Source organism: Sturnus vulgaris, chromosome 6, assembly GCF_052056855.1.
Source record: "Sturnus vulgaris isolate bStuVul1 chromosome 6, bStuVul1.hap1, whole genome shotgun sequence".
Taxonomy (NCBI): Eukaryota; Metazoa; Chordata; class Aves; order Passeriformes; family Sturnidae; genus Sturnus; species Sturnus vulgaris.
Genome location: NC_142248.1, coordinates 39,935,449 through 40,078,532, shown reverse-complemented (window position 1 = coordinate 40,078,532; position 143,084 = coordinate 39,935,449). Strand labels below are relative to the sequence as shown.

General features: G+C 42.6%; 4 protein-coding genes and 1 long non-coding RNA gene across 8 annotated transcripts; 1 reads left to right on the top strand and 4 right to left on the bottom strand.

The window, feature by feature from the left end:
- Positions 1 to 11,235: 11,235 nt before the first annotated feature.
- SIVA1 (SIVA1 apoptosis inducing factor) lies at positions 11,236 to 13,386 on the bottom strand. Its single transcript, XM_014871858.2, has 4 exons — positions 13,064 to 13,386; positions 12,753 to 12,929; positions 11,951 to 12,107; positions 11,236 to 11,470 (listed from the first exon to the last, which is right to left on the bottom strand). Exons 1-4 carry the CDS (start codon positions 13,179 to 13,181, stop codon positions 11,413 to 11,415), a joined length of 510 nt encoding a protein of 169 aa, XP_014727344.2. The 5' UTR covers positions 13,182 to 13,386; the 3' UTR covers positions 11,236 to 11,412.
- A 13,143-nt stretch (positions 13,387 to 26,529) lies between these two features.
- On the bottom strand, positions 26,530 to 52,016 carry ADSS1 (adenylosuccinate synthase 1). Its single transcript, XM_014871861.2, has 13 exons — positions 51,768 to 52,016; positions 39,016 to 39,118; positions 37,603 to 37,665; positions 36,821 to 36,871; positions 36,427 to 36,493; positions 35,929 to 36,036; positions 35,490 to 35,571; positions 34,461 to 34,587; positions 33,388 to 33,542; positions 32,105 to 32,229; positions 30,292 to 30,389; positions 29,001 to 29,150; positions 26,530 to 27,576 (listed from the first exon to the last, which is right to left on the bottom strand). The coding sequence occupies exons 1-13, from the start codon at positions 51,951 to 51,953 to the stop codon at positions 27,524 to 27,526; spliced, it is 1,368 nt and encodes a 455-aa protein (XP_014727347.1). The 5' UTR covers positions 51,954 to 52,016; the 3' UTR covers positions 26,530 to 27,523.
- Positions 52,017 to 61,999: 9,983 nt separating this feature from the next.
- LOC148223446 (inverted formin-2-like) lies at positions 62,000 to 78,044 on the bottom strand. Its single transcript, XM_088166298.1, has 12 exons — positions 77,555 to 78,044; positions 76,031 to 76,173; positions 75,485 to 75,546; positions 73,985 to 74,087; positions 73,230 to 73,315; positions 72,088 to 72,188; positions 70,409 to 70,479; positions 70,205 to 70,312; positions 69,537 to 69,607; positions 67,717 to 67,837; positions 67,106 to 67,270; positions 62,000 to 62,624 (listed from the first exon to the last, which is right to left on the bottom strand). The coding sequence occupies exons 1-12, from the start codon at positions 78,039 to 78,041 to the stop codon at positions 62,532 to 62,534; spliced, it is 1,611 nt and encodes a 536-aa protein (XP_088022424.1). The 5' UTR covers positions 78,042 to 78,044; the 3' UTR covers positions 62,000 to 62,531.
- LOC148223445 (uncharacterized) lies at positions 63,046 to 94,974 on the top strand. 2 transcript variants are annotated; one of them, XR_015804264.1, is made up of 6 exons: positions 63,046 to 63,336; positions 63,424 to 63,488; positions 67,789 to 67,873; positions 77,963 to 78,155; positions 90,392 to 90,459; positions 94,131 to 94,974. It is a non-coding gene; the product is annotated as an uncharacterized LOC148223445 (long non-coding RNA). The 2 variants fall into 2 exon arrangements; XR_015804263.1 differs by lacking the exon at positions 90,392 to 90,459 and having other exon boundaries at positions 63,057 to 63,336.
- On the bottom strand, positions 86,492 to 126,903 carry INF2 (inverted formin 2). Of its 3 annotated transcripts, none has more exons than XM_014871864.2 (23): positions 126,817 to 126,903; positions 108,338 to 108,746; positions 106,923 to 107,038; positions 106,217 to 106,376; positions 105,394 to 105,427; positions 104,224 to 104,365; positions 103,980 to 104,121; positions 102,608 to 103,486; positions 101,305 to 101,450; positions 101,157 to 101,218; positions 100,431 to 100,533; positions 100,262 to 100,347; positions 99,639 to 99,739; positions 98,468 to 98,538; positions 98,242 to 98,349; positions 97,299 to 97,369; positions 96,540 to 96,660; positions 95,814 to 95,978; positions 95,023 to 95,125; positions 94,049 to 94,207; positions 92,354 to 93,058; positions 90,841 to 90,900; positions 86,492 to 87,741 (listed from the first exon to the last, which is right to left on the bottom strand). In XM_014871864.2, the coding sequence occupies exons 2-22, from the start codon at positions 108,732 to 108,734 to the stop codon at positions 90,842 to 90,844; spliced, it is 3,930 nt and encodes a 1,309-aa protein (XP_014727350.2). In that variant the 5' UTR covers positions 108,735 to 108,746; positions 126,817 to 126,903; the 3' UTR covers positions 86,492 to 87,741; position 90,841. The 3 variants fall into 3 exon arrangements, with proteins under 3 accessions (XP_014727350.2, XP_088022422.1, XP_088022423.1); XM_088166296.1 differs by having other exon boundaries at positions 90,841 to 90,897; XM_088166297.1 differs by lacking the exon at positions 90,841 to 90,900.
- Between the last annotated feature and the right edge of the window lie 16,181 nt (positions 126,904 to 143,084).

Genomic DNA, 143,084 nt, shown 5'->3' with positions numbered 1-143,084 from the left:
GAGTCTGGCTGGAGGTCAGTGTGTGAGTGGCACAGGGCTGTCTGGAGTTCCCCTGTGCACAACAGTTGTGTCAACTTTCTTTTCAGATCACTGACAATAACTCAGCTTTTATAAACAATTGCTCAATAATGTCTCCTTGCAATAAAGGAGAAGTCAACACGGACACCTCAAACAGGAAGAAAACCCCGGATATAAATCCATTTATTTTCCTAACGGGTTCAGCTGCAATTTTCTCTGAGCAGCACTGGATCCGGGCACGCAGGCTGGTGGAGCCCTGAGCACCCGAGGGCTGCTGCACAGTTAGGCTGGAGCAGCACAAAGAAGCTTCCAACTCCCCATCTGGAAAAAGCCCCCACAGGAGCACAGGCAATGGCAATGCCATCTGTCTTCTGCTGAGCAGATCTCCTCTCCTGGGAGCAGGAAAAAAGCTGGCACACAGAGGTGGGCTTTCAGTTCCCTGCTGCATGGAGGTTGGATGCAGATTGCTGGGTGGTACCTGTAGAGACCAGCCTGTACTGTTGAGTTCCTTTTCCCTTTTTTCAGTTTGTTTGTTTTTTTTCCAGAATTCCAGTTCTCTTTATTTGCCTTTTGCCTTATGACATCGTTCTCCCATCTATTCCCAGCAGACAAGAAACAATGGATTCCTTCTTCCTCTTCTCCCTCACTTTCATTCTGGTTTTGTGCCTTACCCTGTGTCTCATCTACAGTCCCTTCTAGGGGGTGTCTCATCGGCTAACAGGATATATTTTTAAATAATTATTTTCCACATGCTGGATGCTCCTTGGGTCACTGTGGAGATTTCATCTGACCCCAATCCATAGGAACACCTACACTGTACAGACCCATGTCCTCAAATTTCAGGTAGACTCTTGACTAGTGTATTTTGGCATGAAATATTGGTCTCAACAAAGAAAAGAGCAATTCTCCCTCTGAGTTTTAAAGTGATTTCCTATTCCTATTGATATTTTTAATATCAATTCTGCTACAGATAAGAGGAGGAGGTTAGTGCCCATTGCCTTTTGTCACACACTCTTGCTCCTTTAGTAGAGTTAGAACGGAATTGATTGCTTTGAAAAAATATTTGGTTACCCCTTACTGTCTGGCATTCATTTCTGTTACAGGACATACCTAAATTTGTGTGGCTTTCCAGCTGATAAATGTAAAAAACCTGGGGAAAACAAAACAGAAAATTTGTCTGCCTTTTATCTCACTTTGCTTTGCTTTGTGGTATGAACTATCAAGTTTAACCTATCTAGAGTTCTCTAAAAATGTAGAGTTAAGTACCTGATAAGACATTAACTGAAAATCGCTGATGGAAAATATTTACATCTTCTCTTTAAAACTCTTACAAACACTTTAGAACTCTTCAAAATGTGGGAAACTAAACCCAAGCTACTTCAGCATCCTCAAGTTCACTATGACAGTCTGCAGCCTGTACATCCCAAGACCAATTTACCCACTTTTCTAGAGGTGTGAAAGGCTTGCAGTCCAATGCAACAATATTGATAAAACTATTGGAACTCAAGACTTAATCATGTCTTCCCATCCTACAGCATAACCACAGAAAGCTTCTCCTCTCTGGCACCCAGCCCACATTATCCCCTGGGTTCCCACTGATCTCATTTTCTAAGAGGAACTGAGGGGGGGATTCCTGCCAGGCAGCTCTGTGGAAGTTGCCCAAGAAATTTTAACACCCTATTCCTGGATGATACTGTCCCATCCTATAGTTACCCTGCTTGGCTCCAGCCAGTCTGCAGATGCAGGTTCAAAATAAAATCAACCTCCATTCTGCTCCCTCCCCCCTTATTTGGGCAGCTAAGTGAAATCCAAACATATGGACTCCATAAATTCTTTGTAAATGGCCTCGTGTTAAACACTCAGCCAAAGCAATGGTTATCATTAAACAAATAATGACACCACTAGAGCAGAACACAAATTACACACAGGGACAGATCCTCAGCTGTGCAGCCCAGTTTGCCCAGTGACACCAGGCTCATTGACACCAGTCCCTTGGGCTCGGTGTTGGTGCAGTCAGCTGCCTGCTCTGAAACCAACCAGGAATCCACACAATCCTCCTGCAAAGCTTTAAGAGGTGCCCTTGCAGTGCCACATTCTGAATGAATGGATGTTCTGCAGCGTTTGTGGAAGAGCAGGACGTGAACACTGGGACAGGCTGCCCAGGGAAGGGGGCAGTCACTCATCATGCTGGGGGTTTTTAAAAGCTGTGTGGATGTGGCACTTGGGGACAGGGTTTAGTTCTGGGCTCGGCAGTGCTAGGTTAATGGTTGGATTTGATGTTTTTTAAACCTAAATTATTCTGTGGTTCTGTGACAGCAAATTTTCAATAAACACAGATCATAATCAAGAATGCATCCACAGCTAGGCAAACCAGAGTAAAACAACTGAAATAAAATACTGCTGGAGACAGGTTTAAATATAGACTGACTCGAAAGCACGTGAGGAGCTGTTCTACTGCTGGGGCAAACTGTCTCTCAGTAATATGAAATGCCACAGGGAATGTGTCAGAATAGTTTGCTACAACAAATAAACATACACACACACACCCCAGCCCACTGAATTTTTTCAGTAATTATAAACTCTTACATGCAACCTAGGTAGTCCCAAAACTTTCTGAACAGTAATGAAACTAAGGAACGTGTTACGTTAAAATATGTATCAAAATAATAATCTAAAATGTATTTTACACCTTCCAAGAAGCTCAGTTCATCGCACTTTTGCTTGTGTGGCATCTGACCAGATTGTCAAAACCCATTCTTACAGGGTGCTGCAGGGTACTATAACTTAAGTGATTCATGCATGCAGCTGTTGGAACTGCTTGTTGGGTTGTGAAAAAGCTTATGGTGCCAAGTGCTGATCTAGGAGAACTCAGATCTCCATCAGCCGCCTTGGCTCTGAGTTGTTACTGAACAACAGATGGTAGCAGGAGTTAAGCAAACTAAGAAAATATTCTAAGTTAAAGGCCTCACAAGAAGTGAAATTCTTGAGAAAATACAGAGAACAAGTGTTGAGGTTTGAACTAGCTTTCATGTCCAAGTGATGTATGCCACTAAACTTTAAAGGGTACTCTCATTTCTGGCAGCACTTGTTATGGTGGAAGTCTTCATTTAACTTGAGCAGAAGCAACCACGTGTGGAATTAATATCACAGACATTTCAGGTACAGCTCAGAGCCACAAATCCTGCGGCACTTGCCACAATGCCTGGTAGTAAGGAAAAGATGAAAAACCCCAAGTCATGTTGTTTTACAGTAGATTACAAGCAGCAGCAGCAATAAAGGGACAGCATCACGAACACTGATGATTTCTTCAGCAGAACAAGGACAGCACTGCAGTTCACAAATGGGAAACTTGTTAGTGCTAAGGGGAACAGAAGTGCACAGGCTCTCACTGTGTCCTTAGCAGCAGCATCAGCACAGAAGGGACAAAGTCACTGCAAGATGTAAGAAAAACGGTTCTAGCAATGATCCCAAATATAACAGGGGGTACAGAAGAGTGCATGGTGTAAACAGAGTGAAGTCTTGTGCCAGTGAAGAAAGGAAGTCCCTCTAACTCGCTGTTCAATAATTTCTAGTTCTTGGTCTCACCAAGACAGCACATTCCAGTATCAGCTAGGTGAGGAACAAAAGGTATTTTCAGGACTTATAGAAGTTTGTGTTCAGCAGTGCTGATCCAAAGTCACAGAAATAAAGCAGTTTTCTATAATACTTCTTTACTCATGCCCTAGCTGAGCAAGAAAGCTCCCGCATTCCTGTGACCCATCTAAGTACACAAATTTCTTCAAACCAGCTCTGTAGGCAGCAGTACAGGCGACTACACCCAACTGAGACCAAGTTCTCATTTTTAGAGAAGTAAGGACTTCCAGAACAACCTAGAGTGAAACCACTTAACAGAAGAGGAAACAATTTATGAAGGAAATATTTGAGCTGGCTTTCTTCTTTTAATATTTTTGGGAGGAGACCATGAAACTCTGCACATTGGCTACATACCTTACATTTTACTGTACTTTAACTCCTTATACTGGTCATCCCAACTCATCACAGTCCCAGGTTTCTAAATTTGTTTTTACTGCATTTAAAAATACTTCAAAATCTATTTTGGGGCAGTAATTAATCTTGATATCATGGAAAGCAAAATCAGAACAATCAGATTACTCATTTGGGGAGGTATTACTCAGTGCAAGAAAGCGTGGGAGAATCAAGCTCCAACGAATGAAATGAAACTTGCTGGGACAAAATACATAAAAGTGCATTAAATTCTGTATGTAAACTACTTGGTTGAAAATTGAATCATTTCTTTAGGTTTAGAAATCAATATTCAGCAAAGTGCTGCACTCTACAGCACACCCCACCAAAACACCCAAGGATATGAGTAAGTTTGATCATATCAGTAGTTCTAGCAGAGTAAACAGGATGTAAGAGTGGACATACTCAGACCACATAGCCTTTTACCAGTTCCTCATTTCTGGCAGCAGCAATCAATGCTCAGGAGAACAGAAGAAAGCAGCAGATCTCAAGAGTGCTGAACAGTTTCAACGGTACTGTAAAACCTCTAAGTCTCTGCAAAAGCATCACACCTCCATACACAGCCTTGCAGTAACCAAAAACTCCTGAAATCCTTGTGAAGAGCTCAGATGTGCCCCATGTGTGACCTGGAAAGGCTTTCTTGTTCCCCTGTGTCGTTTCTCTGCACTGCAGCGTCTCCAGGGACACTAAAGTCTCGTGTGCAGCAGCAGCAGCTCAGGATCTCTGGCACAGGGGGGTTTGTGCTGCCTCTGCGCCTGCAGCCCAACAAGGTTTGCCTTTCCCCTGGCAAGAACACCTTCATTTCTCTCCTCTCATCCAGTGCTGCTCATCTCATCAGAAAAGCCAGTGAGGCTGGTCAGATGTAATAGGTCTTTGATAAATCTGTGTGACTGTTCCCAATTATGTTCCCACCCTTCCTGTGCCTGGGTGTAGAGCTGGACACAGCGTTTGTGAGGATTCACACCACAACATTCCTGTGGAGTGAGGTCAGACTGAGCAGCCCATCATACCCAAATCGTTCTCCTCAAAGAATGGCACAACTCTCACCTTTTTTCCGCCACCACCAGGGCAATTCTTCAGGTGCCAGTGCCAGTCAGCACCCCACTGCACATTTCTTGGTCCAGATTCACAGTCCTACTCTTGGCATGGACATCACTGTACTCTTTCACATCTTTATGATAAGCAACTTGGTAAGATATGTTAATTAAATGCAAAGAAAAGTATAATGAGAATATTTGGATTGTTGTTTTTTTTTTGTTTGTTTGTTTGGGTTTTTTTTGGTGGGGGTGTTTTTCGTTGCTGTTTTTTGTTGTTAGGCTTTTTTAAAAAGAAAAATGTGACATAACTTACATGTTGGCATATAGACACCCTTATTTGTCATACTGATACATTAGAATTCAAAGAAAAAAATGGCATCAATTTATGCTTTTGCATTTGATTTACATTTTGCTCTTGTCTTTGCAGGCAACAAAACGGTCTGTTCTGAATTTCAGGCCATATTTTATGAATGATATAAAAAATATGGGATTAAAAGAAAAATGGGAACATTTGACCTATAGATTTACGAGGGGAATATTTTAAAACAGACTTCCTCCCCAGACTAGCAGTCCAATTATTACAGGATCAATTGAGCAGTGAGGACTTGAGAAAAAAACCAAGGATTTGGGCAATAGACATAAACCCAACGTCGTGCTGCCACCCTGTGGCTTGAAGATGAAACTGCCACTGCAAAGGTAGGAGGAGGGATTATGATTTATTTTAAGCCTCTAATCAGATTAAAGAGCACTTCTGCACAAGGAGCCGCTGGCAGCTGTTGGAATTCAGTGCAAGTTTAAGAGAAATCGTACAGAACAGATCGGGACAGTACCTGGTGACACCATCAGGGTTCTGACATGGCTGTGCAGCTTATCTAGGAGAACTCAGAACTCAGGTTATCTAGGAAAACCTGTCCTCAAAACCTTCAACTGGGAATGAATAAACAGAAAAAATATCTGCATCTTACAGAAAAAATACATGAGAAGGGGATAATTATTTAAACTATTACACTTGAGCAAAACAATGTAAGAAAATACAGTTAAATAAATCCTAAAATTTAAAGTAATTCCCATAATCTCAAAATGTTCAAGCAATAATAAACTCTACAAGAGATAAGTAACTTAACATCTATACAGGGGTTTATTGCAAATTACAACTAGGAGAACTAAAAACTTTTAATAAATTAAAAGTGAAAAAAAATAATTTGATGCCAGCTGAGTTTTTTCCCCGAAGAAAACAAAATAACAAAAGCCCAGAATACACACCATCAGCAAATACTAAAGCTTGTATTATAATTGTAGCAGTTCAAAACGCAATCAACTGTAAAAGGTATGGTATTTCAATGTCTGTCAATATAAAATATCTATACCAAAAAAGTTATGTATGTGTGTGCATGTCTATTAGCCATTAAAATATACAACTGATTGTGTGATCACTTTCACCCTATTGTAATTTTAATAATGTAAAATAAGAAGTAATTTAGAAAAATTTTCTTCCAATTTTCTACCCACAAGAAGTATTTGTCTTTAAACTACGTAGCTCCTACTTACTTCTTAAAGAATCATTAACATTTTCTGAGGCCTCTTGGCTACTTTTAATAGGTTAACTGATTTACCTCACTAAAAACAACTCAAAGCTTTGAAACAAAACATTTGAAACAAAGTTCAAAGCTTTGCTCCCTTCCCCTTCTCAGTAGTGAAAAGCCTTAAGGAGAGTGGAGGAAAGAGCACCAGGTTACTCAACACGGGGGCACAGGTGGTGTTTCTCAGCCTTACCTGTCCTCATTTAAAAGCCTGCTGGGAGAAGGATGCTCTCTGGGAAGAGACCCCCCCATCCCTCTCCTTTTCCAAGCTGCCACACCCGAGGTTGGGCTGCAAGGCTGGGCTCTGGAGTTCCTGTGCTGCTGCAGCAATTTTGTTCTGCACGGTCTGAGTGCTGCTCTTGGATGGGTTGAGGTTTTCCTCCCTCTGCTTGGACAACTGGGATCTAAGCTTAGCCTCACAATCAATGGTAAACTACTGCAAGGAATAGAGGACAAAGCTTGATAGACACAGAACTGTGGAGATACTCTGCCACACTCTATCCCAGCTGGAGCTCCAACAAGCACAAAAGGCTTAATGTCCAGGTAGTCAGCGCGCTTGGAATCCAAAGGGGCAGTAAAGGCAGCACAAAGAGCTTTTAGTTGCAGAATTTGCCATGATGAAACAGTATCACACCTAACCAAAAGTTACAGTGCAGCAGTAGATGCAAGTTTGTACACATACTCCATACCTGGGAGCTTAATGACAGGTACGTTTTGCTGGGATTCAATTTTTTAATCCAGTTTGATCCTGTCAAAACCCAAAGCCATCATGCAATGACTGGCAGGGAGCATGGTGAAAGTGAGAAGTATTTACTCCTTGCATGGGGCTGCCATTTGCTGCTGTCTAACCAATCCAGCCAGAGGCCCATTGAGTGTTTTCAAAAGAAAACAGGCCCAACAAACCTGGGGACAAAGATACAGTTTCCATTTCTACTTTTTGGCTGCGCCTCTTCAAAGTAAGATTGAGAAGACTTAAGCCCTTTGCATATTGCTGCCACTTCTGAATGTCACAGCTGATGGCAGCAAACACAGCACAGAAGCCAAGCATAAATGCCTTACCCATATTCGTAAGGAAACAAAGAACATTGTCTTTCACTCTCACCTACGTTATTTGGGGTTTATGCCCTGTCCTGAGATAAAATACAACTGCATCTAGTTACCACCTGTTCAGAAAGGAATACCAAAAAAAGCAAGTCAGGGCCCAAATGTGTACGACGCTAAAACAAAAAAGAGCAGAAGAGGCTGAGGTGCTGGCTGTATTAAACAAAAAACACATCAATCACAGGATGGAGAGTTAATATTTATTTATTTTTAATTTTCATGTTGTCTGGATCATCTGTAGAACGGCTCACTTTTCTCTTGGAGAGAAAGAAAGCAGACTTCTGGACTGAACTGCAAAATATGAGAATTACTATGTGCACAGGACAAATGCGGTTGAAGGAGACAACTCAAGTGTATTTGTTCTTTTCAGTGAGGTTTTTCACAATGTTGTGGGTGTGCTCTAATACAGCCTGGAGATACCAGAGACTACTGCAGTCATTTACCACCTTAGAATGTCCTTAAATATCTGGTGTCTATGAAACCACACATTTCTAGAATTTACTCAGTTATTAATCTTAAAAGAAATTGTTTTCTCCTGATCAGATCAGCTGACTTCCTTTTAGACATAAAGGTCTGCTCTTTGAGACATATGTCACCAGTAATGATATACAGGCCTCAGAAGTTTCTCATCCATCTGTAAAATCATTACTGCAGGATATTTTTACCCATCAATATGCTGGCTCCTCAGGGGATCTCCTTCCCTTGGAACAGCAGGCAAACTTTGATTTTTGACACTTTGCAGTGAGTAGGAGGGGAAGAAAAAAAAAGCACAGTATTAAATCAAATTTCCTGCTCAGTTAATAAACCAGACAATTTCTCTGGCTCTCCTTTACAGTCCTAGGGGTACTCTAAGTGTTGCATTCTAACTCTATCACAGCTCGATGATCAGTGGCAACAGACAAGCCCTTGTGAGGAAGAGTTACTTAGAAAAATCTTTGTACCTCTCACCCAAAGATTTTTCCCTTCACACAGGTTTGGTTTTTTTCCTGTAGATGTTATAAAGATGTACAAACAGTCTCAAGTCTAACTTCCCATTGTTTATCTGAGAACTGCAGGACTAGAGAAAGAACTTTCCTGAATAATATTTGAGTCTTTTGGTAGACCCAGGCAGTTTTCTCACCTTCAGAAGCCAGAGAAGCAGATGTGGTACCCACTAAACCCCATTTCTCATGTATGAAGCACCTCCCCATGCAAGAGTTGGCCATGCTGATCTGTGCTGCTCCTGCCCTTCTCCTCCCAGCCTCTAACTTTCTTCCAGCACTTCTGCTTTTCTTCTCTCAGCTCTTCATGCTGCATTGGGTATCTATCCTAATGCACAACCATCTTTCAAGCAGCTAGAAGATAACAAATAAGAACATTAAGCCATGAAATCCATGTAATTGTTTACAGAGGACAGCTTTCTATGAAATACAGCAGTGACTAAATGAGCCAAAAAAACATTTCTATCACTAGTTTGAAACACAAATCATTTGTAAACAACATGTCTCATCTCTCCCAGAGCCTAGAAGCAAATCATTATTTTCAGTCTCTCACCCTCAGGAGAAAGTAAGAAAAAGCAGACACATACTTAAAGGTTTCATTTTGAAAAATACGCTTGACTGAAAAACACTTTAATTCACTCCTTAGAGCTTCAAATGAAACAAAGCCAAGTTTTAAAACTCTTTCCTAAAACTAACATCTAAACATAGTAAATCACAGATTCTTCCCATCCATAAAACTCACCTTTGTGGTTTAAAACGACTGCCACAGGAGCAACTTTTTTATCTGCCCTGCTAACAGCTGGGAACTGCACCAGAGATCTGCCACCATCCTGACTTCATTTATTAGTGCTTTGAAAAGACAGATAATGCTGTAGAATTCCTGCACATTCCAACTAATTCTTTCACTACTAATTCACCTGACTTGAGACTTTATTTGTTTGTAACAGGAATGAAGATACATTTCACAGTTGCTCAAAAGGAAGTGGAGTAACTTATTGGAGTAAGAACCAGTAAAGTCTCCCATTTTAACTGGCTCTAAAACATGCAGAACAGGAAAACTAACCAGACCCATCAGCATGTCTAGGCTGGCACAGATGGTCAGTCTAAGCTGGCACAGAAGGTTGAGAGTGAAGTGACACCCCCCAGGAAACCCTAAAAGGTATAAATGCTTTTAAAGTGTGTCTGCATAGTTACATAAAGTGCTACACAGGCTAGAGAGGATGTCATCCTGCACTTCATGTGGCTGATACACCCCAAGCCACGCCAGTGCAGTTATGAAGAGTTGCTCTCTAGCAACAGCCACCCCCATCCTTTGCTAAAGCATTTACCCTTCTCTTTGGGTAGCTGCAGTATTCTGACAGACAAATACCCAGAATCCTTCCAACAGAATGTCAGATAAAGGGATGCCCACGAGGGAGAAGTCAGGCTCTCAAATTGCACTGCAATGGCCTTTCCATCTCTTCAAACAGAAATGGCTGAAGTGGAGGGAAACAGGTAAAACAAGGTTACTCCACCCAAAATACACTAATTGCAGCTGAGAAGACTGGGAAGCATGAATGGCAGGCTTTGCTTCAGGAATTCAGGACAAAGAATTTGAGAAACAGACCAACAGCTGTGCCGCAAGGATTTCTTTTCTTGTGTGTGTCAAAATCTATTCCTTTTATCTTACAGTTTGAAATCAGCCACTCAAATCAGCATTTTCCTGAGGTAAAGACCACTGTAGTTTTCTCTTAGGCATAGGTGGTTTGTCAGATGAAAAATCTTTTTTTAATGAAACAACAAAATCAGTAAAAGAAAACTGCTTTGAGGGGCTGTCCAGTAGTACTTTACTTCAGTCTTACAGCACAAACAATACTAAGCCTCTGCAGTGATTTGAAAAGAATATGAGGAATGAGCTGTTTATGGAGAAGTACCCCTGAGTGCTGACCATTTTTCAGACTACTTCATGAGCTACTTCTGAGTGGGTGTTCAGGACAATATTAAGTTTACAGTATCAATGATCAACTCATACAGATAAGGTGCTTTCCAAGAAAGACCTTTCAGTGAAGGTACTGGAAAATTTACTAATAAGTAAAATTTTTCTTCTTCAAGCCTGGTGTGCTATTACTCTTTCTATCAAAGTTATCATAGAAAGATTAAAACCATTCAAGATGTCAGTAATCACAAGATGTTTGTGATAGCTTAAAAAAACCGTAACCAGAATCAGCAAATTCTCTTATTTGGAAAAGCCTTCAGGCCTGGCTGATTTTTCCAGTTATCTTACAAAGAAAATGTTGTGTGTCCAGAATGGATTCACACTCACCTGAAAGCACAGAAGGAGCAACTGATTTCTATTCTGATCCCACAAAAGTGTGTCCTAACATGACCAACATGCAGAGAGAATATTCTGAATCCTGTATCACATCAGGAACACCAGGTAATAGCAAAGAGTGGTCTCTTCCAGACAGGCATATCACAACTAGGGAAAAGGAGAAATCTGACTCAAAATAATCTAAAAAGCTTTAAAATATAAATGTTTATTTAGCTACAATATTTAAAAGTACAATATAAAGATATAAAACATAGAAATTCCATAACTAATTCACATGCTAAAAGGATTAGTTGACCAGCTGTAAGGAGAAGACTTCATGAAATTCATGGACGTTTTAGCCACAAGGGTTATTTCACCAAGTTTCAGACTTGAAATACTGAACAACCATTGCAGAGAACTTGCTCTCCCACATCACCATAACTAGGGAAAAAAAAAGAAAACAACAAAAAAACCAGATGAAACAAAAGTCAGTATGCCTACTGTTTCTGGAACATAACAACGGCATACTATTCCATTATCAACTGCAACCACGGAACTCCCACACAGCACACTCAGCGTTTCTTTATAACACAGAACTGTTAACAATGAGGAAAAAAAATTAAGATTATTCCTTGGAAGTGCATGCATTCAGCACTGGTCAGCATGCTATATTGCTGGTGGGAAAGCAAGAGAAATTTTTGCCTCCTACAGCATTTAAATAAGAAGCTGAACTAGATTTGCACTACGGTTGGTTAGAGTGCTTCACACAAGCATCTTGGTTTGCATGTTTCAGAGAGTTTCACTCCTGCTAAAGCAAGGGAAGAGTTTAACTCCTTTATGTGTATGAGCCAGATATCTGCTGCACCCAGCTATTAGGGCATGTGTAATTAAAATGAGCTTCCGAACTCGAAAGGCACTTACTCAACAGCGGAGCACAAAGAGCAGGTAACCGTGTTACAGCAGCTGCAGAGCCTGCTGCAGCTCTGGCAGACGAGCCGGTCACACTGCGCACACACGTCCTTCACATCGGCCGTTCTCACACACGATGAGCAGGCTCTGGACGCTCCCACGGGTGGAACTGCTTGGCAAAGACACGGTAAAGAACGGATGAGCTTTATAGAAAGGCAGAGAGAGCAGCTGGAAGTCCCAGGAGCTGCAGAGCGTCCGCGCACAGCTACAGGCGGCAGCGCTCCGCGGGATGCTCGGGCATGCCAAGGGACACGGAGCCCCGCTTGGAACTTTCTTGGCTATTTCTCTGTTCAGTGGCAAGGCGCTAAGTGATGCTACAGCAGAACATACACACGGCAGATCCGAAATCCGTCAGCTCAAATCTAACACTTCCTTTAAGGAAAGTCAATAAAGAACTACACAGCACAAACTACTCATTATAGTACAGACCTGCTTGGGAGGGGAAGCCAAGGGGCTGTACCGGTCTCTGTAGTGACCAGGGACAGGAACAGAGGGAATGGCCTCAAATTAAGTCAGGGGAGGTTTAGGCTGGATATTAGGAAAAGATTCTTCACCCAGAGGGTGGTCTGGAGCTGCAACAGGCTCCCCAGAAAAGCAGTCACCTGCCAGTAGAACCCTGCCAGAGTCTAAGGATCATTCCGACAACTCTCTAAGGCTCATGGTGGGAACGTCGGGGGTGTCCTGGGCGGGACAGGAGCTGCGCTTCAATGGGTCCCTTCCAGCCCAGGGTACCGCGCGGCTCTATGGCACTCACCCCTGTCCGCGGGCCGCCGCCGCAGTTTCCCGTCGTGGCCGATGAGGAGCTGCCCGCTCCAGCGGGGCCCCTCGCCCTGCCCCTCCCCGGCCGGCCCCGGCTCCGCCGCACGGGCTGCGGCCGCCGCGCCTTCCATGTACGCCTGGGCTCCCCTGAAAAGCAGCCGCCGGGTCCTCTCTGCCGGCGGAAGAGGAGAGCAGAGTTAGGGACAGGCTCCCCATGCGTGACCGCGGGCCAGGGGGAGCGGCGGGCCGGCACATCCCCCCGCCGGGGCGGCGGGCCCGGCGCTCCCGTCTCCGCGCCCCGCTCACCGAACACCTCCCGCCGGTACTCCTCGCCTCGCACGCCGCGGCTCAGCTCCCGCAGCCCCACGCGGGTCTTCAGCTGGAGCGGGCCCGCGTCCCCGAAGGGGCAGGAGCGCTTCGGCATGGCCGGACCGACCCACGCCCGCTCCGCCCCGCGCCGCGTCACGGCCGCGCCACCGCCTCCCTCACATCCCGGCCCGGGCGCTCGGGAACCCCGCTCCGCTCTTTCCGCGGGGAAGCGAAGGCTTCGTCCGCAGCAGGAAATTTCTCTCTTCCCGCCGAGTCCCGAGCGCCCGGCGGGGTTGGCAGAGGTGCAGGCCCGGCCCCGCTGCCCCCGCCCCTCAGGCGTCACCTCCGTGCGCCCGATCAGCGGCGCGGCCCCGGCGGGGAAAAGCGAAACCAGCTCTGGTACTCACGATTGTCAATAAACTCAGAATCACGGAATACGCTGAGTTGGAAAGGACCCACGAGGATCATCAAGTCCAACTCTTAGCCCTGCACAGGACACCCCAAGACTCGCTGTGTGCCTGAGAGCACTGTCCAAACGCTTCTTGAGTTCTGTCAGGGTTGGGGCTGTGACCGCTTCCCTGGGGAGCCTGTTCTAGAGCCCAAACACCCTCTGGGTGAAGAACCTTTTCTAAGCCTCTCCTGACACAGCTTCTGCCCGCTCCCTCACGTCCTGTCGCTGGTCACCAGCGAGAAGAGATCAATGTCTGCCCCTCCTCTGCCCTTCATGAGGAAGTTGTAACTGCAGTGAGCTCTCCCGTCAGACTCCTCCAGGCTGAACAGAACAAGTGCCCTCAGCTACTCATACAGCTTCCCCATCAGACCCTTCACCCTCCTCGTGGCCCTCCTTTGGAAGCTCTCTCATAGCTTTAATCCTTTTTTTAAATTTTGTGGCACCCAAAACTGCCCCAAGCACTCGAGGTGACGCTGTCCCAGTGCAGAGCAGAGCGGGACAATCCCTCCCTTGCCCGGCTGTGCCTGATGCCTCCAGGACAGGCTTATCCCTCCTGGCTGCCAGGGCACTGCTGACTCATATCCAACTTCCCATCAACCAGGACTCCAGTTCCCTCTCCTAGTTCCCCAGTCTGTCTCTCCATTCAGGGTTGCCCTGTTCCAGATGCAGAAACCGGCACTTGTCCTTTTCAAACTTCATACAGTTGATTGCCCAGCCCTCTAATTTGTCGAGGTCTGTCTGCAGGTCTCTGCCTCCCAGGGAATCAACAGCTCCTCCCAGTTTTGTTTTATCTGTTAACTTAGTATCCTTTCTAGTCCTGCATCCAGCTTGTTTTCTCTTCTTGGCAGGTCCCCACATTACGCCGGGCTCATGGAGCTCTTTGTGCAGCCTAAACCCCCTGCCCAGGTTTGGGCTCTCTGAATGCTGTGGAACCAACAAAAACTGCACAAGCTTTAGAAATTCCTTTTTGAAAGACCATCGAGGAGAATCTCTGTTTGGCCAGGGGACTCTGGTGGGCTCCTCAGCACCAGCCAACATCAGGAATGGGTTGACCACTTGTGGGCACAATGAGTTTTTGGGGACTGGCACCCAGTTTCAGCTAAATCTGGAGTTCTCCAAGAGTTTCTGCTGTGAAAGGAAATTACTGCAATTAATCTGCTATTTACAGCTATTTAATATGCCATTCCAAGTGGCAGCCAGTCTGGGTACTATGTATATTTTGAAAATACATTGTTTTCCTCATGGCAAACAAGTTTAAAACTGGTGTCGGAGTTTAGGTGCTATGTTTCACATCACTTGAAGGTGATCTGTCAAGATAGTCTGATTTCTTCCAGTTTGATTTCTTCCAGTTTGATTTCTTCCAGAAGTCTCTGAATTCAGAACTTCCCCTGTATATACAGGGGAATACATGTGATTCTGTGGAATCACAGCCAAGTACAGGAGCAATTTTTCCATGAATGAGCTTACAGTCTGCTAAGGGTGAAGGACTTGTTCCTGGTTTCTTTTTGTTCTGGTCAAAAACAAGTCATCAAGTAAAGACGTTTCTTCCTGGAGAAAAAACACAACCAAAAAACAAACAAAAAAACCCCACAAAAACCAAAAACCAAAACCAACCAAACAAAAAAACCTCAAAACCAAACAACCCCCCCAAAACAACAAAAAAACCCCCCAACCCTAAAAAAACCAAAAAACCCAAAAAAACCCCAACCAACCAAACAAAACCTCTAAATCTCAAAACCCAAACAATAACAACCTCCTCAAAAACTAGTGACAGAATCAGTATTTTTAAAAGGCTTTCATTCAGAAACTCATAAAAACTTCAATGTACATTTTCAATACTATCACAAGATTCAGAATGTCAATCATTTATATGAAAGTACAATTATGTGAGATATACAGCATAAATCAGTGTGCCAAAAATGGGCCACAATACCTAATGGACTAACTCTGCTCTGGTTTCATTGCTCGAGTTCTTCCAAAATTACTGAAACCCCAAGACCAATAGTACTGAGCACAATGCCCAGCTATGGCTGTAGAATCATGGGCTATCCTGACTTGGAAGGCACCCACAAGGATCATTAAGCTCTGCATGCTGGCTCTGCCCAGGACAGTCCTAAAAATTACAGCAATGCCTGAAAGCATTGTCCAAACACCCAAATGATGAGAGTGAGTTGCTGAACTGCTAATAGTTTGCAGGTACAACCACTCTGGTTTCATGCAGGTTAATGCGATTTTTTTTTTTTCTTAAATTTTTCTGTAGAGCTGATAAGCGCAGCCTTCTGGTCTGTGGAGCAGAAGCCATGGTTGTAATTCACAGCAATTCCCAAAAATCCCTTCTGAGCTCCAAAATCTTACTCCTGCCTCTCTTTCTTTATCTGTAAGGATTTCTACTTTGGATTTTTCTGCATATACTTACAAATGCATTCCTAAGGATGCTCAGCAGACTTTTCCAACTATATATTGAAAACTCATGGCCTTTTCTTTCTGTCTAAGGAAACTACTTTTTAAATGTTCTCTAGCTACACACTCGGATGTTCCTGAAGTTCTCTGGGGAATATTGGTTAATCAGAATGTAATTCCAGTTGGAAAGAGCCTTGTCAGGATAGAGGACAGTGGATCACACATGTTTCATTAACATGGCAAGGGATAAACATGGATGGAACTCAGCTGTCTGAGAACTATGAAATATGAAGAAAGAACTAAAAGCACTACTCCACTTGTGGGGAAGGAGTGTTCTAAAATACTGATCTCAAATATGAAGTAGATTTGAAAGGGAGCAGCTCATGCTGCAACAGTGCTGCTGGTGCTGTCACTGAAGAGAAAATTTAAAGGGCACTTTTGCAGAATCACAGGATATTCTGAGTTGGAAAGGAATCACAAGGACCATCAAGTCCAGCTTTTGCTGAGAGCTGATTACATTTGACACATTGCCACCTCTACCCCACTGCGGGAATCTTCTGTTGCAGCTCTCTGGGTCAGCCTCGGGTGGTGACATCTCTTAATTGCTTTGTAAGACTCACCTTCACCAACATCTGCTACTGACCAGCTCTCTTCTCTTTGCAAGCTATGAAGGCAAAATAATTCTGTCTGCTCTGTACCAGCAGGACTGAGCATCCTGCAGGGAGGGAATTGGCTCACCTGCCTGTCTTCTGAATTCTTACCCAGCAGAATGGTGCTGAGTGTTTCATTAGTTCCAGGGCAGTGAGCCTTGAGGAAGACCCACTGGTGATTTAGAAGTAGCAGAAAGGATGAGACTTGATCTGGCAAAGATTGTTGGCATTGAGTGTTCCTGAAAATTAATGCTGATGATTTTTCAGGTGAGTTAATGAGATTCTGAATGTGGAAAAGCAGACCAAGCACATCCCAAATCAGTGAAGTTAATGGTGAACTACCATGATTTTGGTTCATCCTTGAAAAACTTTTTGTGAAACAACCCCCCCCCACTCCCCCCCCCCCCCCCCAAATACACAAATCAAAATAAAAAACCCCAGAAAACAAACCAAAACCCAGAGAATAAAAATTACAGTCTTCTTCTCTCTACTTTGCTTCTCCTGTGCCTGTGTGAATATTACAGACAAATTACCTGGTTGATAGTTCGGTCACTTACAGCACAAAGAAAAATGGCACTTCATATATTTTCATATAGTTTCCATTTCCAGGAAGAAAGTTTTAGGCACAAAATGGACTGATTGTTAAGCCTATCTCTTCTATTTCTACCAGTGCTTCAAGAAATTCGGGGCAGAGACAGAAGAACTCTGGGTGTCCCCTATGTCTGATTTTACAGAAAGCAATGAATAACCATTCCCTATTGATTCTCTGAATAACATCCATAACTATGAAGATATCTATCATCCTTCACTTTTTATTCAAGCTGAAATATTTTGTTCATATTGAAGCATTCCTTTGCAGTGTGTCCTGTGCTACATCCAAGGTCACGACATGGAAGACAGTGTGGGAAGGGAGGGAGCCCTGGGTACCCCAAGAGCTCTGCACAGACACCTCTCTGATACATCACTGCTTGTGTCCCTTCTTCAGAATACTTAGAAATATATTGAACGGGAAGAAAGTTTTACCTGTCCTTGGGATCACAGTTATCCCTTTGTAACAGTTGTCTTCACATTCCTTTTGCAATGAGACCATTTTAATTAAGTATATCACATTCTGACCTGAACTACTATAGACTCTGCCCACAAAATATATAGGTTTAGATTTTTATACTCCAGTAAGCAATTACAGATTTAAAGATTTTTTTTGTTTCTGATTCATCTTATCCATCTGTGAGAAAATCATAACAAATGTTTACCTGTCACCCAATGCTTCCAATTACTCCAAAATATAATTAGAAATAAGCAGCCAGATAAAAATCACAGTGTAAGTCATAGGCATTGCAATTCAATACTGAAAGCTTTCTTAAAAGGAAAAGAACTTACAAGCTCAGCAAACTGAAGAAAATTCTGCCTTCTGTTTTAGGCAAGTTCAGGAAAAATACACAGGATAGCTGACTTGGCTTTGTGAATCTAAATACTTATCAGCCTTACTTATTTCCCTCTATGCCATGTTTTGCAAGAAACTTACTGTAAAAAGTCAAAGTATTCAATTTCAGAAATAGATGACAGATAAAGAGAGATCCAGGCCTTAAAAAACTTTATCTATCCCTTCAGCTTCACTTATACCAAAGCCCTCCTCTCCATGTGCTTGTAGTAAAACTTCCCATTTTTTTTCCTATTGCTTCATTACTAGGCCATTTAGAAAGATATCAAAGCATATCACATAGAGGTGGGATTCTGCCTCCTACATCTCTTTAAATAGGGAGTTTCCTTAGTTGCACTGGTATAAAATGAGTGGCTTTTGGCCAACTAACTGGTTCTTCTTTAATGTTTTCATGCTAAAATGGTTAAAGAAATAATTTGGAAATCCTTTCAAGTAGAAATTATGTGATAGTAGCTGATATAGTTGGCCATGTGCCAGCATGCAGTCTGTGGTATGTGGGATGGACTATCTGGATGGGCACACATCCCCTGTTGGGCCTAGGCTAAAGCACCACACCCCAAGGGCTCAGTCCCACTGCACTGTCCTTTCTCTGCTCTGCAATGTGGATCTGAAGATAAAAAGACCCCTCCTTGCATAAAACTGCTTTTACTGGAAGAGCGAGGGGCCGTTTTCTTTCTCCTATGTCCTTTTCTTAGTACATCAGCCTTAACAGACAACATGTTTACAGCTGGGATCAGAGGGCTACACCTAGTTCAGACATTGTCTGTTCACAAGAGCATATTGTTTCATGAGGACTTGCTAGCACAGAGTTCGTGCCCTCATCTTGATGAGGTTCATGCATCCAAAAAATATTTCATAAGATGGTGATATGTGGGATTAAGGGCTGGCTCTTGAGACATGCTGCTGTTAAGAGAAGGCTCTGCCGTCTTGTCACCCCAGCCAGTGCTTGCTCTTAAATTAGCAGAGCATGGTTGAGTTTCAGAGCGTGTTTCATTCCTGCCAGCCCTGAGATGCACCAGTGCTGCTCAGCAGATCAGAGCACCTGAGGGTCCCACTCACTAGAGGGCACCCTCAAAACTATAAATTATTTTTGCTGTTACAAAGATGTTATTGTTCTGCCGACAGGGGTTTACAAAAGGGCTGCTTTCCCTGGCTTTTTTTCATGCTTGTTATTGTTCCTGGCCCTTCCATAGTGTGCTTTCATTTCTGTTGCACTGTTTCCTTTCAGTTTGCTTCTTTCCAGATTATTTTAACCTGTCATGAAAAAAGGAATATGAGCTCTGACAGTGAGAACTGCTATCGCTGACTTAACATAGTGCCAAGTGTTCTGTTTTCACTCTCTGCAGGCAACAATGTTTTTGATTTAATGCTAGGTGGTTGTCCTAAGAATTCTTTAAATCTTTGTCCAAGTAGTGCTATCCATTATTCAGTGTGGATTTACGTGGGAGAGGCTCTGAGAGGTAGCTCTGTCCTTTCACTATCCCTGCACAGTACAAACATCCTCTCCCACACATGGCTCGGGAAGGGATGGGCAAAACCTTCCTCCCTCCACATTGCAGCTGCATCCAGCCCTGATCTTATTATTTTGTTGTGGAAGCGAATCCTTGCTTCGAGACAGCTTTATATGTTGTTCCTTGTATGCTCTCCTCTCTCCATTCCCCAGAGCAGCCACTCAGCTGGAATAACTCAAGGTGCATCTGCTCAGCTCAAAGGGTCTGTGTCAGTGCAGGCTGGCCAAGAACCCTGCTCTGCACTCACCATGTCTAACAAACCATCCCCAGCAGCAGCCCACAAAGTGTGTTTATTTTAAATATGTGTGGCTGTGTTGTCAGCCCTGCACAGAGAATATCTCTGTGCAGAGAACAGAAGCTGCACAGAGTCAAGGCGATTCCCTGAACGTTGCCAGGATAACATGCCACAGCTACAGGGACCATCACAAGCACTAATGTGGAAATTTCCTGAGCACAGCCTTTGCAGATGAAATCCATTTATGCAGGGAAGTCTGGAAGGCACTCATTCTCTTTGCTCTCTGCTGAGCATTTTGCAGGAGTGGTGTGGTATAAGCTATAAAAGTAGTGCTTAATCCTAGGCCTACCATCCAGGGTGCCAATTAATAGAATGAGACTTTTTTGTGCTGCTGGCATGTTTCCTCTGTGTGGAAATCATCAATACATTTTGCATAGTGCTCAGACTTTCATCAGTACCAGCTTTAGTATTTTAATTACATAGTATGGGGCAAATCAATCTCTCATAGATAAAATGCCTTATCCTATTTGTAATGCCTTAACTAGCTAACTTCTATTTCTTTCACTTGACTTCTTTTCCATGTATATTAGATTCTATCATAACTTATTCTATGGATTTATGCTCAGTAGCTTCTTATCGTGTATATGCATTACTATATTTTGGGGTTTTTTTCTGCATGAGGATTTCAGAGATGTTATTGGTGCAACACAATCCAGTCCTTCTTTTTTTCTTTTCTATCTGCAAGATTTAGAAGATCTCCAGATTGTTGGTGAAGGTGTTCAGTATTGCCTCTGTTTCTAATACCGATCCATTATCACTACCTAAGCTGTAGGAAGAGCTACTTAAATACACAAATGTATCACCACTGTAACTGGTTCCAATATAAAACTGTGATACTGGCATTGAATAACTAATTCAATAATGAAGAAGAGTATCTGACATTCCTCCAAGCTCTTCAAAATTCACAGCCCCCATCCAATTTGTCCTAGGCACGGGTTGTTCTTCAGGCCAGGTCCAGCACCCAGCACATGAGCTTCCTGCCATTTTATTCTGACTTCAGTTCTTCTGGCAAAGCTGGAGAAGTTACTTATTCCAGTACCCAAGCAGAGATCCCTGAAGGCACATGCTTCAGTGGAGAAGCATATTTTTCTGGAGAACATACAGTACTAAAAATCAGTGGACTAAATACTCAGGAAATGGGTTGGATGTCTTAGTCCCCTTTCCCAATAATTTCCTTTAGAAGCTATAGATGGAAACTTAATGCTATTTCAGAATGACAAGGCAAAGCTTTTATGAACTTACTCAGTAAATGTCTTCAAGCTACATTTTATCTGAGACAGACATGATTGAGGCCCCCGTTGGTACAGCTACAAACTGCATTCCCGAATTCTGAAAGAACCCAGCTTCCAATGAAAGCATGAAACAGTGATAAGAGTCATTGTCAAGGTCACCACAAGGGCACAGCCTCAATGGCTGGGAGAAATGAAGCAGAAGACAATTGGAGTACAAAATCTGAACTGTTTTCAATGCTGTGGGGTGGTAACTGAGCAGCAAATCTGTGACTGTGGTACTGACACGCACGTGACTGTGCACTGGGAGCAAAACAAATCTTGTATGTAGCAAGGCAGAGTCTTGAAACTAGAATATCACATCATCTTGGCAATCCTCCCTTTCTTCTTTATCCATTTACTAAGGATGCAAAACATGCCATTACAATGGATGGTGGACATGCAGTGGGCATGTAGCAGGAATCTCTGGTACTACTCATCAAGATGAGCAATGGGAAACACCTTCCCTCCCTCTCCTGGTCATTATCCCCCTCAGTGTAGCCCAGCAAATCATCTGCATTGTTCAAGATGCAAGTGCACTGCTGGCTCATGTTCATCCTGACATCTCATTTAAACCTCAGGTCGTTCTTGGCAGAGCTGCTCCTTAAGCAGGTGCTTCCCAGCCTGTACTGAGACAGGAGGAACCCTGGGCCTCTTCCTGAGCTTCAGGAGCTTTCCATGGCCCAGTCCCCAAGCTTATCAATGTCTTTGCCATTTTTCAGTCACTCTGGAATTCAGAGCTCAAAGGGCAGGTTTCCATTCATGGTACAGGGCTGCACTATTTTAAGAATCTCAGTGGAAACACAACTCTAATTATTATAGGTTTGACACAGCAAGTTTCCTCTACAGAAGCAAAGAACACCATGAAACAGTTCTTTATGATCAGGACTGGTAATACACTGTATTTCCATGCTTGCCATTTTGTCAGACTCACCAAAAGCTGGCTCAAGCACCACTTGCTTGGGATCTTTTCCATTTACAGGCCAGCCAGGCCGACAAACCTCAGTAGGAAACACCATTTCCTTACATTTCAAGAATTAGGCCTAGTTAGCAGGAAAAGTTTTATATTCTGTGGGGAAAAATGGACACTCCTCCTCTGCTGGAAGGGCACATGTAGTTGACTGTCCTTAAGACAGTCTTTATATATATATATTTTTTTAATTTTATTTTTTTTTTCAGTCCTTAAGAAAACTTGTCTCCAGTGACTCAACCCAGGGTATTTTAAGGATTTCAGCAGCCACCTAAACTGTCTGAAGTGCTCTGCCACTCCTCAGGCACTGTAAAGGTATTACCTGAAACCCAACACTGCTGTCTGAGGCACTATTTACAGCCCTGAAATGTAAACTCTGCTGTCTAAGCTCAGCTCCTGAAAGGTAATGCCTGTCACAGGAAAGGTGCATTATCTTTACACTGTGAAAACATTAAAATACACTAGTGTTTGGGTTTTTTTTTCCTGACAAAGACATTTTCTTGACAAACACATTTATTTAGACAGTGTTCAAATTTGTACTGCTTTCAGCAACTGAAAAATGCAGCTGTTGGCCAAAATTTTTTACAATCATGGAAGATATAAAGCGTATGTGCTTACAAAAGGCCTCTCCTGTTTTATTTTTCTTTCCATCTCATAGAGAGGATGGGCAAATATTTAATGAACAGTGTCTGCTCCAGAAATCTACAGGTATTAATAACACATGAAGGTATTTCAGAACAACTAATTTCCTGTAAGTATATAAGAGATTAAATGGCAAAATCTTGCAATCATTCTCTAAAACATGCTAATTATCAAAGCTCGTTTGTGATGGACCAGTGATTTGGGAAGAAAAGGACCCAGTTCCCCACCTCCCTGAAGCAGGCTGTACAATCCCACTTCTCTCATGCCACAGATCCATGTAGCACCGTGGCAGCCGAGCAGGCTCCATGCTTCAGGCATCCTCTTTGTCATTGGCAATCTGGATCTAATAAAGAGACAAAGCAAGCACTAAGACACTCGTTAGTGACCAACAAACTGCCGGGTTACACCCCTGGTGGACTGGCACAAGAAGGCACTTCTAGAAATAAGATGGTCAGAGCTGGATTTCCTTTCTTCTCTCATGCCCAGTTAAAAGGGTAATGTGAGCTCACCTTTTTTGCCAACATCTGACACTTTAAACCAGCTCTCTGATGGACATGACATGTTACTGTACAGGACGGAAGGCCACTTTCACAGGGAATAATGAGTGGGCTAGAGCCTGACTCCATGTAAACTATCATTGTCAGAGGTTAGGGGCAGGAATTTTTTCCTCCATCCCAATCATCAGAAACAGCTCTCTAGCTTGGGTTTAGTGTTTTTTAATTTTTTTTTAATGTGTATGTGGTTTTTTGGGGGCTGTTTGGTTTTTTGACTTGGGCATTGCCAGCCTCACATGGATTTAGATGACACTACCTCAGGTACTTCAGCTAACAACGACCATTCTATGTGAAATTATACATATGTCTGTGCATATATATATATGTAACTACAGCAAAGGAAATGAAGAAATAGTAATTAATTAGATCAATTCTCATGCAAGTCTCAGGCATTGCTGTGAGTGGTGTGTGAGGCATTGACCTGCTGTCATTTACGGGAAAGGGTCACTTACCTGCTGTTTCTGGGTCCTTGTAATCCAGATGACAAAAGGAGTCATGGAGGCTCCCTGATACTCCCCCTCCATCATGCCATGGAAACCCATGGAGGCTTCTGCTGGAAGTCCTAACAGCACTTGTCTGAAGCCCAGTCAGTTTCAGAGGTGATAATTGTTTATCTGAGCCAGTATCGACCTTTGCTTTCCCTCAGTGTTGCTGATAAACAGCTTCATGGAGTTCACATCTGTTTTTCTGAAACAACTTTTATTGCAAGAATTTCTGCATCACTCAGAAAAATGTATTTTTCCTTCATAAAACCACTGGTCACTCAGGGGAGCTAACTAAAGATAACTAACCATGAATCCTAGTGGTAAAGGTAGATCTGTGCTCAGTTTGTAAATGGGAAAGGGAGACAAAGTTTGTGGAATTTGTGAAAAAAGGCCAAACACTGAAAATGTGTAGACTGAGAGAAAACATACTTTCATTCACTAATGCTGCTACTTATTTTCTAAAATTCATGAAATATTAAACCAGGTTTTTGTATGAAATTTATTTTCTTAAAAAATAAGAGAAATAGAGACCAAGCACTGTTACTTTAAATCTGTTTTAATACATCTCAAGGACAAAATAAACAGGTGTGGATCAAAAATCATCTCAAAAAAATCTGCATAAGGTGTAAGTATAGATTGCACATAACTATGGAAATGCTTCGTTTTCTTTCCTCTTATAAAGTGCATTATGCCAGAACTGTAAGACCATATATAGCCAAATTAAAAAATTACAAAAGCTTCAAAATCCTATCCTGAATGTATTAGGATGTGTATATCTGACTAGGAAGGCCATATTGTAAGGGTGTCAGAAAATATCTCAAAAACATTACTGTGCAGGAGTGAATATTTTTAAAAAACTGTAATCTTTATCACAAATTACAGCTTTTCAGTAAACGTTTACCCTTATTCTTCCATCCCGATATCGAACAGGATGATGCATCAGCCACTTTTAGGCATTATTATTGAATTTGGCTGGGGAGAAAGAAGTAGTTAAATTCATCACAGTGACTGTTATTAAATGAAATTCCAAACAATACAAAATAACACACATGGAAAACAGACAAAATTAAAGGAAATTTATGTTAAAATGTTCCTATTAAGCACTGTGTCTCTCAATAGATATAAGAGCTTTTTGATAAAAGCCTGAACTTATTCACATTTAATTCAATGACAGTGCATGTAAAATTTAATAGGAGTAGAACTTTCTATTTAAAATATCCATGCTCTGAAATGAAATGCACATTATTTTTATGGTAACAGAGTAAGTAATGGGATAATTGCCTATTACATCATGCTCACTGACAACATCACTGGGTTTTTTGATGAATTCTTGAAAGCAAGGACAGGCTGTGTGGATCTAATGGATACTTAATGGAAAAATGGAAAATTAAAAGATCAGGTGGAAAGTAATCCTGTGAAAATTATGCTGTAAAAGCAATTGTCTTCAATATGCCAAATACTCAGTTTAGAGTTGATCACTTAATCCAGTTATTCAGCACACCAAGTGGCTCGTTAGTCACTGTGGACTTTGCCTATAAATCAACCAAAGCTTAAATATAGCGGCCACCTCCCAGCACAAATGCACAGAGGAAGATGGGGCCAAGAAAAGGAACAGCTCTAGATCATTCAGAACGCAAATGTCACAGGGTTAAGCCATGTGAAAACAAAACTTAATTACTGTATCTCTAAGCATCTTTATGCTTAAAGTACCTCGTATAAATGAGGCACACTTCACAGGGCCTGTGATAATTAGCACTTACCAAGGACCTTTCAGAAGCACTTTGCAAACATTAGGTAAGATCAGAAATCTCATTGGTCTTTCATCAGAACAGCCATAAATACGATGGGGAGAGCTTCCTCCTCAATTCAGATCAAGGACTGCAGGGCATGACCCGGGAAACTCCAGAAGGCAGCGTTGAAGAGGTGAGGGTGTATTACTAATTGCAATTTTATAGATTGCAAAACCAGCAGCCACGAGATTAAACAATTTGTCAAAGATGGACAAAGAAGTTAAAACAGAAGTAAGGATTCACAGCTTTGGGATCTTTTCTGTTGTTTTTTTTTTGAGAAAAAGGCTATTTGCTTGTGCATTAAGCCAGACTCTGTAAAGAACTGGGGCATGGAGAGACTGCACCAGAGCTGGATGGTGTAAGAATTCTGCCTTACAAGCAGCAAAACATCCGTAAACAGTGACATTTAGTGCTTTGCACTGGTACTTTTGGAAGTGTTTCTTGACAAAAATGGCTTTGAACATTATCTGCTATTTGATATTGAGTGAGATGAGACAAAGAAGATGAGTATGGCACAAGATCCTCCTGACAGGTTTTCCTTTTTTCCCCATTTCTAATGCCAAGTCTCATAGTTTCATACCCTTGGAGTTACCATGTCAGAAAAAGGCTGTTTTTACACACTGCATAATGGCATCACTGATGATGTGATGCCATTTCCACAGCCCATGGGAATGATACAAAAATATTGTTATCGCTCTCAAAGACACATAAAAAAGGAACATCTACTTGGAGAATTTTGCAGTTAGGGAATAACTCCGTCTTCTAGAATAATCTTTTTCCTCTACAAGAGGTAGGCCTTTTTTGAGAGCTTTTGATGCATAACCATTACAAATTAGAAGATCCACAAAGAAGTCCAAGTACATTCTTGGAGATTGTGGGACCTCTCCACAGTTTCTACATGTCCCAACCCTGGCTGCCACGTGTCATCCCCTTCTATAAATAGGCATTACATTTTGCTGAGGAAGGTCAAAATGTGTGAGGGGTGTAAATACTGCAGCAGTCATCATTGAGTCATGCATTGATTTATTCTTGGAAACCTATGAGCTGTGGAAGCGAGTGCCTTACAGAGCCACAAGTCCCAAGCTCCTCAACAGAGCACCACATTAGAACTTGGGAAACTTCAATCACAGGCCTAGCAGGAAGAAATGTCCCAGGTTCATGGAGAAAAAGCAGCATGCTGTCTCAGCTCCACTCTCCTCATGTGTTTTGTACTCCGAGGACTCCCTTCCACCTTCACTCATTCCTTTTCCTACTGCATAAAAGAAAGGCCACACAGCTGATAGTTCCCAGCCTGTTAGTACACAGAATAGTTCAAAGAATTATTACACAGGTCAGCTTTCTCCAGTTTGGCCCCTTTACAGATGTTATCTCAGTTACTAGGATAGGCTTTGTGATAAACACATTTTATATTTTAGCTGCTCTCCATTCATTTTAGTAGGCTATGAAAAAACATTATATAAAAATTATACACAATTGTGTTTGCTTTGCTTTGTGCAGTCAAAAATACCCATCTAACTTTGCTGTATTTTATAAACTGAAAAACATTATAATTCAACCAATTTCAGTGCATGGTAGCTGTCCTAGTACTGCCAACCCAGATACACAGGTATTTTAACATTTAAAGAAAAAAATCCAAGCTTCACAATTCTAAAGTTACCCAATAATTACTGGAAAAGCCTTAACACTGGTTTCAGCAAGGAAAAATACTATATAGGTGTAAAGTACTTTCAATTAGTAACACAGATCAATTGAAAAAAAATTATTTCCTATTTTGTTAGGAATACTTTTTTTTACTTTTTTGATGATGGACACCAAGGAGATTTTACACTGAATTTACTGAGAACTTAAATAAAATGTTACAATACAGAATATATGTTGTGTGTCTATTTAATTCCTAGAAGAATTTGTTTGTTTTAAACAGCATTTCCATTTAAAGAGGAAGCAGTAAGGAACGGATGAACGCCAAGTTGTGCTTCTCATCACTGAAGTTCTTCATTTGTTTAAAACAGCTGGATCATCGACTCTCTTGATTTCCCAACTCCAACCCATTTAACTAGGGAGGAAAACACATCTGTTAGAACAATTACTGAGAGTAAATACTATAATCAATGAACTGGAATAATTTTCACCTTTCATCATGCTTCACTACAGACTGACCAATTTTAGAAAGGAAGTTTCACTGTCAAAAATCCCTCTACTCCAGGTGCACTACTGGACTAAAAGTGCAGTATACTGAAGTTTGAAAGCATGAAGTAATTATACCATAAACACAAAGCATTGCAGATGGAAGGCCTAATAGAAGGTCGGGTATGTTTACTGCAGGTTTAAGTGCCACTGTTTTGAGTGACAGGATGTTTAGCTACTTCCCTGCAGAGAGGAAGCCACAGCTGTGCCAGACTGAAGTCTGCATGATGTGGAACAGGAGACAGTGATGCCTACATACTGTAATATTTTTAAATGTAAGGCTCTAACTATAAACATTATCCAGCGTGAGCAGCCACCCCAAATTCCACACTGTAGCTGTTCCACTGCAGTTTTATTGCCCATGGTTGCTGTATAATTGACTGTGAGTAGGTCTCCTTTAGCTATCAAACCTAGCAAGGCATCCTGACTTTACACAGCAAACCAGAGGAATAAAGGTAAGGGGAGCTGTATTTACACATCCCTTGTGTGTCCTTAACCACACACAGGCCCTTTTCTGAGTTTCAGTCTCTGCTATCAGATGGTTCCTGATCCGTGACGGATACAGGAATTGCCACAGTTGTAACCAGCCTGTACTCCACCGATGTGACCTTTGAGGTGCTTTATGGAAAACAAAAGCACACATGCCAGCTTTCTAAGCTTGTTACTGTGGAAATTTCCTTGCAAACTCCATAATTCATGCCACACCTAACTCTTGGCACATCTACAGCTTTGGCAATTTGATTTGAAGAAAACTGGGTGGCTTGACCTTTGCAGATTGATGATGTTAAGATTCTCATTTTTCCAAAGTGCAAGAACTGGGCTAAGCAATTTTGTACCTGTTATGCAACACAATTCCTTATATGAGTAAGAATGGAAAAAAACCAAAACAAAGACATCTAAGTTCAAACAGGGATAAAGTGCAGGATGCAGAGAGAAAGGGAGAGAAAGGGAGAACATCAGCCTAACTACACATTGAAGCACGGTGCACAGACCCCAAAGTTTTCACTGACAGAAGGTGGCCATTGGCCAAGAACAACACATGTTTATCTTTCCTCTGGTTAAATCCTTGTCAGCAGCAGCTTGGAGCTCTCTGCAGCACTGCAGACCTGCCAGCTGAACACCACCTTTTGCTTCTTCTTGGCAAGCTGTCACTTACCCCATCAGCCCAACCACTGGTACTTTCATTCCCTCCTTCCCAAATAAAGTGACTTCCAATCAACAAATCGAGCACTTTCACAGAGCTGTGTCTGTGTGCTGTGGCATCCTCATATGGACATCTACAGAGAGGTTTACCTGGCACACCAACATGGTTTTCCACACAGCGGATGTAATTCTGGGCCTTGGGTGGGAGGTCCTCCCATTTTCGTGCTCCAGTTGTGTCAGTCTTCCACCCAGGCATTGTTTCATACTCTACTTCCACCTTCTGTAGTATCTCCTGGTTAGCTGTGCAAGAACAATTTTTGTCACAGTTGATTTTAGCTGCTCTGCCTTAAAAGAACAGACCTATAGCTCTTGACCAATGAAGTCTTTTGACAACAATTAAAATCTGATCTATGAGGAAATAGTATTTTTACTGGTTTATTCAATCATTCAGTCCTTTATTCTTAATTGAGATTGAATTCTGATACTTAGGAAGATAAATCTGATTCAAGAGGATCCAGGAATGCAGTTTCCTCTTCCAAAAACTGTAGAACATACTTCATGCTGTCAACATGGAGTCAACAACAACACTACAGTTTTATTTTTGAGGAAATAAGATTTTTTGAGGTTTACAGTACTTCTACTTTTTGCTTCAGACTTCCACAGAATAAAACAGTAGACAAGGCAATACTGTCTCAGAGAGTTTCATCTTTACAGAACAAGGTTAAATCAGTCTTCTGAAAAGCTCTGATGTCTACAAGCTTTTACCCCACTGGAATTCTCATTGTGTCCACAGCCAGGAACCTCCAAGAGTGGTGGGAAAGCTGGCTGCTGCCAGTCCACCCTGTGCCTCTGGAATCTCCCATAGCTCAACAGAACAAACACCTTTTCTTGGCAGAGACTGTTACACATACTTGAAAACATCATTAATGGAAAAAATATGTTTTATTACATCTCAAAAGTGTTAACATGAATCATTATTGAGGGGGCAATATATATTTTTATTAACCACAGTGTTGTTGCTGTTAATAAAGCTTAATTAAGCTATCCAGAAGTAGCTTTATTATACTTGTTTCCAAATCATTTTTGTATAGCTTTTATTTCAATTTTGCTTCATTAAATGCCATTGCCAATGATACACAGTCACTGACTTGAGTCTTGCTAACTTTCAGATCCCTGATTTTGCCAATAAAAATCGAATGGGCCAACACAGAGAGGCCCTAACACAAGATTTCATTTGTTCTGAACTTCTTGCCATTGTACACAGATGCCAGGTAAATGGAAAATGCCAATGTAATGGTACAGACATCTTTATACAGATACTGCATCTCCATAAATTGCCACAGAATGTCTAGTGAAAAAGAAATCAAGTCTCATTTTAAAAAGCAAAATTGGCTTAACAGGCAGGACAGATAAAAATTAAAATAGAGGTTTAACAACTTACCTGGAAAATATGGAATTCTTTTTCCACCCAATTTGTAGGCAACACCAATTTTAATTTCATCAAGGACATCAAGAATATCCAGTTTTGTTAATGCCAAACTGCACGAAAAAACATCAGTTAGTTACACACAATGTAATACTTTTAATACTTTCCATCATTTTTTTTCCCCCTTTCACAAATCCAGCTCAAGCAGCCCAGCCAGCAGAAATATATGTATGTATTAAACTGTGAACATTGTTAACTGGATTCACACCTCTGGGATGAATATGAATACTTGACTGAGATATGACGACACATTTCCAAACGCCTGGCGGCTCACACAGGTGCAGTGCTCAGGCCAGTGCATGAAAATGCACTCTGGCTGTGGAAAGTGGCACCTGCTGGGCCTGGTTTGGATGGGTATGACACCTGACATCACTGACAGTGACTATTTCTGTTACTCCTAGAGATTCACAACAACTGTCTGACAGCTTATTGACTGATTACACTTTTACAGCAGAACAAGCATAGTCTGGTTACTAAAACCACCTGTGCAATTCATTAGGATGGATCCCATCCTGACTTTCAGTGCCTGGGCTGTGCTGTCTGTTTAATGAACCTTACTAATTTTGTGAATGAACACACTGAGAGACAAAAATGGAACCTCAAGAAGACATTGTAGTATCCACTGATCTGAATAAAAATGCATTTTAAAACTAGTCAAATCCTGCAGAACAGTATTCTAGATGTTTCCTGGCAAAAATCTGAGCAGCTAAAAATTTAGAAAGGTATGTGCATAATAGTCCAGGCTACATGTGCTCGATAAGTACATGATGAATGAAAGGATTAAGTGAAGAGACTTTTTGAGAAAGAAGCACCATAGAGCCAGTTCTTCAACTTTTTAAATCTCCCCATGTGTTTTAGCTATCACAGTTATCAGAGAGGATATAGTTTTGTTGATAGGAGTGCAGTAATTGTACAGAGCTGAAATGGAAGGAAACCTAATGCTTTCTGAAAGTTTTCCACATAAACTAGAGCTGCATAAGTTAAAGCAAAATATAAATCTAATTTAAAAAAAACGCAAAGCTAAAAACACTTTTTGATAAAATAATGAGCAAGACCATTGTTCCTTTGTAACATTAGTAGCATAACCAATATTAAGTTATGTTTCAGTCTATAATATATTAAAATGCTCAGGCTCATGTGTTTGCATGTATGGACAAATTTGCCAGAATGCATCAACCAAGGACGCCACTCAGTCTCAAAGAAAATAAAAATTAGCTCATTAAAAGCAGAATTTATAACACAATATTTGACCACAGCTTTGTAAATAAATGAACCTGTTGAAACTGGAATGAAAGTTGTGAAAGTTGCTGTACCCTTGTTTCACTCCATTAATTTCACTTATCAAGGCAGTGGCTCCAAATGATGCAGAATTGGTTCTACAAGTAGGATCCATTAGATTCAACCAAACCTCAAACCCAACAAGTTTTAGACCATGGCACAAGTCAGTGTGAAAGCACTGGATCAAAAGCACTAGAGTAAACTCTTAGAAAACCAATATACCGATCCAATCTACATTGACCATCTGATGAAAATAAAGTGAAAACACATACCAAAAAAATCACAGCTATCATGTCATAAAATGAAAAAAAAAAGTCAAAGGAATTAGATTATTATTAGCATTAAGACAATTCTCATTTGCCCACTGTGCATTATTGTATTGCTTAAAATGTGACACTTTACTGGACTTATATTAATGTTACCTACATATTTATTCTGCGAAGCACAAAATTATCACTTCCAAATGTAGCGCAAAATCTTTGATGCTTACGCAGTGAATCCGTTGATCATATGAGCATATTTCAAAATGACAAGATCTAACCAGCCACAGCGTCTCTTTCTGCCTGTAGTTACCCCCCATTCGTGGCCACGCGACTGTAAAAGATCTCCAATTTCCTGTAATAAGACAGAGAGAATGCTGATGGTGTTTCACTGAAAACATGGCTAGAAAACAAAAACAAATACAGACAAATAGCAAGAAAAATAGAGCTGTTCCAATTTGAAAGCTGTTTTTCAGGAAAAATAAATTACTAGGAGAGGACTAAGGCAGATAACAAATCCCCTCAAGCACAGGATTTTTGTATTGCAATCACTAGCATTTCAAGTCACATATTTAATATTACTTTTGTGTTCCAAGGAGAGACTTTTCTTCCTTCTTCATCCAATAGGAAGATTTCCTTGACAATTCAATCCTTTATAAAATTTTGTTTGCATTTACTTTCTTCATCTGGTCTTTTGACATCTTTTGGTTTTGAGGACAAGACTGTAAATGTTTGCAACAAGACTAATGCTTGTACAATGTGTAGGTCAAAACACCTAGAGATCATTCCTTCTACCAGAGAGAGACTGCCAGCTGCTCCATTCAGACTGGCAGTGTCAATACTGTGGTAAAAATAAAGAAGAAACTTTATGTTCACGATTCATAAACCCAAAGGATACCAGCAACTCATCTGAGCCATTAGAGAAAGGATTTTAGTGACTAAATCCTTAAATTAGATTTGGAACACTGCCCTAGAGATTGCTGTGTGTACAGCTCATAATCAATATCCTGAGCTTTCTAGTTTCTTGATAATGAAAGTACAACAGATAGTTTAAAATAACCAAAATCTCTTCCCTTCTTTTTATCGACCCATTTGTGCATGACTGGCTGACACACACACCACATTTATTCTATAAATCACACAGAACACAGGCTGTTAAGCACAGAAGTTGCTCTTGTAATTTAAGCCCTTCTGGGATGCACTGACAGTTCCAGTCCACAACAAACTCTCGCCACTGAAATACACCTAATGATGTTACATAAGATGATGACATCTGTTTTCACATTGATCATTACAACAGAAGTGTGGTCACTGCCGTGTAACATCATCACACTCGTGCTTCTCTCATAACAAATACCTTAGGTTCACAATGCAATTCTCCTCTCTTCACGGGTGTGATTGCTCAGCATTATTATTCCCGTGCTTATTTATCAGTGGAATAACCCTTACCCCATTCCACTGAGTGCAACTTGCTGCCAGCTGCGTTTACCAGGTTTTGTAAGACGGCACGTACATTGATCTGCTCGGTGGGGAAGGCGCCGATGCCCACGCGGGTGGTGTACGCCTTCACCACGCCGTACACATCGCCCACGTGCTGCGGAGGAACGCCCAGCCCGGTGCACACACCGCCCACCGTGCAGTTCGACGAGGTCACAAAGGGATACGTGCCTGTCGGGAAAACACAGCAGCACAGCCCTCTGTCAGCAACGGGAGGAAACAAAGACTGTTTTTTCTTTATCAGTTCAAAGAACGTTTTCGCTTCTATGTTTGGATTAAAAGCTAAACTGGAACTTCAGCCAAAAAGGGAAGTAAATTGTTTTTATTACGTGTCATTCATCCTTTACAACTTTCACCGAGGATTGCACACAAGGGAGAAATTCAAAAGCACCTCAATACTATCTCCATGAGGCACAGGATCTCTTATGTGATGCTTCTGCTGTGTAAAGCTTTTTTCAATGCTCTGTGTATCACAGAAATGATTTCCATTACATTCATGAAGAGCCTGGAGTAAAGGTCACAGGCTGGCATTCCCAACGCTCTGCACAAGTGGCTCTGAGTATCTGCCACAAATTGTCTAAGTCTTAAGAGGTTACTCATGATCTCTACACTGTGACTCTGGACTGAAGAATCTCTTCAGTCCTTAATTTTTTCTTCATTGATTTAATTAGACTTTTGGTAAGAAAGCAGAGCAGAAACCAACTGTAGTAGCAAGACTTAAGAGGTTGCTGCACCAGTTTAATCCTCCTCCTATGGCAGAGGGATTACCTAAGCAGCACTGCAATGAGTACCTGGATTGTTTGGAAATGTGCACACACATTTAAAAGCAATCAAGAGAAGAATATCTGCAGTGAAATTTCAGCTGTACTAGAATAAACTTCAATAAAAATCAATATTTAAACCCTAAACACTTATCCTGTTAATGATACAATCTCTGTCTTAATGAGCTTTACTTCTGGGAGATCTGTTCCTATTAAGGAAAGACTATTTTGTTTCTCTATTTTCCTGCTGTTTTCGAAGTCAATATAAACACAAGTCAAAATAAAACTGATCTCTTAGGAGTTAAGCTGAGTTTAGAATATAACTTACCAAAGTCAATATCAAGTAGTGCTGCATTGGCTCCTTCAACAAGGATCTTCTTTGGGGAGCCATGAAGAGCTTCATACATAAAATACACACCATCTCTAACCATGGGTCTTATTTTTTCAGCATATCCCTGCAATTGAGTACAAATGTCAGCTTCCACAGACAATAGCTGGAAGCAGGGAACACTGTGTTCACTTTTGAAAGACAAAACATACAGATAAGTCTAAGCTTCCAGCCTCGATAACTGTGTTTTTCTGAAAAATACAACCATTAGCTTATACTCCTTTCAATCTATTGAACCACTCATGTAAGAAAACATGACTAATTATGGCATGAGAATATAATAATTTCGGTAGCATTTCTGTTCACAGAAATGTAGTATATCTACTGAATTTTGTTGCTATAGTCATTAGACAGTGTGTCTATAGTCTAGCCACACTGAGAATGGGACTTAGAACGAGTCCAGGCACCAAAAGAAAAATGTATCACTCCTTTTGAGTATTAAAAAATGCCCTCGGGGTGTCAGCTCTGAAAAAGTATAAGAAAAAACTTGAGAAAGATAAGTATTTTCAACATCCTCCTTTTTAAATATTCATGAAAGCTGTTTTACCAGTGGCTCTTCTGGATTTATTGTATTATTTGTAAAAAGACAACTTTCTTGTAACAGCAGGATCTTGAAATATGCTTCCATAAACAATTCTTCAGTAAGCAAGGAATTCCCATTGAAACACTGGACACTAATTGAAGTCATCACCCTGCATTCTCTTGACTGCTTTGATACAACAGTAATTTTAAACAACATTCAAAAAAGTGAAATATTATAGGAGAATTAAATCCTCCCCAGAGCTTACATTAATGCCAACAGTAAGAGACAGTAACATTCTATTACAAAGTATAGCTACTGTTTATTAAAAGCTTTTATAATAATGAACATATGCATTTTTCATCTAAATTAGCTCAGTATGTGGTATTGGTACACTTAATTTTTACCTTTTAAAATGAAAATAAATATTTCAAGGGATAAATCCTTACCTTTAGCTTTTTCAACTGTCCTTCTGTATCAATTTCCAATGTGGGAAACATTGACTTGTACTGTTGTGCCAGGTTTTTAAATCTGTAAAATATTGAAATTGTATCTATGAGGAGCATAGTCACAGAATCACAGAACCTTTGGCAAGAACTCAGTTTATGTTATGCACAGAACGTACTGAAAGCTATAGGGGGAAAATACCCAGGGCTCTGACACCTCAACCAGTGCATTTCCCAATGTTCAAAATTACATTTTAAATAATGAGAACGTCTGTGAAGTACAGGAAATACACACACACACATTCTTTCCAGTTTTCTTCTCCTCCTAGACAATTTATATACAAAATGCAGACACATATTTAAAAACATCTCCTTAAAAGCAATCTGTCAGGCAAAATGTATCACTCTTTAACATAATATTTAGAAATGAAAATAGTTGTACCTCGAAGAAAATTCATCAAAGTCAGAGAGGAGGTCACAAATCCGAAGGCCTGTTCTTGCAGCTTTGGAAGAATATGTTGGTCCAATCCCCTTTTTTGTGGTGCCAATACTAAGTAAAAAGAAAACCCCCCCCATATATATAAATACATGCAAAAATACACTTTATGCCAAGTAATTTTGTCAAAGCTCACCACTACATCATACACTGGGCAGCATGCGTGAGACATAAAAACATATTAAAGTTCCATAATAATAAATATATGGCACTTTTCAGGCTTTGCATAAGCAGTGCTAATATTTGTGGCATTCAGTAAAGCATGAGGCTTTGAGTCTGGCTGACAGTTTGTTCACTAACATAAGTAGGACCAGAACAGAAGCACAGAATTAGTAACATCAACAAGGCTCTTCAGAGACACACAGCATTTCTGTTTTCCAAAATTACACTGATTTTCCAAATTTGTGTAACTATTAATGAAAGGAGGGTGTTGAAAATATTTACTTTTTGCCTTCTTGTGCTTGACGTTGCACTTCCTGGAGCCCATCTACTGCCTGGTGAAAGTCAAACACTGCAGTGGAAAAATCAAATGGATATAGTGAGAGAAAAAAGGAGAAAAATATTCTTTAAATCACAGACATCCATAATTTCAAGACAAAGTGCCTCTGCTGTCCTTGACAGTGCACAGGCCTCCTGAAGTGAAAACAGAGTGAGTATTCCTTAAATGTTGTGAAAACATGCAAAACATCACTCTTCAGTGGATACAGATTCCATTATCATGCTTCAGATTACTCAACATAATAAGAAGCTGTGTTAGATCAAATACAGAGCTGCTCTGTGGAATAATAATAATAAGCAGTCATCTGTGAGGGTTTTTCCCCCTTCAGTCTTCACTTACCTATATGTGCTCTATCAGATATAATCAGTCTTTTCTCCCAATCTTTCAAACCTGTCAAAACATGAAAGGTAGGATTTCAGCTCTGCTGATTGGTCAAGCTTTGACATTGGCTTTTACGTTTTCTGCCTTTTTGGTAGTTTATATGGCTTGTTAAGATAACTGTAGACAAAATGGATAAAGACAATATCAAATATCAGCAATGTTTCTGTTGAGAAACTTTTCTCATTTTTAACTAATCAGCTTTCTAATTTTGGGATGGACAAAGATACTTCTTAAATGCCAGAATGCTGTGGCTTACACACAATTCTTTAAATAAATATTCTTGTTTAACTTACTACACAGTACATCACTTAAACTCCATTTGTGCTGCAGAAAATAGAGAATTTCTACAAAGAAACATAAAATAATCTCTAAGAAGTAGAGGATCTTGGAAGGTCATGGGGTCTAAAGCCTTGCTCAAAGCAGAACCAAGTGAGTTTGTATTTGGGTACAGAAATTTTGGGTTAAATCATCCCTATTTAAGGTCAAGGGAAGCATAGCATATATTTTAGGATTTATTTTCCATGTGGCATCAAATGCCATAAAACTCCATGAAACCCATAAAAAGACTGCTTTTGAAAATACATCTAAAGACTACCACACATTTCAATATTTTAAATACTGTTTCTTAATTTAAAATCCAGAATATTGTACTGAATACTTATGGTCAGAAACATCAGCTTAGAAAAACCTTCAATCTGGCTGCCAATATAAAGGTAGGTTAAAAATTACTTGATACAAACCTTTCTTTTCATTCTTTTCAGCTTCTTCAAACAGGCCTGGTAAATGTATAACCACTCCATTACCTTTGGGAACATAAATGATTTATTTTAAAGCAAGAAATAAAAGACTTATTTTTAGGATGTAAGGTCTGTAAACACTCGCTGTCTAAAATTTGATTTAAAAGGAAAACTAGATTTCACAAGAAATGATCTTGAGAACTTTTTAGATAAATCCTGATTTGGGGTAAGCAGCTACCGGGCTGCTAAACTCAGGAAAACCAGAGCTGGCTTGTCTCAGGCGTGAACGCCAGGCTGCTGCACAGCCAGCTGAGCTAAGCGGATTCTTGTCTTTGTTCATGGTGGACTTTGCCCTGCAACTCCAGCCTCAATTGTTCACAGGCAAAAGCTCAAAGAAGCCCCTGGCCTTACCACGCTGACAAGCCTGTGTGTAAATATTTAAACCTTCTTCAATATTTAGGTCTTTGTTTTAAACTCAGCTCAAACTAGTGCTGTGGTACATTAGCAATGCCTCCTCCCTGCTTTTGAGCTACAAAATAGAACCCACAAGTGATAAAGAGCAGCACTGGCGAGACACGGAGGATTAGTGATGCAGTGGGCTGGAAACAGCTGCTGCCTCCTTCTTGGGAATGTCACAAATATATGCAAGAGCCTGTCTCAGCCTAAATTTAGCATAACTCAAGTTATAGTCATTACTAATTGACAAGGGAGTAAATAGGAAAGCAAGACAACATACCATATTTAGCTGAGAGAAAAAAGCATGTTTAGTAGATTCCAGTTATCCATTTGGAAATTATTAAATGGAACAAAACTGAAACTCCATGACTCACTAGAACTTACACTCATTTCTTGAAGTGTCTGTACATAATTTCTCACATAAAGAATTAAAATTTTGGACAAGAGGCTTAAATTTGCCTACCATTTAAATATGAGTTTAATGTCCAGTGCATACTGCAAATCTTTTTATGACGCCATCTGCATCACATATCTTTATAGCAAAATACATCATCACCCTAAACAGCCAGTGATGTGAACAAGAAGGGGACTGGATGATGACCTCCTACATAGAGAGCCCTGCACTTTGGGGCCTATTTCTGGGAAGTCAGTAAAGAGGTGTGAGAGATAACTTTTATTATTCATTCAGCTAAGTCCTGGCATTTGTGTGCTCAAAGAATAGCATATATATTTCTGAAAGTATAAAAAGATAGTGCAAGTAGAGGGCAGAGTCCAAACTTTACCATAAAGTGCAAGAAGGAACATAATAAAATGTTCTTGCTTTCAGTTTTCTAACAGTGGAGACTAAACTGACACTGAAAATAGAGTAACTCTTCATGTTAAAGCAGAAGTGAAATAAAAGTCAAACAGCTGAAGCTAAAGCAAATCTGAGTTTTAAAAATAAGTTCCAAAACATCTTACCAATAAAAGAAATTGCCTTTGGATTAATGATGCCACTAGGAAATAGATGAAAATCATATTCCTTCCCATCAACAACCACAGTATGGCCTGCATTATTCCCACCCTGCAAGAGAAAGAAACATATGAAGAATAATGGCCTAAACTCTCAGCAGATGATTTGGCAAAACCATCTTTTTTTATTTATACACATCTTTGGTCACTGCTTTCTCTACCTTACAGTTTCTTAACATGTTGCAGCATTGTAAAAAGGGCTCAGACAGGACAGTGAGGGAGGTTAAAGGAGTTCAGCAGGATTTTGCAGACTTATGAAGCAGAAGGATATCATGAAGTCAGGGCAGGGCTGGGGCAGAGCAGGAGCTAATACAGGAGTATAAGCTAGACAAGAACTGAAGCTTTCTGGGAAAAGAAACTGGAATTAACTACCACCCTTGGAGTCCTGTCTCTAACATGCCTACACAAACCCATCCTTCTTAGGCATCCTCTGTACATGGACATTTCCTTGAGTTTAAGCCCAGTGTTTTCCTCTGAATTGAAGCTCTTCCCACCTGCCCAACCACAAACAGCTACTGCTTCTCTTGGTGTTTAAGACAGAGGCTCTTTGTCAGGTTGGATGCATGTGCAGACTTTGCAGCTTCACTGAATGACCTTGTCAGACACAATATCCTGAGTTTGAAGAGACACACAATGATCATTGAACTTCTGGCCCTACAGAGGACCACCCCAGAAAATGGTCAAGAGATGATCTTCCCAGTTACCATCACCACCACTTTATGGAGTCTGCTACAATTCATAACTTCCATGACTATCTACCAGAACCAAGAAGAGGAGCTGGTATTTTCCTTACTAAACTGCTTTTCCACAAACAGCTTTAAAAGAGAACGATGTGGCAACACAGAAACCTGGAAAGAGGTAAGCAAATCAAGGTCATGAGTTGATTTGACCAGAAATACTAAGAATTAAAGGTCCAGTTTTCTCTGCAGGCTTAGTGTTAGTCCTGCTGTGTCTTAATGTAAGTTTGTCTTCTACTGATAAGGTCAGGAAACCTGACTACTCATCTGCTGTGGTGCTACAGGCCTTCAGTTTTCCCAAATGATTACAAATCTTGGTTTGATACAAGAACTGAATGATTTAAACTGTCTAAAAAGGGGGCATCTACTGGAAGGGAAATTGAGACTGCCACGGGTAATTTGCAAACAACAATGTTGACTGAATGAGTGGAGTTACATGAAAACTCTGAGAAATAACAGTCATTTATGAAAATGAATACTAGAACACACTTTATTTATATAGTTTTAGTTTATTTACTCATTTGCCTGTTTGCATGTAAAACACAGGAAAATGGCAACTGAAAATCCTTTCAAAATGTGGATAAATGTTGAAACACAATATTAAGAAAATAAAAACTATGGGTTACAAAAAGAGAATGTTTTTCAAGCAGTGTGATGGAAAACCTTATGCCTGCAAATATGACAAAAATAATTTTCATGCTTTGGAACATCGGAGCTCGGCAATTAATTTTAAACAGATAAGCTGCGAAGGGAGAGCTGAGAAGGAGTTAGAACAGAAAAAAATAGTACATAGAAACTTCATTTGACTTAAAAACTGCTGGGTAGCTCATCCTTGGGATGGGAAGGACTCCCAAATGTCTTGCTAATGAAGAGTTATAACTCATCCAGAGAATCCTGGCTATTTTGCTTGCCTCCCAGAAATAATGAACTTAGTTGTAGGAATCTGCATCTAGTTAAAAGTACTCAATTACCTAGAAGGTTAATAAATCAGGCAGGAGAGAATTTTACATGATATTTAAGAGGTCTGACTCTGGTGGATTGCACTTGTTGAAACACTGGTTTATTTTATTATCAGGCTGAGAAAAAAGCTAGTAACTTCTTCTGTGACTCCCAGCTTTCCTCTTCTGCTCACCTATAGCAAGATGATAGCAAGATGGAAACTTTAAAAGAATTAACTCCATCATTTAACACCAATTTAACCTTTACTGTAAGTAAAAATTCCTCTTTTCCTCAGAAAATGGGGAACCAGGATGCTTCAAAAGTATTTCTTGTCACAATGCATAGTTATACTCTGCTTTTCTTAATCAACATGCAAATGAACAGATGAAATCAGGCTTCAGGACTGACAATCGGAGGTAACAGCATTCCTAAATTATAGTCAAAGGTATTTTCTTGTATCTTGGAATTTCAGAAGGTGGAATACACCAGTATGAGAATGCTTATGAAAGACAGTTTATGCTTTTGGAAAGTTTCCTGAACAACGGACACGCAGACAAATACTCTTTCTTTAGCAAATGCTTAAAAAGGGATGTTAATCAAGCAGCTTGTGAAAGCTGGCATACACAAAAAATGCTGAAGCACAGAAATACCATCAGATATTGTACATCCTTTAATGGCCAAAATCTCTGATCTATCTCTGGAAAGATAATTCACACCAAAAATTCAGTGAGCAGACCACCTAAACCAGCATTTCTCCTATTAAAAACTAGTATTGACATCTCTGGAACTGCATTTTGCACTGCTCATGTTTGTCGGGGTTTCCTAAACAAGTGTTTTCCAAGTATATTTTTACAGCTCGACTAATTACACTTTTATAAATATAATTGAAATGATAGAGCATTGCATTACCCACGAGACATGACCACACTTGCAAAACATTACACTGGTCTGATATTTTCTGTTTATTATCTGGTCATCTCAGTGACTTCTCACGTTCAGTTACACAGATTTTCTAACAGCATACTGGCAGCCTAACAGCTGAGATATTAAAGACATCTACTCCTTTTCTAATTTTTGCCCCAGTTCTGAGAGTCAAAGCCATTTCTCCTAACAAAATATAAGTGAACCTAAAATCCTATATGGGGTTAATTTGAAGACTGCCTGGTATACTCCAACTGTGTGAGCTCCCCTCTTTCCCTCAAATGTATTTCATTAAAGTGGTGTGAACACTAACACATGGAATGACTGTGTTCTCGGGACCTTCAGGGTGCTTCCTCTTGGACCAAGAAACTTTTGGAGCCTCTGCTTAGCCCTTGTTTCAATCATGTGAACATCATAAACTTTCATTTAATATCCAGACTCTGCCACACAGCACAGAGCCCTCCTGAAATTTATTTATTTTCAACCATTTGCAGTTTCCTAGCTCCCTAGAGATGGGATCTTCTGCAGATCTTAAAAAAATGTCTCTAACAAAGGGAATTTTAAGGAAACAACTTCTGATGGATTAATCATCAGTGCCATTTTGGCATGATCTGTTATGTGAAATGATGGTATGACCAGAAAGAAGCTGCTGTGTAGTCTGGGCATCCTCATTGAATCATTCTGCTGAAGGAAATGCTGTTCCCAGGAAGGTACCACGAGGGAAGCTGCTCCAGTGGCATCCATATGCATTCCTTATACTCTTCCCCTGTCCCAGGGTGTGTCCCTTCCACAGCTGCAGTGGGGTCTGGGGTTATTTAAATAATTTTAAAGAAATAATTACATTGTACTCAGATAATTTTTTTATAAGATTTTAATCCACATCGTCTGAAATTTTATAATCCAAGTGTAAAATTACATATTGTCCCAGTACTAGAAGAAGCTAAACGAACTAAACTACCCCATGCAACATTGTACAGTCTTTTTTTCAGTACAGCACTTTGCTTAAAAAGCAAATCCATTTCCAAGCTTTTTATGTACTGATCTACTTGCAGTATAGGATTGATGCACTGATGTACATTGATTACTACTCCAGAGTGCTTGAACACCAGAACTCTATCAATAAACTAAACTGAGAAGCTATATTTTACTAGTGTTAACAACTGTACTTGGCATTAACAGCACCAGGGAACTGATCATTATTATGAACAGAGGACAAGCATTGTCTTCATAGCAGAACATACAAAAGCCATGAAGAAACAAACCCACTTCCCAAACTGCTTAAAGGCTGCTGTTTTGGGCCTGTATTGTTCTTAAAATCATCTCTTTATTTTCTGCAGCCAAAACACAGATAATTTCTTTTGAGAGCAGCAGTGAGGCTGTTCAGTACCTGCAGCAGGAACTCGATTCTCCCAATTAGCCTAATGATACATGTTTGAACAGGAAGGAAGTGTGTCCTGATGCTCACAGGTGTTTCTGCCTGCTCTTGCCAGGCAGGTAGTGTGGAGGAGTGTTACCAGATGCTCTCCTGGCTGGCACATACATCATTTGCTTAGTGCTGCTCATAATGCCTGAACACAATTTGATTATGTAGATTGATATGAAAAATCATCAGATCACATATAAAAACCTTAAACTGGAGGACAGTTTCAAACTAACTAGAGTGAACAAGAAACAGGTTTATTTCTGATGGGTCCCACAGTGATAAGTTCTCACCCTCTTACAGTTAACAATGGGGAAATAACAGAAACTGGTTCCTGAAGATCTGCAGCTAACACCACCACAGCAGTACACAGAGCTCCTTAGCCACTGCGACATGCAGTGAATGTATGAAATGTCACAATCAGATTTTGAATAAACAAATTAGAAACAAAAACGTAGTTCAAGGAGCTATCTGTGCTAGGAAGCACATGGGGCTATCTGAACACAGTTTCAGTACTGGCTGATATGCCTGGGGCAAACCTCTTGTGTATAAATGGGAATATCAAGTAGGAGTAGAAAGATTGTATTACCTCTCCTTTTGGCAGTCATGCAACTGCTACTAGAATACTGTGTCCTTGGTACGGGGACAAGATTACAAGATGATCCCCTCTGGCATTATTATATGAATTTATAATCTATGAATTGAAATACCAGCCACAAACCAGCAGTTTGGGAAGCCTTCATCTGAAAACAAATGCAATTTCTCCTCTCTTCATGATCAGTGTCTAGTAATACTAATTCCTTCCATCAATGGAGCAAAATATTTTCTGAAATTCAACTCTATCTGCAGGCCAAATACCTCTCTCATTATACTAACAAGCAGGCTACAAAATATTTCTGTTTTGTTACCTGAATTGAGTAATTTTCTTCAGCTTATTATAGCATCTTATATGTGAATAAACAAGAAGGAATATTGTTACATAAATTGTTTCTTCTCTTTACAATTTAATTAACAATGGCTATTTCTAATTTACATCAGCAACTGCTTGGAACTAATTTGAATAAATGTAGCTAATAAGTGCTATCAGCATGACTGGCTCTGACATGAACTTTATAATAATATAGATCCATTGACTTTCATGGGATTTCTTGTTATTTACACCATTGTAAATGAGGTTTGAGCATCACTGGTATTAAAAATATCCAGTCAGACACGTGCAATACATTAAGTGTTTTGTACATGGAGACCCTTCAAGAAGAGGTCACTGAATCACCTGTGTGTGAACACTTCTGTCAATGACTAGAAGTGCTGCATATTCCAGCTGGAAGGTTGTGGGTGTAGGTGCCTGTAAGTTTTCCTTACTGGAAGTTTTTTTTGCTATTTTTTTCCAGTTTAACTATTGCCAAGTAACATCCAACTCACTCCAACTCAGGTTTCAAGAGGTGAACCATAATTTTGTTTTTTTATTTTTTAACACAACCCATTGGGAAGAGGTGGGGTGGGAATAATCAGAAGTATCCTTAAGACCACAAGAACTGAGGGAATGGTGATTTTTAAACCTGCGGTGGTGACAAACAACTGGTCTGAGTTGCAATTTTATCTCCAGACCCCAACCACCCTCAGACAAATCTAATTTGTTTGGTTCTTCTTTCCCAAGATATGTAGCAATAATGACTACAAGTACAAACAATTGCACAGAACTGCTCTGACTCCTGCCCCTTTGTTGTCTCAAAGGAGCAAAATCCATAGGATCCCACGGCTCCAACTAAAATAGTTACCTCTTCAAAAACTCCCAAATTCCCATGGGAAGAGACCTTCTAAAACCTCATGAGATAATTAGTATCATTATAAATCCAAACACTCTTGAGAAGAACTGAGCAAGATTTTTAACTCTTTAAAAAAACCCATAAAATTATTTGTAGCACAAATAAAAAACCTGAAGCTTGTATCATATATTGCACCAGTAATGTAGTATTATTTTTTTACTACAAAAAATGACCCTAATGTATACAGCTAACCTTGGTCTTCCTAAGCATCTGAAAAATGCAACTGGAAAAGCCAAGTCTAATTCAAGTCAGGTTTTAAACAACAATCAGTGTAAGCTAACTAGACACTCAAACACTAGTTATTTTCTCTCAAACTGAATTGTTTCATCAAGTCACATCAAAACAACATATCTCAGCAGACCACTGCAACAAAATACATATTTACTCCAGCAACAGATGCAAAGAATATAAATTCAAGGTGTATTGGTAGGAAATGCTACAATGGAAAAAATATTCTAATGCTAGCAGAATACTAAAATAAAGGAAACCAAAATGAAAAAACCAAGATAAGTCTGCTCGTCTTTAATTCTCTCTGCTGAAGTAGTATAGTCATGTCCCTGAGGGAAGTAATATGATCCAAGGATATGAACATAACTTTTCTTATATCTGTAAACAAGTTAACAACGGGAATGAAATAGAACAGATGTAATTTCAGTTTAATTTTCAGCTGTTTTCTTTTGATGCTTGTAGAGGATAATAAATTCATCAGGCTTTATAAAGGGGATTGAAAATTAAGCTTGCTTTCTTATGGAGATTTGGAAACTTTAAACCTGACCTTCTCATACAGTATTTATAATCCTGGTGGTCCTGAAATGATCTCGCTGATGCCCAAAGGAAAGGCTAGTTTAAAATAGCAGTGTCACCATGTTGTTCTAAAGTTTAAAATGATATAGTGTGGCATGTAAGTATGTATAGGCATAATGAAAAATAAAACTGGATGAAGTACCTCAGAAGTGACAGATCACTACAAAAAATATTTTCAAGTTTGGAAGGATGGACTATTTTATTCTAGCTAAAGGAAGAACTCACACTGAAATCCTTTCCTGTGTTAAATAGCAAAATAAAACCTACTTGTGTGTGTTTTTGCAGGGAATCTTGCAAAAAATTACTTAGAAACCTGTATGAGTGTACATACAAATGGGATTATCAACCTTCCCAAACATTTGAGAACTCAAAAACACCAGTCCTGCAGTCACTGCACACGCATGATTTCAAGGTCATCAATCTCTTCACTGAAGATCATCAGGCACTAAATTATTAGGAGATTAAAGTCTTTCCATGCTACTTTATCCTGTAGGGAAAAATTACACTAAATATCACAGTTAAAGCTCATTGAAAGGAGAGCAACACATGACACACAGAGAGAACAACAGTAGCCAACAAGCCCCTGTAACTCCACATAATCATCACATAAAACTGCCCTAATTTAATCCCTGTTACAAACAGTTCCAGTAGCCCATGATCAATAGGGACAAGTCACAACAACGTGTGGCCGCTTCCCCTGCCCTGTCAGCAGCAACAGAGGAACAAAGGGAACCTCCCCATCTCGCACCTAAAGCACCCAGAGAAATTACTCGTCTGGCATTTCTGCCACGCTTGGGTTTTATTATTCAATCACTTGCCTACAGTATTTTCCTTTGCATTCCTCAAAGTACTGTTACTGAAATATACAATATTTACATTGTGTTAATTAAAACACTAACACAAAGAAATAGGGAAACCTACAATAACCTACAGTTAACTTGCATGGAAGCATTGGGGACATCTCTTCACCCTTAAATTGTTCCCTAATACTGCGATGCTTCCTCAAACCCAAAACGTTGCCAGACTTTTCTTACTGGTAAGATCTTCTCAAACTTTTTTGTTAACATCCACTACACAGAGAAAATAAGCGACTGCACACCCTTGGTTATGACCTGGTTGAGCCTCTCAGTCCAAGTAACTCTGAACACCTCAACCCCAAAAGACTTTAAAAGCCAGTTTTTTGGTACCCTTTTCAACCTCCTCAGCTTTTCTTCATTATTAACATCAATTGTAATTTTTGCCCATGTGTCTCGAAAGACCACATGATCTCTGAAAATAAAGCTATTCTTAACTGAAAGCATAGACTTGATAAAAGAAACACTTTAAAAAGTGACTGCATATTTAGTGCAAAACTGAAACTTTAATATGAGAAGCTTAAGAAATCTAGTAACAGCTCTTCTTAATGCAATCACGTTCTTATTATTTGGTGTTGCTTCTTACATGCCATTTCTTAAGGGAATGCAGATAACATCAGGCAGATTGCTTCCAGAAGGCAGAATTGTCATGGGCACGCTGGAACAGCAGTGCCAAATGACAGCTTGAAAAATTTCTTAAAAACTGCCTTGACCAAGTCCCTGCTGCTGAATCGCTACCACTGGTGCTGGTGTGAAGGGAAGAAAGGTATGCATTTGTGATGCAGCTGGTTTACACATCTATTCAGTAACCTTGATTGTGATCTATGGCAGGTAGAGGTGATTATCACAGGGCCTCTACACACTTAATAGCGATAGCTTTCCTGTCTTTGACATCAGGCTTTTGTAAAATCTTACCTCTCCTTTGATTTTTTTATCAAATTGTTTATGGGCCGTTTTTAGGGAAAAGTTATTATAGTGTACCTTAGAGAGGCTCACCTTAAGGAAACAGCTAGAACTGCGTGACAACCAGCTGGCCTCACTTAACTGAGAACTTATGATGTGTGACTTTTTAGGAACAGCTCTAGTCCAAGCAGGCCCTCTGGAAGCACACCACCTTGGCCCCTTGGCACTTGTGACAGGTGACTGTTTGATCATACTCCAAAACTGATCTGAGAAACCAGCTAATTAAAACCCTGGTAGCTAACACCAGCCACCAGTTCTAGCTTTGAAGGCAGACACAAAACAAGGAATGAGGTGATGTGAGAAATGTACATCTGGAATGAAAGCTACCACAGATAAAGTCAATCTGAAATAATGTTTTGAACAACACCAAAGCTCTCTTCCTATGTTATATGTATCCAGATTACTTAATCTGATACTCTGACAAGAGGCCACATAAAAAGTGAACTCCCATCTTTATATCCAATATTCTTAATTAAAAGCTTTAAACAAATACGCAAAAACATGTTTAAAGAAACATCAAAATGAAGTATTTGCCACTGAAATCTTTGATTTTACCCATTCCTAAAAATATACCAGGGATTAAAAGTATTGCATGGCATAATGTGACAGCTCCATGGCCCAGGAGGCCACTATAAGAAAGAAATATTAGCCTCTCATGTTTTTCTTCTGAATGTCTTTGCTTGCTGAAAGAGCAGTGTAGAGAAAAAAATGTTCTTGATGTTCTCCATTAATAACGTGAACTTAAATCTAATCAGTTCTTTAAGAGCCTGGTCTTATTAGTTTATTTAGAAATACCTTTTCTGCTTCTTTATATAGGTTTGTGTGCCTGTGTATCTGGGATTTTAATGAAAGCAGCCCGTGAAAAGTTTTGTACAGCATCATCCATAAGAACATTCTGAGTTTTACCCTTTCTGAAACATCCTCTTTCACAAAGAATGCTACAAGTATAAAGGTGAAATGAAATAAATTACCTCAGGTGAACTAACAATTCATATTTAAATTCTGTCACGTATTTCAGTGTCACTGAATGGTGTGTGCCTAATAAACTCAGACTGTGTATAATCTAAGCACCGGTCAACAAATAAAGTCAGCAATTCATGTTCAATTCTGAACACTCAGGAAAATTACAGAGGCTGGGTTTTAATGCAGAATTTTCTTTTAACATACTTTAAAGCTTCCCCTGTGCCTTGTGATGGACTTCTATTGCTATTCACCTGCTTGCCTTTTTTTCTAGTATCCCAGAAAATAGAATTTCATTTCCTCTGCAGCAACCAATGTCACAGATTATTCTCATGAAACCAGCACACTAAAATACTTGATAAACAGTTAATGAAAGTTATTTCCTTTCATGGAAACACTAGGGAATTACTGTTTTTTAAAATCCCTTCAAACTCAAGTCTGGTCCTGAATAGAAATCCCCCTATAGAGAGAAGGGCAGCCCAAACTTTTTTAAAAGGTTAGTTCAAAGAGTATCCTACTGTGATGAAGAATTACTCTAGTTGGGACATTATTTCAGAAGACCTGAAAATCCATTTTTCAGATATTAATTTTCAAGCTTTCTCTACTTCCATTTCACTGAGGACTAAAACAAGCTGTTCAACGTAATTTCCATCAATGTCTCAGAAAATGGAATGGACGAGACATCAGGTAATAAGTAACGTTGTCAATCACCATATTCTAACAAAAAAGCCTGGTGCAAAACATTTTCTCTAAAATCTCTAATAAGTCATTCAGTGTTTCTTGTTTCAGAAATTGCTTCTAATACACAAGTGCTATGGCACTGAACGTTTTTCTTAGTTTCCAGGAGCAATGTGAAGCAGCAAGTTTCTGGTCCAAACACTGAGCTTTTTCATGGCACTACATGGCAGTAATGAAGCTCCCCTGAAACTGATTACACCTGTAAGTTAATGACCTGCCATTATCACACAGAGAACTCATCAGTACTGTTCACATCCTTAAATATGTGCATATCTTTAACAGGCTTCTACCAGAGGTAAAAATCATACAGCATTATCTACTTGCATGATTGGCTTTGAAAATACGAAATATTAAATTATTAAAACGGTACAATCAAAATTACCAAAAGCACAAAACACCCATTGAAGTACTAAAAAAAACCCAGTTCTCTTTAAAGTTTCTCTTTACATAATACTTGCCACTCAAAAGTAAATTATGGCTCATACTTTGTTCTTCAAATGCTTTATAGTCAGCCCTGAACTCTGATCCTGAAGACATCTCCTCCTAATCAGCATATGAGGAATCCTATTATAGTCTCACACATCGTGTATTGGGGAAAGCTCTTCTGAAAAGAATGAAAAGAGTTCTCTTTGAAGAGAGCACTTTCCTAGCTCTACCTGCCTTCCATCCATCCCGGTCTCATCAGAAGATCTAACTTGCCCAGCAGCACATGAAACCATCCAAGCCATCAGCCTGTTGCTAACACACTGACCCTTCTGGCATGCTCCCACGCAGACTGCTGTATTCTCAGAGATCATTCTGAGGCTGCACCTGGGCGCCCCATGTGCAAAGTAGCTCGCTGGATGGACAGCAGATCTGTCCTGAAAGCAGCTTCAGGGCACCCCTCAAAACTGAGCCTAAAATGAACCAATACGACTCCTTACAGTAGTAACAGTAACCCCATGAGAATTCACTGTTTGACAGCGGCCTTTATGAAATGCTTCTCCACAGCTAAAACTTTTAAATTTTGTTTTCTCACCAAAGAAATCCCAAGACCTGAGTTTAAATGCCTAGTACCACATTACTGGGGGAGGCAAGGGAGAAATAAATATGGAAAAAAAGCTATGGTCCTGCTAATGCATATTCATTAGCTACCTTTTGTAGAGAAACTTCTCCCCAAGGTGATTCAAGATCTTGGGAGTTTAATGTTCCAAATGAAAATACTTCCTCCACCTTCTAAATATTTAACCTGCATAATAACATTTATTTACATAATACACTTAATTAGAAAAATGTCCTTGGATTTATTATCTCAGATTCAAGGATGTTTCTGTAGCTTTTTAGTAGCCATCACGCATTTTAAAGCGGAATAAATGTCATGGTACATACCAGCTAAGCTGGACTGACTACTTTTTAATGTGCTTTAAACTATTTTAAAGGAACAACAGACAGATTATTAGCTATATTGGTCTAATATGTTCATAACTAATGTTTGAAAACAGTTCTTTAGAAGTTATTACTATTACTGATGCCCCATCCCCGGATGTGTTCAAGGCCAGGCTGGATAGGGCTTTTAAACAACCTGGTCTAGCTCAGGATGTCCCAGCCCATGGCAGGGGGATTGGAACTGAATGATCTTTAAGGTTGCTTCCAGCCCTTTTTATGATTCTATTTGGAATCACCTATGTGTCTAATTTGCTTTATATGATGCAATTTAAATACATTGTTTTGAGAATACTTATAATCTATTCAACTCAAAAGTACCTATAAACAAAGCCATGCAAGATGTTTCCTGTTTTCATGCAACTCTAAATCCTTAATTTTACATAACGTGGGCTCCCCACTCATTTTACTCATGTTCAATTTTAAAATTTTTTTCTTTTTAGAAAAAACTTCCAAGCGCTTTGCAGGGAACACAGTCCGCCCATCCAAAACAGCCCCTGCAGTAAAACTTCGGCAGACTCCTGAGTTTTATTACGGCTGGCCTTCAGGCCGGCTCACACCGCTTTTCCCCGGAGCAGCGGCACGCCCGGAGCCAGCCAGCCCCGAACAGGCAGGGGAACATCCCCGCAAGCCCTGACCGCAGCCCGGGCCGCGGGGCTCGGCTTCCCCGGGCAGCCCAGGGCCAGGAAGCGGCTCCTGCCCGGGCCCCCGCCCGCCGGCACCTCGGGATCCAGTGTCGCTTATCGTGAAGGGTCAGCTATTTATATTTATAGCTCAGGGCTTTTTTTCTTTCCGAGTGGCATTTGGAGGCGCAGACGGGGTGGGCCGGGGTGTGTGTGTGCGGCACACGCAGCTGCCCGCCCGGGCACGTTCGCGTCCCGCCGCTGGCTGCGGGAGAGGGACGGGGACTGGGAACGGGGAGCGGGCAGGGAGGAGACCAGCAGGAGCGAGGAGCGGCAGCTGTAGGGAAAGAGCGCTGGAGGGAGGAAAGGCGGAGCAGCGGGGAACAGAGGGGACCCGCACGGGGAGGAGGGCGCCGGGGAAAAGCGGGAGCCGGAGGGAACGCAGGGTGGGGAAGCGCCGAGGGAGTGGCTGATAGAGCCGGCCCGGCACCCACCTGGCACCGACACACAATGTCCGACTCGGTGGCCAGCAGGTCGACCACCTTGCCCTTGCCTTCGTCCCCCCACTGCGCTCCCAGCACCACCGTCACTTTGTTACCGCCCGGCTCGCTGCGCGCCCGCTTCAGCCCGCCGGCGGCGGGGTGGCCGCTGCGGTCGTTGGACGCCCGGGTGCCCGACATGCTGGCTAGGAGGGTGGCTGTGCCCGTGGCCGCCGCTGCCTCGCTCCCCGCCGCCGCCGAGCCCTGCGCGCTGCCCGCGCCGCGCCGCCGCATTTAAGGGCGCCGCCGCCGCCGCCCGCCCCGCGCTGACGTGCGGAGCCGCTGCCCCCCGGGCCCGGCCTCAGCCTCGGCCGGCCGCGCTCGCACGCACGGTCCGGACACAGCCCGACACACAGACACACGCTCTCACAGGACCTCTCATGGTCACAGTCCTCTTACACACACTCCACACGCTACTGCCTCACAGACACAAACCCTTTACACACATGCACACGGAGCACCCCACACAAAGCACGGTCCCCTCACACTCACGGTCCCCTTGCACACAGGCTGACAGAGGCTGTGGGACTGAGAGAAGTGCACAGCCCCCGGGCATGCATGCAGTGGGCACCTCAGAGGGATGCAGGCCGTGTCACCTTCGGACAGACACATGAGTGTGAGATGAGTCTGTGGCATGGACAGACATCGGGCTGTGAGGTGCTCTCACACAGGGGTCTGAGGCTGTGTCACTCTGTCAGGGGCTGCATGACAGAGTCACAGCACACGGGTTCAAGGCATGTGGCTGTCCCAGCAGTCTGAGGCCTGTGGGGCCGTGTCACGCGGATGTACGGACACGTGTCGCGCTGAGGTGATGACTGTCACTGTTACTGAGGTGGCAGGGTCTTAGGCACAGGAGCTGTTATCCCTGTGACACACACACACATACATACACACACACAGACAAACACACAGAGTCCTGAGGTGCATTACTCTGTGTCACAGACAGGCAGACAGACCCTGGCCCAAGGAGCACAGGCAGCTGTCACTGCAAGACAGATGTTGCCCTGAGGCTTTTGGGACTGTTGCTGTCAGACATGCAGGGAATTGCACACTCAGAGACACAGGTATGCTCAGAATACCCTGCGATATGTGACAATCGGAAGGAAGGGAACAAGCACGCAAGCTGCTCCAGCACACAGGGATCATGAAACACAAACATCCATCCGCTGGCCTGAGAAACACAGGCAGGCGCACTCCGAGTTTGACTGACACACGCATTAGCCTAAAATACATACGACTGTTGTTACTGAACTGGCACTTACCCTGTTGGCAGACACGTACATAGTCTGTTCCATGGCCTGAGACGCTTGCGACTATTTTAGCGAGGCACACATGCACACCCACACATACACTCACACAGTGACCCGAAAAAAAACAACACAGGGCCATCCCTTTGAGACAGATAAACAAGCGAGGCATGTGGAGCTGTGTCACAAGGACAGATTTAAGTGCCCACTTCTCTGTTGTGACAGGTGAACAGACAATGCCTGTCACCTATAACCCCTTCCCCACGCACAAGTCACAGGCTAGGCTTGGCTTTTTCTGCAGCACGTGCCCTGTAGCTCCAGGCATGTTGGCACAGCATCCTTTTAAAAAGCGAGTTGTAATTTGTAAGGTTAACAGACTAGTCTGAGGCAAATGCACCAGTGTTAATGTGAGGTGCATAAATGCACATATGTACCAGCACACACACAGGCACAGAGACAAAACAGCAGAACATACCAGGCTGCAGCTCCAATGCAGAGGGAACTGCACCAGCTGCTGCTTCTATGCTCCTCCTGGCAATTGCGTGCATGTGATTCCTACCAAGAGAGCAAGGGACAGAAATTCAGCATTTTCCAGTGACACATTCCCTCTCTTAGACTCTGACTCAGATGGGATGCTGTGATATTTATGAGATCACACAAGCACATGGTTTGTGCAGTGCTCAAAATGCAGAAGGGTAGTTCCACAACCCATTACTCTGGCAGAAGGGTGAAAAGAAACTATTGGAATATTCTAATGAACTCCTGAGAAATAAAAATATCCAGTGTTTATGGCCCACTTCAAACATTCATATGTGTGCCTTGTATGTGTTCATGTAAAGTTCTAGCCATGCCTATAGACATATGTGTATGCATTTATGTATGTGCATGTATAGGACATAATCCAGACTCCAGCACCTTGTAGGGGTTCATGATGGCAAAAGGAGAAGATACTTACTCTACTTCAATTCCAGCATTTGCACCATTTCTTCTTGGAAAAAGAGGTGGAGAAGATTTAACAATCTGTATGCTCCAGCTGAGTATGTAGCAGGGAGACATGGAGGTAATAAATATGGAAGAAAAGAGAGGAAGGGAACTCCTCATGTTTGAGCCTAGTTCTCTGGCTTCTGCAGTCAGTGAAATCATACAACACCTCGCCATTCCTATTGCATAAGTTCTAGAGCTGTTCTAGTTAGAAACCTCTGCTAATTTCCAGCCTTCTGGCCGATTTATATCCAAATATTCTATGCTGATGTTGCCATTTAGTTTAAATCTTCCTTTCCCTTCCCCGTGTGTTTATTTATAGACAGAATTACATCCAGTCTCCAGCCTTGTTTTGTTCAGCAAAAAAAGACAAGTTTTTTTGCTCTTCTCTCAAGGCAGACTCTCAAATTGCTGATCATTCTCACCTGCTGGCCCTGCACCTGTTCTGATTTTTGCTCATGTTTCTTGAATATGGGCAGAGAGAATTGTACACTGTGGTCCATGTCAAGTTCCCTGTTACCTTCTGCCAGGCAATTAGTCTTCTCTTTTCAGATGAAAATATCTCACCTTAGACATTCCTGGACTTGCCAAGTTTCACATACGTGGTGAGAGTCAGCTCCTTTCCCACACCTCAGTGCAGTGCTGGTATCTCACACACTGAAATACTACTGCCTCTTTCTGTCATTGCCACTTCACATGCACAATTCAGCTACTTGGCATTTCATGTATGTATTCACAGCCAGATACCATGTGCAATCTAATGTGGCCTGAGAGATGCGACTCCAGCTTGGGTTTTAGAATTTTGCATTATAGAATTTAAATCTTTATTTTTATTTTGACCATTACTTTGGTTTGAAGGATGTGTGGTGAGTTGACCTTGGCTGGAGCCGTCGCTCTCCGAGCTACTCTATTGCTCCTCTTCTCTGCAGAATGGAGGCAGAGAAAATAAGATGATAAAACCCCTTGTGAGTCAAGATAAAGGCAGTTTTCTGAAGCAAAAGCAAAGGCCATGTGCACACAAGCAAAGGAAAAACCTAAAAGATGTAATTCTCTACTTCCCATCAAACGGTATTTGACCTCTTCCTGGGAAGCAGGGCTCCAGCACATATAGTGGTTGCTCTGGAAAACAAATGTCATAAATAATAAATGGCCACCTTCCTCCACCTTTATCTTTGCTTTACCTGAGTAGACCCTTTGATCAGTTTGGGTCAGCTGTCCTGGTTATGTCCCCTCCCACAGCCTACTTGTATAGGGAGGAATGCTGGAGAGACAACCTTGATGCTGTGCAAGCACCACTCAGCAGTAGGCAAAACACTGGTATGGTATCAACACCCTTCCAGCTACCAATGCAAAGCACAGCTCTAGGAGGGCTGCTGTGGGGAAAATTAATTCCATCTTAGCCAGACCGAATACAGGAATTAGTTACTGTGAATTCTTTTAAGACATTTGATTCCTGTGGTCTAATATGCACCAAATGGTCTGGCCACAACTCCTCGAGCATAGGCTTTACTCTTTGGGCTTCTTGCCCCAGTGCCAGGCAGTCTAAATCTGCCCAACATCAGACCACTCGAGCTTGAACTTGTTCCATCTCACGTGGGAACACCCAGCACTGGCCATTTTCTCTTCCCAGCCACACAGTGACAGCTTGTGGACCTCATCTGAAAAACTTCTGCACTGGTCTGTCAACTCCTTAAACATATGCAGCCAGTCTGGTCCTGCTGAGCAACAGAAATTATTGTTAATGACTTCTCTTTAGCTGCCTTTGTAATTGTTCTCAGCCCATACTCTGCATGACATTAAGTGTCCTAATGAAGTCCATGTCTACTGCATTTTGTCTGTCTTGATAGTTGTCAAAGGGAGCCAGTGCCAGAGTGATCTGGTTTGGCTTTTGCTTTTCCTTTTTGTAGTTTACCCCAGTTTCATTCACCTCCAGGCTTTATTTTCTTTCAAATTTTCCTCTAAAGCTTCCCTTACTGTTCTGGCATGTTTCAGAGTTTTTTTGCAACTTAATAACAAAATAATTTTGTTCATAAAATATTAAAAAAAGTCTCATCTCATTGTGGAATAAATATTTGTTAGGCATTGTGTTTATGGTTGTTTTTACAATTTGAAAACAGGAGCCCCAAGGACAGTGAAATGTAGCAGTAACATCACTTAGTTCCCTCACTGATTCTCCTCTAATTCTCCTCAAAACTGATGACTTGTGAGTCAGCTCCACACAGACAGAATACAAAAACATCCTTTGCTTCAAAAATACATATTCCTGGTGGTGTTCCTCTGCAGAAGCAGCTGTTTGCAGCTACATTTTGGAGTCAGAGAGGATGGTGGAGTTCTATTCATTACCATTTTTATTATGTTTAACATAGCCATTCTTGCATGTTTGTTTTTTTCTCTCCTTATGGTATTCTACACCTATTAGTGTAGGAACTCAAATATTTTTCTAGATTAATGTTATTGCCGTTCTTGCATTTGGTTGGGTTTTGGTTATACTCTTTTTTTTAAAAAGCAAATCATCCTGACATGACCACGTGTAAATTGCCCTGCTTAAGGACAGACTCTGGTCTTTTTGACAGGAGATGACAGACTTTTCTGCTGTTTGGTCTTTGTGGCTCTCAGCCACAAATAATGCATTTATAACTTCCATATATCTTCAAAAAAGGTGCATCTACTGTCATTCTGAGATAGCCATAAACTCCAGTTTTATTTTCTTTCTAGTGCCACCAATGTCAAACCTTCTATTTCTGTAAACTGTTTTGCATGTAAAAATACTGGACAATTTGAAAGCAAATCAACACCAGGAGAACACTTCTCATTATAAAAATTCGAATGATTTAACTCAGCATAGAAATAATATGAAGCAGGTTAATTACCTGAAGTGAGACACCAAGCGACATATTTCTAACACCAAGTTAAAAGGAAAGCTAAGTCCACTGAAATCAATGAATTTAAATATATTTAGATGTGTGAGATGGAAAAAAATCCCCAGATTTCAAAGGTAGATTTTGCTCAGTTAAAAGCAAGCGTTTGACTTTTAAATTGAGTAAGATATTAATGGTGAGGTCATGTAGAGTGCCATGACACTTGTAAGTGCCACAGGAAGGCAGCAGCCTTGGCCCCTGTGAGTCACCTGGTTCTGGGTACTGATAAAGAAGGGAATGAACTGTTAGCTTGGTAATCAGAATTGGTATCTCAGATTAGTTCCCTGTTCCTCAGAGCTCCTCCATTAAAACCAATTCATCTGGCAACACTTGACCTTTGCAATTTCACAGAAAAAACATCAAGCATTTGCCTTCTCAGATAAAAAAAAATGCAGTGCTTTTTACTTTTGGGTGACTAATAAGAGCAAAATATGTGCACATGATTAAAGCAGTGCACTTTAGATTTACTTCAGAATACATTAACCCAAACTGTACTGTTTCTTTTCAGGACTGCATTTTTACCAAACACCTGTTTATTCACATCCCAGATGAAAATAGTAAAATGGTGCAAAAGCACATGAAGATCTATACTTGGAGAGTAATAAAGAACTAATTATTTGGATAAAATCAGAAAGGCAGTGTTTATGGTTCCATTTTATTTTCTGTTTCCATGAAAGACTTGAAGCATGCAAAAAAGTGTATTTATTGAATGTGCAGGTGAATGAAGATGAAAGCAACACGTATCTTGCTGGAGAACAGGATGCCTCTCTGAATAAGGATCTAAATGTTAACATGGTTGCAGAAGAAGTCAAATATCTTGCTGAGATGGAAGAACAACCTGTACAATGCAGGCAGGTATCCTTTCACTGTCCTGAGCCCTGCTGAACTGCCCAGCTGGTGATCCAGCACTGCACAATGGGGAAGATGAGATCCAGTTGAAGAAAACCAGGAAGAGATCCACAAGTGCATTAACACAGGTGTAAAAAATTCTAGGATGCAAGTATTAGGAAAGCCCTAGGCTGAAAAGCTGAAAGGGTATTAGTCTAGGAAAAAGGAGACCAAAGGTAACATGATAAGAGCCTGCAAATATGTAAAGCCTGCTGCAAATTACAAGGGAGTGGTAATGTGTTTTCTCTGTGGTGCGTAGGATGAAATGAAAAGTGTTTGCATGTTTTATTAGATCAACAAACAAATCTGATAAGCATGGACAGGTGTGTAAAGCTTCAGTAAGCTTGAAACAAAAGCTGTCAATAAGACCATCTTTGCTCCAACACTACTCATAAGGATCACATTTGAGCACAGCAGCAGCTTGTCCAGACTTCAGGATTCCCATTGTCCTTGAGTATTTTTGAGAAGAATTTAGGCAGAAATGATTCAACATTAACTGCTTTGAGTTAGACCAACTTTACTAACTCTGTATATCCCAGTGCTATAGGTATTTTCTGAAGACTTTGGCCCAAACTCTCAAAAGGTACATACAGCTGTTTAGATGCCCAGGTCAAATAGTTAAGCAACACTTTAGAAGTTGTTCAGTTGCCAGCTAAATCTGCAATCACGTACGTGTCTGTGAGTGTGCCCCCCATGCAGCTGTAAGCTCTCACATTAGATGGCTTTGCTACCAAATCCCTCCCTCATAAACACTGAATGTATGAACAAGAGCAAATACTCCACAAAATTGTATTTGGGCTGTCACCCCAGATTGCCTGAGGATTTAAGGGTTTCAGGTGGGATGGGACAGACATTGCTGCTTCAGATCTGAGATTCAGAGATGTGAGCATTATTTAGTGTTGGGCATCCTAGACTGAAACCTTTAACAGGTGAATGGTTTGGGTTGGAAGGGCTCTTAGAGATCATCTCATTCCAACCCCTTTGCAATGGGCAGGGACACTTTCCACGAAACTAGGTTGCTCCAAGCCCCATCCTGGCCTTAAACTCTCCCAGGGATGGGGCATCCACAACTTCTTTCTCTCTGCCCAACAAATAATCAAGCTGATACCAAAACTAGAGGCTTCTTTATATTATTTCAGCTATTTGAATAAACATTATACACAGAAATAAGATTTCATAAAGCCTGTGGAAAGATTTAAAGACACATTCTAATGAAATGAGCTCAATTTGAATCTTTCCAGCCAATAAAGGGGTGAAGATTATGCAGGGGGATGTGTATTTAAAAAGAGATTAAATGTGAGATTAATTGCAATGTGGTTATGCTCATTTATGTCTGTGAAAGCATGGCCTGAAGTCTGCCAGGCTATCAGTAAAAAACTGTGGCAAATTCATTGAACTCTGGGGCACAGGGTTGAGATTGGTAACTCTTTTTTTTAAGAATTTTTGCAGTTTTCTAGAATTCATGGGGAATTAATCTAACTGCTTAGCAGTTTTATATTGCCAGATGCAATTAAGAAGTTTTTTTTTCTCATTTTTTTCTCGTCTTTTTAGGAGGTTAAGATCCAGAACATCTGTCATGCCGTTTGTACTTAAAAATAAATAAAATAAAAATATTATTACTGTATTCACTTTCAGCACAGGAAAAGCAATTGCTCAGGATCTCACTTGTTAGTATGTTATTTAAAGCTGGAAGTAATAAGCCTCACAAATTCAGGTACTTTTGTTTAGCTCTGTTTACTAAAATGAAGATATACAAAAGTGAAATATATCCTGGGTTACAAACACATACTAGGGTAGAATGCAGTGGTAAGTCAACTCTGCACTGAAAGTTGTACTTATCCTTCATACACAGGTTTTAAATCATTATCACATGCTTTTAGAAAGCCAACTCAAGCAATACAAGTGACCCAGTAAAATTCTAGCAGCAGAATATTAGCTGATTTCCCCAGCTGTTGAGACGAGATGCTTTTACTATTGCAAGAGCAATTTGTGTTGGTGACATTTCATCATGTGTCAGTTTGTTACTTGCAGCCAAACAAGTAAGTCCCGTGTAAAAACAGACAATAATAATTTTGCCAGAGAAAAGCTCTTCTATTTCATCCTGGATATATCAATACATGGATTGATAGGATTTGGACTCCTAATTGGATTGGGAGTCTGCTTTTGCAGTTGCTTTCTATGTGTAATGATAGCAGTTATGCTCTGGAACTTCTGTACTGTTCATCAAAACTTATCTGCTCTTTAGCTTTTAAAAACATTTCATTTTCTGCTGCAGTTACAGTATTATAGTGGCATGCCTAAATTCTCACCAGATATTTAAACGCATGTTTCCATATTTTGTTCTTAAGTGTTCTTGTTTTCTTGTTTACTCTAGTCATTAGTATCTTCAAACTTCCATTAGAAGCAGCTCATATTTCCACTTGGTTTGCTGAAGAAACCTCTAGATGTTATTTCTCTTGTAGTAATATATATACAAAATATGTTCTTTTTCTTGAATTAACATATAAAATGTAATCCTTGCAATTATCTGATAGAATTCTCCAGAAGAATTTAAATGCCAAGTAATGGAAGCTGCTGCAACAGAAGCTGAAGAAAATAAAGCAGGGGAGTTGCTTAATCTATGAAGTGAGGGGGGAAAAGTTAAAAAAAAAAAAAAAAAAAGTCAATGTACATACATATATAAACATGTCCAGAGGAGTTAAAAAACCCCCCCAGTCTTAAACTGTCTGAGTCCCTGGAATCAGCATGAGCCTGTCACCAAATTATTTTGGTAATCTTAAGTCTTATTCATAGAAAAGTTGTTTTTAATATGTGGAATCAAGTAAAATATTGCTCAGTTGTCTAAATAGTACCCTCCACTTGAATTTTGGTAACAGTTTTTGGCTCAGTTTGGTTCTCAGCAGTTCTCAGCAGCTGAAGCCCTTGCTTGTATCTCTAGATACATCAGCAATGGGTGCTTCTGACTTTACCTCTCCTGTTCGAAATCCAGAGAGTGAGGTTATTGCTGGCCCTAAGAGACATTGCTGCTGTGTGCTGTCCCTGGCAGATCTGTCAGCTGCAGAGAAATGATCCCCAGACAACTGGACAAACCAGATATTCAGACTGACAGAGCATGTGACTGCACTTAAGGTCAGAGATTCAGAGACTGCAGGATTGGGACCTTTAAAGATCCCTGCACAGGATTGCCCTGTGTGCTGTGTCACTGGCATCAAGGGAGATACCTGCAAAGTTGAAGGGTTACTTCATTCTTTGTGAACCAGGCCTTGACAATCCTGCAAGCACAGGCTGATAGTAAATCTGATGAATTTTCATTCCTTCTTCAGAAAATAATTACTTAACTTGCTGATTATATGACTAGAAAAACCCAAACCCCAGTTTTACAGAGAATTAAGAATGTTAGGATGAGCTTCAGCATCCTGCTGTGCCAGATCTGGTACCCTCTGTTATTTTTGTCACCATACCGTGATTGAGATTAAAATAGATTTTCAAAGTTCCTTGTTGTCTTTGTCACCACTGCTATGCACAGTTCTCTAAAATCAGTACTGAAAAATAATTCAGACTCTAAATGCTCTTTCATGTTCAGTTTATACCTCCCATGAATTAAACCCACCTTCTCACAAAGGAAGAAATATAATGCCAGCTCCACCTAAACTATCTCCTGGAAATACAGAAGGCTCTTCTGGTTTGGTGCTCCTTTTCTTTACAGGGTTGAAGCACACCCTTAATTCTTATAGCTGATAAATGTTTTATTTTATCATATACTAGGTTACTTTTTTGTATTTATAAGAAGTTTTTTTTCTTTTTTTTGTTTTAATTTGCAGCTTTATATTAAGTATGTTTGAAAAGTATGCAAAACATATTTGTGGTAGAACTTGACAAGACAATATTGGACTTGACAAGACAAGAGAACTTTGTTTTGATCAGTTTTCAAGGGATTTTATGTATTTTAAAAATGTATTTCTAAAAGTGAATAACTATGAAAGAAAAGCTAAAAGGAGGCCATCTATTTAGACACCAGAAAAACCAGTCTTCCAAGGGTTGAGCATCTAGTGTAAAATTTACATGCACTCCACTTAGATTTACTAATGGCTTGTTAATTGCAACCAAATGTTATTGGCAGAAATCTTCAATAAAAGTGGATGCCAAGTATTTCCCAAGATAAAAAATTAAAATATACACATACCAATATTAGCACTAGACATACTTCACACCCAGGGAAGCCCAGCACAGCAAGTGCTTTTCTGCATCAAGCAGCACAGACACTTCTTTAAGCACAGACCTAACTCCTTTAAGGAACCAGATCTCTGATAAGAAAAATCAATAACACTGGACACAACTTGCCTTCTGTGCTGCATGAAGTTCAAGTGTGTGCAGCTTTCTATAACCCTAAAAGTCTCCCAACAACTCTTCAGAACAATAGCAGGATATCCTCCACCTCTGAGCAAAGTAGGAGAAACGTGCTCATTGGAGTGGTATTTTTTTCTAACATCCCTATCATGATTTCTTCCAAGCATTCACTTGCACTTGAAAATTGGTAATTGATGTCTTACTATGCATTTGTTTGACAACTACATCATCCATGGCTAAGTCACTGTCATTATATCAGATCAGCCAGAGTTAACAGATAAATTCCTTCTAATTAACAAAAGATTGGCTAATAGAAAGGGAATTAATTGTTAAATGTACTACTCTCCCTTTAGCCTCTTTGCATCTTCTCCTTTAAACTGTTTCTTCCTTTTCTCAGATTTTGCAGCTTGCTCCTTCCTTTCTTGATTTTCCTGCATTCAGACAGAATAACAAATTAAAAAAAGTAAATAAGAGTTTCTGAAAGAAAAGCTTGTTAAGAAACTCTCAGTTTGCAATGAGTAGGTATTCTGAACATGCCCTGTGCTCACTTAAAACTCTCAGCTGCTGGAGTTGGAGGGTAAATAGCAGAACAGAGCTTCCTGATCAATCCCTTTGGCCTTCTCCATGTGATGATGTTACCAGCAAACTATTTCATCAGCTTTAACTGCAACTTTCAACTACGGACTGAAATGCATTCTTCTTAATTAGTCCCTTTGTCCACAAAACAGAACATTAGTTTAACTTAATTAGCATTCTAGAGATTTATCCCATAGCAACCTTGTTTGTATTCAGGGATTTCTACCAGAATTTTCAGGAACTGTTCAGCTGTGCTAAACAGCAATTCACAGTTTTTCTTCAGGCTCTCATTAAATTTGCCAGTAGTATTTCTGCACTACAGTTCAGGGCCAGAGTCCAGGCTGGATGTTTGTTGGTACCACTCACACAGTTGCCAGAATGGCATAAATCCTGTTGGGATTTATGTAGATAGGCAGGATTCTGGTTTCCACAGAGCTGCTGGTACCAGAATAATATCATTAATGGAAGAAGAAAAAGGATTAGAATGATTACTGCTAGCAAAAGAAGACTATTACTCAGTGGAAGAGTATTTCTGGCTTTTGACAAGTAGCACAACAGTGGGAGAAGGTAATTCTGAAGAACTGAGATAACTGTAGTATAACATAAAGATGATAAAAGCAATTTTCTTAAATGCTTCTGCATTCCTTGTTCCAGAGCGGCACTTCTCACCAGAACATTGCCATCCCACCTGGAAGCTTGCCTGCTTTTGATTGCAACCAGTGAGTAGTTAATCTATACATTGCAGGTAGATCAGTAGTTAATAGGCTGCTGTGTCATATGACAAAACCTAATAACATCTAGGAAAATGTTGATGATTTGATGCAGATGAGATTTTTGACGAAACATGTGTCTCCTTTGCAGAGATTTTGAAGCAGGAAATACAATTTCCCATGATACTGATAAATCAGTTTAATTGCTATGGATTATCTGCCACTATTTCCATAAGATGAGCTGAACAAATCTCATAAAATGAGCACAAGCTCATAGAACCAGCCTTTATAGAAAGTAGAAGTCTAGTATCCTTTGGTCCAAAGGAACTTTGAAACAAATACAGAAAACTTGTGAGCATTAACAGAGGTAGTCTATTTGAAATATAGGAGCATTAGGGGCTCAAGGTTATGGGAACTGTCACTGGGTGGCTTGAAAAGAAAAAAATCCATGTACTCTTGAGAGAGAAAGAAAAAGATACATTTGCCCCAAATAGAGGGTGCTTCAGAAAGAATGGGGTACAGGTGGTGAAGTCTTATGGAGAGGCTAAAAGCCTTCCATCAGTATATGCCTCCTATGTGCTTTCCTGATAAATTCCTGCTGCATCTTAGCCTAGCATCTTTGAGATACTATTCTATGCTATAGCTGTTGGGAGACTTGTGGGCTCTGGAAGAATGTCTCTATGTAATATGCCATAAGAAATAAAGGAAGTAAATTCAGCAATATGTTGTTCTGCTAACTGAACAGCACCCACAGTAGTGAGAACGAGCTAAAACACATTAGGAATAAATTTATCAATTGAGCAAGCCTGAACCAAATTTTTCTTCAGAAGAATTGTAAAAACCCCCAAACAAGTGTGTTTATATTGAATTGTTATGTTAACAATGTCTCTTAACACAAGAAAGCCCAAAAAGGTACAGTGGTAGTAGGGCAGAGGAATGAATACTCACAGTCCCTTCTCCACCTTCCTGGATTAGTGAAGGCAGCTGCAGGGATGAGATTCAGTGAAAGAGGGTGTCACTTTGGATTTGCGCTTTGTGGAATGCTAGATACTTGCTTGATTTTTGAATTAAAAGATGCTCCAGGACAACTGTTTATCCCCACGCTATCTAAAGCACATCCTGTTCCAGCACCGTATGCACCCTACTGAGGAGCAGCTGCTCCAGCTTGGTTGTCCTAGGGGAGTACACAGAGGAACTATCCCTGTGCAGAGCTGTCTGTATAACCTCTGTCATCAATTGAATACTTCCTAGAGCAGATTTTGTGGAACTTTTCTTCTCCTTTTCCTGAGATTAGACCATCTCTTTGCTAGGAGCTCCCTTCTATGAACAGCTGCAAATGCTAAGGGAAATCAAATGTTTCCCAAAATCCCCTATAATCACACAGTGATTCTTTTCCCCACAATTTTACCACTCAGTTCTCAGCAAAACTCCAATTCTGATTTTTTTGTCTTTGAGCTGAGAAGCTATTTTCTCCCTGTCTCCTTCCTCCTGCCATCTGCTTATTTTATTTTTTGAGAAGTGGTGAAACAGTCATCAGCCCTGGGTGACAAACCAGCTCCCTTGCTTCCTTTCACCATGTCAGTTTTGGATACCATTTAGGTATTTGGAAAGGCTTTGTTGATTTGGGTTATTTCCCTCCAGGTAGATGGAGAGAAAGATGGCAGTCTTATTAAAGTAATTCCATTTGTGTAACTCAATTTGTGTTACCTGAAGGATAAGAGATCAGGAAGAACCCTCAGGGAAGGGAGAAAGATTTTGTTTGAACAAAGTAACAAACCCTAAATCTCTGTAGATCAGCTTAAGAGACATGAAGAACCACTATTTATCAAAACTATTTCCCTTCTTATTTGATGTGGGAATGGAAAGATAGCACTAACAATTTTGGCAGTGCTAAGAGACCTGCTTTACACACAAGACTCATCCCAAAATAAAAGTTACACCTTAGCATTAAAGCTTAAAATAAATGGCACTTGGAAGAGATGATGCCTGTGGCTGATTCTAGTGTAAAAATCAAAATCACAGAACAAAAAGATGCTTTAAAAATTAAAACCTTCAGCTTTTCAATATGTTGCTGTTTCAAGTAGAAATAGTATCTTTACTGTGGTGACAGTAAGACAGCAAGGCAAGAAGAAGAGGAGATTAATTCTAGGTCTGCAGAGAAGGAGAGGTGCAGACAACATGGCTAACAGTTGTGGTACCTTTGAGGTGAGATGCTGCTGAGAAATGGAACTCAAAATAAGATGAAAAGGAGTTTACATTATGGGATATAAAAAGAAGCTTTTCTAGTCGCTCTGACCTGGCTATGAGCAAGAAGCACCCAGAAATATAGTTTGAATCCCCTGTAGTTATACTAGGACACTACATAACCTTTACTGGGACTGTTTCTTGAAAGAACTCTGGTTCCTGAAATTACCCTTCACAGTAAGTTTCCAGTATAGCTTTCTACAAATGATGAGCCATTATGTTCTGGACTCTCTTAATTCTTTCCTTCATGCCTAGAGTTTTAGGAACTTTAAGGATCAAGCATATTGCCAAAACATCTGTGTTTTATAGGGTTAATCTTCCAGACTGTCTGTGGCAGTATCATCATTTCAGAGCCTGGGTGGCTGCATTGCTTGGAAAATTTCAGCTCAGTGCTTCACTGGAGAAGCAGGTTGTAGGAACAGTGGAGGATATATTTTTCGTCTTTCATCTTCTATCACTTCCTCAGAAACTTCATTGTTTTCATTTGAATCTATGATCTGCCCTGAAGCACTCCTCCAGTCTCTCTTGGCAGCAGAGCTGTCTGTATTCTTGCAGTTCTTCTTGTCATGCAGATGGTTCTCTCTACAGAAGATTTATCCAGGCTGGGGCTCTCCTGGAGTCAGTGCAGGAGTGGGTGGTTCTTGCTGTTAAAATATGTATGAATACCCAGCCACTCTCACCTGGCATTAAGAAAACCCTAAAGGAAGTACATTAGTCCAGGTGTGAAGTGTTTAGTAAGGGAAGTGAAATGGAGGTTTACTAGAGAGTTTACTAATTGGAAGGTGCTCTACACAACTTTTACGGTGAAGTTGCTGTTCTCTTACTCCTTATTGCAAGGAGTAAAGTCCTGTAAGTTAAGAAATATAATGCATTGAAAGATTTGGAAGGGTTTTTTGGAACACAAAACACTCTTTGGAGCTATCTAATACGATGAAAAACTAACACATAAACACATCTTCCAATGAGCCTTTGCCTATTGGAAAATCTACCTGTTGTCTATCAGCAAATCTGTAAAGCATGTCAGGTTGTTCATTCTTTCACATGCCACAAAGGTCCTATTACTTTGAGGTCTGGTTAATAATTTTCAGTGGGAAAAAATTACTCGAACCATTCTCCACAGGAACACCTCCCCCCCAAAAAAAACAACAACCCAACCAATCAACAAAACCAAGTCCCATAAACAAAAAAAAGCCACAAGTTTTATATTTGCCCATATACTCATTTTCTGCTGAAGTTTGAAAGAACATAAATTTACTTTCATTTACTTCTGCAACCAGGGTTAGGTAGCCCAGCTTAGAGTAGAAAAAACCAGAAATTATAGCTTGATTTAAAATAAAATAAAGTTCTCAACCTATTTCTAAAGAGTCACAAGAGCAAACTACCTGTAAGGTCTTGAGGAAGATCTCTCTGAAGCTTTTCATTGTGCTGAATACATCCTCCAAAGAGAATTTTTTTCGGTCTTCACACAGATAATCAGCAAGTTCTTCCTTCTTCTTTTCAATACTGGCAAATTCCTTCTGCAGGTCCTTCGAAGCATTGAGGCTGCCCTGAGACACATTTTGTAATACAATTTATGCATATTAAAGAGACCTGTTCTGAGAAGATGAAAAGTTAGGATGTTAGGAAATATGTGGGGGGGGAAGCATATTGCAAATCTATCCACTTTTTTCCCCACAAAGCACAGTAAGACAAAACATGTTTCTGTGCTGCACTGTACACATCTATAGTTGCAGCCTACATTTCATTTTTAGGGCTTTCCTTTTTTTATCCACAGAAAAATCTGTCTGGTCCTCAGCTGTTTCCATATCCCAATACCACATCACAGAAACGTAGGACAATCTGGGATACTCTTTCCATCAGGGCACAGTGGGAGTGTAGTAATGACCCTTCTCCCAGCGGGCTTTATGTCCAGTTGTGACCTCAATCACAGTACCTTTAAGAAGAGTGTGTTTAGGAAGAAAGGTGGGAAACATATCACACTCACATTACCTACTTGCACAGATTTTCCATGCTGAATTTTTAAATCATCTGTTGACAAAAATAAACGTTTCTCTATTTCCAACAGCTTCTTCAAATTGGCACCTGCCTCAGCCTGCATGACGTCAATGTGGATCCTGAAAGGTCCACAAAAGGGACAGTACATTGAAGGGGTAAGTCTTTTGTTTGCATTAACTTAAAAGGTTATTATTAACATTATCATCTCTGCAAATGAACATTGAATTAATGTCCAGCCCAGACCCTGCTTTTGCAAGTACTTCTTTTCTATATAAATTCCTTTTCATGTGTGCAAACCCTCATCTAAGAAAGACTCTGTGCTTTTGCCCTCACTACCTCCCGGGATGGACTGTGGAAGAACCTCACTGTCCTAATATTCAAAAAACTCCAAAAAATTTCCAGCCTATGCTATTCATATGCAACACAAGCTCATCTCCCCTGTGCCGATACTGTCCTTATTTAGCTGGTTCTTTTCCCTCCTTGCTTTTTTTCCCCAATCTATTTATAGTCCAAAATTGTATCTCCTCTCTGTGTTACTTTAGCTTGTGTGGAGATCCAAACACAGCCACTGCCAAACCAGCATCTTGTGTCGTTCTGAACTGCTCTCTGGGCCAGACAAAATTTACTGAATCAGCACAACCTGGCTTGGTGCTTCACGGTGCATCCAGGTGTGAGCAGCATTAGGAGAGTCCCTTGCAGGATTTGCACCATGCACAGTTCTCCACAGGTTGATCAGCAAATCAATTTTGTAAGTTTGAGAGTTTGACTAAAGTAGAGGGCAATTACTTTTTACAAAGAGTGAATTTATATCATTGGCCGTCAAGATCTAGTTTCAGTCGAGAAAAGTATTTCTATTATGACACAATCCAAAAAGAAATTCACGGTTGAAAACAACACTCAGATTAACTTCTGCAAAGATAACTCACAAAAACCATAGTGTCTTACTGTTTCATTATGGAATTAAAATATTTTCAAAAAACTATTTAGCAGCTACATAATAAACATCAATCCATCTACAGATTTCAAAGTTACTCCATTCTTTGAGTTACACGGAAATCTAAATCACTACAAGGTTCCTGTTAATCCTGGTGCTACAAATGTGGATCCTGATTGGTGTAATTGAATAGATGTGATTCCTGTGAGCTAAAGAGAAAGAGCTGGCATTAGACTCATGAGACTTTCAGGCACATGGGAGAAAGTCAAAAGCCTCCAGAAACAGGTTTTTTCTTTTTACCCACATATGGTAGAAACACATGCTGATAGTCAGCTCTGGGAGTCCTGAGGTCCCCATTTGCTAGTAAATCACCCCAATCATTCCCTCCTTACATAAGCTCTGTGCCTCCAGATGGGCTTTCACCTAAAGATCACACAATGTGCTGAATTGGAAGGGACCCACCAGGATCATCAAGTCCAACTCCTGGCCCTGCACAGCGCCATCCCCAAGAATCACACTGTGTGCCCCAAAAATATTGTCCAAACACTTACTGAACCGACTGAGAAACTTCAGGGAAGATAGGTTTCTACTGCAATATGTGGAAGAAGAATTGGGTCCTTGAAAATGAGGGAAAATCACTACCTACACAGTTTTCTTCTAAAGTAGTACTGGTTCCACAGAAAGAAAAATCAGTGAGCCCAACCTAAAAGTCTAAACCAGGTTGAATTATAAATCTCAGCACTGTTTGGTGTTGAAGGGAACACTCTCCCACAGCAGAGAAATCCTGTGACCTTATTACAACACCATAAAAATGACTCAGCTCCTTGTTAGCTTTAAAGAGGTTGGCAATTCATACATGACAAAAACAAACAACAATGTCCTACCCCGCTGCCTTGGAAACAAAGTCAAGATCTCTAGGAAGCTGCAGGAGATCTGTGTGGTTTTTTTCAACCTCCTAAAATTGAAGAGAAAAAAAACGGTTATCTTATACAGTCTGTCAAAGAATATGAAAGTTTTTCAGCTGGACGATATCAGGACTGAAAAATTAACATTTCAGTTTTGCTTCTTATAAATGTAGGGATAAATTTAGTCTTGTTCATTCTTTTTCTCAAGTTGGCATCCACAGAGAGTTAAAAAGAAAGGAAAAGACTAATTTTAAGTGCTCAGGCTTACATCCCATGGGCTGCCACAATGCACAGGCTGACCTGAGATTTTGCCTTCATACTACAAAAATAAATTTCATTTGACAGATGCATTTGGGATATGTGTCAACACAAGAGAGCAGTTGAAAAAGAGAAAGAAAACAGCAAGCAGACATGTCAAGTGAACTTGAGGAAGGAAACCTAGTGTTACCTCTCTAAATATTACTGTATATGGATGTGATCTCATCTGTGCAGAGTGCTGTGGAAAAGTTTTCATGGTATTTCCAGCACAGAGGCTCATCCTCTGGGTACTTATAGTGGGGTTTTACTGAGGTAAAAGCCCCTTAGCTTCTGGGGAATTAATATTTGAGAATAATTCACACAGGATTAATTTTTCAGTTTTGTTGTACCTCCAAAATATGGTGAAGCAAAGTAATGTTGTTTTGGTTTGCTCTTGTTTCTGTTAGTTTGAGCAAGGCACTAATTTTAAAACCTCCAGCATCTCCAGTGTGACGCCCCTAGAAGATATAGAAAAAAGTTCATTCCTTCAGTTTTCAAGTCTTGCATTATTTTCTGTTATCTTTAAGAACAAGTAAAGAAATAATTTTACTTACATAGTTCAGAAAGTTTCCAACTTTAAGAATCAATTGGCAGAAAACTGGCAGTCGGTGACTAGTAAGAATTGCTACAGAATAAGAAGAGAGACATTTTCAATACATTAAATTAAATTATCTGAAATAAGATTTTTCTTAGGTTTGACAGTGATGGTAACAAAATTTTCATCCAAGATTATGTCAAGCCATTGTTACAGATTTGGAAAAATACCAGTACAGAAATAAATCAGTTGAATGGAAGTGGAATGAATAACTTTCTGTTGTGATCTCTTCTATATAAGTAGATGGAAAACTACTTGTTCCATTAAGTTTGAAGTATGCATGTGTCAACTCTGCAGCTGCCTTATGAAGGAGAACCACATACAAGAAAGTGTATAAACTTGTGAAAGTCTATAGCCCTCATTCCCAGCACATATTATTCTAGTTAAGAAAAGCAAAGGGCTTTGTGCCTCATTATCATTGTTAGTGAGAGCGATAATCAAAGGATGCACATTTTAGCCTGGGAGTCTGGGGTAAGAATAAAGTTTTTGGCAGAACAGAAACACTGACCCTCACTATGAGATGGAGGGGGAACAGGGATGTCAGGGTGAGACTGCAGAGAGTTGTTGATTGCACCCCAATAAAGAGTAGCCATAGCACTGACATCAGACATCCAGGTATATTCCTGTTTTGTGTGTAAATATAAAAGTTTGCTGTTTAAATGTTTAACAGGAGATCAATGACTCTCTAAAATCATTGAACTGAAGCTAGAATGCAAGAGCACCTTCAATAAAGAAACAACTTAAAACTAAAACCAGGGCTAATTTTGGGTGGAGTGGTCTCCTGAAATATTGGTGATCATCATCTGGGATTCCCTTTTCTGGCAGCCAAATCAGATTCTGGTGTCACAGTATCCTGCTCCACCACAGAGTTAAGGACAAAAATCTCCACTGCACACAAAAATGTAACCTGTGTTCATACAGGATCTGGCACTGACATCTCCATCTCAGGAGAGACCTTGCTGCTATCTACAAGTCCCCGGAAGGCTGTAGTCAGAGGGAGTTCAGCCTCTTCTTCCAGTGACAGGATGAGAGGACACAACCCAAGCTGTACCTCAGGTTGAACATCAGGAGGAATTTATTCACAGAAAGAGTCGTTAAGAATTGGAATGAATTGCCCAGGGAGGCAGAGTCACCATTCCTGGAGGTGTTCAAGAAACAACTTGGAACTTAGTGCAAAGGTCTAGTTGATAAGGTGTTGATGGGTCAAAGGTTGGACCCAGTGATCTTAGAGATCTTTTCCAACCTAAATTATTCTGTGAACCCTGAAGTGTTCAAGGCCAGGTTGTGTAGGGCTCTGAGCAACCTGGTCTAGTGAAAGGTGTTCTTGCCCATGGCAAGAAGGTTGGAACAGGATCATCTTTAAGGCCCCTTCCAACCCAAACCATTCTGTGATTCTCTGATAAAGGAAATTTCCTTCTTTCTCTGCAGAACTACTGCTTCAGAGCAGAACAGCACAAACTGCAATTCTTCAGAATGTATTCTAGGAGCAGGAATTTGCAGAATCATTTTGATGTTCACTTCAAAATGAGCAATTAAAAGGTTAATTTTGATTAGATTATAGCATAGGCTACCACTGATGCTAATCAAGTAGAAGAAAGTGGCTGAGCCTGGGCACTGGTGCAGCATTGATGTACTTACTTTCACAGGCTGTCCTGATAGCTTGTGCTTTTGGCCATAGACACTCTAGCAGAATTTTTGTTTCCTCACAAATCAGCATACATTCAATCCGCAACTGGTAGCTAAAAAAAAATTAGTGGAAAAAAACCACAACAAACACCACAAAAAACAAACCCCACAGGCCTGATTAATTGACTTGTGTTCAGCAAGAGCATCATCCATTTTAGGCAAAGCGCAGTACCAACATTCTTATGGTCCCTTTAATGCTCTGACATGAGAACTGGATTATTAATAAATCAAACACAGATATTTCCAAAGATGTCCTAGAAACAATTATCATCTCTTTCAGAAAGCAATGCTGGACTAACATCTGGCAGTGACTACCTTGCATAATGAGGCCATAATTTTTTACAATTCCTGGGCAACACTAGCCAAGATTTTAGTTCTTTTTAACTTCACAAAGAGAAATTTGAAACATTTTGGCAGTGATGTACTTTAATGACATTTATGCTTCATCACGGATTAATGCTGTAGAAGGAAAACATTTTCTAAAGTACTTTTAAATCTAGCTAGAAGTTTGAGAAAATTAAAAGCCACATGTTCACGACCACATTTTCAAAAAAGTGTCTCTGGCTGTGGCATGGCAACTGATCAGATTTATGGAAGGCTATTGCTATTAATTATAACATATCACCATGTTTCTGTGAACAGCAGAAAGAGTTCTCTGTGTGCACCTCATTTGACTTGTTAAAAACCGGGGAGGTGGCGAAAGCACAGGCACTGCTGTGATTCACTCATGGATTTGTGGGCTCTCCAGTGGGTGAACTGGAATCTGTAGCCCAGGGGTGGAGTGAATCAGCAGCCTGGTGACAGGATTCAGTCTGCAGCTTCACGCCACACAGGAATAGCTGTTCAACAGTCAAGGGTTTTTTCATACCAAGGTTATTTTAACTATAGTTTGCCAAAGGTGTCTGAAAGTCTCTCTGGCTTTTGGGAAGGAAAAAAATTCTCATACGAGCTCTACAAATAGAAGTCAGATGACTTATCCTGAAGACTGGATGTCAGGAACATCCCTCTAGCACAAGAAAGAGAGGCCTTAATTTTTATGGACAAGTCTTGTAAGACTCACACTCATGGAAAGAGACAAGGAAGATTTTGCTTACCTGGGAATTTCCAAAAGATGGAGATAAAACTGGTCTGCATTTGCCAGCTGTGATTTTTCTTCTTTGCAAGATTTCAGGCTATTTATCTAACAGGGAATAAGAGAGCAAAACAACCACACAATTTAATTTAACAGGGAAAATAACCCACACAAACATTTCTGGTGCCATATTCTTCTTACAGGCATGAAACCAGCTTTTCTGAACTTACTGTGTGCACAGGCAATGGGACTAAAGCAGATGAACAATAAATTCTATGTATGAACTGGTTTGCAAGGGCTTTGCAAGGGTTTTGTTTTGACTGGAAGGTCTTTTGCCTTTGTACAGCATCTCCTAGGATGATTTCCTGATCTGTAGGTAGGGATTCAGCAAGCTATAATGCACAGACACTCAGAAACCCCTTTAAAAAGATGGGTCCTTTCCTTTCCTCCTTTTTGAAACTTGCTCTGAAAGGCTCTCTATTCACCTAAGTCCACAAATCCTAACATGCTTCATCCACCTAATTAAAATAACAGGATAGAGAGCAGCACTTTGTCTACATCTGTCTTGAGTCTCCCAAATGCTCTTGCTCAGCCCTGGTGTGGAGAGGCCAGATTTTTTCTGGGATGGACTTGCCACGACTCTGCCTAGGAATGTCATTGACCTCGATGCAGCAGAAGGATGTGGGATCCAGGCATAGCCTCTTGCTTTAGCAGTGCATGTTTGGAGCTGAGCACACAACACACTGAACTCCACCAGAATGACACATTAATAGATACCTCCTGATCTTCAGGCAGCAGTTTAAGCAGCTGTCTCAGTATCTCAGCATCCAACTTGGATCTATCCCCTCTCTGAACCATGGCAGCAATCTCTTCATTGGAGCTGCAAGAAGGAGAGAAATGCTGTGGAGCACTGGGGGAGTAACATGGCAAAAAAGACCTCAATCCCTCTGCTGGCAGTCCAGGAGCAGCTGAAGTAATTCGTACTATACTTGCCTCCCTTTACAGTTTGGATCTTAGTCCTCAAAAGTACAGTGGAGATATGAAAATGTAAAGATTTTTCTTTTAAGCCTAAAGCAATATTCCTTGTAATTTAGGCGTGCTTTTTGCCTTTGGTCATATTTACACAACAAACCCCAAAGCTCTGTTTTTACCTTGTGTGTCCAGTGTCTCTGAGAAGGTATTTACATTTGAATTCCTTCACCATTTGCAGCAAAGAGTAGGATAAAACCAGTGGCTCCCAGAAGGTTTTAACTCAAATCCTCGCCTGAAACACATGGCAGGCAGCATGTGCTCGAAATGATTCCAGATTGCTGTGGTTTGGGCTCTGGAGAGCTGGGCTCCCTTGGCCACCAGCACTAACAGAGGCAGCACTGGGCTCCAGAGCAGCCTCATCCCTCTCAGGTGCAGTGGGCTCAGCTCTTTGACCCCATAGTCCCCAGCTGCTCTCAGGAGAGCTCAGCCACTGCCCAGGGAACCATGCAGGGAGAGGAAATAGCATCTCCATTAGGCCATGCACCATTCTCCCCCACTGAGAAGCAGTTTGTCATGGAAAAAGAATAATAATAATGAAAAACATCCCTTGGACTGATTCTGATCTATTTTTGGTGAGAAGGGACTTCTTGGCTGAGCTTCTTCTTGAAACCCTTTTAACATGGGCCATGACACAAAGGGCAGAGAGCAAGCAGAACATCCATCATCCTCCTGCCATAGTTTCAGGGAATCTAAGTGTAAAGATATTTTCCCAAAGACTAGTACAAATTCCTTTCCTCCACCACCCCTCCGTGAGGACTGTGACTTGGTAAATTTCCATTTGTTTAATTATTCAAACTGTTTCCTATTTATAGGAAAACTGCACATAAAAACTATGGATAATTTTGGATCTGGACCCCTGGAGAAGCCTCTTTAAAAGCAATGAAGTGACTTCAAACTTCCATTCAATAATCTTCACTAACAGTTCTTGTCAGAATTTGATATTTATGACAATAATACCAAAGAAAAATATATTTCTACATAATTGTACTGTTATTTATGAACACTGTCTCTTTAGGAATCAGTAGTCCATTCTAGATTAAATATGAGTTTGAAAAATGATTTAGTTGTCTGGAAAGAGATTGTCACCTCTCATTATTAAAAAAAATGAAAGGGAAAAAAGTTGACTTCTTGTTAAAGAAAAATAGTACTTGCAAAGTATTTCTGCTAATTTAATTTCCTTTAATATCTGAATAAACACATAGATACATCAAATCAGTAATTCAGATGTTATTCTCCAAATCTTACCACTTAAATTGCTTCAGAAATATACTCAGAAGGAGGCTTTTCTTTGGACCTATGAATGTGATCTGTAAAAAGGAAAAAAAACACAAAACAGTCAGCTAGAAATACATTTGCCTTGGCTTTAACAGATTTTCTAGAGCTTTTGTCTGTTTATTGGGCGAGATTCATTCTTTTTTGATAATAATATTACCAATAATCTTAATTGATCAAACCCCAAGTAATTGACAACAATACAGGCTATTAGATCTATTTTAGAAAGAGGCAAAGGCCTAAAGAAGGAAATTGATTTGTTTATTCCAGTTAATAAGAATTAATATTGAAATTCCCATGTCCTCCCTGTCTCAAATGAACACCTATCCCTCAGCAGAGCTACTTCAACTTGTTTCATTCCAAACCTCCCTTGAGTTTTTCTTTAAGGCAGGCTCAGGCAGAGGATCTCAAAACATTTCAAACTTTCTTATTATAAATGATTGACGATGATAAAGAATGAATAAGCTTTTCACTTCCAAGAATTTGCCATTTTCTACAAAAAATGGGCAGTCCAAGTACCTCTTTTGTTTTCTTTCTTTTTGGCCCTGTTTTCTCTGTTGGTGTCATTGATGGGACAGAGAAGAGAAGCTCCAAGCTTGCATAGTCAGGTTCCACAGGCTCCTTGCTGCTGCTCGGCCTCACAGCCCATATGGAGCTGCTTTCTGGAAGAGAATAAAAGTTCAAGATGGACCACAGAGGTTGAGGAGCACTTTCAAGGCAGTGTGATTTGTAAAAGAAAAAACACTTTCGAGGATGAATGAAATATGATGCTCATTAGCCCTGGACAAATGTGAATTATTTAAGAGTGACAGCTCCCACAGAGAGCATCCAAAGGTTTGAAGCCTAATTAAATCTGGAAGACTACTGCCACGTTCAATTCACTGAGCTGAAGGCAGCAGATGAACTTAATGGACTGCTCCAAACTGTTTTTACAATTTCTGACCAGCTACACTTTGGAGGATTGTGGTACCAAAACAGGGGATGCTGCATCCAATTAGGTAAACATCTCTTTTTGCAAGAGATAAAAACTCCCAAGCACAACATTATTGTCAGAATCACCAGGACCTATCCAAATAACAAATAGAACTTCAAAACATGAACTTGTACAACATGGAAACCTTTAAGACATGATCTCACCTCCTTTTGCTTTAGGAGAGATTGCAATGGTGACACTGAATGCATTGGGGATGAATCTCAGTTTGTGTTTCTGGCAGTCTGTGGCTCAGTTTTTTTACATCTGTGTTTATATATTTTATCACAGCAGCAAGTTTTTGCCCCCGATGTCCCCTTGTCTTGGAGATAGGCAAGGAAGAACAACTGAAATCTGTGTTGTGTGAACCGAATATTAAAAAATGCAGCAAAACTAGAGATGTGTTTCCAGCCTCGTTGCTGGAAGTTGAACAAGACTTTTAAGCTCCTTTAGTACATGGTAACCACAGACACTTAGGGTTATTTTTTGTGTGTGTGTGAAACACCACACAAATCATGTGCCTGAGGTCAGTGTGAAATGAAGTTGGGGGCTACCCTGAGGGTACACATTCCCCAGCCCTACTGACAAGAGTGTTCAGCCTCAGATCTTGGCTGATGCATCTTCTGGCTGTACAAGAATACAAAAAACAAATCAAAAGCTTCAGCTGAGACTGCACTCACTGGTAATGTGCCAGCAGTTCATTAAGAAGAACTACAGAACATGACCACTCAAAGGATCTTTCCACTCCACACAGAGTTTTTTCCAAACCTTAATCAGTGCAGACTCACAACACCCCTTAAACAAGTAACAAATAGAGATTGAGAGGTTAAGAGAAGGTAACTTCAGCAGCCACAGAGCTTCAGCTCAGAGCTACTCCCAAACTACTATTTCCTCCAGTAATTGGCAGAGGACTGCCTTTCCATACTTATTTTGTGATTATGATTGAGAGCAAGCAATGGGCCCACATGTGTGACCTGACTTATGAGTGAAGGTTTAGTCCCCCACCATCAGTTCTTTCCTTTGGCTGCAAAGTGCATGAACCCATCAGCCCAGTGTTAGAAACAAGCACGTACGTCTCACCACGTCAGAGGGGAGCTTCTGCCAGTGGAGCACCTTCATCCTCAGCTTTGGGGTCTTCCTAGTGTGGGGCTGCTCCCCACATGCACAGGTAGGATGAGTGCACCCAGGATTGCTACATGGCTGAGATGGGAGTGATGGGGCATTTATGCCAGGCATGGAAACAGGGGGAAGAGGCACCTTGCACCCAGGAGGTAAGGGTGGAGGAGCAGGCAGCAAAGCTGGCATGACAGGCTGTTCTTGGGAGCAAGAGAAAACATCTTTTTGGGAAGGTGATATGTTCCCTGGACAATGCTCTGACTTCCCAGAAGGGCCAGTTGTTGGAGAAAGGCTCAGGTTTGCACTGGGTTTCTCCTCTTCCAAGTCCATATTAACTTGAATGCTTTTGTTCACCTTTGGAACAGATCTTCTAGACACTGTTTTCTGATGATTTGAACAGTGCATGCTTGATAGCAGATTCTCCATGGCTTGTCCTGGTCCCATTTTCCTGCTCTACAAGACAACGAGGAGGTGCATGGATTAGCAAAGTTCCTCATGACTGCTCTCTACTCATAATTCCTACAGAGACACAGAAATAACAGTGACCTTCACATTAAGGTAAGCAATAGGAACATTTCTAACTACTTTACAAGTAACAGTTCCTAGCAGTTTCAAGTCAGGAGCAAGGCAGTCCTTCTGGCCATAAGGCTCATTTTTGACTTTTTTTAATCCTTCTACATTCTTATTAAAATACATGAAAAAAGAGCAAATCCTCTCAGCATAGTAAACCCCTACCTGGTTGTTTTTTCCCCTGTGCTGATCAGCCGGTCAGTGGGATGAACAAAAAGGTAAAGAGATGCCTCCTACAGAACTTACTGCAGTTACTCTATGGAGGGGACATCAGTCAGGACACAGTCACTGAAAAAACACCCTGAAAAACCACCTTGCCACAATTCACCTTAAGTGCAGAAGGGTGCAAAGGATTTAAAGAGAAACTCTCAAAATAGCCTAATAAAGTAAACAAGCTACAGCTGAGGAGGAGGAAGATTTAGGGTGTGCTGCTTAGGTATTTGTGGCTACACAAGGAAATGACTGGTAAGCATTTAAATTAATAAGATTATCTTTCCTATTTTGCCCTTAAACCAAATTTTAATCTAGGAAAAATCTTTTTATTTGTCTTGAGATTACACAGTTTCTCCCAGAGTTTCTTGCCAAAGACTACAGAAGTCCCTCTCTTGTATGTATGCCCAGTTTTAAACGTGGAGACAGTCCTACCAAAGTTAGTAGAGCATTTGATGGCTCAAGACTTGGCTTTGTTTGTTCGACTGAGCGAACCTTTCTTTTGCAAACAGTTGCATTTCTTGTGGATGAGCAGTGTCCTGGGACACCTAATCTCAGTAGCTGGAGCTGCTATGTGATTTCTCTCTTTATAATTTCTACAGCAATGACCATTAAAAATGGCAGAAGCAGCATGTGCTAAAAGGGGAGCAGTGAGCAAACTATCAATGCTCCAGAAATGACATGGTAGGTGCAGCATTTTTAGGGACTACATGTAGGCAGAAACAAAGCTCCCTGTCATCCTACTCTTGAACAAAACACACATTAAGAGCATCAGCAGTTTTAACTAGGTGGGAACTTTCATTTCCTGTGCAGCATGAGAGATTTTTTTGGTATATACACCACATTTTTATTCTCAAAGAGCTAAGTTAATACTTATGAATTACCATTTTCCTCTGGATGCAGCAATTTTGGAGATTTACTAAAACAGAAAAAACTCATTAAGGGAGCTGTATTAAAACCTGCAATTTATGCATTTCTAGCCCACAGTATACCTGTAAAGCATCTCCTATAATCTGGAACTATTTGTCTTTGAAACCCGGCAGTTGATAGTGATGATGAACTGCTGATGAGACTCATTAAGTCTCCAGCTCTTACAGCCCCAATAAAATTGTGAACCAATGCATCTAAGGCAAAAGAAAGCAATAACATTTTGACTTTTTTAGTCTTAATTTAGTAATACTGTCTTACATTATGAACATTAAATGTTAAATCAGCCAGTAAATAACATTTGATTTACATACTAAATGGCACCAGTTAAAATAACTAAGTAAAGCCTATAATAGAAAATTAATATTAACCATATTTGCAGTTTACTTGAATTAATTTGTAGTTGGTTTCCCTATTTTTTTTCACAAATTAGCAGTTTCCCCAAAGGTAAAGCAGGCTTACATTTATTTTAAGTAAAGGACTTAATGTATCCCCTTTAGGACTTCACAATTTTTGTGGTAAACTTGTACATATGTCTGTAATTACCCTAACGGGACAAGTGAAGGATTCAGCCCTATGAAAAAGCCTAATGAGAAATGAGAAAGCCTAATGAGAAATAAGCCACTTTCTGCTAAAAGTATTAGGAATAAAATGAGCTGATTAAAAAAAAAATCTTATTAGAAATGCTCATGTAAAATTCTGCTGCTTGTTTATTTTAATTAAGCTATAGGGAGAATCAGTAAGACTATTAATTAGGAAGCTCTTTTTCTTTTAATCAGCGTGCTCATCTAAATTGCTACAGGGTTTGTGTAAAGAAAAGTCTTATTTTTAAAAATCCTACTAACAAGTAGTACTATACAAGAAACAGCTATGCTTTGAATGATAAATAGGCTTATTATAATGTATCTCCAAAGATTATACTTTAGAGACTATGTAGAGAAATGCATGCTTTTAAAAAGATTAAAGCTTTGGTATAACTTCAAGGCAGCTGTAACTTACATTGCTGATAATGTTCAAATGAGCTTATGGGTATATTTTAAAAAGAAATCTCTGTGAAATTTCTCCTTAGAAAGTGCAGCCTCCCGTCCCCGGTGAATACATACATAAATATACAAACATCTCAATGCAGCCAGACAAGCACTTGCACTGCCACCACTTAGACAGGGCAGGGAACAGAGATTGACTCAATACATCAGCCCAATTCTGATAATCTTATTGAATCAGTTAACTTGCAATTAACTGTGAAGCTGTTCTCAGTGCTCTACTACTCCAGCTTGTGTTTTATGGGGAAAGCTGATGATGCTTGAGGACCACCACAATACAAGCTTTCATTTCCACTTTTTTATCTGACTATGCTGAAAATAGGCACACTTCTCATTAACCTTGAAAGAGAAGATGTATTTTGACAGCATAGTTTAGAATTGTCAGTCAGATTAAAAAAATATCTTACCTCTGTGATTTAGATCATGTAAATACTCCCAATTTTTCACAGCTTGTGTTGCTAATGGACTGAATATGAGACTACCTTATTTTGTAAAACTTGATTTTCTTTGTAATGGGAATTTCATTTGTTGGTCACTATTATACTATAAACAGGGATTTCAATGAATGTTTCAGAAGACCTGTTATTTCCTCTTGTGTATTATAAATAATCTAAAAGGTTTCTCTTGAGGTGGAAGTAGTTTAAAAACTGTGCCCCACACACATTCAAGGTAAGCACAGTGTCAATATCTGCAGTATAAGACAGTTTTGAGGATATGAAGATGTAGTTCTTACCAAATGGCTGGAGTTGAGCAGCAGGATGTATAACCCGACTGGGGAGAGGGTTAGTCACTTGTTTATGCAGACAGCTGCTCCCTAACTAGAACAAAGCTGTTGTTCATTAGCTCCCAATGGGCTCCACTTGCTTTGCTTCAGATTCAGGCACTGACTTGCATTAAGATAATATTGGTGTTAATATTCCTCACTGTTGACTTTGCAACTCATGTAATTTATTCTTGATTATTTTGATTCTTACAAGGATAAAAATAAGGAGAAAATAGAAATCTTAATCCTTTCTTGCACAAGCAATCTTCTTACTATAAGATTCACACTTTTCAGATTCCTGAGGGTTTTCAAGGCTTTTCTGCAACCTGGGGTAAGACAAGACTTTGGGGAATAGTAATTCCTTGCAAGTTTCCCTCTTCCTTTTTTTTTTTTTGATTCTAGTATGGCTGAAAACAGTAAAGAGAAAAAGAGATTATTTTTTTTTTCTAATTGGTAACAATATTTCTGTTGTGGTAGTTTTCATCAATATTGTTCAAAGTGTTTCAAAGGAAGCCATTACCCCCAGTTTAGAGATGGGGAAACTGAGGCACAGTTCTGTGCTTCAGTTCCTAAGAGGTTCTGTGCTTGCCCACAGCCTCTTAGGAAGCCAGTGGCAGAAAATGAGTAATCTCAGTAGCCCAAGTTGCTGGCATTTCACTTCAGTGCTCCGTCTGTCAAAACCAGTCTTTAGTCTTTGCAGTTCACCTCTCATTAAGATCCAGCTACTGCTGTGCATCCATTTCCTCGTATCAAAAATCTGGAAGCTGTTGGAATCTGAAAGCAGCTGGAAAAAGTTGGAAACAAAGTGAAAGCACTCACTTTTCATTCTGTAGCTGCCTCTGCTGCTGGCAGGAATGTGGCTGTGAAGTGTGTGTGCTTAATGCCTGTGGACTCTGTCCTAGGGATGGAATTAATGAAAAACTCCTCTAAGGGAACTGGCTCCACTTTTTGGCAGCTGGTGGTAAGGCAGGAACCTTGGGATCTGCTGCAGAAGGAGCCTGGGCCAGCAGCAGCAGCTGTGGGTGGCAGATGTTAGGAGACACTGCTGCTAAGATCACTTGCTGGTCTCTGTGCCCTGCAGCAGAGTGATGAGGTGGTTCAAGGTACCATGGAAAGGTGTTTTTAGAGTATGGGGACGGACTGTGAAAAGCAGGAGACTGGGAGAAGATGTGTTGTAGGATCAGCAGAGGAATTTGTAGAGAATAGGGATGAACTCTTCAAAATTGAAAGAAATGTCAACCGTTGCTTCAATTGGGCCTTGTATAGCTGAAGAGATTAAAGACAGGACATAATAGCTTTAATCTTTGGATATTTGCTAGGTTTGAGATAGGTCATGGTTTGAAGAGATTGCTGTGCTGGCTCTCATTTGATCTACATGCTGTTATGCAATAGTTTGCACGCAGACCTTTGCAGGCAGCTGTGTGTGTCACAGAACATGCCTTGTGGAGAGCAGGGTCTCTTCTCTGTCCTCTAGACCTCTAACAAGGTAGAGCAGTTGAAATACTCAGAAGGAGAAAACCTCCTTCTTGTGCTGCTCTCCCTGGGGTCTCTCTAAGGAGGTATTTTAGATAAACAAATCATTTGTCTGTGATTCAGGATGGGTTTGTAGACTGCTGGTATTGTGAATGCAGTCACTATCTCTGGGGCATATTCTTCTGAGTATAACACTGGTTCACCAAAGAGGATTAACACACAGACCTGAAAGGGTTTCTGAACTCCTATTACTCCTGTCTTTTATACTTGTATCTGCTTCTTGCTGAACAGAGAATCATAAAAAACACTGGTTGGAAAGGACCCTGGAAATGGTTTTGTCCAAGATCCCTTTTCAGAGGATGATCATCACTACTCTGGTTTTGTCTAATTGAGCTGTGAAAATCTGAACAAATGGAGGTACAAAACATGGCAAAGTATATAGAAAAACCTGTTAGTCTCAAAGGATGAGTCCTGGAAACTGTGTGCTACTGAGGGTTTAATTTTGATTCCAAAATCAAGTTGTGGGTTTCAAAGGATTGCAGGACGAGATTTCATAGACCTGTTACCCTTTTTGCATGTGCATGTGCTACCTCTGTTTTTCCTCTTTCTTCATGTATTCTGACTGATGGATTTAGTGTTTAATTGTCACTGATTTATGACTAAACTTATAGCAGATTATGCTGTATGAAGCCACATAAATACCAGACACACATCAGGTTCTGCATGCCCTGAGCAGGGCAAACCAACCATAACCAAAATAATGTAGGTGTCATCAGCAAAGACTGCTGATCTTAGAAAAAACTTACTTTGACAGGCTGGGAGTGTATCTAAACTGACTTGATAGGAGCTGACTGCCACGGAGTGATTCTTGTCTTCTGACTTTGAGTAATGCAAGCTGAGCCTGCATAAAATCTCCATTATGGAAGCACAGGGCTCCTGCTAATTCCTACCGACACCTGGCTCTGTGTGAATTGTCACACACAGCTCTTGCAGGAGTTGTTTTTGCTGCAGCAAAGAGAGCATTAGAGAGTCCCTAATGTGAATTAAGTGCTAGCACAGCATGGATGATGGGGTGAGTTACCTACAGAGCTGACTATGTTGATTAACGTGCAGTGATCAAATTCTCCCCTGGTATTTACGGTCTGGTACCTCCTCTGAACTAAGGAATTTGGAACATTTTTCTTTACTGTGGATGTCACTTCTGTTGCAAATCCTGCAAATAATGTGGTAATTTTGCAAGATAGATACCATGCAGTAACTGCAAACATCTAGAGAGGTCCTATCACTATCACTATCACTGCCCCATTTTTAACCCTCTGTAGTCACACTTCTAGTCATGGGAAAGCTGTTTATCATATCCTGCCGTTTTGTTTGTGAGATGACCAAACAAAATGTGGTTTCTGATGGAGTTGGTTCATGACTCTATTTGCTTTCAGACACCTTATGTGAACATAACGTCATGACTGTCATGTTCACCCATATTTCATTGCCGTGGCTATTACCACGCAGACAGAACAAGCCAGGGTTCCTGCAGTGCTGATGTTTAGCGTTGGTAAGCTTGCATGTTGTACTTGGTTGATCACTGTGTACCAGAAATATGAAGCTGTAGATCCAGGCTTTACATTTAGACAAATGGAAACTGGTTAATTTTGCTGAAACAGGCTTATGCATTTTTTTTAAATTTCGATTTATCCTGCCTCTTTCTAACTGGAACAGAAGGTATTTCTCAGCTCCCTTGGCTTTATGGAATGAGGACCAAATGACATACTCAGCCCAAAACATACTGGCATAGCTTTGAGATTTCAGCCATGCTTCAAGTACAGTGCAAAGCTGTGGTGGTGCTCATGAACTAGATATAGCTTCATTTATAGCTCTCTTTCTTTTCATAGACTCATTTTAGTTGGAGAAGGACCTCTGAGATCATCAGGTCCAAGCTTTGACCAAACTAGTGCCAACTAAACCACAGCACTAAGTGTCATATCAAGTTGTTTCAAGTTGTTTCTTGAACATTTATAGGGATGGTGAGATATCATGTATAGAGAAAACAAGGAAGGCAAAAGTTCAGCTAGAACTCAATCTGGCCACTGCTGTGAAAGATTATAAAAAGTGGTTTTATAAATATGCTGCCAACCAAAGAGGGACAAGGAAAATCTCCATCCTTATGGGATGTGAAGGGGAACATTATCACCACAGATGAGGAAAAGGCTGCCTTCTTTGCCTCAGTCTTTAACAGTAAGACTGGTTATCCTCAGGGCAACCAGCCCCCTGAGCTGGCAGAGAGGGACAGAGAGCAGAATAGGTTCTCCCACAATCCAGGAGGACATGGCCACTGACCTGTGCCACTTAGGCACTCACAAATCCATGGGGCTGGATGGGATCCACCCCAGAGTACTGAGGGAGCTGGCAGAAGAGCAGAACAATTGGTAATTATAACTAAGCATATACGACAATTACATGCTTAGGTGCTTTATATCCTATGTGGAAAATACAGGACTTTGATGGACGAATTATCATGAATCATAGGTCTTCCCCATCCCCACCAGAGAAAGGAAACTCACCAAGTATTTCTTTTATTCTAAATGTGGAAATATTTTCAGTGTTGAAATAAAAAAATCCCCAAAAACTAACCCTGAAAATTCATCTCACTAAACATAGCTGATTTTTTATGTGAAATATTTGGAAAAGACTTCTGCTGATTTCTCCCATACTTTCATTTTATCATATAGCCAATGCTTACAGAATATGCATTTATTTGGCAGCAAGAAGCTTGTGGTGGTCACAGCCTGGTTTACATACCAGACTCCATGTGCAGTTACTGTTGTACACCAAAAGAATTCTATTTTGAGGTCTGTACTCATGGCTGACTTAAATGACCACATCTCTGTTGAACTGGCCACGATATTCTTTTTACCAACAATTCATTTAGTCTTTCAACCACTCAAAAATCTTCAGGATCGTGAGCTTTATTTCAAGCTCATAAATGGAACAAAACTGCACATCCCAGTTGAATATCAGTCTTTGACCTGCTCTTACTCTTTTCTTCTGTTTTTCTTAAATAATCACTGTAATGGAAGCAGAGCTGCTCTGGAGCAATAAATTATAAATGTTGTGCTCGAGTCTGCTGATTGGAATGTGATTGAATAGATAATTTACAGATGACTATTGAACAAAGAGCCTCTGGTGGCTCAAAATAACCCATTTCTTAGTAAACTCTTGAAAGCAGGGGAAAGATACTGCCAAAAACCCACTCTTTAAAGGCCAAGGTAAGCACACAGAGTAATAAAAACTCTGGCTGCAGAAATGAGCTGCTGTCTGGGTGGAAATGAGGGAAGCTGAAAGATCCAGATGGAGAAATGGATACATGCTGTAGGTGAGCAGTCAGTGGGGCATCAACAGGAAAGGTTCACTAGGTAACACCCAGAAAACCTGTTTGTTCCCTAGTCCTGCATCTCCAAATGATGTCGCTGCTATTGATCCAACAGTGCGGTGGTGAGCAGTAGGCTGGCTGTGCCCTGCTAGCCTGGGCTGCAGGCTCTTCTGGAAACACAGAGCTGGGAGAACAGTCTTATACTCAGGTTTTTGCAGCTTGGAGTCTAATCTGAGAGCAGCAGATTGAGGAGCAAAAGAATAGTGCTTGGTGATGTGGTCTGAGACTGGGAAAGAAGGGGAAAAAAGGGGAGACCTGTAGATGTGATAAAGACAGTCCTGCAAATCAAACCCTGGTGACATGGTTCTGTACAGGGAATGCTGGGGGTATCCCTGCTTCTGCCAGCAGGAATGGGCTTTCCTTTGCAACAGGGCTGTGCTACTCTGCAGTGTATCCTGCACTGAACCTGCCCCTGTGTCTGTTCTCAACTCATCTCTGCTTCTGTTGACCAGTTCTCAATATGCTCATAGTGATGCCGTGGTTAAAACAAACCAGTGATTTAATTCTTGGTTTCACTTCTAAGTTTTCAGTATTACAAGGACATTACAAGTCCTATTAAGCAAAGCAAAATAAGCTTTAGCCTGCACATTAGTTTAGCCACAGTGAGTCACCATATAAATGAACAGTTCTGAAATGTACCCAGCTCTTCCACTGGATTTATGTTTCAGTACATATCATACCACAGATTCAACAAACATAGATAATTTTAAATTGACAGCTATGTACAGAATTATTATACAGTGTTATTACAAAACTTGAGAAATAAAGCTCTGAATTTTGAAAACACAGTACTGCACAGTCCCAGTTTTAAAGCCAAAGTAACATGATTCCACACGTTCTGCAGCTTGGACATAGACTCTTGAGTACAAGCAGCTGACAATGGAAATCAAACCCAGAGATTTACTACGGGATAAGCTGAAAATGTCTCCAATAGAGCACTCTGAAGAACCTCTTCTTTTTGCTTTAGTAAGAGAAACCAGGGCCCTGGTTCTCCAAAAGTTGATGGATGCATCAGTGTGTGTGACAAGACTACTTAAAACTACTGATGCTCTTTAACTTAATTGCACATAACCATCATGTAGGAACCAGACACTATTTATATGGCCATATGCTTACTAAAATACATATTTTCACTTTTTTTTCCCATGTAACCAATTTCCCTTGCTTTAAGTGATTGAGAGTAAAAATACATTTGTCCAATCTTGGGTCTTGGACCTGGTCCAATATAAGTCATCAGTGGGCAATGAGAAGAGGGACTTTACACACCTCCACCCATGATGGTACAGCCACTGCTTAATTTATACCTTTAATTTAGTTGAGGCACTGCTGTTTTTAACAATTTTTCGAGGGCTAAACCCCGCAGTCTGTTCTTGGGCCACACTCATCTGTCATTTCAAGAGGAGTTTGGCCTAAGAGCAGGTTGAAAGACTTGGCTTCCAGGACAGTGGATGGCAGGTCTGACCCTTTCACTGCCACTATGCACAGAACTATCCCCTGCCCCCACAGGTGCCCAGTGCAAGGCACAGGCTGAGGGGCCCAAAGTCTCTGGGGAGGCTCTTTAGGTCCTGGGGAGGGGAGTGAAAGGCTGCACGAAGAGAGGCTGTGGGTCTTCATGGGGCAGAAGCTGTCCATGGTGGCATTTCATTGATGCAGAAGCTGGAGTCTCAGAAGCTGGCAGCACTCCAGGGACACCTGAGAGGTTCTCTCATACCTTCTGCCTTGCTGTGACACCTGCAGGAAGAGGGAGAAATGCAAATTATTTGCAACTATGAACAAAAGTGGTGTGTTTTTGCATGCATGTGTATCTAATAGTTGAGGTCCTACTAGGGAAATCAGTTTAATCTGTTCCTCAGATAACATAAAAACAGGTAGTTTGATGTACTTAATAAAACCTTCATGTTTCCAGAACCAATCCTGATGTTCCAGAGTTTGAGCAACTTTGCCTTTAAGTTTAGTCCAATACCATATATCCTTCTAGGTATTAAATTGCTGAATTAACTAAATCTAGGGGATTTAGCAGGACTGTCAGAAGGATGGGGCAGCACACTGTAGCCTGTCTCACTCCATAACTAAATCAAATACCATTTCTAAAGGCAGACATGAAGGCAAGGGCCTAGCAGGAGGATGAGCATTAGACTGATGACATTCTCACAATCCAGTTAAGAACTGCCCACAGACTATTCTGGGTCTGCAGAAGGGGAGGTGAAGCATCTGTCCCTCAAGAATTAAAGGAAAACCTGGACTCTCAATCCCTTCTATGTCTTTGCAGGGGAAGGCTGATGTGCCACATTGCCATGTGCATGTCATAGCTGCCCTTCTGCCCTTTCCCTCCCTCCTCCCCAGACTGTGGTCTCTGAGCTGGTCTGTATTCCCAGTTTGGTTTTTCTTTTATTTACTAGGGAACAAATTAATTTGATTTGTGAGCAGAGAAATTGCTAAAGCCCAGTTGTTTATGGACTTGTGCTTTCAAGGCTTTTCTTTCCTCTAACCATTCTAAGTGACATACAGAAGGGAAGAAAAGGAGAGCTGCATTTGTCTGTGGGAATTCTCTAGGGTCTAAGGCAGGCAAACTCAAAGAGCAGCTCTCTTGAGTTCAGGTGCTTGTACAGTCTCTCTTTTACTGTCACCTTTATAAAATGGTTCTTCAAGCTCTTTCTGGACTTGGCTGGAATTGAGTTGAGATGTTGTCAGGGTGCACACAAACAGTGTGACCACCAGTGCCTTGATTCCAGAGGAAAAACAGCAAAAACATTTCTTTCAAGAACATTAACATAATGTGGGATACCATTCTTTAGGAGTAAAAGCTGATAGTTAAAGACATTAACATTATTACAGAAATTGCTGTATAACAAGATATGGTCAAGGTGAGGCAAGAACTCAGTAGCTCATTACAGTCTTTATTGCTCTGAAATATTATCACAGAGTGTCAGGCTGTTCTTGCTCTCTGCTGCTGTTAGGGAAGCTCTAAAAACTCGTAAGGGGTTTGAATCTTGATCCCTGCAGCTGGTTCTGCACAAGAAGGAAGAAGATTCTTGTGGCTTCACTGAGACCCATTAACTTCCACATCAACAAATCCACCAGAGAAAGAAATATGCTGTACCAAAAGAGAACTAGTAGGGATCTGAACAGACCATGTATGCTTGGGACAAAACATAAAATAAAAAAAAAAAATATCAGGTGGAAGATCCTAGGAAAAAATACTGATTGGTAACACTCAAGGCTTGCTGAATCTGTTTTATCAAGAAGTTCTGTCTCATCTGTCTCATCAAGACAGGAGCTGCATTTGGAGAGGAAGTTCTCTGGCAGGAGACTAAGACAAGCAAATGGGTTTTTGCTTCTGCTGCCCTTGCTGTGTGACATAGAAAAGAAAGGAAAAAGAGAAGTGCAGGTTTCAAGGTGCAGCTCATCTCTGCCTTCCTGGCATCAAAGCCCAGGTGGGCTCTGCTGGTGCAATGCCAGGCACTGCATTGCAAGGATGCAGTGAAACCCTTGCCTGACTTGGCCATGTCATGCAGGTAATGTATGCCCATGCATTCCTCTGTGTTGTGTTTCTATGTCTTCCTAGGACAAAGTGAAACTATGTTTCATATATTTTTTCAAATATGACTTTTTTTAGGCCTGTATGCTTAAAAAAAATTTTGAGTTAAGCTTAACTCATGGTCCCAGCTGTCCTTCCAATGCAGCATGTCCACTGGTCCAGCATACTTCTCACCTATGCTTCATTGCTACTATTTTCTGTTCCTGCAGGAAATCTTCCTTAAGATTTTTAAACCAACAGAGCTACTTTCACTTCATGTAATCCTATGGTACTGCAAGATAAGTGCCAAAAGGAGGGCAGGAGTACTCAGGACTGCAACTAGCCAATGTATATCCCATTTTCTCTTGCTAGCAGTGATCCTCCAGGCGCAGGAACAAAAGCAGTCCTGTGGGGAAATCCTGCACAGATTGCTCCTGTCTCTGTGCAGGAGCAGGGCTCCCAGTGGGGCTACCAGCCCCAGGGAACTTGGGCTGCTGGAGAATAAATACATTCCTTTCAGGAAGCAAGACAAAGAATGATTTGATAATATTGATTTAGTTCATAAGAGATGCTCATCAGCATGGAAAGGACAAGGCGTAACTATGCAATTTCAGTACAGTGGGTGTTTCAGTTGTTTATTTTTCTTGCTTTTCTTTTCACTTGCTGTAAAAACAGGGGAAGTTTTGCAAATTAAAGTCTCATCCTGGAATTCCTTTTGAGGGGCAACTGTATGTTGCCAGCACCAGTGAAGGATGCAGGGAACTTGTGTGCAAGTCAGAAGTTGAATTTAGCTTTGAGTGGGAGCTGATATCTCGCCCCAACTAGTATTTGTCCCTGGGTCCAGTGTTTTATTCTCTTTTCCAGATACCCATATTTAAACAGTGCTATAGAAAGCGGTTACCCACAAGCAAACCAAATGTTCTTTGCTGGAGGTAGGTACTGAAATTGCATTTTTACAGTTTTTGAGAAAATAATGTGATCAAAGCAAGGACTTTGTTCATCACATGAAGTTTGATTGTTTGGTTAGAATAATGGCTCTTAATTATCTGCAGGGAGAAGCAGTTTGGCTGCTGCTGACACAGAGGACAAACATGTGGGCTGTGACCCTGTGTCGAATGGAGATAAGCACTGACTCCACTCAACACAAGATCAACACCCTGGAGAGTAAAAATCAGAGTAACAAATTTATTTCACATGTGTTTGTGATTAGACACAAAGACAAAAAGCTGAGATGATGTGTTGAATACTGATTAGGTCTGTGAAGTCCCAGTGTTGTGGTTAGTTCACAAAAAACACTTTTGTAGTTTACATACCTCATTGTGTCACACAATCTTTTTTTGTTTTATTATCTCCAGTATCAGTCTCAACTTCTGCTTTTGAACAAAAGAGAGATACTAAATATATCTGATCATGGCAAGGCCAAGGTAACAAAAGGGAACTTTTTATGATGAAAATACTGTCTAGTAGCAGAGAGATTCCTAAGAACATAGAAACTTTGAATGGTTTGTGTTAGAAGGGACCTTAAAGATCATCTAGTTCCAACCCCCTTGATGCCATCCCTGGATTCCCAGGGAACTCTGTGGCTTTTGCAGGCTGGGATCAGTTCTTAAGCCAGAAGTCCTAATTTCAGGTGTCAGGAAAGCACTGCCAGGGCTGGGAGCATGGGATGCTCCCATTGCTGCAGCTTCTGCTCCTCCAAAGAAACAAGTTTGGGAACTACTGTTCTAGGAAATCACTTTTGGTTTGTGGCTTGTTTCTAAGGGAATGTAGCATGTTTAGAAATGTAAATAACTACAACCCTGGGGCATGCTGCATTAAAAGGGTAAGTCCCTCTGTGGCAGCTGCTCAAACTATGCTGTTTTTCTCAGCAATGGGTATTCAAACCCTCCTTTTCTTTCTCCTTCACCCTTCTTGAAAGGAAACCATCAAGCATTGGTAGAAAAAGACTTTCCCATTTGCCTGCCCATTTGACCTCAGGATCTTGTAGGAAACAGGCTTTGGAAAGTATGCTGTAAGTTCTAAAGGCTGGCAGACCCATCTGTCTTTCCTATGAGGCATCTCTAATTTGGGATTAAGGTGGTAGGATCTAAAGGACTTGGACACTCTTCCCAGGTTTGGGACTGGCTGAGGACTTTTGGTATTAAGAGGAGGCCTGTGAGCTCCCTCCCAGTCCCAGCAGGGCAGCCCAGCTGGAGGATTGATCCCTGGTGGAAGCATCAGCAAGATGCTCTTTTCAGGGACTGACCTCTCCCCCTCCCTCTGCAGCGATGGTTTGAGGGCCATCGAATGTTTAGAGGCCACCTAAAGTACCCCTGGGGCAGGTTGTCAGCCAAAGTGCTGTTGGAATGAGGGGAAAAACCAAACAACCTCAAGGCAGCATTGATGTTGCTGCTTTTATGTGTTTATAAGTAGTTCAGAGGGGGTGATTGCTGATTAAGTACCCAGTATTAAATGCTCTTAATCACTGTTCTGGAGCCTAATGGAGCTCTTGTTTGCACATAACTGTGCCTTGTAGCTGTCTTTAGCACACTTGACAGATGTGCTTATTGCCATCTTTACTGTGTATGTGTAATGGGCTTTTTAATTATTGATTCATCATTACTCCTTTATAAACTACTTATACATGGCACCAGAATGAACTACGCTTGTGTTTTTCTTTTTAAAGCTCTTTCAGGTTTAAAAAATATAATAGCTGCATGAAATAGTGTGACTCCAGGGGCAGGGGGCATCAGGCCTTGAATTGGAAAGAAACAGGCATATACAAATATATCAGGAAGGTTCCCACATTTAAGTCAGTCCCCGAGGGCTATTTATAAAATTGTCTACCTGAGTAGCTTTTGCTGTGCCTCTTCTTCTTCTTCCGTTTCCCTGATGTCCTCTGCTTTTCCCTGTCGCTGCGAGTTTGCTCTGGGGGAAGTGTTGCTGAACAAGAGGAGTCAGTGGCTGGCTCTTCTGAGAAGGACTTGTCTTGAGAGGTGTCCAACAGTGAGTCTGTACCAGGGTCTTCATTCTCCTTCGTCATTTCTTTTGACTCTGCCTGCTGAGCCTCACTGCAGGGAGCAGACTGAGCACTCTCTGAGCCCCCAGTTGGGCATTCCTTGTCCTGGCCTCCCGACATGGACCCGTTAGTCCAGCTCACTTGGTCTCCCAGAGCAGAGGCTGAACTGCTGCTCACAAAGCTTATCCTTGTGCCTATGTCAGCCACAGAGAAGGCAAGGGAGCCGCTCTTTGTGCTGGGCTGGAGGCTTTCCACGCTGTTTGCCTGCTCCATCCCGGGGCCCAGCATGGTCTGACTGGCTCCATCATCTTCCACCATGCTCACTGAGGGGCTTTTGGTCTGGGACTCCAGTGGCAAACTTCCTCCAGCATTGTTTTTAGATAATACCTGGCCTGAAGCTGAACCATTTGTAACACCTCCACCTGTCTCCATCGGGGCAGTGGTTGAGGGAGGAGTGCTTTCTGAGGGATGATCATCCTTGTTTTGCTTGGTCTTGTCATCAGTCTGCTTCCCTGCTGCTTGTGGATCCTTTCCTTTAAACAGAAAACACACTATCAGCCACTGCTGCAGCTCCACCAGGAATCAAGCAAGATGCCCCTACCCTGCAGAGGTCACAGGTTAGCAGCTGCCTGTGGAGGGAGCACTGACCCTAAAGCAGCTGTGCAGAGGCAGCACCAGTTTATCCTCCCTGTACCTCCCCTCCTTATACCCATGTGGTCACCTCCACTGACTCCCAGGCTCCACCTCAGCAAAGCCCCTGATCTGTTTTCAGCAGCTGTTAATGTGTCTTTGCTGCAAAACGGCTGATTTCCATGGTAGCTCTGGGACTTGTGAGGAAACCTGAAAGTCTATGTCAGAAGAGAGACCCTGCCTGTGAGGTCCTGGACCAGGCTGGATTGCTGGCTTGGCTATGTGATGACTTCAAGGCTGCCCATTAGCCAGCCTTAACCCGTCCTTGCAGAGCAGGTCTAGGAGAGCCATGGATAGACCAATGTCCTTGGACTTATCTAACTGCACTGACACTGAGGTCAAGAGACCAAAGAAAAGCTAAACCCATGAGCTATCTTCTCACAACACCTAAAGCACTTGGGTACTTCTGCAAATAGGGTTTACCTTTTTTAAGAGGCTTCTTCAGTCTCCCAAGTGTAGACTAAGATGGGATGCAGCAGTCTCCAAGGCAGAAATACACTGGGCTACTGAGACTTGAGAGCATGAAGGGGACCATCAGCATGGTACCATGGCTGGTGTACCAGCATGGTACACGTGGGTCAAGCACCTCAGAGGTTTTATCAACACAGATGCAGGTCCATGCTGCTCCAAATTCCTGCTAATTTTGTGACAGACCTGACTAGCAACAGCTCAAGTGTCTCTGCTCCTCTTCTCCTTGGCACTGGCTGCAAAGTCCTCTTAAATAAAATGCCCCAAATGCAAACACAAAGGCTGCTTGCTGGTGCATGCTTGGCTCAGGCTCAGAGTCAGAAGGGAATGAATAGCTGCAGGTACAGTCAGGTCTGTGTCCTTACCAGACTGGCTTTCCTCTGGGCTCTCTGCAGACAAGGCTTTAGGAACTGCATCTGACTCGTGTCTGTTCTTTGTCTTTCTCAGCGTGAACCCTTTCCTGATGTCGGCGAGCAGGGCGTCGATGACACACACCTCCTCCTGCTTCATCAACCCCTTCTTGACTGAGGGGAAGAGAAACGGGTGTTAAACCTGCCCATGAGATAGGGCAGGAGAAGACTGCAGTGATGCCACTGCTGAGGTGGCTACTGCTGTCCCAGAATAAGCAACCACTGGGCAGGAGCAAGGCACCTACACCAGACCTGGGAGCAGCCCGTGCTCGTGATCCCACAGCAGCACATCCTGGCTGAAGACAAAGGATTTGCTCCCAAGTCTTGGTGCTACAGCCTGGCACCAGTGGCACCAACTCTGTCTGGACATACTCCTGGTTATACCATGACCTTGAAATATTCCCTGTTTGTTATTGATGTTGGTGGGAGCCCATTTTTTTCCGGAGGAAAAATAATTTTGATTTTTCTTTCCTCTCAGCTTCTTCCAATTACATTTTTCAGTCTTTCATTTGCATCCAGAAGAAGGCATGTTTAAGTAACCTGAGAGATTTTTGGAACAACTGTGGTAAAGAGAGACTATTCAAGCGTATACAGAGACCTTGGATGGTGGATAAGTCAAATGTTTCTTTTTAGATCTGGGATTCAAAAGTTATGTTTAGAAACTGAAAAAGTTAACTGAAATATTTAATTTATGGTGGTTTTCTTTCTTCTTTGCTGTTCAGTCAGCAAACCTAAAATTAACTTCTCTGCCCAGCTGCAACTATGGAAAGTCAATACTTAGCTATGGCTGGAAGACACCTAAAAGCCTTTAGTCAGCCAGCACCTGGAAACCTACAAAATAAATTACTGCTACTGGTCCATTAAAGCAGGACCAGCAAAGAGCTCCTATGACTCCATCTCTATTTTTTGAAGCCATTTCAGATACTCACTGACTTTTCCATTTTCTCCCTTCTGTCTCTTCCCCTCTTCCTCTTCTAGCTGTTTTTTCCTTTTCTCTGCTTTGGCAGCTTGCTCCTTTCTGTCCTTGTTTTCCTGCAGTGAGGTAACAATGGTATAAGAAGGTTGGGTAAATGTCTGCTAGAGAAGCTAATGAAGAGAAAGAAGATCTATAGATGAAGGAAGAGAAATTCTGGCCTCATCCTGTCCAATAAATAAAATGCGCATTGGGAATAAGGGCTGTCTTACCAAAACGGTGAGAGGGGACTGCTGACTTGGCCAAGACTCTGCCATGTCCCAGGTGGAAGTGGCCGTGGTGATATGCCTCACACAGCTACCTGCACTGTGCTCACCTGCCTGACCTCTAGCTGAGGTGAAAGTGGGAGATACTGAGGCCACAGTTTTTTGCAAACAGATGGCTTTTTTACTACATATCTCTGTTCTGTTTGCTCAGGTTGGACCAAAGGGTTAAGTTTTGTAAACCCTTTCTCTAAAACTTGCACACTTGGCCCAACAGCATCTTTGTGACTCTTCAGCTCAAGTTGCACCAAAATCACAAATTCCTGGTGTTTGGGCCAGGCCCAGCAGCAAGAGAACTGCATGAGGATGCAGTGGAGGAGAGATCAGACACTGCTTCACTGGGGGACCTCATGCCAAGTGCCAAAAGGAGGAGGCTGTAACCAGGTTCCCCCCTGGATTTGGGTGCCCATCCCACCCCTGTCCATTGGAGTGGAGGCAGCCACCAGCACTAGGGATGATCAGCATCCTGTGTGCAGACACCAACCTTCAGGGCTCGGATGAAGAGATCTCTGAAGGTCTTCATGATGCTAAATATGTCCTCTAAGGACAACTTGCTTGGGTCTTCGCAGAGATAATTTGCAAGTTCTTCTCTCTTCTTTTCAATGGTTTCAAATTCTTCTTCTAGCTTTCTGGAGGCATCAATGCTGTCCTGAAATGCATTAAATGCACACAGTAGAACACCATCCAGAGGACAACGAGTGAAGTGCACTCACAGAAAAAGGATTAGAGCTTAGAGCAGGATTCTGCGTCCTGGCTTTAAACTGCAGCAGAGCTTTTGGGAAGCAAGTGGGAAGAAATTAAGATTTGCAGATGACCTTTACTCTTGGCAACTGTGCTGTGCCAGTTTACAGGGGTGGTTGAGCAAGACATGCAAAGCTCCACGCAAAGCTTAATCCCAAGCAAAGGGCTTCATTCTGCTGATCCACACAGAAGGTGACCATCTTCTCTTAGAGTGAGGAGTCACACAAAAGCATGGACAGAGCAGTTGGGGCACACACCCTAAGAAATGGACTCACCAAAGGTATCTAGGTTTGGGGTACAGCTGGCATATGCACATTTGGATTGTGTGGCATTGCAGCCTATTTCCAAATCTGAGAGCATGTCTGTGGCAATATTTTCTCTCCTCTCATGAGGCTCCTAAGCTGCAGATGTACAATGCACCATCTCTCTGTGTGTAATGGGGGAGATCTAAGGCAGCTCCATTACTGACCTGGATGGGTTTCTCATATTGCTGTTTCACATCCTCATTTGATGATAAGACTTTCCGCTGAAGCTCCAGCAACTTCTTTAAATTGGTACCGGACTCCGTGCGTATAATATCAAGATTAATTCTGAAATCACACAGAACCCTGCCATTAGTTGACACTCCAGCATATTGAGCTGACCAAGGAGTGGACAAGTCTGAATTGGTGGTTAGGTCACCCCTCTGCTTCCCACCACTTCACTGGACTGAAAGCTGTGCTCTGAATTCTCTATACAGTCCAAGCTCATGGAAAAAAAGCTTCCCTCCACAGAACTTATGGAAAGGCTGCCAGACCTACCTACAATTTTGTGTATCGGGTAGATGAATAGCAGAAAAGTCCACCCATTCAAAAGGCTGTTCTCCACTTGCCATGCTCAATATTAGCTCAGTTTCCCTGCCTGGAAGTACTTCAGAAATGCTTTTGGGTAGCTGGCCTTTACCAGCTCCTGCCACCACAAGGGCAGTGCACATTTCAGAAGGGTCTAGGAGGAAGTTTTAACTGACTGCTCTGCAAATTTCAGTCCTAAGTGTTGCCAGCTGTAGTAGAATTATTATATATTAAAGGGCTTTCAACATTCATCAACCAAATCTTTCAGTTAAAACTATGTAAGATGCCATCTTGTTAATCTCTACACCAGCTGTGTGTGTCCTAATTTCTGGTACATTGTTGATGTGCATGGGATTTATTTTTGTTTTTAATTCAAAGGAAGTGACACACAATTTTACCCTGCTGCTTTTGAAACATATTCAAGATCCTTTGGCAGCTCCAGTAGGTCCTTGTGGCTGTTTTCTACTTCCTGAAGAGGAAGAGAGAAATAAGTGTTATTTGGTGTGTGGCAGGAGCTGAGGGGAAGCTGGACAGAAGTGTCCAGGAAGGCTGACTGTGCTGTGTTGTGTCCCCCAGTCTGTAGTCTGCACATTCAGAGAGGAAAAGCATTTCCCGTGGCTATAAAAACAGAATAGTGCTGAACCCTGAGAAATATTCATAGTTCAAAGCAAAGCAGAGCTCTTCTTGAGCATGGGGGAGGCAGGACTGTGGTTTGATGCAATCTGACACTTCCTATGGTCCCAGAAGGGTACTAAAAGGCCTTCAATCTTGCATTCTTTACTTTCACAGCTGTCCTTTCTGCAGCTACTGCCAGCTAAAGCACAGCTTGAACATGCGTAACTGAAACCGAGGGACATTGATGAATGAAGGTGGCAGAGAGAGCATGGAGAAAAAAGATAAAAACAGCATTGCAGGGAAGAGGAAAGCCGTGGGGGCTTGGAGAGAAGCATGAAAAGTCTGAGCACAGTCTGGAGGAAAAGGGAAAGTCCATGGAAAGGCAGAAATGCTGAATGGGTACAGATGAGCCAGGACAGCTTTGTGCCCCGTGGTTTGCAGCTGCTGATGTGCAGATTGCACAAATATGAAAGGAAGTTGCAGACATGTGGGAAAAGATGCTGGAGGGAAGCAGAGCAAGTCTTAAAATAAGGAGCAGTGCCCACAAGCAGCCTCCACCAGAGTCACCAAAGTGATTCAAATGCTCCTGACTTGTGACACTCTGGGGCTTGCCAGGGAGGATATGAGTATGAGCATGTGGCATTAGCCAACCGTAGAGTAGGAGAAATGTTTCATCTGTGGTAAAACCCTCCCTCTTCCCCACTGTGCAGGACTTGGCAGTGGTACCTCTAGAATATGGTGGAGCAGTGTAATGCGGGTTTGGTTTGCTTTGGTTTCTGTTAGTTTGAGTAAAGTGCTGATTTTAAACCCATCGGCATCGCCTGTGTGACTTCCCTACAAGAGAGAAAAAAAAGCAGATGTAACTACTGTGTCCATCACCATCCAAATTACAACGTTAAAGGAGATCATTCACATGTAATGAAGGGAGGAGAAGAACAAAAATAGTCCTTACGTAGTTCAGGAAGTTTCCAACTTTGAGAATCAGCTGACAAAAGACTGGCAGGCGATGACTGGTCAAAAGATCTGAAAAACATAAGGGACTTTTAAGCAAAAGCCTCATTTCCTAAACTGCACTGCAATTGGGATTCTGAATTCCACTAAATCACGTTTCCCAGTGTGGGCAAGGGTAACTGGGCTGCAAATTTAATCTTGCTGACTTCATTTAGCTATGCTGTGAAGCCAGTTCTGACTGCCCTATGATTACCTGCCAGCTGCTAAAACCTAAGACACACTGACCCTGTTCCTGGTCTCTCATGGTGGAGGTGATTATCCACCAGACATGAAGAGGACAGTTCCTGTCCTTGCTCTTACAACAGGGTGCTGCAGTGCTGTGCTTTCTGAAGCACTCAGCTTTGAGGCAGGAACAGCTCCAAAAGAACAACTGGGCTGCTGGGGAATCACTTTGGGGGAAATTTCAATTTATCCCAGCAGACACCTGTAATGCCAGCTGGAGAAACTCCCAGCAGAAGTTGGGGGAACTGGCTCTGTAGGATAGGTGACACTTGGCAGTGCCAAGAAGGGCATACTGCTCTCAGAGGAGTGAGACCAAAGGTTTCTGCCACACGAAGCCAAAATCTATTCCATAAATTTTCTGTGTATTCACCATAGTGAAGCATCAGCAATTTATAACCCAAAATAAAAACCTTTTTCTTCTGGTTCCATTTCTAGGCAAGGAAATACTAAAGCATTGCTACTTTCGGAGGAAGTTTGGGGTAGGCTTTTCTGGCAGCAGAGAAAATTGCTGTATGAAGTTCTTAATTTGGGAAATAATGCTGGATGGATGAATTAGCTGCAGCAGGGCCAGCTCTGCTGTCTAAATTCAGCTCTTTGAAAGGGCTGATGAACTGCCAGCACTTCACCATTCAAAGTGTTCCAGAGGAATACATCTGCTGCAGAAAAAAAGGGATGAGGGTGAGAGAAAATGATCTTTGGTCCTGTTAAGGGCTTTGACCATCAGTGGAGATACGTAAAGCTGCATCCCATTTGCAGCAAACCAGTGAATGGACCACACAGGAATTCTTTGGGGCTTGGGCTGTAACACTGCAGAATTCCAGGGAAGTTTTGTGAGGGTTAAAATTCCCTGTCTTAAATCAGACGCAGAAATAAGCTCAGGCCATCTATACCTTCACAGGCTCTCCGGATGGCTTCAGCTTTGGGCTGAATCATGTCGAGCACGACGGTGGTCTCTTCACAGATCAGCATACACTCAATGCGCAGCTGGTAGCTAAGGGTGGAGATGGATTCACAGCATAAAGATCTCCTGGGATCTCGGCCAGCAGCCCCTTTCCCCCACCACCAGCCAGCCATGCCCCCCCACAACACTGCTGTCCACCACAAGCACACCAGACCATCAGTGTGTCCTGTGGAGGGAGGCGAGGGGCTGCTGCTTGCCCTGAGGACCAGCAGGAATGTAGGTTCTGCTGATGCACTGTGATTAGCAAAGAGAAGAGTTTCCTCTTGGCACTGCATTTGGCACTGCCTTTCACTAAGTTATGGAGCCTCCTAGGGCAGATCTGACCCTGAGTCTGGGCCAGCTTCTGCTGCTTCAGAGGGAGAGGAGGTGCTGGATCAGGAAGAGCCCTTCATCTAAGGGTGACAGGGAAAGGGATAGCTCTAAGGTGGAAGGGGGGACTCCACCAGTTATATCCACCAGTCTTGGTCTGTGAGATTCCTATAAGGAAACTTACACTTCCCACAGGTAAATCAAGAAACAGCTTGGGCTGAAGTTCATGACCAACAAACTTACCTGGGAATCTGAAGGAGGAGAAGATAGAACTGATCTGCATTTGCTAGCTTTGATTTCTCTTCTTTGAAGGCCTTCAGGTTTTCTATCTAATGAGAAATAAAGAATCAAGACTGCAGGGTTGCACTATGTGTTCAGCTCTCTGAACCAAGGATACTGTTTTCCTCCTGACCTCATGCTTTTCAGGCAGCAGCTTCAGCAACTGCTTCAGAACCTCAACATCAAACTTGGTCCGGTCCCCATTCTGGATCATGGCAGTCACCTCTTCATTGGAGCTGCAGGGAGAAGGAGCAGAGCCAGCCATCAACCAAGGACCACTTTTCAACTATCACACACTACCAAGAGATTTATCTGTGCAAGCACTCTGTGCTTTCCCTAGTAAAGAGCGACAATAATCCAAAAGGAAAGGTATCTCCCCACAATTAACTTAGAATGACCTGGATCCCTGCTATGACCCAAATCCTATTTCTGGCCCTGATCAAGTGACTCAAGGCCAGAGATGAATCCTGCAACTGAGATCCTGTCTCTGAGCATTTTTTTATCTTAAAAGAGAACTGAACTCTTCCTTTGTCTATTGGCTCTGATTTGAGGACAGATTTGACCTCCAAGTGTGTCTCACAGTCTAGGTCACCCTAAGAGTCTGTGCCACAGCTTTATCTGTAAAATGGAGATGTAACTCCTTTGCCAACTTATGGGGAAGTTGTATGTAAAAACATAACTAAACCCCTAAATTCAGAATTTTAAAGACAGTGTAGGACAAAAATGGGGAATGATCAGACGAATTAGCAGTATGGACCACCAAAGCATATTGCTAAAACAGATTTCATGAGGACCTTCCAGATATTGCAAAACCTGCTCAAAGCTTTGTCAACTCTCACGAAAACTGGCCATATCTTACCATTTAAATTGCTTCAAAAATATGTTCAAATTGAGACTTTTCTTGGAGTCCAAAAATGTGATCTTCATTAAAGAAAAAGAAGATATCTCATATTAGATGAGCAGTCTGCAGGGATCTTTACTCGAAAAAACGAGGCGGGTCTCCTCACCTCCTTCGGCTCTGCCTTCACTGGTGCTGCTGTCTTCTCCTTGGGGGTTGGCTGTGGGAAGCAGAACAGCTGCTCAATGCTGCTGTAGTTGGGCTCTATGGTTTCCTCACTGCTGCTGCTCACAGAAGCCCACATTGAGTGGCTCTCTGAAAGAAAGACAAAGTGCTCAGACTGGCTGCAGGGACACCTGAAAGCTCCTGGCACCTGGGGCAAGGTGAGCTGCTAGCAGGGACACTCTTCAGAACTTGAATGAAATAAGAAAACACATATTAATCCTGGATAAAGGGTCATTATTGAAGAGGGGCAAGTGCCACAGGTGGGATTCAAAGGGCCTGAAGGGCAATTAAATCTGGTAAGGGGAGGCAGCACTGGGCACACAGAGGCTGTACAGCCCCATGCCTCCCTGTAAAACTGTGTTTTCCTCCATGGTGGGCAAACTGGATTAGCATGACAAGGACCTCAGACATTTCTTTCTAGTCCCCTGATTGATATTATTTTTTGCTTCCTTGCATCCTAATGGGGGGACTAGGCACAACTTGGACATTTTCTGACTGTGTCCTTCTCTGTTTTTCATTTTATACACAAGTCTCTTTGTATAATGCTGGCTACAGGACTGCCTGAATTAATTTCTACTGCAATTTCTTATATCTTAAAATAAAATCATCACCCTAACATGCCTGTAAAAGCCTCTACTGAAATAATCCCAACATTTTACTGCTCTTGTGATTGAAGACATGCCTTATTTAGATTTCACCTCTGCCTACTTTCATGCAGTGGATGCCTTACTTGTCTAGGACAAAGCTGACACAGCTTGTCCCAGCTTCTTCTCACATTTCATGCTCCACTTTGAATCCACGAGTAGAGGGAAATGCAACCCAAAAATCAAGAGATATGTGATGTGATCCTCCCATGCACTCTTACTCATGACTTTAATGTACCCAGGTACAAACACAGATAAGCTGGGTAATAAAAGTCTGGGGAACTCAGATCAGAGCCTAAGGCACGTCATAGTAAATCAGGAAAATATTCCCATCCCTTTCTCTTAAGTTCGAATATTTTAGTTATAAACAAGCTATTCCAAAGTACTAATTCAGTTAGAATAGTTACTATGACATTAGTAGTTTCATGTTACTTTTATATCAGCTCTGTGGGTCAAAAGTAAAGGAAATCAGGCAAGTTCTGTATCTAAACAGAGTCAACCCCATCTGACAAACTTTAAAATAGTATTTCTTCCCCTGGGAAGTAAAAGCAGCAATGTAAAGTACCCCTAAAGCAGCAGTGATTTTATGCCAGCAGCACCCACCTCTCACCACGTTGGAGGGCAGCTTCTGCCAGTTCAGCTTCTTCATTCTCAGCGTTGGTGTCTTTGCTGTCTTGTGGGGAGGCCTGCCCAAACCAAGGGGGCAGCTGTACTGGGAGGCCACCACGGCTTCTATGTGGTCTCCTGTCATGCCAGGAAGGAGGGGTGGAGGAGGAGGGATACCCCCCATGCCAGGCAATGGAGGTGGAGGGGGTGGGATACCCCCCATGCCAGGCAATGGAGGTGGAGGGGGTGGGATACCCCCCATGCCAGGCAATGGAGGTGGAGGGGGTGGGATACCCCCCATGCCAGGCAATGGAGGTGGAGGGGGTGGGATACCCCCCATGCCAGGCAGTGGAGGTGGAGGGGGTGGAATGCTCACCATGCCAGGCAATGGAGGTGGAGGGGGAATACCTCCCATGCCAGGCAATGGTGGAGGAGGAGGGGGAACAACCCCCATGCCCATGCCAGGCAGTGGGGGTGGAGGTGGAGGGATGCCAGGGACTGGAGGTGTATTTGTCATGGAGGATGTGGGGTTCATGGCTGCTGTGCCAGAGGGTAGAGGTGGTGGGGCTGGAGGTGCTGGGTTGGGAGCAGTGCTGGAGGGAGGGTTAGATTTCTCTGGCAGAGCACAGCAGGCTGTGAACTGGCAGGACGAGATCTTCTTTTCGTTGGCCAGTGGCCCTGAGGATGTTGCTGGTGCCCTGGCGGGGTTTGATGATCCCACTGGACACCGAGCTGCATGTGCACATGGCTCTGGCTCCCCCTGGACGCCTCCAGCTGCGCTCCCAGACAGGCGGTTTTCTGCTCGCTTTTGCTTGTTTGGGTGCTTTTTGATGGACAGCAGCCTCTCAATGACTTCTTCAACTGTGTTCCCTTGGACTAGAGAAACGAGTCAAGGTGAGGGAAGGGATCAGCCCACAGGCTTGTTCATGCTATTCAACCCTCATCAAGCAGCAGATCCGTAGCCAGGGAGAGCCCATTTCCTGGTGTCACTTTACACAACTACACTTTTGGCTTCTAGGCAATTTCCTTCCCATGTGCCCAGCCCACAAACACTTTTGAGCATGCCTGCCAGCAAGACAGGCCAGCACCAGTGGCAGGATACCAGTGAGGACAGATTCCCACTGACTCCCATGAGCCAAAGCTCAGGGATTAACCAAACAACACTGGGAATCCCAAGCCCACTGCTAAATGTGCCACCCACATGGATGAAGCTTCACTTGACCTTATACAGAAGGTGTAGCTTCGTCCCAGCTTCTGTTCAGCTCTTACCAAGTCCCACAGATTATTTCCTGCACATTGGGGAAAGACTTTTATGCCACAATAGAAAACAAGGGGGGTGTGCAAGGCTGGATGGATATGTCATTCTTACTGTCATTGGCGAGTAAAAGGGCTCTGTTCACTACGGCATCCAAGGACTCCCACAGCAGGAGGCTGGAATGGTGAGATGGTTCCAAGTGCAGCAGGCTCTGGAGGATGGACAGCAGCTGGACAGAGACTGGAGAGCGGCTCACCTGGAAGACAGAGCAGCTTCTGTCACAGCAAGGCTGGTTCTGAGCAAAGTGGATCCGCTTGGCCTTTGTGTGACCTCACACCCCACACGAGCAGCAACTTACTTTATTGAAGAGAGATGAAAAGACCTCATGATGATCATTCATGTTTATCCCATCACATATCCTTAGTAACTCCTCATCATCCTCTATTTTGAACTCCTCAAATGTGTCACACTGGATAAGCAGATCCTCCTCCTCGATGTCTCTGCAATATTACAGCATTCCTTTTCATTGGAGAGCCCTTCACTAATTTTCAGATTATTGTTTTCATTAAATGCCTTTTATCTCTTTGCCTCTCAGACTCAGTCAGTTGGTATAGACAGTATCCAACTTTGCCTTATTTATAAAGGATGAGATGCCATCAGTGCATCCTTTCTTCAACTGAATGTACCTCTTCCTACAATCAACACATACAAAGGAATGGGACTTCTCATGGCATAACCTGGCCCAGTATAGGCTTGCTATGGAATTCTCCTTGGAGCTGTAGCAACAGAATGGCATTCTGACCTTTTGGAAATCAGGCTGCCACCTTTATTCTTTTAAAGTCAAGACTAACTGAAAATATTCCAAAGATGTTTCTGTTTGAAAAACCTTCTCTGTTACTCAATAGTGGATTTATAAAAAAACACAGACACTCTAAAGCTGACTTTTTCAGTACTCTCAAGACCACTCAGTGTCAGAATTTTACAGTTGCTGTTCTCTGAAAAGATCTCTTCCCTAATTTTTATGGTGCTGGATGGAGCAATTCCAGTTACATGGGTAACTGCAACTCACATAAACGGCATTATAGAATTTATCACACATGTTTCTGATGGAAAATAATTTTTAAATTACATTTAGATATGCATTAATATATTGTTTTAGTTGGATGCTTCTGGGACCAACAGCAGCAGTGAAGTGGTTTTGAACACAGTGAGCTGCTCAGTGAGCCCACTGCATTGCTTCAGATTCAGTCTGAAACAGCCTCAATGAGGACACTGCTACTCCATCTGTGCCCAGAGCCTCTGTGCATGCCATCTGTGCCAACAGCTGTCCCTGTGACACTGTTGTTGGCAAGAGCCTCTTAACACTGGCCAAATGCCTCTAGCTCCCATGGAATGGGTGCATACAAGCATGGTCCACTCCACCCAGGCACACTGCACTTCACACAACAGAAGGTTGGGTAAGTATTAAGTTTCCACATCTACTTCACTGTGAATCTCATTTTAAAAAAAAATAAGTAGAGATCCTTACCTTAGCTTGTCTAAAACATCCAGCAGCTGAAGCCCTGGCAGGTGAAAAAATAAATATAGTTGAATTATGACCCACTTGGTACTTATTTGCTATGATCTTTATGTATGCTTATAAACACTTTTTGCAGCGAGAAAAAGTGAAAATATCTTCAGATGGATCTATCAAAGTAGGTAGAGTCATCTGGTAAATGATGAGACACCACAGCACACATCTGCAGCACCTGTGGGAATCACTGCACAGTCCCCTGGGGTTACTGAGGGACACAGGCACTTTTGGGGCACGAGTGTCACTTGTCACTCAGTCACTTGAGATATCTAAAATCAGTCTGATACGCTCAAATGTTCCTTGATCTCCATGGAGAGAAATGGAGCCCAGGCTCACCAACTCAGATGTGCCCAGCATGTGAGTGAATCCCAACAATGGTACCTAGGAGCCTGGGATTCTAGCAGTTGGAAAAACTTCTGAACCATGGGACACCCTCTGTGGCTCAACTGAGTAGACACAGAGTGAAGGAACTTTATCAACTCTTACAAGTAGTTGCAATATATGGAAATGTGACCACATAAGATGATTGGTTATAGAAATGTTCTGAAGAAGCTCAGGTGCTGCTGGGATTCCAGAAAAGATCAAAGCTATGGGAAAGCAGAAAAGTTAAAAAAATCTGTTGACAGAAAGGTTGTTGAGAATAAAGGTCAAAAGAAAGAAGAAAATTAATATTTGCAGTTTTGCTCCCTAGCCTCTTCAGGCACCTTATGGTTACATCTGAAAAAAACCCACTTGGTAACTGACTTTCTCCAGGGCGAGGTGTAACAAACATTCTTACCTATGAACTCATTTCTGATTTGTGTCCTTGTTCTTAGCTCTTCTTTCCCCAGGATGATGGCATTGATAGCACTCAGCAGTGTCACCATGTAGGGCACATTGTCTGTGTTGGAGAGCTCGTTCATGATGATGCTGAATCGATACTGCTGGTTCTTCACACTCTGTTGGTAACAGAACTGATATTATGGCAAGAATGCTCTATATAGACATAAATGCCCATGACTGGGGTGCAGGTTATCAGATGGAACTGGCATCTGAAATCCTCAGTTTATCCCACTGTGCACAGGACAGGAAGACACAGGTAAAAGCAGAAGTCCCCCATTATGGAGCAGGGGCTGGTTGGCAGAGAAAGTCATTGAAAACATCTCTTGGATCCCTTTGTGCTTTCTGGTAACTGATGTATGTACCTGAGCTCATGGGCACTGAAACCTGTGGATGTGGCACCATTTATTCTGCTGATCTGGTGGTGCTTTTGCTGTCATAATGCACCTTGTGGTTGGCAGTCATCTGTCCACACAAGTCACAGAACAGCACCAGAGACCTACACTGACCACACAAAACTTCCTACAGCTTTCATTTTATAAGCCCCTACTTCTCTTACCAAAACAATGCAAAATAAACATTTTTCCCACCCTTTTCTGTGGTACATGGATCTGTCTGCATGGATCAAAGCTGAGCCATTCCTCCTGCTCCAACCAAACACTTGCCTTGTAATGGTCCAAGGCATCCAGAGCCAAAGAGTGGCCATCTGATGAGTAAATGCACAGTGCAGCCAGGAGCTCAAATATTTGCTTTTTGACCATGACATTAGTTGTGTCAAGTGCTGTAGGGAAAACAGAAAACAAAGCAGAATTTATAATTACATTAATGTTCTGAATCTCAGTGTCTTCTGCTACATGGATTATGAGCAGTAGTAGAAAAGAGACTGAAGGAGGGGACTCATTATAATGGAAGATGGGAAGAGAAATTTCTTAATGTACAGGTATCCCATCCAAACAACACTATGTGATGGTAACTCCTAGTGGGAACAGTAAATGCTACAGGTATCTCATTGGCATTTTGGTTCATCTTTTCCATGTCCTAGTGACATGCTGCAAGAGCAGTCAAAATTTTTCAGTGCTCACAAAACTTATTTCCCATTTTCACATATGGGTATTTTCTAGAACAGCAGATGAACAATTTTCTTTGATTAATGACTCTTATTTTTAGTGCAGAAAAGCTCAATATGCATAGGAGATAGAGAAATTGTTCCAATGGGTCCCCATGTATTCCCTTTTTGCACTACTCTTTCTCTGTGAGCCCTGGTAGCTGGGAAGGAGTGCATTAAGCTTTCTTATTTTTCCTATATTAAAGCACAAAGGAGCTCCAACACTGTAAAATCCAGGATACTCCCCTGTTTTCACAGTACAAAAATGCCAAGTCCATTTTTATATAGAAGAAAGAATTTCTTTTATATAAGAAAACTTAGGGTGAAGAGAGGAACATAGTCAGCTTTCAGAGTAAATGCATTTTTAAAAGCTATTAATAAGGGTTTCTGGGTACAGCTGCAATCTCTGTGGAGCAGCACAGAAGTTATGCTTCCAGCACCAGCACCATTAAGTGCTGCACAGTAAGTTCTACGAGATGAATTTCTAAGCCAAAAAGGAGCCAAGTGAATGGCAGGAGAATGTAAGTGGTGCTACCCACCATCTTCCAGAAGGAGCAGGGTGAGCAGCACAGAGAGCAGGCTCTTGTGAGTCCAAACATGCCACTTTCCCTGCTCTTTATGGGCTACAAGACTCCAAGCCCTCTCAGTTCCTCTCTTCTGCCCTTGGGGCTCTCAAAGACTGAATAGCAAGTGTCTGCTGACAACCAAAGGTGCTGAAGATTTCTCATGCCTCTATACAGACAAGGCTGGGTTTATCCCCAGCTTCTCAGTAAACTATGACAGTATTTGTGTGGCAATAGCACCGGGTGGCAAAGGCATTATGATTTCATGGCAGTTTTATTTCAAAGACGAAAACAACCTCATTAATCCATTGTGACCATCCATTTCCAACTATCCTGCCGCAGGGCAGGAGGATAAGCAACAGGAAAGTGTCCCTCCTGATGCCCCACGTGATGGATGAAGATGTCTCCTCACCTTGGAAGAGTTTTCTGACGTAGCCCTCGTTGCTCACAATGTATTCTATGCCTTTGTGGGAGTTCATGACTGCTCGCACACAGCTAATGCAGGTGAGCTGAAGCAAGGCATCAGATATCCTGGCCACTCCTCGCCCAGACAGCCTGTCCAGGGCCTCCAGGAGGAGATCCAGCCCAGACAGCTCCAGGAACTGAACCATCCAGGCATCGTCGCTGTTCTCCAGCCTCTTCTTCAGCCCGGAGTAATTCACCACGGAGGGCATTTGCAGGAGGCGGATGCACAGCTCTGGCTCTGCATTTTCCAGGTTGGCCTCTGACTGGTCGGTCTCCTGGGGTCCCAGTTTCTCCTTCAGGGCAGCCCACTTCTTGTGGGCACCTTCCTTTTTGATTGACATCATGAAGGGTTTGTTCTGAAAGAAAAAGAAAAGATAAAGTGAGAAGTTTGTCTGGAATGACCAAAAACTATCCTGCTTTTTCTCCATCAATTGGGATGTAAAGCTCAATTACAGCAGGTGGTCCCAGCTCTCCAGCATGTAGGGCACACACTGCAACCAGTCTTTGCTGAAGACACTCAATATATCCCCACCTTAACCACACACATTACATTCAGGCTCTGAAGACTGTGGAGAGACTTTTAGCACATTCAAACCACCAAATACAGCTTTAAAAGTAGCCAATTTACACCAGTCAATTGCCACTACCTATTTTCATGCAGTGAAAGAATAAGGTTGGGAACAGCATTATCAGCTCTGAACACCTAATGCCCATTAAACCACTTCAAAATCTCACTGTGCTGGAGAGGCTGTGCAGTTTCTAAGCATTTGTAATGGGATGGAGAAATCATTTTGAGCATATCCTGTTCCTAAGAGCATCTGATTACCCTGTTCCTTTTTTGCTTTTGTTTCTTTTGACTGATGTTGAGGTTAATTTTATAGCACTCACTTAATCCCTTCCTGTCTGCTGTAATAGCAAATGTGTTTGTACACATGGTATTTATGCCTGATAATGTGAGAGCCTGACAGGCTGTGAGGCAGGTACAGCAGCAGGAGGTTGCCTATGAAAACAGCAGAGTACCTTTTTGGAGATGAGGAGCAATGGTCCCTCTCCCTGGAGGACATGGCCTGTCCAGCCAGCCATCAGCAGCAAGGAAGGCCAGGAACTGATGCAGAACAGAGAAAGTGCAAGGCCAAGTGTAACTCTTGGTGCCAGATTTTATGGTTTTAGGCAGGATTATTATTTTTCAGACTCACAGGGATCAAGTCATACAATGCAGGTCCTTTTCAAAGCTGCATGCAATCGTTTTGGCCACTGAGATTAGCTCAGCTGGTCAGAGCATGGTGCTAATAATGCCAAGGTTGTGGATTTGATCCCCATATGGGCTGTTCACTTGGATTTGATGATCCTTGTGGGTCCCTTCCAACTCAGAATATTCTGCGAATCTGTGATTCTGTTTTACGTTGAATTGCTCCCATAGATGACAGTTTGCCCCACAAAAATTGAGGTTACCTCCTCGTCCTGCCACACCACCAGTACCTCTGTTCCCCTGGGCTGCTGAGCCTGCACAGAGCTCAAAATAAGCTGGGGCCAGCTGGCCCCAAAACTCAGCAATTAGGGGACTGAAGGGATTATGGGAGACTCCTATTTTCCCTTCCCAGCTCGAGCACAAGGCTTTCTAGCCCAGCAGTGACTAGAGAAAATGCTTGAAAAATCTAACTAAGTAATCTCTGGAAGGGTTTTTTTTTTTCCCGGAAAGGAAAGATAAAGGATGGACCCTTTACACTAGTTGGAAAAAATTTCATTTTAAAGCCTGCCTTGTGATTTTTCCTGGGGACTGTACCACTGAGAAAGGTCCTGGCTTCTTCCCCACAGCAGAGCTGACGGCTTCTGTTTTACCCAGAGTCATTTTGGCAATCTCTCCTTGGCAAATATACAGCCAAAAGATTTGCTTACTGATTAGTGACAGGCATGATGTTATAGGCCTAAATATGCCTCTTGGAAAGATGTAAAGTGTGATGGGGTAGGACATTTGAAAAATTTCCCTGAGAAAATGTGGTAGTGGGACTTTCTGGCAGCTCACAGCATCAAAGCCTGCATTGAGAGGTCAGAGGGGTGGAAGAGTTAGCAGGATATGGTGACAGAAAATCCATTTAGAGAGCTCTGGAAAAACCCTCTTGCAGAGTTTTCTTTTGCTTCAGTGGGAAAGAAGCTGGCCAAGCACCCAGTTGCTCCCTGTTCTGTTAGCTGAAAAAATGATGGTCACGATCCAAAAACATGAAGTGGCAAATATACCATCTGAGAACACACTGTACAGCTGAAAAGTGATAAAAAGGATCATAAAAAAACCAACCCAACCAATCCCCAAACAAACCTCCCTGCCAAAGCACAGGCTTGAGTTTCCAAGATTTGTCATCACTCCCTGCAGCCCAGAGCCCTTACTCACTCTTGGTAAAATTCTTGTTGGGATTAGTCAACCCCAGTCCCTCCCCTGTATTCAAGCCCAGGAATTTGGGTTAGGCTTGATGCAAAGAAGAGAAATCCTTCCTCACTGGAGGGAGAGAAGCAGAAGTTTCCTGCCTCAGGTTCACAGCCCTGAGGATGGGGCAGCATCCTACACCTCTCACCAGTCATGGTGGCTGCAGATCTACAGACATGGGGCTGGAGAGATCCACCTGCAGCCAGATTCCCCCCCACACTGTGCATGGAGCCCAGCCATCCCTTTCCAGTGCTGGGGTCAAGCTGGACCTTCAGTGCAGGGCAGTTCTGAGGACCATGTCACCTGGGTGCTGGCCAGCCCATGGGGCTGCAGAAGCGGCTGCACTTCTCTTGTGTGACTTCTTTTTATACTCAGCAAATCACTTTTTTCATTTGAACACGACTAAACATTTCTTATCCAGCCAGATAACACAGCAGGCTGACTTTTTGCTCCCAGATGTATGAATGCCTCATTATATTGTATTTGTATTAAATTGTAACAGCTACAGCAAGTCAGAGAAATTACAACAGCATTATTGACCTCAGGCTTAGCTGATTCCTGAAAATTAAGCTCCACCAGTGCAACAGGAGACAGGAAATACCGAAAGAGCATCCTGTTTACCAGCAGATTTGTTGTGAATTATCCTTCCCTCCCACCTGCTCTGCACAGATGTGAAAAGATGAGAAACAGAACCGGGTAGCACCTCTCCAAACAGTCCTGGCTTGTGTTTTTATGCACTAAAATGAACAAACTGGATTGATTAAATATTCCCCACAGAGAGTGCACTCTTTTTGTAGGAAAGGATAAAGGTAGCTAATGTATCTAATTGTAAAAAGGAAATAAAATAAACAGGAGCTGTACTATATAAATGGAAAGGAAATGAATATGGAGGAGATGGCAATACAACTCTGCAGATGGCGTGATAAATCTGTTTACAAACACAGATATGAGTGATATATTGTGAATGCAAGATCTTTCCATATTTTCCATGAAGCAAAGTGCTGCAAAGATGTTCGGATACATCCTTAAAGGGCTGCTGGTTTTGCCTTTTATCTCTGACCACAGGAGCTTGTTAGCAGGTAAATGATCTCAGCAGAGTGAGACAGACAAGGACTGAAATGGAACACATCTATCTAGCTGGCTCACAGAGGCTATTTAGACTATGCTGGCTGAGGGAAGGAAAGTGCTCTGACAAAACCGGACAGGACAGCTGAATACACCTCACCTCTTGCCAGCAGAAGGCCATGGGGAGCTTTGCTTTTTGTTTCCCAGGGCAGAGAGGGGGCTCTGATGGTGGCAGCAATGTCCCCAGACCCTGTGTCTGACCATGCCTGCAGCACCCATGCTCTGCCTCCCCAGCTGCCTGCTCAGCACTGGGGCTGGGTGCTGCTCCCTTGGGCACAACCTGACAGTGAGTCTGTGCTTGCTGCTGTGGGGACACTCACAGCCTCAACCAAGAATCAAAGAATACTTTAGGTTAAATTAAAGACCTCTAAGATCATCAAGTCCAACCATTAACCCAGCACTGCCAAGCCCATCACTAAACCATGTCCCCAAGTGCCACATCTGTGTCTTAACTGCAATCCTCTGCTCATCTTCTCACCCTCAGAGGTTGGTTAGCTATGATGGAGAATCACAGAATGTTAAGGGGTTAGAATGGACCCTAAAGATCCTCTAGTCCCATCCCCCTTACCATGGGCAAGGGCATCTCCCACCAGACCAGGTTGCTCAAAGCCCCATCCAGCCTGGCCTGGATGCCAGGGCTGTGGCATCCACAACCTCCCTGGGCAACCTGTGGCTAGCTACCCTCACAGTAAAAAATTTCCCCCTCTTTCAAGCTGTACCCATTACTCCTTGTCCTGTCACTACAGTTCCTGATGGAAAGTCTCTCTCTGCCTTCCCTGTAGGCTCCCTTCAGATACTGGGAGGTTGCTGTAAGGTCTAAAGCAGCATCAATGTAAAAGTACTCTTAATTTTAGGAGATTCCTTTGGGAAACATAAAGGTATCCTGAGGGCTTGTGTTCTTGCACGTAGCAATAGCAACATCACAATTCATGGTGCCAACTCCTTGGATCACTGGGTTTGCAAAGTTATAACGTTCTCTGCATACATCCAACCTGGTCTGTAAAATTTCCTCCTCCTTTCTTTCTAAATCAGGTGCTTCCCAGATTCAGTTTTCTGTGCCTCTCTGTCCTTCAAGTCCACTCCTAGGGAGATGACATCTGTGGGAGATAAATCAGGGCACATCAATACTTCCTCCATCCTGTGAAGCTGTGGAGAACAGAGCTGCACAGCACAGCTTTCAGTCTAAATTATTGCATGCCTCCAGGACGACACGGATCACAGCAAGGACTGGGGAGGACATGTAAAAAGAGATTTCTCAGGGCAGCTAAGTATAATTGAGTGAAAACGAAAGGGAGAAAAACTGCAGGTCAAAACTATTCTGATTTTTTGGGGAGCAGACCCACTGCCTATGCAGAAGAACGAGACTTTATGGCTGGTGTGTGTGAGGGGGAACAGCAGCTCATTTGAAGAATTCTGGGAGCATCCCAATCCCACATGCTGCCCCCACAGCCCTCTGCTCCCCTCCACAAGGCTGGCAGGGTGAGAAAAGCTCCTTTATGCTGCTGGTCCCCTTCCCTTCCATGCTGTTCCTGGCACTCAGGAGCCTGTTCTGCCTGGCTGGCTGCTAATGACAGGTTTCACTTCTGGGTAGTTCCAGTTTTCCCTCTGCTGCTGGGCATATGCCAAGCCTTTGTATTTTGCAACATGTCAGAATACTCAGTCCCTATAAAGAAACAACATCCTGGCTTTGTGCTTTCCAAAATCCCTTCTTGAAGTGTGATGTGTTTCCTTCCCCTCTCCTTTTGCTTTCATTTGTGCCGTTGTTTTCCCATGCAGTGTTGGAAGAGCTCACCCACATAAAGGCCAACAAACCATCCTCCCATGCACCAAGACAAACTGGGGGAAGCCACAGATCTCTGTTTTAGACACCAACCTGACCCCATGGTGTGGGCCCGTTGGTGTCTGCAGGAACCAGCAGCATTCCCAGTTTCCCAGGGCAGCTGAGGATAAGGACACGGTGGGAAATTCAGGCGAGCAAACCAAAGGCACGGTTTGCACAACAGACCCTGCCCCAGCATGCAAACCAAGTGCTGCTCCATCCTTCTGCTGCCATGGCCAGTAGCCTCAGCAGTCTTTAGATCTACATATTCTGCAGATCACCTGTGTCAGAGGCCAGAATGTGTGATTTATGATCAGAAAATGAAAATGTTTTGGAATGAGTGCCCACTCTTGCTCTTCAGTACTGAGGAAGTTCATGAGGTCTCTGGCACACTGTGCTTTGCTTTGGCACAGCCTACAGGAGCTCTCACAACACAGCCCAGGTCAGCCGTGGCCTCAGCAGTGCTGCAAACCATCATGGGGAATATTCTGTCTTTAGGAAATGAGGGAGCATGGACACACACCCTGCTGCAGCTGGTGGGCAGGAACTGTGCCACCCACCCTCTGACTGGGCCTGGCACAGGGCTGGCATTGGCTTCTGCTGGGAGCAAATTCCCAGGAAAGGACTTCAGTGCATAGACAAAGAGTGGCCATATTGGTATAAATTTGTATGTATTTTGCCAGTATAGCTTATTCTTTTAAAAATAATGAATGTTGTTCTGATTCAGTCCCATTCACCACTATCAGGAATCTGTGCCAGCACAGCTTTTCTCTCCTGGACAAACACAAGCTACAGTATTTTGTGATGTCTCACAGAATGGTAAATGTGTCCATTCAATATGTATTGGTAGCAGTGGAGTTACACCAGGTTTAACCCCACCAGTAAACAAAAGTCACCAGGGCCTTCTTCCTCAGTAAATGAACAAATTTCTCACTGGACTGCTAAAGGACCATAAACAAATGAAGCTCAAGAGAGATGCTCAAGAATGTATGTGTCAGGATCTTCAGTGACCTCTAAACCCTTATTTATATGAAAGGATCCACAAACTTAGCTTCAAATGGGTTTGAAACCACTCTTTGTTACTGTAAGTGTGAAGACACTCAGTAATCACTTCCATTAACGTGGTGAGCCAGGTTTAAACCAGAGTGGTGCAGCTGTCAGATTTTGTTCCTGTAATGACCACTGTCACTGGGGGGGAGACTGGCTTATCTGTGTGAGTGCCAAGTCAGACAAAGCAGTCCCAGAAGCTTTCCATGGTGGGTATGAACCCTGGGCACCCTCACATGCTACCACAGACCCTGGCAGGCACAGTGGATTCCACTGGAGGGATGGGAGGTGGTGGCCAGCACTGGCCCCATGCACAGGGTGCCAGCCCCCAGCTGTGCTGCACCAAATGGGGCCACCAGTGCTGCACCCTGGTCCTTCCCCAGTGCTGCTGTCAGCAGGCCATGGGAGCCAGGGGGGGCATCCTAACTCCAGCCAGAAAGGAATGGGACTTGGGTCCAGATCCCATGAAAACTCTGGGAGTAAGGTGGGTCTGGAGACTCCCCTGCTCCAGTGCCCACACACTCAGGCAGAGGCAGCAGCTCCATCTGCCAGCAATTCCAGCACCGTTCAGTATTTTGGGATGTAATTTATTATTATCATTTGGGGTCATGTGATGAGCAGAAATTGTTACCCAGCAACACGGACAATGCAGTGGCAACTTTCTAAGACTCCTGGCTTCTGCTCTGTGGGAAGCGTCACACAAGCAGATATGAGAGCCAAAACCCTTTTATTGACTTTTTTTTTTTTTGGTTGATGTTTTTAAAAACCTCCACAGGATGCCAAGAGGACAGAGAAAACTGTCAGAGGGAAGAATTCCTACCTCAGAGCTGCAGCCAAATTATTCCCTTGTCTCTCTCACATGGAAGGATATTCTGAACCAGTTGTGTGAGTCTTCTCTTCCCCAGCCAGCTCATTTTCTCCTCTCCACCAAACATCGTGTAAATCCCCAAAGGAGTATCTCTACAGTTTGCACACTCTAAGAAAGTTCAACAGGATGTCAGTGTCTGATAGTATGCAAATACCACTCTTCAGAAAAGTGCAAGGAAGTGAGTTTTCTGTAGCCTCCAGGGAAGGCATTTGCATGTCATTTGTCACTGTTCTCATTCACCCTGTGCTGGTGGCTGGGAAGGTGGGAGCCTTGCCCCCCACTCCATGTCTGGGCCGATATGAAAAAGCATTCCTGGCATGGGGTGACTCAAAGCAGGGAAATGACCAAAGCAGGGTAATGATCTGGCAAAGGAAAGGAAGAACAATGAGAAGGACAAAAGAGGATGCAGGGTGGTCAGGGTGGCGGGATGGAGAGCAGGGCTGTGGGTGGGGACAGCCCCCTGCATCTTGCATAAGCTGTGCTGGGTTTCCCGGCTTTGTGGCACCAGAGCTTTAAACAGTGCAAGACCTCAGAGATCTTTGCAATGCTGGAGGAACCAGGACAGCTTAAAATAATGATGATGTCTAACCAAGGCTGCCCACCCTGGCAGAGGGGCCACAGAGCAAAGGCTGGCAGCTCAGGCAGTGTCCTCTGAGCAGGGGATTGATGACAAGAATTCTGCTCTCATCGGGCACCACTAAGGTCCTGCTGAGCTTCAGTCCAGCCCAGCTTTTATGGGCTGAGCAGGCTCTGAAGACATTAAAACTCTTTTTTCACAGGAAACATCTCTGTGCCTTTCTAGTTGATATTTCATGTGAAAACTAGTTTGTGAGCCACAGTTGCAAAAGGCATCCACTCAGCCTCTTGGGAGGTGTTAACTGAAACCCAGTCATTATTAAATTGTGAATATTTCAGCATGGCCCATTTCAGCACAGGCCTCCTGCCTGGCTCAGGGGTAGCAGTTAGGCTTCAAATGTTTATTTCTTACTCTGTGAGGCTCTACCCTGAACTGAACCTCCCAGATCAAAAGCTGGAACCCACATCAAGAATCTTCCTGCCTTAGGTGGGAAACTCAACCCTTGTGTACATGAGCACCAGTATTAGAAATATACTGATCTGTCTGCCCTTTGGTCCAAATTCAGTTGGGCTTTAAGAGACCAAATTGCCCACGTGCTTTCTAATTAAAACAGTTTCACCATAACAATGTAATGTCCAGGGAAATGACTCTGCATAATTCCCCATCCTGCCATAGGAAACACACTGGGGGTGTGTCCGTACAATCCACGACTTGTTAATTCAAGATGGGTTTTACAACAACAAATGAATGTCCCTTTACATTTCATGCACTCCTGAAGTGTAATCCCCAAGTCCTCAAAAGATTAGTTGCTAATCTGGTTCTTGGGAGCAGGACCAGGCTCACAGCAGGTTTTAGCAGAAAAAATAAAACTTAAGAGAAAAAAAAATCCTGCAAGGAAAGGACTGTGATGGTGAAAATTCCTGTCTTTGAAAACCAATGTAAAAGGTTATCAATCAGGTCCCATCAGGTTTCATCTGAAGCTGGATCTGAGAAATTCCAGAAATATTTCTCCTTCTATAAAGGTTTCATTTCTAACATGAAAAAACCCCACCCAACAAAACACCACAAACCGCCCCGCCCCCCCCCCAAAAAAAAAAAAAAACAAAAAAAGAGCAAAAAAGAAGAAGTGGAGAAATTGGGCTGAAAAGCAGGAAAACCAGCTCTCAGGCTGTACTGTTCCCCTGCAGGCCACATCGACCTGAACTTTCAAGTTGCTCAGAGAGAGGTTTTCCCCCAGCAAATCAGCCCAATTTTACCAAATTTTCTAGCAGATGATTTGGTGGTCCCCTGAATAGTAACTACACCAAAATCAAATAGATTACATCAAGAACTAAGAGTTTAGTCCCATGTTAGGTAAATTACAGCTAAGACCCTCTACTTTTTGAGTATCACTCTGCTGCCTCTCAATCACAGTACAATGGTTCACTGCCCACGTGGATGGTCCACAAAATTCAGGAATCCAATTAGACAGACACAAATACAACCCATTTGCCTTTAGGAATTAGATTATTTCTAATTACAATAATCAGTGTCTTCTCACTGCTCTACGTTTCTGTGACAAATTTATTTCCATGCCAGTGTCTTTTCCAGGAAGTCATGTCAAGGGTTTTGGAAAGGGGACACCCAGCTCATTCTGGGCTAGCAGAGAGATGTGAGCCAGCCAGAGGTCTGTTGCAATGGCTCTTTCTATGTGATCCTACCTAAAATGCCTCCTATCACTCCCTCGAAATCACTAAACATCAGCACAGACAGCATTCAAGAATCCGAGGTACAATATTCACCTCTGCATCTCTGCGATGGATTTTGTTGGGTACTCTGGCACCTATGGGGCCACTGATAATAACTACATGTCTACAGGGGAAAAATTAGGGAAATTAACTTGGATAATTCAATTTCTCTGTTCATCTGAGAACTGAATTCTGAGTTAAGTAAGCAGAAGGACCAGTGTCGAAGTGCTGAAATAGCACTGAAGAGGATTTAGGCATGGGTAAAGACATACAAATTTAGGGGGAGAGCAAAATAAAATTTAGGGGCAGAGTCAAATTCTTCCCCTGCCCACAAAGCATCTGGCCTTTGCAACACGACCTTATGCATTGGGGGCAGCAGGAGATGCCAGAAGAGCTACTGGGATGTAAATGGGGTGAACTAATGATGACCTGCCACAGTGACAGCAGCCAGTTTGTTCCCTTGTGGGGAGCAGACATTTGGGCATCCTCAGGAAACCATAGGAGCACGACAGGAGCTGCAGAGCTGACTGCTGCTGGCTCTTACTGAATTTCCTTACTCTCCTTGAAGACTGACATCCCTCCAGCTCTCTTGTCACAGACCAGCTCTCTGATTGCTTTGCAGCTGAATTGCATTCACTTTAGAGGATGTTAAAAGGAGAAAAAAAAAAAAAGCCTTCTGAAGTAGTCTTTATCTGATGAATACTTCAGATAACAAAAATAAAGGACTCTGCTACTGCCAGTAGCATATTTCTGGGAACTCTGTGTCTAATGGGGTCGATCTGCTTAAAACATCCATAACATTTGCTCTGCAGTTCTTTTGGTAGGAAGCTTCTGCAAGAAAGAAACACCCTGTTTTGGGGAGGGTGCTTCCACCTGAGGAGATTAAACCACAAACTGTGAGGAACTTGGAGCTTAATTTAGAAAGGTGTTGACAAAAATCTCTGCCAAAACTCCGAACTGCACCAGCAGTTCTGCCCAGAGCACAGACCCACATGCAGGTTTCTAAAGGATGTATGTGCTCCTAAGCATAGGTAAAAAGCCTAATATTTACTGTTTCTTTATCCTGCATACATATATTGCACCTGTGCTAAGGGGAACTGCTTAGGCATTGCCAGGATGGAGGGTGCCAGGCAGCTGAACTCTGCTCCCTGGCACACATGCTGGTGCTGCAGCAGCAAGAAGAGGTTATTACAGAAAAAAAAACCTTCTGAGCTCTGCTCCAGAGGGAGAGAGGCAGGCAGGTCCTGTCCAGGGTTTAGCTGTATCCTTCCAGCACAAGCACAAACCCTCCTCACCTGCACAAGGGTGAAGATCTTCAGGCAGGCAGCAGCTCTTCCCTGGAAACCAGTTTGATGCTGGAGGTCCACAGGGGAAAAGGTTGAGGCCATCACTAAGCCAAAGAGCTGCCCAGACCCAGATTTACAGACACCCCTTCTGAACAAAGCTACCAAGACACCACAATGGTACAGAACGGGGAAGTGTTTTTCCAGCTGTTCTCCAAACAGGTTGCAAATGTGATTCCGGATCAGTTTTTCCATTCAGCTGCTGCTGAATCACAGGGGTTGGTATCTCATCTGGTGAACAGCCCAAATGCAAACATCCTGAGTGGTTTTGTTCAGATAAGGCTGACCATAGCCAGGATTCCTAATGGCATGGGCGAAGCACTATTGCACACATTAAGGAGAACAGCCCCAGAAACTGCCAGGCACTTTCCTGCATGCTTGTGTGAATGTGAACATTACCAAGGGTAATCAGAGAACCTGCTCAGCTGCTAATTCAAGAAGTTAAGCATTTGAGCTGTTTAAAATAAATGCTTGAAGAAGGCTGGTTTAGCATGATTTCAACATTAATCCACTCCAAAGATGCCTTCAGAGTATTTTCTCTACTGCTGGGTAAAAAAGTTTGAAGAGCCTATTTTATAACACAGTAATCCTAAAACATTAAGGGGCTTAAGCTTTCTTTATGCTATTCATTATGTTTTGAGAAGATCTAAAATTGTCCTCCTAGATACTAACTTTCCAGTTCTAGCTCAGTCTTCCTATTAACGTGAAGAGATTTTAGTATGACCCAACCAACTGGGATTAATGGGAAAGGTCTCAGGCTTGGTCAGAATGACCTTACTAGACATGCAGGATTATCTTATGATTATCATTTTGACCTTCTTCAGTTTTTCCTTATCACTTTAGATACTGTTTTGCTCTTTCCAGAGAAATCAGCTGTTCAATCATATCCTCAGGTTTGCACAGTCCAAAGAGTTGCAGTGCTTTATGCCAGCTGAACATGTGGCTGTCATTAATCTTCAAGAGGAAAATCACTATATTTGTCTGATAAGTTAATATACAATGAATATTAAGATATAATTCTATAAGTGATTCATCCCGACACATATGGCTTGCTTTCTTATAAGTGTTATCAGACCAGGGGTTTGGGAATTACAGGCTGTAAATCAATTTAGCTTTGTGTTCGTCCTTTCCCTTCCCTTCTAGATAAATAAAGGCCTTATTTAAGGCTTGGTAATGTTTGTGGAGGTTTAGTCCATTTCCAGTAATGGAAACAACAAAACTCAGAATTTATCCCCAGGCTTACAAAAGAAGCCTCAGGACTGGGTAAATATAAAATAACTCATGAATATTGGACAGCTTGTTCTGAAATGGGGAACTACAGCCCATCAGTGCATAAACAAGTGAGCACAGCCAGGCAGGCTGGAAAGCAGCCTTCCAAGGGAGAAATGGAGCAACTCAGCCAGGCTTCAGACGAGAGCTACTCAGGGAGCTGGCTGCCACATTGGCATGACACAAACCAGAAAGGAAACAAGTTATAAAACGTATCAGGGAATAAAAACATTTGTTCCCCAGTTCACCAGCTCACATTTGCACCATTTGTCATATAAGTAAAGAAGACACATTCACAAATACTTTTTAAATTGCAGAGCCTACTGCTGATATGACATTTCAAATTGTAACCCACAGTTACAAATTACAATATTACAAATACTGTAACCCCCAGTTTCTTACTTTGTGTGAACTCTTTTGCTCTAGCTCAGAGCAGATTTGCTTCACTGCATCGTGCACACAGTTGAAAGTTAAGCCGACCAATTCTAAAGGATTTATCACTTTTTTTTTTTTCTTTTCTAAATAGCAGAAGTAATTAATCTGCTTCAGAGAATGAATCAGCCTTTTCTGAGCTAGGAACACACAGAGGAGATTGTGGCTGTTTCTGGGGCAGGAGGGAGGCTTACTGACACAGCTGATGCAGCAGAGGCAGCCCCGGGTGTACAGCTGTGGGCTGGGAGAGGGGCAGAACCCCAGAGCTGCACCCCAAACCCCCCAGTGCCACCCTGTGCCCCCACTGGGACAGAGGGAATGGGCTCAGCACTGCAGTGATGAAGGATGAGCACAAGGAATGGTCCAGGGAGGGCTCTGTGGCTTTGCCTCTCCTCCTGCAGCCCCCTGGGTGGCACATCCAGCCCGTGGGGGGCTGCACCCACCCCTGGGAGCAAATCCTTTGGCAGCAGGAACCATCCTTTTATTTAGGTGAAGTACCTTGATCTGGGCCAGACGGTGGGATGAAATGATTTGCCACATTTTGACTTCTTGGTAGGCTGTGAGAAGAAAAGCACTGCTCACAGAAAGCTGCTGCTGTGTACTATGGGAACTTCTGTTTCCTACTGGGGCCTCTGTCAGAAAATAAATCTAATGCTTAGCTCAGTGCTTCCAGCCAATGCTCAGCAATGACTTAAGAGAAAAGCAGGACAGGCAAAGAGCAGACAGATCCCAGAAAGGGGAAACCAGCAGAACAGAAGCAGTGTGGAGATAGCTGCCTCATTAAAAAAAATGCAGTTTAACCCACGGAGCAGGGCATAACACAGTTATGCCTCAGCTGCACTGAGAAAAGTAGAGCTGCTCACCAAAATTACAAATAAATACATAAATAAATAAATAAAGAAAGATGATGCCAACCTCATTCATTGATCTGGAGAGAGGAAAGAGGCTCTGCTGCTGCCCTGGGGGCTACTGCTGCTTCCCTCCCTTCATCCCCTCTGCTGGCCAGGGTATGCTGGGGAGAGGCTGTGCCTCCAAGCTAAGGGCTGGCCTTGCAGTCCCTGGGACACGAGTGGGGCTGGAATGTCCCTCCCTCTGGGGAACACAGGGAAGGGGTGGGACAGGTGGCCATGGCTCCCCGTGCAGAACAACTTGACCTCTGCAACGGCAAAATCACCGACATTTTCCGTTTTAATGTACAACTAAATATAGATGTTTTATGGTATGCCTCCTTTCCCACACTTTCCTGGAGTGATCTCCAAATTCCTCTGATGTCCTTGCTTGTTAAAATGTGACTCAGCTTTCCCATCTGCAAAAGTGGAGACCCACATAGTTCCAAGGTGGCCAGCTGCCACTAGTGATGTCCTACGTTAGCATTAGCCATCAGCTTGGGAGCAGCAGAGGCAACAGAAGGCTTTGCAATTTGGCTTTGGGGTGAAATCAGTGTCAGAGAGCCTCTAGGTACTCTGTGAGCAGCAATGCAAACCATCAGCTGAAACTTCCCTTGTGTACCCTGTGGGGAAGTCCTCTCAACACCAAGGAGTGACTGAGGACACCTTCCCACAGCCTCTAATGGAGCAGCAGTGCAAAGAGCAAATCCCTCCTCTGCCCTCAAACATTCCACAAAATTAATACTGTTCACACCCCAGCTGAATAATGCCCTGGTAAAAATAAAAAGTGGGAAGTCAATGCCAAGTAGCACCACCTGGTGATAATTACTACAACCATGCCAAGTTCAACATCAGCCTTACCAACTACAGCATTTGGCAGCTCCTCATTTGTCTGTACTTGTGACACTGGACATAGTGCTGGAGCAATGTCCCTTCTGAAGTGAGCCATTTCTTCTGGGATCCTTAAACATTTTTGAATCAGCTCAGTGACTCTAATACTGGAATGAATACTGAATCCATTGTCTCAGTCCTTTATCAGCTCAGCCAGTTTATCAGAGACCTTGAAATACACCATCAAATGCTACAGAGCTTTTTGCAAACACTATTGCTTGCTTAAGATTCTCATTGATCTGTGGCTCCAGCATTCCCAGCACTTTGAAATGTCAGCTCAGGTATTAAAATAGTAGAAACAGCTGAATCCGTGAACAATATGTGCTCATTACATCTAACAGAAAACCCACCATGCTTTTAGATGCTCTCCTGATGCTTTCTGCAGATGTGAAAGGCTGGCTGACAAAGCAGCAACAAATGTTCATCTGCCTGCCACATCACACAATCACTTTTAATTTCGGGCACTCCTGTAGATGTTATGTAGAGGCTATGACTCAGGGGCTCATGCTTGAACCCCACACCCTATTTTATTCCATATTCAGTTTCATAAAATCAGCTCATCTTCCACTGCCATTATCCGGTAGCAATCATAAAGCTTTGGCTGTTGCTCATTACTTATTTCTTTTCCTGAGAAAAAGGAGCCAGAGGATACTTGTCCTTGACAAGGAATCTGAGAGGCACTGAAAAGTCACCCAAATGCTTTTTTTAAGCATTCCCAATTTGTGCTTCACCCCAGTCCTTAAAGCATGCCTGCAGAACTGGTACCACTGGAACGGTGTGAAAGCCCCACACCAGATCTGTGAGCATGAAGCTGCCCCTCATTAGGAGACAGTCAAGGCTCAAAATTTGATGTGACTTGTTTCCTTTCCCGAATTTATTCTTAGCATTTTGGTTGACAGCACAGGACTGGAGAAATCTCAGCAAGATTGAAATATAGATTGTTTGTCCACTCTGTTGCAGCGCTTGGTGCTCTCAGTGCTTTTTCTGGCCATTAGGAGATGAAGGCAGCCTCTGCAAGACCAAGCTCATGAACATTGTGTGATAAACTGCTGCACAGGCTATGCTGAGAAACACTGGAATAAACTTGAGCTTGGTGGATAATGCCAAAAGGATTATAATATATTAGGTCAGAAGCAGGTAGTCATGCACTGAACACGAGGGGTATCACGCTTCAGGGCTGTGTCTACCTTTTGCAAAATATTTAGGTATTTTTCACCTAGTTATGTAAAAAGCAACATACAATGTTAATGAATGGAGCAGGGATAATTCCTTATGTTTATCTGCACTTATCAACTACAGGATTTTGGACTGAGCAGAGCAGGATTTGTTCAGTGTCACTGTGTGACCCTATGACCTGACTTTGTTGATTCAGTGGTATTTTCTCTGAATCATTATTGATAGACCTTACTGCAAATATTAAGAGCAAGGATATTCAAGTGGGAGCTTAACCTGAGCTCAGAGATGAGCACTGAGTTTGTCTGAAGTCCCTTCAGCTGATCCAGCTCAATGAATGTTGTTCATTGCCCAACCTGCAGCATTGTGTTGTTGCTCACTACTGGATTACAACCATCTTCTACTCAGGGCTGGCTACAGGACAATGGTGGGACTAAACATCCCTTGCCAACAGAATGATCACTGCAGAAAAACCCCACGCCTAATAATCGATGCCATGGAAATAAATTGGGCGGAAAGAAGGACAAAATGCAACTTAGCGTGCTTTGGTAAGAAAAAATTTCTGCTCAGCTACTCTGGGAAAACTATCCAGCATACCTGGCACACAAGACAGGGATAAAGTTCAGCTTACAACACATTTGAAGCCACTTGCTATGCAGCCCAGTGAAATCAGAAGTTTGCAAACAAAAAATAAAAATCTGTAATAAATAGGGTACAGATCTAGAAGGATCAAACAGACAGTGAAATGGAAAGGGTCAGTCTGAGTCTAGCAGGGGTCACAACTGTAAGTGAGGGAGGCTCCATCCTACTTCTCCCTTTATAACAGATCAAGTGGGAGAAAGCTGAAGGAATACTGAACCAGCACAGAACATGGGGATATGCAATAAAAATGGGATTAATAAAATGAGTGGAATACAATGAGAGCTGACAGAAGAAAACAAAAGTCAGATGGGCACCTGGAGAGAAAAATCCCAGCTTCCCACAGACCATCACACAAGAGGAGGAACCTGAGGAGGAGGTTAATTGCAGCACCTACCTGGTGAGGGATTTTTTTTCTAGGTGAGGTGCCAAAGTACAAGAGGCACAGGACAGACCTCTGAGCCTTGCAGCTCTGCTCAACCACAGGGAAGTCGGAGATTAATAAGCCCAGCTCACAACCGCCAGGGATCAGCAGAAGCTGGAGCCTGCTTCATGGAAGCAGACAGCAAGTTGTAGCTTGTTTGGCATTGCACAGTAAAGAGAAAAGCATGCAACTCCTCTTTCTACACTGATACGAGAAAAGCACTGGACAGTAAGGACCAAGCAACCATAGTGCAAATATAAAGTCATACAGTGGAGAAAGGATTATAATACCAGTTCAATAAAGCTGTGAAGTTTCCCCTTCCCAGAAGGCTGGCAACAAATGAATTACAGTCGTGTGCAATAAGGCATAATATCATTCTGTGTTTAGATTTGCTGACCTGCCAGGTCTCTTCCTGTCCTACATTTAGATTATCTTTTATACAATGGGTCTTGCACACTGCTTGCATTTTTTCAGCAATATTTTTGGATGACAGCCTAGAATAGGATTACTAACTTATAACAGGACAAAAAAAAAAAAAAATCTCATATCCTCACGGATTCCTGCGATTCCCTCCCCCTGCCCTCTGGTTTTGGCAGCCTCTGTTTAGTGGAAAAATAAGTTTAAGTCGATGGAAGAGAAATGAGATCAGTGGCCAGACAGCCCAAATTCTGAGCAAGTTCAGTAGGACGATGGCAACCTCACTGTAACTCTGCTGACTCCAACTTTCCTTTTCAACTAACTTAAGCCAGAAGTTTATTTTCAGTCTACCAGGGAGCCTGAGGTGTTTTGCACCGTGCTTACCCGGAGAAATTCTTCAGTCTTAAGAATTCAAAAAAAGAACATACAGTTTGCAGTGTTGATCTGGTACAGGGAGGGACGACCACGAGCACCGTTTTGGGGCATTTCTTCTAAAATGAGTGTGTCTGAGCACTCCTTCCCCACCCACGAGCTCTGGAATTCAGCTCTGTATACTGATGTTGCAAGAAGCCATTGAATCACTGCAGAGTTATTGAGCAAAAGGGAGGATGAGGCTGGAGAGAACTATGTGGGAAAACTGGGCAGGACTTGGGAGACCTTGCCTGAAAACCACTGGATAACAGAATCTGTCAAAATAAAAGCCTGAAAGTGGCCCAGCCCAGACGCAGGCACACCATCCATCCACTCCATGCCGGGAGATGCTCTGCCAGCCCCAGGCACAGCAGGACCACATCCCGCCCGCACATCACACCTGCAACCTGCACCACGTTGCACCTACACGTGCAATGGGGACCACGTCACACCTAAACACCGTGTGCCATCCAAACTACATCCAGCACCGCTAATCCAAACCACCCGCAGCCCTCACACGGTGTGTTTGCGGCTGCAGTCGGGACCAGCTCCCACCTGTGCGCTCCACTGTCGCACCTGCAATCCGGACTTTGTCCCACCTATACACCGCGCTGCAGCATCCGCATCCCGGACGGGCTCCCACCTCTCCGGTGCACCGTCAAAGCGCCGAGGGAGCCCCGTCCCAGCGATGCTGCCAAACCTGCAGCCCAAAGCGGGTCCCACCTACAGCTCCCTGCTGCTGTCGCGCCTCCATCCCCTGCGCTCAGCCCTCCCTCCCGCAGCTTCGAGCCGCCCGCCGAGCTACGGAGCTCCTTCCTCCGCGGACACCCGCCCCGTCTCACCGGCCGGGAGCGGGGATGCCCAGCCGGGCTGCAGAGCCAGGAGAGGCTTTAACCCAACTTCTCCCGAGCGAGGGGACCCCGCTCCCGCCATCGCCGCCGGCGGAGCTCGGCCTTACCGCGGCGGCTTCCCTGCAGTGGGGACGGCAGCGACCCTCGCTGACAGCGACCCTCCGTGCCGGGGACCCTCCGCCCGCGCCCGCAGCCGCCGGGCTCTGCCCGCCCGCGGGAGCCGCGCCCGGTTCCGGGGCGGGGCGCGGGCGGGGCGGGGGGTCCGGACCGGCCCCGCCGGGGAAGTTTGTCGCCTCCCGGGCGGGGGCTCCGCCGCGCCGCCCCGGGCCCGCGTTCTGCATGGTGCGTTCGCTTGGCAGCCCCGCTGTTGTGTTCTCGCCCTGGCAGATCATCCCCGGGGGAAGAGCTCTCCTTGGAGCCAGCGCTGCTCGCTGCAGAGGGCTCCTGCCCACCGCACTGTGCCCCTTCCTGCCGTGTCCCGTGGGCATGCTGGAGGCGAGCGCTGTCCCCGCCCGTCTGACAGCCTGAGCTGCCCCGCTGTGAGCGGCCGCAGCCCCTGCCCGGCCCGGGAACCCTCCCAGCCCAGCCCTGGGGTTTGGACCCGCGGCCCGGGGCTGGGAGATGAGAGGGGAGTCACGAAAGCTGGGGACGGGCTGGCCAGGCGGTCAGAGACCCAAGGGATCCTGCACCCTCCTCTAGGGACCCGGCACCCTCTGCAATGTAAGCGCTTCACTCTTAACGTAGAATCATGGCATCGATCAGGTTGGAAAATACCTCTAAGATCATCGAGCCCAGGCGTTAGCCCATCATTGCCAAGCCCACGACGAAACCACGTCCCCAAGTGCCACATCGACATGTCTTGTAAATTCCTCCAGGGATGGTGACCAGGCGCTTCCCGGGGTAGCCTGTTCTAGTGCTTGAATCTTGGCTGTAAAAATTGGACTTTGCACTGGGCTAGTAAAGCTAATATCTGAGCATTTTGCACAGATTTTGAGTGTATCACCATGTAAACATCTAGTCAGATGCAGCCTAAAACTAAAGTCAGCACAAGTTTAGCATCTCATGGTACTTCAGATCGATGGGCACAGTGGGCCACCCAACCCAGAAGAGGGGAAGGATGTCTCTTCCATTAGTAAAACACATCAGCTGTAGAGATGGGCAACAAAACAGAGGAGTTAAAGTAAATATTAACAGCCAAGTGGGGAGAATTTGGTGGAAGAGTGTTTCCCTTCGTGGGTCAGAAGTGCTGTCTCCTAATGTAATAGGCATTAGGGGCATGAGTCAGTTCTGACTTCAGGCAGAGCTACTCTGCTTTTCCTGGCAGGGAAAATCATGGAGGGGGGAGAAAACGGATAAAGTGTTTTGCAAAGGGCTGCTGCAAGCCACTGAGAGCTGAGCTGAGACCACTGAGTGTGATTACAGGTGACTGGAGGATAGTTACAGGGTAAGAACACAGGGCTGAGTACTTCTGAGACTTCAAATTGGAAAATGAGACCTGAGCTTTCACTGCTTGCTCGTAAAACAGTCCTCTGTTTTTAGTAGAAGACAAATGGAAAAAGACTGCTTCTCTCAGAGACAGCTTACCAGAGTGGCTCATCGTTTCTTCTTTTGCCCAAAATAAATGTTTCTAATTGGTATCTTATGCAATACTCAGGTGGTACATACTTAGCTTTACAAATCTACACGGTGGGAAAAATGGATGTATCCTCTGCAATCTTTCTCTGAAGGGTATAAAACTATTTTTGAAAGAACTATTTGTTTTTTAGGAAATAATAATTGTTTTTGGCTGCTGCTGCTCTTCTTGCTTTAGCCTTTTTTCCATTCTCTGCAAGTTTTTGCTGCTTTGGCATATGAAAAAGAACAGGGAACCCAAATCCTTCCTGCTTGAGAGCATTTTTATTCTTCTTTCTCTTTGTCTGCTGCCTTTGTATTCTGGAGCAGCCCTGCCAGGGTTTGCCATATGGAAGTCAGACAGGTAGGACACCTTGATGTGGCCCCTGGGGCTTCCCCTCCTGCGGCCTCATTTCAGGCATTTTCAGCATCAGGTTTGTGGCCTCTGTCCCACATGGTGACTGTGAGTGCTGGGGCAGTTGGGCAGTAGATCCCTTAATCCACTTACCAGCTATGTCCATAGGAGCATGGGGCAGCAGGGAGTGTGACCATGGGGGAGCTGGAGACCTGCAGCTCACAGTGACCTTGTACTCGGGGCAGATCAGAGACAGGAAGAGCAAGGGAGCTCTTCCTCCTCCGTGCTTCACTGCTTTATTCATTCTTACTCCAATGCTTGATACTTGTCAGTCCTGCTTGGATGTAGAAGGACAGTACACATGGCTGTAAAAATTGCTTATGGAAGACAGATTATAACTGCTGGGCCAGAAGGGCTCCCATCATCATTAGGAATGAGGGGCAAAGCTCAGAAAAGACAAGGCAAAGAGAAAAAAATGAAACTCTGTGTAAATGCCCCTCATTTTCACCAAAATCCCTTTTGACCCAGGCAGATATGACTGCGGGGGTGAGCAGTGAACAGACAAGTGCTCTTTGTTGGGATAAAGCCATGCTGTGCATGTATGGCCAGAGCTGGGTGCACATGTGGTGGGGCTGAGGGGGTGCAGTAGCTGGTTTGCTTCCACAGACCTGTATCTGCAGTGTGCTTTGCACTTTGGAACCTTGCATCCACAAAAATCAGGCTGGACTCTCCCTAGGCAATCCATGTGCCTGCCTGGAGGGGCTGTGATCACTGAATTTGTTGTTAGATGGTCTGAATTGCCATTTCTATTTGGTATAATCACTGCCGATTATGTGAGAAATGTGTACATAGAACTCCACCACATTCTTCTTTGGTTACACCACGAGCCATTATTTGCTCTTCTAACCTCCAGCTGGCCATTTTTTTTCTTTGGTTTGGGCAAAAGAGCTGATAGAAAATTCATTTTTATTCAACAGCATCCCCATGCTTGGCTGCTCAGTCCCACGGTGAAAGGGCTGGAAAGAAATAACATAGCAGCTGGAAGATGGGGGTTTGAAGCTCAGGGGAATTGTTGCCCTGCCTGGATTGAGGTCCTAAAAAGCAACTTTTTCAGTAGAGCAAGCTCCTTCCAAATCATTCTTAACTTGTATTGCTTTATGTTCTCGCTGCCTACACTAATATTAAATAGAGTAGGATAGAAGAGAATAGAAAAATTTCATTTGGAAGAGACCTACAATGACCATCTAGCCTAAATGCCAAAAATATGAATCAAAGTTTTTTTTCTTCTGATCTCTTTTTTTTCTTGTTGTCCACAGACCTATGTCAGGTTCCTGATATTTTACCTGCAGTTTTGCCCTGCCCTGACAGAGGGCTGAAACATTTATTTGGTGTTTCTGACATGAAGGCAGGGCTACAGTAGAGCTCAGGAATGTGGAGACCTGAGTGTTTGTGCAGACATTCCTTTTCCTTCTGAGCAGCAGAGTTTTAGACAGAGATCTGCCATGCTGAGAATGTCATTTCTGCACAGCTGCAGGAATTGTTGTCCCAAGGTCTGATGACGAGAGTTGGTTTTTTTGTTTGTCCCTGTTCAGATTAAAGCAGGACTCATTTCCAGCAGTGGTGAAGGTTAAGAGCATGTACTGCACAGAAGGATTCCTGATCTTTTCTTTCTTCTCTTAAGCTCTTTGCAATGTTTACAGCAAAGGTCAGAGCACAGAAGAAAAGTGCTTTTTGGTTTTGAGTCGCAAAGCAGTTGTCAAAGAGCTGAATTTTCCTGAGGGAGAGGCCCCAAGAGAGTTGGGAACCTTAAAGAAAAAGATATTATCTATAATATCAAGTGCAAAATAATCTTCATGTTTTAGTGTTCCCTGAGCCACAGGAGGTTGAGTAAGAGCACTGAGAAGCAATGTAGTATTTGTAAGTCAATAATGGTGCATGCATACACAAGGATTTAGACACATATTTGCAGTTGTAATGGGAGGAAGATAAACCTCCCCTCTCATTTAAGAAGCCTAGAGACACTGAATGGGTGAAACGCCTCAGATTGTGTAATTTAGATAAAGACTCACAGATGTCCTACTACATAACACAGATAAGCACAGTCAATTTTTCTAAGATGTTTTCAGTCACTGCCTCATGTTTTGTTTTGTTAGAGGCTACACTTGGAGAGCTGGAGTCCTTTGTTTCATCAGGGCTCATCTGCTTCTCTTGCCTCCTCCCCACTTGACAGCATTTTTTTATTCGTGTGCCATCATGTTTATTTCCCCAGCAACAGCAACTGCATCTCAAACATGACTTCACAGAGATTAAGGGCTTTCAGAACGAGCGTCCACAGCAGAGACTGAAGTCTTCTTCCCTTCATTGCAATTTAGGATTAATGGCTGTATTCCCCGTGTAATGGATTTTTAAAGCACTGTGGCTTTGGCACTGATTATTCAGGCACACTCAAAGCACAGACTAACGGGATGTAATTTTGTACTGATTCAGTGCTCTGATTTTCTTATAAATCTCTTCCTCCTTGTTCTTCCTGGTATTCTTCCAGGTTCACAGCAAAGCCATGCTTGCTGTCACTTGCTATGGATGAGGGAACTGGTTACAAACTCAGGAGACAGTATTTATCCAGGTATCCCATTCGCTGGTGGGATACACCCCTGTCAGCCAGACTGGGCAAACAGGAGATGTGTGGTTCCCTGCTCCTATCTCTTATCCAGGTGATGCAAAGATTTCTAAGTCTTCCAGAGCTTGGAAATGTTTCGAGTTCTGTCAGGAAAGCCTTCTGCTTTTATGCTCAAGTTTCTGGAGTTCAGGTTCCCATTGCTAATAACTCACCTAGGAGCATCCTTTGAAATCCTGTGTGTAATTCTCAATAATTCCCAGAATGGTGAACTTAAAGTGGGACAGATGCTGAGGAGGGGGATGCTAGTGGGGTTTTACAGTATGAGATTAAAAGACTTTTGGCTGATAAAACATAACAAAATGAGGGTTGTGAGGGCATATGATCATCTCGAATATCTCAGGAAAGGTGTCAGTGCCACACAGGAGCAAAATACCCCCTGGCTATTCAAGTGTGTGAACTGTGCTGGCACAAGAACAAATGGAAATTAATGAGAAATAAACCCATTTACACTTGGGAAGAGAAAGAGGGTTTTAATGGTCAGAAAAGTGTTATCTCTGTCAGGAGATGAAAGACCGAGATTCTAGGCTGACTTAAAAGGGAGCTTCATTTCTTTATGAAAAGTGATTGAAGAGGGATTTGTCTGCAATAGCAGATGCCAATTTCAGTCACCACAAAGGGGTTTGATCCTAAATTCTCCTTTCCTTTTACTTAAACATCTGTTTATAGCTTGAAGGAACGGAGAAAGGCTGTGATATATAGTTTGCCCTCCCATTTTGGGTAGTTATCAAGGACAGCTGCTCTCACAACATGGGGGTGCTTTCAGATAGGTCACCCCTCCTTTGGCTCCCTCCTTGTTCCTCAGATGTTCATGTCAGGCTCAGCCTGCATCTCTTGCCTTGGTTGTGGTTCACTGTTGGCTTCCCTTCTCCTTTTGCATCCTGAATGCCTGGAGTGTTTTATACACTTTGAGGCAGGAGTTTCTCTGTAGGTTTGCCTGCCTCTTGTAATGGAAACTCCTTCCATCAGCTTTTGGATGACCAATCCACTGCCACAGTTAAGATGCATGTAACTGCATCAAATTACTTCAAATTTTAGCTGAATTAACTTAAAATGTAACTGAATTAAAATTGCTTCATTAATGGCACAACTCCTACCCCTTTACCCTTCCCAGAATATTGGAGATGCAGATATGGCAAAAATAATGCTACATTTTTGGGAAAGGATTTTTGCAAGGACTTGGGCCCTGTTTGATCCAACAGAACAGAATCCAGTTATTTTATGCCTTGTCCAGTAAAGATTTAGAACTTAAGAAAAAAATCTCAGCCAATGAATAAAGACAAGTTCAAGGCAAATAACAAGAGATGATTCCTCACACTAGGTGACATAAGTTGTGAAACTCCCTGCTGCAGGATGTTATCAACAGTAAAAATCAGTGGAGACCAATTCATGGAAGAAAAATAGACTGAGGGCTATGGAGATAATATTTTTGGTTCTGGAAGTTCCTAAGGTACAGAATGTTGGAGATGAAGGAAGTGTTATGGGTGGATATGACTATATGCTATAATTAATTACAATTATTTATTATTAGCTTGGTATTCTTAATTGTTAGACAGGACCAGCAACTATGAAGCATCTGGTTTGGCCACTTAGGGAGAATAAATATCGTTCTAGTTGGATGGAAGCTTTGGTGTGGCCCAGCTTGTCTTATGTTTTGAGCTTTCTTCCAGCCTGCTCCTCATAGGTGGAGGCAGTCCTGCACCACCTGCAGAGCCTGGTTCACTGCCCACTCTTTGAATCAGTGCCTGTGAAAGTTTTAGCTAAGTGACTTAGACTGATTAAAAACATATGAGAGATGCAAAAAGAGGTCATATCTTCTCCAGAAGGTCTTTGTTCTGGTTTTGAGCAAGGTATTTGTTTCCAGAGACAGCTTGGTGCTAAGCTAGCAGAGACTCAGCCTGAGATGGTGGATGGATGGAATTACCATGGCAGGACAAGGCATGGTTCCTTCTCCTCTAAGATCACGATTTCCACTGCCCTTGCTTCCAGAGAAGCAGCATGTTCTGCATGTTAAGTATCAACATGGCACCAAGTTTCATGCGCAGTTTTGATAAATAAAATCTGTGTTCTAAGCAAAGGCACCCAGACAAAGCCCCTTTATGAGAGCAAGACTTAGGCCTAGTGTATGTCTTTGGGAGAAATGCAGAATTCATTTTGGGGAGGGAAACTGATATGAACAGCAGGCCATTTTCCTCCACAAAGGCTCTCTTTCAAGGCTGGTGCATGCAGCAGAACAAAGGCTGACCCCATAATCTCTACTCAACAATAGCTTGGGAGATTTGATTTGATTGTACATGCATACATCATGCCTGGCCGTGGACAAATAGGGCCACGGTTTGATCCACTGTGAGGATAAAGTCAGCCTGTTCCCCTTGCCACTCTGGTTTCAAGGAAATGCTTATTTTGTATCTCTGCCTCCTCTTGGCTGAGGGCTGTCCATCTTGCCACCCAGGCCAAAGGGTCTCAGTTTAAAACCCAGTATCAAAGACACAAAAGGTTTTGCCACCATTTTATTGGTGCCAAACTTGTTCATTACTTCTTTCTCTAATCCTTGTAACTTCTAGGTTTTAAAAGGGCCTTTTCTTGGCTGAATTCATGACCAACAAACAAGTAGGCCAAGAAGAACTTGGACCTTACAGGTAACTTGAGGCTCGTGCTATGGTAAATTATATTATGTTTTGACTAACTCTTCACTTCTGTTCCTTGCATGCAAAAAGGAGGAAAACACAACTTCCAAAGCCTATCCTTGGATGCCTGAGGTACTCCTACAGTAGAAGAACGTCTCCTGTTCAAGCACATAAAGCAGTGGTAGTATGCAGATTAGTAATGGTTTTTATAAATTGTCCACAAAGTTTTGTGGGAATGAAACATATTTGCTCAGCACATTTTGTGGTTGTACTCATAATGCAAGGAAAATTTGGGTCGTTGCTCTGGAAACATAGCAAACCACTGGCCTAAGACACAGTGTGTTTTCAATGTAAACATTTGGGCCCTTGTTTATGTAATTGTCTGTAACTGGAAAACAAAGCAACCATAGTGAGAGTCTTGCCGAATCGTCAGTTGTTTTACTGGATGAAACAATTTTTACTTGGACGTTTTTATCCCATTTGGTTCATTGATTAGCATTAGGCAAAAGTTTGTGCAGCAATAGGTGTCAGAGCCTGGAATGAAAGGTCTCCTATGGCATAACATCACATGTCATAACAACACACAAACATTTCTAAAAATGTCAAAGTCTTTGCGTATGTTTTAATATTTAGGCCAGGAACACAGATCTGTTTCAGCAGAAGAGCTGATGAAATGTGTGACTCAGTACATGGAATTGCCTCTAAATTCAAAAGCACTTGATTATCATCAGCAATTACCCTGACAATTTGTGACATTCCTATAAATGGACCTTTTTTTAGCATTTATTATTTGCATGCCTCAAATATTTTAAGACACAGAGTGATGAAAGGGCAGATTTTCTGGAGATCTTAACGTCAGAGAAGTACAGGAAAACTATATGAGGAAACTTCAGATTGTCCTTGGAAAATTGGTAGAAAAGAAAAATAGAGGATTAAATTAGTAGTCAAAGGGGTAAATGTGAAGCCACTTCTATAGGCATATGTAGCAAAAAAATTTCACAGCTGAGGAGGAATGAACTTAGAGCTGGTTCAGCCTGGAGAAGAAGAGACTGAGGAGAGACCTCAAGAAGAATTTGGACAATATTCTCAAGCATATGGTGTGATTTTTGGGGTGTCTATGCAGGGCCAGGAGTTGGCTCAATGATCCTTGTGGGTCCCTTCCAGCTCAGGATATTCTAGGTTTCTAGCAGACTGCTATAGAGATTTATCTTGTGTTGCTTTTCTTACAGATTCATAAGTGATCTACAAGAGGAGTGAATAAAGAAGTGACAGCAGTTCCAGATGATACAGTGTTGACTGAGAATAATAAAAATTAAAACTGGCAGTAAAGATTAACAGAAGGATCTCACAAAGGTTATTGGATGAATGGGAGAATAGCAGATGCAATTGATTTACTTAAGGAAAACAAAACAATCCTAACCGTGCACAGCAGTAAGGTCTAAAATTAGCTATTGCCACTCAGGAAGAAGAACTTCAGCTCATCATGTATAACCCCATGAAAATGTCAGTTCAATGCTCAGCAATTAGAAAATGACAAACCAGATGTTAGGTATTGTTCAAACAGGAAAAGTGCACAAAAAAGGAGAAACATAAAAAGCTACTCTAGAAACGTTTTGCACTCACAGCTGGGAGGCTGCACAGCCGGAGCAGTTCTTAACTCCCTTGCTGAAAAAAAAACCAAAACAAAATAAAGTAGAAAAATGTGAAGAAAGCAACAGGAATAGTAATGGGGACAGGACCTCTTCTCATGGGAAGACTTTTTACTGAGTAGGAAGAGAGGTGATTGAAAGGGTCTGTGGTTGAAGTTGCAATGTTGTAAATACAGCAGAGAAGGTGCAGTAGTGAACAAAATTATCCACCTTTTTCCTTGTCAAATGAGAGCTCGGGGTCCTAACATTAACTCCTTTTTTTTCAGTAGCCGTTTTTAAACAAAAACCCTGTTCTTTACAGTCAGGCTTTAAACTGTAGAGTTCACTTTACATGCTCAAGAATAAAGTTCTTCAAAAATTGGTTAGAGAAATTCAAGGGAGAAAAGTCCATTGAGGCTATTAATCACAAAGGTCTAGTGTGGATCAGCAAGTCCAAAAGATGCACATGGATTAGAAAAGTATTTGGATTGAATGCCATGTCCTTATTGCCCGGGTGTTTCCTGCTATCAAAGACAGGCCATGGCCCCATACATGGGACACAGGCTGGGTGGTCCCACAGCACGTGTTCTTGCCTTCTCCCCCAGAGCTGTAAAGAGCTCAACAAATTTGGTGCCAAAGTTCTCTTAAAAACTGACCTTCAGATTGGTGCTAGACTTTGAAACTCTGATTTTTCCAAGGTTACAGAGGAAGATGGCAACACAGTCTGCAAGAGCACTCAAATCTCCTGTGTTCCCATGGGATCATGCACCGTGGGACAAGGCAACCTGTCTATGAGTGTGCAGTTCTGCTTCTGTTCTTTGCAATTAAGGCACCATTTCATCATTTGCTAACATTTTCAAAACATTTATCCCCTGGCACTGACAGGTTTTGAGCTAACTGTGGTACAGAGGAGCTGCTTTTTTGGAAACATCTGAAGGCAGTCACAAAGCTGATGTGACAGAGTTTCCATAGCTTGCTCTTGCTGCACAAAGGTTTGCTTCCTTATGACTCAGCCACTAATGTTCCTTAGTTACTCATCAGAAAACTGCTTGAAGAAGAGACTAATTTTGAGCTGAATTTGATTAATATCTGAACAGTGAAGCTGAGGCAGAGACTCAGAGCTGGGGTTAGCAATAGCGTGGAGTAAAGAGGACTTCCATACTTGACTGGTGAAAGCTTCTGCTTTCAAAATAAACCCTTCCTCCTTCCAGTCACACAAGAGGTGCACTGAGCCCCAGGGGGTTAGGTTAACCTCAGGAAGAAGTGTATTTAGTCCTGTAGCCTGCTCAAGGGACCTGCCTGCTTGTGTTCTTGGGTGCATGTGGGCTGATGTGACCTCTCCTGCAGCAGGTGAGCTGTGTGGGGAATACACCACATCTCCACCCTGTGCCCCCGGGGCCAGGCAGCTGAGCCAGCAGGAGCAAGGCTCTTATTTAACCCTGGCTCTCTCACGGGCCAGCAGAAAAGGCTTCTTTCAGTTGCAGGACGAAAACAAAAAGGAAGTGATGATTCTTGGTGAGTCTGAGTCATAAGACTTGAAAGGGTTATATTAGAGTAGGGCAGGATATACTCTTACTTGATGCAGACCTTCAAATAGCTGCTTAATTTGTTTCCTTGCTGTTACCAGCCTGTGCTGCCTCGTGCTTGTTTCATTTGCACTATATTGCCTTGCCCTTGGCCTGACTGTTTTGATAGAGTGAAAATCATGTTACCGCCCTTGGTATTGTACAGTGAATTTCTTCAGGCTGGACAAATTTGTTCTCTCCCCCAAGGCCAGGCTCAGAATGAAGGATGGGTCATTGCAGGGGGCTTTTGTCAGCAGCTGCAAAGCCAAAGCAGTGCAGGCACTTGTAGGCACTGAAAAATTCATCTATGTCTGGTCTTCTCTACCTCTTCTTTGTAAAATTTTAACTGTTCCCTGTCCCCTATATGTGTGGCAGAGAGAGACCAGAGGGGAACTGAAGCTGGCAAACACAGGAGGGAGAAGCTTGGCTGCAGGGGTTGGTCCTTGCCTCACAGGCAGCAGAAGCTGGCATGAGAGGGAAAGCTGGAAGGGCATTTCCAGCATCGTCTTTCTACACTTGGGTCTCACACAGGTTTCGGAGGAATCACTGAGAGATTGCAGGTGGCTTCACAGCACTGGAGCCTGCTTTCCCCAGCAGGGCTTCTTGTGGCTGAAGCAAGCAAGTAAAGAAGGCTAATTTCAGGCTGCCAGAGCTGGAGGATGAGGAGTCCATGTCGTGTCTCCCACGGATCTCTTGCATGGATCCTGCAAAGCACAGCACTGCTGGCTGTACTTGGCTGTAGATCCGTAACTCTTTTCCAGAGCAAAGAAAGACCTGAATTCCAAAGGCCATCCTGTAGGAAGTCAGACCAAATTCTGTAGGTGCTGCTGAAAGTTGTTGAGAACCCCTGAATATTCATGTAGCCAAGAATTGCCTGTTGCTGTGATGCTCTGAGGATGTAATTCATGAGACATGGAGAGAGAGATCTTTTGTTATACTGACTCCAGTTTTCTTTTATTTATTAAGAAATCTATGCAGGCTTAGGAAAACTGGTCTTTAAAGCTGTCATCAGCTTTTAAAAGACAAGCATAAAAGCTTCAGTTTACCATTATCTGACGAACTTGTAGAATAAAAGCTGCGGAGGTGTGTGGGTGCTGAGCTCTGTTTTCCAACTCCATGAATGAAGCTGTAATGAATGGGGAATGGATAGCTCATGTCTCATACCTGCATCACCACCTCTGCCAGGAAGGGGTTTGTTTCTCCACTGAGCTCACCTTACTAGAGGTAAGCTGGTGCAGGACAATGCCAAGTCAGAACAGCAGATTTGTTCCATCTCACATGCACTGGGCATGGGATTTACTCATTTGACTTCTTTCCATTCTCTCCCTGTGGAGGCAGTGTGTTCTTGGGCACTGTTGTAGTGTGGTAGCTTCTCTGCCTTGGGATCCCATGTGTCTGGTGCAGCTGCTTTGCCTGGCCTGTGAATTCCTCATCCAACATGTGGAGGCGATCCCAGATGGGAGCATGGAGGGAGCAGGGTCCCTACAAGCACCTTGCACTCATTTTCCCTTCAGAAACTCCAGATGAGTTAACATCAGTTATGAAGTGGTTTCTTATAAAAACAGCATGTTGTCTGCCCTGAAAATGAAGAGCCTTTTCTCATTTACAGAAGCAGCATGATAAATATTTTGATTTCAGTATATTTTTTGTTGGGAATCATTTCCATTTAGTTTCTTACCACAGTGACTTGGGGGCTAAGAATAACTAGAGTCTAGCAGTTCCTAGCTGGTGAGACATGTATTTTGAGAACTAGGTTCAAACTTGCATTACTCATAAGATGTAGAACCTGCTGCTGCACTGTGCTCAGCAACATGCAACTACTCCAGTCTCTGCACTGAAGGAGCTTGATAAGAAGCAGGAGGGTGATAGCTGCCTCCAGCCCTCTGGCTGGGAATACCTGATATTTCCCAGATAGCCACAGCTGGACATACCCATGCAGAGCTCATTAGTGCAGCACTTCTGCTCTTAAGAGTTCTGAAGATGCTCTGTGCACACAGCTCTGTGCAGCTCAGTGCCAGCAGGTTTGCAGTTCCCTGGGGACACAGCCTGATCCTCTGCTCAGTGAAGCAGCTGGAGCCTTCCCCCAGCCAAGGGGCTGCCTTGGACCCAGGCAGAGCTGCTCTGGACCCAGCATTGTGCAAACTTGCCTGTCTAGCAGTGTGGTAAGGTCTAATGAGTCGTGAAGACACAGTGGGCTGCTCCCCACAGGGCACAAGCCAGATGAAAGATGTGATCTGGTGGGTGAGCTGCGTGCTCAAACAGCTGGATTGGAGCTGTCACAGGTCTCTGGACTGGTGTCTCACCTCTGTTTTACAAGGATGAACTCCGGTTAGGTACCCTTGATTGTTCTTGGAGGGGTTGGTTTTTTTTGGATCTTCTGATGGTCAGAGAAGGGAGAAGGGAGATAAGGCAAATGCCTTTCAAATAGAGCTGCTCAGCAGGGCTGTGTGCTCTGGATGCTCTGAGTGCACAGCACCAGCTTTCAACCAGGCACTGTTATGTGTGCCCTGGAGCTCCACAGCCTGGGTATTTACGGTCCCTTGGGACTGAAGGGAGCAAGTGAGGACAGCATGGAAAGGTCTGGGTCGCCTGTAATGTGGGAGGTGAGCAGAAATGCCAGAGGAGTCAGGCACTTGGAATGGGAGGGGGCAGATAAAGCCTGAGGGACTGCCTGGGAGGGGCAGGAGGGAGTGTAGGAGGCTTCACTGCCATGTCAGGGACGGGGAAACTGTAAAGTGTTCCAATTTTCAGCTTGGAGGTGGCATTGAGAACCTCAATCCTTCTTGCCTTCTTCAGGCCAAAAAAAAGTTTATTTTAGTTTTTTTTTTTTTTTTTTTTTTTGGTTGAAATGCAGGTTTTATGTGAACAGAACATAGAAAGGAGAAGTAATTTGGGTCAAATGAGAAAAAGAAGCAGAAGCAAAGACGTGCTGAAGTGTCTGAAATGTGGCGTGAAATGAGTGGCCAGTTGTGGAGTTACAGCTGGCCAAAGGCAGTGTCATTGCACTGAGGTGAATGAAGTTTATTGGATTTCTCTGCTGTGGATGACATTACACCCCTGAGAAGTCAAAAAGAAAGCTGTGAATCTTGGCCACTTTTAGAATCACAAATCAGTATAGCAGAGAATAAATTTGGGATCTGATTAAAAACAGAGAATCACAGAGTCTCTGTGAGCAAGGACTCATGCAAAGGAAGGTTCAGCTGTACAATGTAGCTGGACCACTACCAGTCAGCTGTGGTGCTCTCCAAGAGGATGCAGGATGATGCTCATATTGATAAAAAGAGAAATTGTCAAGGTTTTCGGCTTGCTGTCACACTCCCTTGCTGTACTAGGCATTAGTGTGATGCAGCCACTGGGGAAATGATGGGGGCAACCAGGAGGGCCAGCATCTGCCCACACTTCTGGAGAGTGGTGTGACTCCATTTCCAGAACCTGTTAAGTGTCCAAAGCCTTTGGAGATGTTTATCTTTGTCCCTATGTCCTTCCATTGAACAGATACATCCAATTTGCCTGTGTTAAGTATTTTGAAATCTGCTGAGCTGATAAGTTTAGGCTTATAATCCTTGCCAGTGTCTCTGTGTCTGTTCACAGACTGTGTGGTCACTCTGCTCCAGCCATCACTAGCCCCAGCAGGATCTGGACATCCATACTTGCCAAACCAGGCACTGATGTAAAGACCAGAGAGGGTGATGAACTTTGTTTGGACAAATGACTGGCTGTTTGAAGGAAGACATAAAAGGGCTGCTGGCAATTACAAAATGAACAGCTATGAGTTGTGGTATCAGGAGGCCTGAGAGGATGCTTGCACAAGTTATTTATAACAGGTTATTTTTTGGGGGCTGCTCACATTTATAAATACCAGCTGGGGAGAGCTTTAGCAATGCTTTCAGCTTCTGCTCTGTGCAGGTCAGATATGGAGTTGGTGGAATCAGCAGATTCCACTAAATCCTTCTCTGAGGATCAACCTAAAAGTGGCAGTAACTCCAGCCATGCTGCCACAGGCCAGGTGGGAATTTGGTGTCACAAATGGAAAAGTGAGGTTGGAAAGACCTGGGCCATCATTTGTAGCCAAGACTCAAGCACATGTGCTTATTGTGCCTGTAACTGGATGTGAACTACCTTTTTGAATTCATGCTGATTTAGAGGGGAAAAGCCCCATCTCTAGCTGTCCTCAATGGACACAATAAAAGCACTGACTTAGTTCTTTCATGGTACATTCATATGTCTTTTTTGGGGCTGGATGCAAATGGGGCTGAGCTGGAGGTAAGGTCCCTGTTTGTGTAGGCTGGCTTGGCACAGTCAAGGCTCTTGTTCAGCACAGTAAACCTGGTTTCAGGTTCAGAAACCTCCAGGCAGAGATGTGCAGGTGCTCATTCCCCTCTCTCATCCCCATCTGCTCTGCAGTGACCACAGACTGAGTGCTTTCTTTCTACTTCCCATTTTTGCAGCTCTGGTTTGATTTCTCAGCAGGGCTGACCTTGCTGGGGGCTATGGCTGCTCCAACAAGCTCCAGCTGCTGTTTAGGAAGGGCACCTGGAGCCAGAGCTGCAGAAGGAGCAGTTGGTGAGAAGGGATTTGAGCCCTGACTCTCATTTTCGGGTGAAAGCTCTTCCTCCTGGAGGATGAAGGCCAGGGTATCTTAGGCCTGAACAAGAATGGCTGAACACCTGCCTGTGATGCTGGCAGCAGGACAGCCCCTTCTGTGAGGCCTGGGTAGAAATGTGTGTTGGTTTTCTCATTTAAATTATATCACATGGGGTAACAGAAGCACAGAGGAGGTCCATTAAAATTATCAGAGGGGCTGGAGCACCTCTCCAAGGAAGACAGGCTGAGAGACTGGGGGTGTTCAGCCTGGAGAGGAGAAGGTTCTGGGGAAGACTTAGAGCACATTCCATTATACAAGGGAGATACAAGAGAGCTGGAGAGGGACTTTTTATGAGGGCATATAGTGATGGAACAAGGCTGAATAGCTTTAACTTGAAAGAGGATAGATTTAAATTAGATATTAAGAAGAAATTCTTGACTGTGAGGGTGGTGAGACACTGGAACACGTTGCCCAGAGAACTTGTAGATGCCCTGTCCCTGGAAGTGTTGAAGGCCAGGCAGGATGGGGCTCTGAGCAGCCTGGTCTAGTGTAAGGGGTCCCTGTCCATAGCAGAGGGGTTGGAACGAGATGAACTTTAAGGTTCCTTCCAACCCAAACCAATCTGTGATTCTATGAAATTGCTCTTAGCAGCAGGAAAACAATTTTCAAATTTTTGAGTGTCAAATTTCAATCTACATGGAGAGCGAGAGGCTCAGACATTCAACTGGGTAAGAAGAAAACCTGAGCCTTTGGGGTCTTCATTTCTCTTTTGTGCTCTGAGTCATCACTGTCACCCTGGGGCAAAACATGACAAACCAGTCACAGCCCTATTTGATTTCTCAATTTTCTGAGAACAGGCCAAATGAGGTCTCTGACCCTGGTCAGAGCTGAAAAAGCTGAAAAACAGCTGAAAAAGCCCCCCCTTTTTTTTTCTCTGCCTCTGCCCTGCTGGGAAAGGTCTCTGCAGGCCAGGCTGGGTTTTACTTTGGCTTTCTTCCCTAATACCTGTAATGTTGTGGCTGCCCAGGTGTGAGGAGTACCCAGAGGGAGCAGAGCCTCAACCACACTCACCACTGAGCTGCCTGCACCAAAGGAAAGGAGGATGGCCCCTGCAGTAGTGCTCGTGATGAACACTGGACTAGAGAGTAAGGAAATCACTGTCTCAATCCCCCCACTTGCTATTTGAGCACATAGAGGCTCTGTGAGAACCTGGGGTACAAATTGTGACCTCCAATAAACTTCCCTTTTGGGGACTTTCCTAAGTAAAGCTGTCAAGAGAGGATGTGCCCAAGTGAAGTGTGCCTCAACTTGTCCATCCCATCTTGGGGCC

Bases quoted from the DNA above. Each gene is read 5' to 3' on its own strand.
- LOC148223446 (XM_088166298.1), bottom strand. From the start codon at position 78,041: ATGGGACCAGGACAAGCCATGGAGAATCTGCTATCAAGCATGCACTGT. The intron at 70,480-72,087 runs GTAAGTACATCA...CTTATTCTGTAG, and splicing joins TATCAGGACAGCCTGTGAAA to CAATTCTTACTAGTCACCGA. The intron at 69,608-70,204 runs GTACAACAAAAC...CTTCAATTTTAG, and splicing joins TGCTTCACCATATTTTGGAG to GAGGTTGAAAAAAACCACAC.
- INF2 (XM_014871864.2), bottom strand. From the start codon at position 108,734: ATGATGTCAATCAAAAAGGAAGGTGCCCACAAGAAGTGGGCTGCCCTG. The intron at 99,740-100,261 runs GTAAGTTTGTTG...CTCCACCCTTAG, and splicing joins CTCCTCCTTCAGATTCCCAG to CTACCAGCTGCGCATTGAGT. The intron at 90,901-92,353 runs GTAGACAATTTT...TTTGTTCAAAAG, and splicing joins GCACAGCAAAAGCTACTCAG to CAGAAGTTGAGACTGATACT.
- SIVA1 (XM_014871858.2), bottom strand. From the start codon at position 13,181: ATGCCGAAGCGCTCCTGCCCCTTCGGGGACGCGGGCCCGCTCCAGCTG. The intron at 12,930-13,063 runs GTGAGCGGGGCG...TTCCGCCGGCAG, and splicing joins GTACCGGCGGGAGGTGTTCG to AGAGGACCCGGCGGCTGCTT. The intron at 12,108-12,752 runs GTGAGTGCCATA...TTTGCCAAGCAG, and splicing joins GCGGCGGCCCGCGGACAGGG to TTCCACCCGTGGGAGCGTCC.
- ADSS1 (XM_014871861.2), bottom strand. From the start codon at position 51,953: ATGTCGGGCACCCGGGCGTCCAACGACCGCAGCGGCCACCCCGCCGCC. The intron at 36,872-37,602 runs GTTTGTATCAAG...ATGTTTTGACAG, and splicing joins TGAAAAGAATGAAAAGAAAG to GTTTGAAAGATTGGGAGAAA. The intron at 34,588-35,489 runs GTAAGGATTTAT...ACTCAATTGCAG, and splicing joins GACAGTTGAAAAAGCTAAAG to GGATATGCTGAAAAAATAAG.